We start from the raw sequence: 144,179 nt of genomic DNA, 5'->3' as shown, positions 1-144,179 counted from the left end.
CCCAGTGTTCCAGAGCAACCAATATGAAATATTTACTTTGTCTTTTCATGTGAATGAGTGAATGTGAGTGTGGTGAGGGCAGTGGGGAGAAGACAGTGAGAGGAATCCAAAAAAGCATCATATGTCTGAGGTTTGCTTATTGAAATACTGATTATCCTCTGGAAATGTTCCAATTAGTCTTTAAAAATCTTCAGCCTTTAATATGTTCTCCTTGGGGCATTCTCAGTGTCCCAGGCCTGGGTCATTCCTTCCTTTCTCTTCCTCAAAATAGCACTCACGGGTCCTTTGAGAAATTAGTGATTTAATGCAAAAAAATATAAAAAAATGAGTCTGAAACATCATATTGACAAAAAAGCAAGGAAAACACAAAGGACTCCTAGGGTCTTTCAAAAGCATCTTTGAAGGGGTTCTCCCTAACCAAAATCGGACAAGTTGACCATTAACACTTATCATCTTAAATGAATACACATTGAATATGTTTAAATCCATGATTTCATAATTATAAAGCTTTAATTAAGCAGACTTTATATTCTAACAAAGATTAAGGAATGGATTTATCCTCCTGCCAGAAACAGCACTGGGCTGGAGGAAGCACAAGCTGGAATCAAGATTGCCAGGAGAAATATCAATAAACTCAGATATGCAGATGACACCACCCTTATGGAAGAAAGTGAAGAAGAACCAAAGAGCCTCTGGATGAAAGTGAAAGAGGAGAGTCAAAAAGTTGGCTTAAAGCTCAACATTCAGAAAACTAAGGTCATGGCATCTGGTCCCATCACTTCATGGCAAATATATGGGGAAACAGTGGCTGACTTTATTTTCTGGATTCCAAAATCACTGCAGATGGTGATTGTAGCCATGAAATTAAAAGATGCTTACTCCTTGGAAGGAAAGTTATGACCAACATAGATGGCATATTGAAAAGCAGAGACAGTACTTTGTAAACCAAGGTCTGTCTAGTCAAGGTTATGGTTTTTCCAGTGGTCATGTATTGATGTGAGAGTTGGACTGTAAAGAAAGCTGAGAGCAGAAGAATTGATGCTTTTGAACTGTGATGTTGGAGAAGCCTCTTGAGAGTCCCTTGGACTGCAAGGAGATCCAGCCAGTCCATCCTAAAGGAGATCAGTCCTGGATGTTCATTTGAAGGACTGATGCTGAAGCTGAAACTCCAATACTTTGGCCACCTGATGTGAAGAGCTGACTCATTTGAGAAGACCCTGATGCTGGGAAAGATTGGGGGTAGGAGGAGAAGGGGATGACAGGGGACGAGATGGTTGGATGGCATTACTGATTCAGTGGACATAGGTTTGGGTGGACTCTGGGAGTTGGTGATGGACAGGAAGTCCTGGCGTGCTGCAATCCATGGGGTCACAAAGCATCGAACATGACTGAGCAACTGAACTGAACTGAAATAACAAAAATATAAAGAAAAGACTGGATATGAGGGAAGGGTAGTGATCACTGAAAGACAGAAAACAGTGATCCTTACAAATGTCCAAGCTTACTACCTTCAATGAGTTTCCAAGTTATGTGCAGTAAAGTAGAACTCAGGCAGATCCCAGTGGCCTTCCTGAAATTGGGACACTAGGATGGATAATTTCCACCAAAATGTCTAAATTCTAGAGTACAAAATACAGGAGAGGAGAGAGCTTCACAAAGAACTACATACATATGTAGGGACCCCCTCTCTTGAGTATCTAGATCTATACTGATCATGCATGCCCCTAAAATTACCAAAGTCCAGGGAAGTACCACCTGATTAGAGGAAACACTGTTCAACTTTCAAACATGATGGAAAACCATTGCTGTTTCTACTAGTTCAGTTGATTTCAGTTGTTCAGTTGTGTCCGACTCTTTGTGACCCTGTGAACTGCAGCATGCCAGACTTCCCTGTCCATAACCAACTCCTGGAGCTTACTCAAACTCATGTCCACTGAGTTGGTGATGCCATCTAACCATCTCATCTTCTGTTGTCCCCTTCTCCTCTTGCCTTCAATCTCCCAGCATCAGAGTATTTTCCAGTGAGTCAGTTCTTTGCATCAGGTGGCCAAAGTATTGGAGCTTCAGCTTCAGCATCAGTCCTTTAAATGAATGTTTAGGACTGATTTCCTTTAGGATTGACTGGTTTAATCTACTTGTAGTCCAAGGAACTCTCAAGAGGCTTCTCCAACACCACAGTTCAAAAGCATCAATTCCTACTAGCTAGATTGCAAAAGCCTCAAGATTTAAAGGCATGGGGTAGACTATTAGATGGGACTTGCCATAGTAGTGAGGAGTAATTAGCCTAGACTAAGCACTACTCTGGGCTTCCCAGGTGGCACTAGTGATAAAGAACCTGTCTGTCAATGTAGGAGACATAAGAGACTCGAATTCAATCCCTAGGTTGGGACAATCCCCTGGAGAAAGTTTTGGTAACCACTTCAGTATTCTTTCCTGGTGAATCCCATGGATAGAGGAGCATGGTGGCTATAGTCCATAGGGTTGCAAAGAGTTGGACATGACTGAAATGACACAGCATGCATGCAATCACTACTCTGGCCTGACCTAACAAATTGAAAAAGCAAAACATGAGAGGATCAAACTATTCCCAATAAATTAACTGTGTTCCAGACAAAGTTGAAGAATACTTGTAAGAATACTAAGTAAATAAATAAATAAAATTAAAATCTAGCACGTAACAGGGTAAACTTCAAAATGTTTGGCATTCAATCAAAGATTACCAACCATGCAAGAAGCAAAAATATATGACCCATAATGAGGATAAAAATTAATCACTTGAAACTGACCAAAAGCTGACCCACATCTTAGAAGAAAAGGGTATGAAAATAAGGTGTTATAACTGTATTCTATACTATATACTGAAGTTAGTAAAAACAAAGTAGATGTAAAAAGACCAAAAACAAATATCTAAAGTGAAAGACTACAATGTCAGATAAAAATTACACTAGATGGGTTTCACAATAGAACAGATACTGTAAAAGAAAATATGAGAGAATTTGAAGGCATAGCAAAGCAAACTATCTGAAATAAAACAGAGAGAAAAAAAGAAAAGACGTATCAGTGAGCTATGGGACAACTTCACACATTGGAGTCACCAAAGAAAGGGGTGGAAGACAGAAATAACTGTGAAGGATAATTTGGATTAGATGAAAACTGCAAATCAGTAGATGCAGAATCTCATTGAAATACAAATACAATAAATAGGAAGAATGACACATCATAAACACATTATTCATATAACTGATGAAAAAAAATATCCTTTTAAAAAAGCCAAAGGGAAAAAGAGACACATATACACAGAGGAACAAAAATGAGGGCCAAAGTAGATTTTTCATTGCACATAATACAAGTGAGAAGACACTGGAGCAACATCTTTAAAGTACTGAAAGGAAGAAAAAGGTCAACCTACTATTCTGCATCCAGTGAAAATAGTTTTCAAAAGTTAAGGTCAAATAAAGACATTTGCAGACACAGAAAAACTGAAAGAATGTATTACTGGCAGATATACACTACAAGAAATGATAAAGGAAATCCTTCAAATAGAAGGCAAGTAATACCAGAGGGAAACTACATCTACATAGAGGAATGGGAAAAAAAATGGAAATGATAATTATGTAGGTACAAATATGAGGTTTTAAAATAATTGCCTTTTAAAAACTAATTGATCATCTTTCAATAATGCAAAAAAAAAAAAAACTAATTCATTATTATAAAAAATAGGGAGAAAAGAGAAATCAAGCATTTACCCGAGCTTTGTTTGATAAATTTTATATCAAGTAACCATATAATTGATAGGAAAATTTCAAATCAAAAGAATTTCTTAAAACATTTTTGAAATCCCAATTAATAAATGAAGTTATTATAAACTCAGAATATTACCAATTTGATTTTCTTAATAATATAATGGAAAGCTGAGAGAAATCTTATAATTCAGTGATCAACAAGCAATACCTGACTTTAATGATGAATCCTAACATGACTAAAGGTGAAATAAGATATTATACACTTTCCAATGTGATACAATGGGAAGTTTAAAATATCCCCCATTAAGTTGTGTTAACAAACTAACAAAGCTAAATAATCCTGAATGTGATTCAGCTTCTAGATTAAACTCTTGATTTAGGCATTAGAGGGGATAAAGAGACAAGTTTGTTTTGTTTTTCAAATACTGCTGCTGCTGCTGCTAAGTCGCTTCAGTCGTGTCCGACTCTGTGCGACCCCATGGACAGCAGCCCACCAGGCTCCTCCATCCACAGGATTCTCCAGGCAAGAATACTGGAGTAGTTTGCCATTTCTTTCTCCATTTCAAATACTAGAGAGCTGAAGTCAGTAAAATGCAGGATGTAAGGAGTTCTATGAGACTAAAAAAATAAATAAATAAATAAATAAACTGATTTCTTCAAAAAGTACACAACAAGGGGGAAAAATGGTGGAAAGGGAATTTTGCAGAATAAAAGACATTTAAGTGTGTATGTGTGCTAAGTTGTGTCTGACGCTTTACAACCCTATGGACTGCAGAATACCAGGCTACCCTGTCCATCATTATCTTATAAAGTCTGCTCAAACTCATGTCCATTGAGTCAGTGATGCCATCCAACCATCTTGTCCTCTGTCACCCTCTTCTCCTCCTGCCCTCAATCTTTCCCAGCATCAGGATCATTTTGAGTGACTTAGCTCTTTGCATCAGGTGGCCAAAGCATTGGAACTTCAGTTTCAGCATCAGTCCTTCCAGTGAATATTCAGGATTGATTTCCTTTGAGATTGACTGGGTTTAAATCCTTGCTATCCAAGAGACTCTCAAGAGTCTTCTCAGTACTAGAATTTGAAAGCATCAGTTCTTTGGCTCTCAGCTTGTTTTATGGTCCAACTCTCACATCTGTACATGACTATTGGAAAAAACATAGCTCTGACTATAAGGACGTTTGTCAGCAAAGTGATGTCTCTGACTTTTAATATGCTGTCTAAGTTTGTCATGGATTTTCTTCTAAGAAGCAAACGTCTTTTAATCTCATGACTGTAGTCACCATCTGCAGTGATTTTGGAGCCAAAGAAAATTAAATCTGTCACTGTTTCTACTTTTTCCCCATGTATTGGCCATGAAATAATGGGACTGGATACCATGATCCTAGATTTTCAAATTTGAGTTTTAAGCCAGGTTTTTCACTCTCCTCTTTCACCCTCATCAAGACGCCCTTTAGTTTCTCTTCACTTTCTGCCTTTAGGGTGATGTCATCTGAACATCTGACATTATTGATATTTCTCCTGGTAAACTTGATTTCAGCTTGTGATTCATCAAGCCTAGCATTTCACATGATATACTCTGTATAATAAGGTAAATAAGCAGGGTGACAATATACAGCCTTGACAAACTTCTTTCCCAATTTTGAACCAGTCAGTCATTCCATGTCCTGTTCTAACTGTTGCTTCTTGTCATGCATATAGGTTTCTAAGGTAAGGTGATCTGATACTCTAGTCTCTTTAAGAATTTTCCAGTTTGTTGTCATCCACACAGCCAAAGGCTTTAGTGTAGTTAATGAAGCAGAAGTAGATTTTTTTTTATTCCCTTGCATTTTCTATGATGCAATGGGCCTTGGCAATTTGATCTCTGGTCCCACAGCCTTTTCTAAATCTAGCTTGTACATCTGGAATTTCTCAATTCACATACTATTGAAGCATAGCTTGAAGGATTGTGAGCATTAATTTGCTAGCATGTGCAATGAGCACAATTGTACAGAAGTTTGAACATTCATTGGCATTGCCTTTCTTTGGGATTGAAATGAGAACTAACATTTTCCAGTCCTGTGGCCATTGCTGAGTTTTTCAAATTTGCTGAAATATTGAGTGCAGCCCTTTAACAGCATTATCTTTTAGGATTTGAAATAATTCAGCTGGAATTTCATCATCTTCACTAGCTGTTTTCATAGAAATGCTTCCTATGACCCACTTGACTTCACACTCCAGGGTATCTGGCTCTAGGTAAGTGACCACAACATTGTGGTTATCTGTGTATTTAAGACTTTTTTAATAGTTATTCTGTGTATTCTTGCCACTTTTTCTTAATCTCTTCTGTTTCTGTTAGGCCCTTGCCATGTCTGCCCTTTATTGTGCCCATATTTGCATAAAATATTCCCTTGGTATCTCTAATTGAATTTGTGTTCACATTCTCCTGTTAGAACACCAAAACCACAACTAGCTGGTCAACACCCATCAACAGGACGATATTGGAACCCACCATAAAAAGACACCCCATGTTCAAGGACAAAGGAAAAGCTGCAAGGAAACAGTAGGAGGGGCACAATAATGGTAAAATCAAATCCCATACCCACTGCATATGTGACCCACAAACTGGAGGACAATAATACCAAATAAGTTCTTACGCTGTTGAGTAGGTTCTAAGCCCCGCATCAGACTTCCCAACCTAGGAATACAGCAAAGGGACTGGGAATCCCCAGGTAATTTGACTTTGAAGGACAGTGGAATTTGATTACAGAACCTCCATAGGACTGAGGGAAACAGATTCTTGGAGGGCATAAACAAAACCTTATACACATCAAGACCCAGGGAAAGGAGAATTTACCTCACAAAAGACTGAGCCCGACCTGCCTGAGTGTTTGAGGGTGTCTGGCAGAGGGGTGGGTTAGCAGTGGCCTGCTATATGGACAGGGACTCTGGCAGCAGCAGTCCTGGGAGGCATGTGTTGAGATCAGTCCCTTTGAAAGTCACCAGTAGCCCTACCATAGAGCCTGTGGAAGCCAGGACTGGTTACCTCAGGCCCATCAACTAACAGGGAAGGAGTGCAGCCCTACGCATCTGCAGAAAATTGGATTAAAGATTTACTGAGCTTGACCCTCCCCATCAGAGCAGACTCAGTTTTCCCAACAGCTAGTCCCTCCCATCAGAAGCTTACACAAGTCTCTTATCTTCATCCATCATAGGGCAGACAGAAGAAACAAGAACTAAATCTCAGAGCCTCCGGAACAAAAACCAGAATTATATAAAACTAACCAACATTACCACATGGATCACACAGCCTTGTGTACTCAAAGAAAGTATGAGCCATGCCATGCAGGGCCAATCAAGATGGACGGGTTATGGGAGAGAGTTCTGACAAAACATGGATCAATTGCCTATATGATAACAAGTAATTTACTGCTTTTGGTTCAGCTGTGATAATGGTATCAACTAGTTTTTATTTACAAAAAGAGTCCCTTTATGAAACAACGCATATTGGAAAAATTTGTGGAAAAATTGATATGATGGTTGAGATTTGCTTCAAAATAATCCAAGGAGGGGAAGAGTGGAATTCAGGTGACATATGATTGGCTAAACTTAACAATAAATGATTGGATCTGGGTAAGGTGTACATGGGCTTCCCTAGTAGCTCAGTTGGTAAAGAATCTGCCTGTAATATGGGAGACCTGGGTTCAATCACTGGGTTGGGAAGATCCCCTGGAGAAGGGAAAGGCTATTCACTCCAGTATTCTGGCCTAGAGAATTCCATGTTCTGTATAGTCCATGGGGTCACAAAGAGTCGGACATGACTGAGTGATTTTTCACTTTCAAGGTGTACACATACTTCATTATATTACACTCTACTTTTGCAAATGGTTGAAATGGTCCAAAATTTTAAAAATACCATGTCTAGTTTCAGCTCCACATTATAGGTATTGTGCAGCACTACCTATAAGGAAATGAGAAGCAGAATTACTAGTGCTCCAATAGAAAGTTTACTTCACTTATAAACAGTAGAGAGGATAATAAGAAATTCAAGCACAATGACTTTAGAAGCTAGGTTAGCTTATTTTGCACAATTATGTGATGTATATTCTATAAGGAATTAAACTTTAACACAGCAAGGCTTTGAAGATAAATGTGAGTTTACTTATATAGAAATCACTACCTTAGCTAATTCAATTCTGAAAGTCTAGAAAGAATACTTTTAACGTTTAGGAATTTCAATAGTGAGATAATGTTATTTAATCTATTAAAATCTATGATAAAAACAAAAGGTAAGCTTCTGATCTTTTGCCATTCTATAATAAATTGGAAATCAATGAAAACTGAATTATTTTGAGTTAAATGTGTGCCTTCTTGCTATACTGCTTTATTCCTCTTTTGTCTTAACTAATACTTTTTTTTCTCTGATATTTCATTACAGATCTGGAATGTAGTGCAGAATAATGTAGGCCATGAGCACAGAAGGTAGCACAAGAAATAATACATTAGAAAATAAATCTATGGAGTAAAATATTCGTTAAATTTTAGACCACTTATCAAAGTTAATCCTCTCCAAATGTGTTTCCATCTGATTTCCCTGATGAAGGTTTGTGTTTGGTCAAACTACAAAATAGAAAAGTAGGAAATAGCTGTTAGTATATAAGCTGTCTTAAATTAGGCTTAACTAGCAGTCTGGATGTACCTGTCTAGACAAGAGCACTGGGCAGATTTTTGCTTGGGGAGGGGAGCAAGGAAGAGTAGTAAAGCAGATGAGGACAGTATACATTGAAGGTTGCCTTCACCCTAGCCACAATGTCAAACAAACACATGAAAAAAATAAAAAATTTCAGTTTGATCTCACAATGAAAAGCATTCAAATATATTTCAAAGTCTTTGCCACTTTCACTTTGCAGGAAGATATTAGGTTTACTCAGCTCTTACAATATGATTCTATAGACAAAACAAAAGGTAAGCAAAACCTTTTGCTTTAAAACAAAATGATAAGTCTATCATTTCATGCAATTTGTTTAGCTGTCATGCCATGTACCTGAGTGACAGTTTTTATCACGAAAAATGCCTTGTGCCTGTGATTCTTTTGAAAGCAGTGGAGCTTAGCAGGTTTTTACAAAGAAGTAAATGGTCTCTATTTTGAAAATAGAGATCCAGAACTTGGAGCAAGAGGAAGAACACTGAAATACCAGTCAAGACACTTTAGAATTGTGTCATAATTCTGGCACTTACTAGTTGTGTGATAATGGTCAAGTCACTTCACCTTTTGACCTTAATTAATGCATTCTTAAAGTAAAGCAGTTGAATTAGATTATCTGCATGGAAATTTCCAGCTTTAATTTGTTCCTTCGAAACATTTATTAATCACCTACTATTAGAGTACAACATATTTGCAAATGATGTGACTGACAAGGGCTTAATTTCCAATATATGAACACTTCACAGAACCAAACAAGGACAAAAAGAAACCCCCCCCCCAAAAAAAATGGGCAGAAGACCCAAATAAACATTTCTCCAAAGAAGACATACGTGTGTCCAGTAGGCACTTGTAAAGATGCTCAGCATCACTAATTATTAGAGAAATGCAAATCAAAATTACAACAAGGTATCATGGCAAACTTGTTTGAGTGGCCATCATTAACAAGTCTATAGATAAAAAATGCGGAAGAGGGCTTTGAGAAAAGAGAATCCCCTTACACTGTTGGTGAGAATGTAAATTGGTACAGCTACTATGGAGAATGGTATGGGGGCTCTTCATAAAATTAACAATCAAGCTACCATATGATCCAGCAATTTCACTCCTGGGCATATATCTGGAGAAAATTATAATTTGAAAAGGTGCATTTAGGATGGTGGAGGAATAGGATGGGGAGACCACTTTATCCCCCACAAATTCATCAAAAGAACATTTGAACTCTGAGCAAATTCCAAAAAACAACTTCTGAATACTGGCAGAGGACATCAGGCACCCAAAAAGGCAGCCCATTGTCTTAGAAAGGAAGTAGGAAAAAATATAAATGATAAAATGAGAGACAAAAGAGGTAGGGATGGAGCTCCGTCCTGGGAAGGGAGTATTAAAAAAGAGAGAAGTTTCCAAATACCAAGAAACACTCTCACTGGCGAATCTGTGGCAAGTCTTGGAACCTCAGAGGGCAACATAACCTGGAGGAAAAATAAATAAATAATTAAACCCCACAGATTACATGCCTAAATGCAACTCCCAGTAGAGAAGAAGTGCAGACGCTTGCATCCGCCACTAGCAAGCGGGGACTGGACAGGGAGGCGGAGGCTGCATGGCTTTGGGTAAGGACCGGGCCTGAATGCCCCAAGGGCAATCTGAGGGAAGTAACTAGAGATAGCAACCCAGATTATGGGATAGCTATCCCACTAAAAGCCCTAACCTAAGACACCACCAGGCCCGCTCACAAAACAAAGGACTGAGCAGAGCTAGCTGGCTGCAGACTGGTACATCCCCCTCCGGAGACAGGCAGGTGAGGGAGCCAGCGCTGGAAGGGGGCAATCACGGCCCCAGAGAGGCATCATCTACCAAACTGCAAGCAGGCTTCATTGCTAACCAAGAATCCTTGGGATTCTGGATAGTCAACATCCACAGGGAGGGTTGCAGCCAGAGATTAGCTCCCCAGAAGAGACACATGGCACACCTGAGAAGGCATGCAAGTTGTATACCCAGAAAACCAAGTGGCAGGGACAGGGGAGGCGATAAGTCACAACCCCAACTAGGGGTGACTGCGCTCACCAAGCACCTGTTCACCTGAGCTGCTCAGACTGGCGAAGGGCACAAAACGCAAGCCCAGACAAGTGTGCGCCTTTGCAGAGTACCTGAGAACCTGAACCTGAGCAGCTTAGACCTGGGAAGTGCATGAAATGCAGGGCCTGCCTCAGAGAGTTCCCGGCAGACCAACCTAGAGCCTGAGCAGTGTAGACTGGGAAAGCACACACGCCATGAGCAGGGGCAAATCCAGTGTGGCCGAGACACTGGGAGCACTCCCTACAGATGCCAGTGATATTTGTTTGCAGTGTTCCTCCCTCCCCACAGCACGACTGAACAAGTGAGCCTAAAAATAGTGACCACTACTGCCCCCTTGTTTCAGGGAGGAAATTATACACTGAAGAGGCCAGCAAACAGAAGAAGATAAAATAAGCAGAGGGAACCGCTTTGGAAGTGACAGGTGCAATAGACTAAACACTGCAGATAGCATCGACTACATCGGAATGGGCCTATATATCTTCAGAAGTGTAAGCTGGAACAAATAATTATCTGAAAATGAACTGACTCCACATTGTCCACAACAACACCGGAGAAAGTCCTAGATATATTTTACTATTATGATTTTTTAATTTTTTTAAGTCCTCTATTACTCCTTTAATTTTCACTTTTATAACCTACTATTACTTTGGGAAAAAGACCTATTTTTAAAGCAAACTTCATATATATATATATATATATATATATATATATATAAAATAATTTTTGTTACTTTGGTTTTTTTCTTTAATATTGTATTTTTGAGACTCTAACCTCTACTCTAGATTTTTAATTTTTCTTTTTGGTATTTGTTATCAATTTTATACCTTTGAGAACGCAATCTTCAGTACTCATTCTTACCTGGGAGTGAGATTACTGGCTGGATTGCTCTCACCCCCTTTGGACTCTCCTTTTCTCCACAAAGTTGCCTCTATCTGCTCCCTCCCCCTTCTCTTCTCTACCCATATCTGTGAATCTCTTTGTGTGTTCTGGGCTATGGAGAACAATTAGGGAACTGATTACTGGCTGTATCTGTCTCTCTTCTTCTGATTCCTCCTTTTATCCTCCTGGTCACCTCTGTCTCCTTCCTCCCTCTTCTCTTCTCTGTGTAACTCCATGAACATCTCTGAGGGATCCAGGCTGTGGAGAGCACATAGGGAAGTGATTACTGGTTAGCTTGCTCTTTCCCCTTTTGATTTCCCCTCTTCTCCTCCTGGTCACTTCTATCTCCCTCCTCCTGCTTCTCTTCTCCATGTAACTCTGTGTACCTCTGTGGGTGTCCCTCACTTTGGAGAAACTTTTCATCATTGATCTAGATGTTTTATCATCAGTGCTGTATAGATGAAGAAGTCTTCAGGCTACTGTAATAATACGACTAAAAACCAGAGGCAGGAGGCTTAAGTCCAAATCCTGAGAATACCAGAGAACTCCTGACTCCAAGGAACATTAATCGATAAGAGCTCATCAAACGCCTTCATGCCTAAACTGAAACCAAGCACCACTCAAGGGCCAGAAAGCTCCAGAGCAAGACATACCACGCAAATTCTCTAGCAACACAGAAACATAGCCCTGAGTTTCAATATACAGGCTGCCCAAAGTCACACCAAACACACTGACATCTCCAAACTCATTATTGGACACTTCAGTGCACTCCAGAGAGAAGAAACCCAGCTCCATCCACCAGAACACCGATACAAGCTTCTCTAAGCAGGAAATCTTGACAAGCCACTCGTCCAACCCGACCCAGAGTGAGAAAACTCCACAATAAAGAGAACTCCACAAACTGCCAGAATACGGAAAGGCCACCCCAAGCACATCAATATAAACAAGATGAAGAGGCAAATAATTACCCACAGGTAAAGGAACAGGATAAATGCCCACCAAACCAAACAAAAGAGGAAGAGATAGGGAATCTACCTGATAAAGAATTCCGAATAATGATAGTGAAAATGATCCAAAATCTTGTAAACAAAATGGAGTTACAGATAAATAGCCTGGATACAAGGATCGAGAAGATGCATGAAAGGTTTAACAAGGATCTATAAGAAATAAAAAAGAGTCAGTATATAATGAATAATGAAATAAATGAGATCAAAAACACTCTGGAGGGAACCAACAGTAGAATAACAGAGGCAGAAGATAGAATTTGTGAGGTAGAATATAGAATGATAGAAATAAATGAAACAGAGAGAAAAAAAACTTAAAAGAAATGAGAACAACCTCAGAGACCTCTGGGACAATGTTAAATGCTCCAACATTCGAATCATAGGAGTCCCAGAAGAACAAGACAAAAAGAAAGGCCATAAGAAAACACTTGAGGAGATAATAGTTGAAAACTTCCCTAAAATGGGGAAGGAAATAGTCACTCAAGTCCAAGAAACCCAGAGAGTCCCAAACAGGATAAACCCAAGGCAAAAAACCACAAGACACATATTAATCAAATTAACAAATCTCAAACACAAAGAACAAATATTAAAAGCAGCAAGGGAAAAAAACAACAGATAACACACAAGGGGATTCCCATAAGGATAACAGCTGATCTTTCAATAGAAACTCTTCAGGCCATGAGGTAATGGCAGGACATACTTAAAGTAATGAAAGAAAATAACATACAGCCCAGATTACTGAACCCAGCAAGGATCTCATTCAAATATGAAGGAGAAATCCAAAGCTTTACAGACAAGCAAAAGCTGAGAGAATTCAGCACCAAACCAGCTCTCCAACAAATGCTAAAGGATCTTCTCTAGACAGAAACAGAGTAAGGATGAATAAAGCCAAATCCAAAACAATAAAGTAAATGGCAATGGGATCATACTTATCAATACTTACCTTAAATGTAAATAGGTTGAAATCCCCAACCAAAATACAAAGACTGGCTGAATGGATACAAAAACAAGACCCCTATACATGTTGTCTACAAGAGACAAACCTCGAAACAAGGGACACAAGACTGAAAGTGAAGGGCTGGAAAAAGATATCCCACGCAAATAGAGACCAAAAGAAAGCAGGAGAAGCAATACTCATATCAGATAAAATAGATTTTAAAACAAAGTCTGTGAAAAGAGACAAAGAATGACACTACATAATGATCAAAGGATCAATCCAAAAAGAAGACATAATGATTATAAATATATATGCACCTAACATAGGAGCACCACAATATGGAAGACAAATGCTAACAAGTATGAAAGGGAAATTAACAATAAAACGATAATTGTGGGAGACTTTAATACCACACTCACACCTATGGATAGATCAAATAAAGAGAAACTTAACAAGGAAACATAAACTTTAAATGATAAAATAGAAAAGTTTGACCTAATTGATATCCATAGGACATTTTACCCCAAAACAATGAATTTCACCTTTATCTCAAGTGCACACAGAACCTTCTCCAGGACAGATCACATCCTGGGCCATAAATCTAGCCTTGGTAAATTAAAAATAATAATAATGATAATAATAATAATAATTCCAAGCATCCTTTCTGACCACGGTGCAGTAAAATTAGATCTCAATTTCAGGAGAAAAACTACTAAAAATTCCAACATATGGAGGCTGAACAACAAGCTGGTGCATAACCAACAAATCACAGAAGAAATCAAAAAGAAATCAAAATATGCACACAAACGAATGCAAATGAATACACAACAACCCCAAACCTGTGGGACACTGTAAAAGCAGTCCTAAGAAGAAAGTTCATAGCAATACAGGCATACCTCAAGAAACAAGAAAAAAGTCAAATAAATAACCTAACTCTACACCTAAAGCAACTAGAAAAGGAAGAAATGAAGAACCCCAGGGTTAGTAGAAGGAAATAAATCTTAAAAATTAGGGCAGAAAAAATGCACAAGAAACAAAACAGACCATAGCAAAATTTAACAAAGCCAAAAGCTGATTCTTTGAAAGCATAAATAAAATTGACAAATCATTAGCCAGATATCAAGAAACAAAGGGAGAAAAATCTAATCAATAAAATTAGAAATGAAAAATGGAGAGATCACCACAGACAACACAGAAATACAAAGGATCATAAGAGACTACTATCAGCAATTATATGCAAATAAAATGGACAACATGGAAGAAATGGACAAATTCTTAGAAAAGTACAACTTTGCAAAAGTGAACCAGAAAGAAACAAAAAATCTTAACAGACCCATCACAAGCACGGAAATTGAAACTCTAATCAGAAATCTTCCAGGAAACAAATGTTCAGGTCCAGACGGATTCACAGCTGAATTCTTCCAAAAATTTAGAGAAGAGCTAACACGTATCCTACTCAAACTCTTCCAGAAAATTGCAGAGGAAGGTAAACTTCCAAACTCATTCTATGAGGCCACCATCACCCTAATACCAAAGCCTGACAAAGATGCCACAAAAAAATAAAACTACAGGCCAATATCACTGATGAACATAGATGCAAAAATCCTTAACAAAATTCTAGCAAACAGAATCCAACAACATATAAAAAAGATCATACATCATGAGGAAGAGGGCTTTATCCCAGGGATGCAAGGATTTTTCAATATCTGCAAATCAATGTAACACACCACATTAACAAATAGAAAAATAAAAACCATATGATTATCTCAATAGATTAAGAGAAAGCCTTTGACAAAATTATACATCCATTTATGATAAAAACTCTCCAGAAAGCAGGAATAGAAGGAACATACCCCAACATAATAAAACCCATATATGACAAACCCATAGCAAACACTATCCTCAATGGTGAAAGAATGAAGCATTTCCCCTAAAGTCAAGAACAAGACAGGGGTGCCCACTCTCACCACTACTATTCAACAGAGTTTTGGAAGTTTTGGCCACAGCAATCAGAGCAGAAAAAGAAATAGAAGGAATCAAGATTGGAAAAGAAGAAGGAAAACTCTCATTGTTTGCAGATGACATCATCCACTACATAGAAAACCCTAAAGACTCCACCATAAAATTACTAGAGCTAATCAATGAATATAGTAAAGATGCAGGATGTAAAATCAACATGCAGAAATCCCTTGCATTCCTATATACTAACAATGAGAAAACAGAAAGAGAAATTAAGGAAACAATTCCATTCACCATTGCAATGAAAATAATAAAATTCTTAGGAATCAGATCAGATCAGTCGCTCAGTCCTGTCTGACTCTTTGCAACCCCATGAATTGCAGCACGCCAGGCCTCCCTGTCTATCACCAACTCCCGGAGTTCACTCAGACTCACGTCCATCGAGTCAGTGATGCCATCCAGCCATCTCATCCTCTGTTGTCCCCTTCTCCTCCTGCCCCCAATCCCTCCCAGCATCAGAGTCTTTTCCAATGAGTCAATTCTTCGCATGAGGTGGCCAAAGTACTGGAATTTCAGCTTTAGCATTATTCCTTCCAAAGAAATCCCAGTGCTGATCTCCTTCAGAATGGACTGGTTGGATCTCCTTGCAGTCCAAGGAACTCTCAACAGTCTTCTCCAACACCACAGTTCAAATGCATCAATTCTTAGGCACTCAACCTTTTTCACAGCCCAATTCCCACATCCATACATGACCACAGGAAAAACCATAGCCTTGACTGGACAGACCTTTGTTGGCAAAGAAATGTCTCTGCTTTTCAATATGCTATCTAGGTTGGTCATAACTTTCCTTCCAAGGAGTAAGCGTCTTTTAATTTCATGGCTGCAGTCACCATCTGCAGTGATTTTGGAGCCCAGAAAAATAGAGTCTGACACTGTTTCCCCATCTATTTCACATGAAGTGATGGGACCAGATGCCATGATCTTCGTTTTCTGAATGTTGAGCTTTAAGTCAACTTTTTCACTCTCCACTTTCAATTTCATCAAGAGGCTTTTTAGTTCCTCTTCACTTTCTGCCATAAGGGTGGTGGCATCTGCATATCTGAGGTTATTGATATTTCTCCCGGCAATCTTGATCCCAGCTTGTGTTTCTTCCAGTCCAGCGTTTCTCATGATGAACTCTGCATATAAGTTAAATAAACAGGGTGACAATATACAGCCTTGACGTACTCCTTTTCCTATTTGGAACCAGTCCGTTGTTGCATGTCCAGTTCTAACTGTTGCTTCCTGATCTGCATATAAATTTCTCAAGAGGCATATCAGGTGGTCTGCTATTCCCATCTCTTTCAGAATTTTCCACAGTTTATTGTGATCCACACAGTCAAAGGCTTTGGCATAGTCAATAAAGCAGAAATAGATGTTTTTCTGGAACTCTCTTGCTTTTTCCATGATCCAGCAGATGTTGGCAATTTGATCTCTGGTTACTCTGCCTTTTCTAAAACCACCTTGAACATCAGGAAGTTCACGGTTCACATATTGCTGAAGCCTGCATTGGAGAATTTTAAGCATTAGTTTACTAGCGTGTAAGATGAGTGCAATTGTGTGGTAGTTTGAGCATTCTTTGACATTGCCTTTCTTTGGGATTGGAATGAAAGCTGACCTTTCCCAGTCCTGTGGCCACTGCTGAGTTTTCCAAATTTGCTGGCAAATTGAGTGCAGCACTTTCACAGCATCATCTTTCAGGATTTGGAATAGCTCAACTGGAATTCTATCACCTCCACTAGCTTTGTTCGTAGTGATGCTTTCTAAGGCCCACTTGACTTCACATTCCAAGATGTCTGGCTCTAGGTCAGTGATAACACCATCGTGATTATCTGGGTCATGAAGATCTTTTTTGTACAGTTCTTCTGTGTATTCCTGCCATCTCTTCTTAATATCTTCTGCTTCTCTTAGGTCCATACCATTTCTGTCCTTTATTGAGCACATCTTTGCATGAAATGTTCCCTTGGTATCTCTGATTTTCTTGAAGAAATCTCTAGTCTTTCCCATTCTGTTGTCCTCTATTTCTTTGCATTGATTGCTGAAGAAGGCTTTCTTATATCTTCTTGCTATTCTTTGGAGCTCTGATTCAGATGCTTATATCTTTCCTTTTCTCCTTTGCTTTTCGCTTCTCTTCTTTTCACAGCTATTTGTAAGGCCTCCCCAGACAGCCATTTTGCTTTTTTTGCATTTCTTTTCCATGGGGATGGTCTTGATCCCTGTCTCCTGTACAATGTCACGAACCTCATTCCATAGCTCATCAGGAGCTCTATCTATCAAATCTAGGCCCTTAAATCTATTTCTCACTTCCACTATATAATCATAAGGGATTTGATTGAGGTCATACCTGAATGGTCTAGTGGTTTTCCCTACTTTCTTCAATTTCAGTCTGAATTTGGCAATAAGGAGTTCATGGTCTGAGCCACAGTCAGCTCCTGGTCTTGTTTTTGCTGACTGTATAGTGCTTCTCCATCTTTGGCTGCAAAGAATATAATCAATCTGATTTCAGTGTTGACCATCTTGTGATGTCCATGTATAGAGTCTTTTGTGTTGTTGGAAGAGGGTGTTTGTTATGACCAGTGCATTTTCTTGGCAAAACTCTATTAGTCTTTGCCCTGCTTCATTCTGTATTCCAAGGCCAAATTTTCCTGTTACTTCAGGTGTTTCTTCACTTCCTACTTTTGCATTCCATTCTCCTATAATGAAAAAGACATATTTTTTGGGTGTTAGTTCTAAAAGGTTAAAGTTAAACATAGTGATCTTTAAACTGATTGTTTAGAAATGACATATTTTAAGGATAGACATCAACCATAAATGTACAGCTCAATGATTGCAAGGATATAAACTTCTGTAAGTCCTTCCTTTTCAGGGACACTTTGCCCTTTCTCAGTGTCTATGATGAAAGCTTTTTACTTTCCTTCTCTGTAATAAATCCTATTCGTTGGCTACTGTGAGTGTTTGTGTGTTTGTAAAGTTCAGTCTTTGGCTCCACAAACAAGAACTCGGATTCCCATTTCACCAGGAGAACTACTTTGCCATGTGCCTTGCAGTCTTGGGTTTATGGTAATAGTGAAAATTTCCAGGCTGTCTCTGGCCAATCAGCTTTGACTTATGGTTTTTTCTTGTGGAACACATATCCCTCAGCCAAGATGGATTCCAGTGAGGATTCTGGGAAGTTGGTTGGACATATGGACTGGTGTCCCCTCTCTCCTTTTGACCTTGCCTGAGTTCTTCCAGTTGATGGTAGTTTGATATTTCCTCACTCCTTACCAGGTGGCTACTATCTTGTCTGGCCTGGGCAGGCACTTTCAGCTAGTGATTCCTCTAATAGCTTCAGGTTCACAACAAATAAAACAAACACTTGATATTATCCTTCTCACCTCCACAATCAACTAGCCTTTAGAAATGTGGTACAATATACTGAAAATGTGTACTATCCTGGAGTTTAAATTACCTTAATTTTACATTAGTCTGCCATTTACTGGCATTATGACTGGATAAATCTGTTAACATCTCTGCAAAATGGAGATTATATCATGTCTAGGTAGCCTCTCTCACAAGAGAAATCATGAAATAATATATATGAAATTATTATCATGCCATATAGATGGAAACCATTAACAATTTGAATATATCTCTGTTCAACAGTGAATTTATTTTCTATTTGCCTTACTAATCTATGTGTCTTTGCCTCATGCCGCTGTCTACCATTTACCTGTGTTAAAGACTATACTACCTGCTGGAAGGGATTTTAATTTCTACTACATAAACTCACTATATATCCCAGTCTAGCTTTCTACAAGAACTGCAGGTAATCAACTAATTGTTCTATAATATAACATTTGTTTGTTTAAAAATATTAAAAAGTTAAAACACTGCAACTAATAAATATAGCAATATATTTCTGATAATATATGCAAATATTGATGCATTTATCAATATTTTATAGGATGAATTAAAGTATATTTCAGGGAATTTTCTCTGTTGTTACTGCTGCTACTGCTGCTAAGTTACTTCAGTCGTGTCCGACTCTGTGCAACTCCAGAGACGGCAGCCCACCAGGCTCCCCTGTGCCTGGGATTCTCCAGGAAAGAACACTGGATTGGGTTGCCATTTCCTTCTCCAATGCATGAAAGTGAAAAGTGAAAAGAGAAAGTGAAGTTGCTCAGTCGTGTCCAACTCTTCAGGACCCCATGGACTGTAGCCTACCAGGCTCCTCCATCCATGGGATTTTCTAGGCAAGAGTACTGGAGTGGGGTGCCATTGCTTTCTCCAGGCGATCCTCCTGACCCAGGGATTGAACCTGGGTCTCCCACATTGTAGGCAAACGTTTTACCATCTGAGCCACCAGGGAAGTCCTGACTTCCTTCCCACCAGAAAGTCATTGACTGTTTACCTTTCTCCTAAAAATAAAACTAGTTTAATATTTAGATGTTCAAATGCTTAGGCACATGAAATTTTGACTAAATCCTAAATATATAAATATAATATGTAAGGTAAGGGAGTTAGAGAAGGCGAGGTTTAGAAAAATAATGAAACAGGCACTTTTAATGAGGCGAGAAGGGGCAGCAGTCAGATTAGTGAGCTGCTGCACTAACCTAAGAAATGAGTAAGTATGTATAGGCATGTATGTGAAAAGTTACTGTCTTAAGGGGGCCCGTTCTTCTCCAAGGTTGTTCAGAGTAGTTATCTCTTAAACGGCTGGGGCAAGGAATTTTGGAGATCGGCCAGAGGCTGAACCAGCTGGGAACTGGGTGTAATCAACCTTAATGTCCATTCTTTTCTTTGGGTGAGAGAGTTCTTTGTTTGCATAGAATGGTGAGGAGGACCTGGAGGGGAGTTTTTAATTCCAGGCTATTTTGAGCCATGTAACTTTCTTTCATTCCAGACCCTAAGGAATATATAGAAAAAGAGAAAGAGAGGAGGGTGCCGTTAATGTTCAGGGCTTCTTCATGCTGATAAATGAGGGTGAGAGATTTGTGGTCTGGGAGGAAGGAGGTATAAGGCCCACAGTGTTGATTTTTTTTTATTTTAGCCATCAGGGTCTCAAGCAAAAGAACAGTCTTGAGTTAGTCTCGGGAAATGGCTGAGATTCTGTCTTGGAGGAATATCTGGAAAAGATTAAACAAACAAGGGCGAAAGGTGAGTAGCAGAATGATAAAAAATGAATGGCCCAAGAAGGGGTAAAAGTTATAAAAGGTTTTCTGTGGAGATGTAATCTTCAACGTGTTTGAGCATGGATCTTTGAGGACTCAAGACCCAGATATCTGTTAGAAGTTGTTCCAGGAATAATTGTACCCATGAAACCAACAGGCTCATTCATTGCCAGCTGGGGCCAGTGAAAACTGTGAGAATTTTAGAGGTGTAGGGCCTATGTGAGAAACTTGATAAGTATTAGTCTGGCAAGCATTTTTATCATTTGGGCTGTATAACCTTTTTTAACCGGGTGATGTGTACCCAAGGGGTGATTTCTTTTAATCTTGTAGAGGTAGGGGTCAGCAGAATTACCATGTAGGGTCTTGGCCATTTTGGGGTTAGATCTGAGTGGGACTGAACTGTCATATAGACTTTGTCTCCTATTTGAAGGGATAGGTATGGAAAAATGGGGTGTGGTCGAGGGAGTAAGTTATCTACATGATGTTAAAGGGCATCTTGTATCTGGGCAAGTAAAGGAAAAAGAAGGTGGGAAGGCAGTTAGGGGCTGTCCTGGGAGGGGGGAAGACCCAAAAGTATTATGGGCCTCTCATACATGGCCTCAAATGGACTGATATTTAAGGTATTTTTGTTGTTATTGTTGTTGTTGTTGTTTGTTAAGCCCCGGACCTTTAAGAGGGCTAAAGGGAGGAGTTTAGTTCAGTCTTGATGAAATTCAATCATTAATTTGGTCAGAGTTTCTTTTAGGACTCTTTGCCTTTTTCAACCTTACCAGAAGACCAGGTATGATAATGAATGTGAAACCTCCAAGGAACTTGAAGCCCTCATGCAATATTCTGGGTGATTTCAGATGTCAATTTGGGCCCACTGTCAGACTGGAGAGAGAAAGGCATTCCAAACCTTGGGAAGATTTTGGTAAGAATAAGCTGAGCCACAGTAGAGGCTCATTTGTTAGTAGCCAGGAAAACTTCAATCTGTCTAGAAAATGTATCTACAAAGACTAGGGGAAATTTAACCCTTTTTACGGGTGGCATGTGGGTGAAATCGACCTGCCAGCCTTTTGTGGGAAGATGTCTGTGAATTTGGTGGGTGGGGAAAGGAGGGGGTGAATGTTAGAATTAGGATTTGTCCTTTGAGAAATGGTATAAGTTTGGGTCAGATTATTTAAATAAGTCACATCACCTTAGTTTAATAAAGTTCTGAAGGATGGCCTTAAGTACTATTGTAGAGCGGTGGAAAAGGGAATGTAAATATGAAAGTAATGTGTGGAAGTTAGGCTCACCAGTTTGGGCTATAGTAAAGACAGGACTCCTCTCGGCTGCTCCGGCACTGTTGCAGCCTGGCACTCTCGGCCGCTGCCCCTGACCTCGGATGTGGGGTAGCTCCTCTTGGCCACCACCCTTTGGGTATGGGGTCTAAGGTCAGGGGCGGTGGTCGGGAGGAGCTACCCCAAGCCCGAGATCAGAGGCGGTGGCCGGGAGGAGCTACCCCACGCCCGAGGCCAGGGGTGGCGGGCAGGAGGAGCTACCCAACACCCGAGGTCAAGGGCGGTGGCTGAGAGGAGCAACCCCACGTCTAAGGAGTGGTTGCTGTGTGGGCACAAGAGGGCCTAGAGGAGCTATTCCACGTTCAAAGTCAGGAGGGGTGGCGGTAAGGAGATACCCCTCATCCAAGGTAAGGAACAGCAGCTGCACTTTGCTGGAACAGTTGTGAACAGATACCCCATGTCCAAGGTAAGAGAAACCCAAGTAAGATTGTAGCTGTTGCAAGAGGGCATCAGAGGGCAGACACACTGAAACCATAATCACAGAAAACTAGTCAGTCTGATCACACTGGGACCACGGCCTTGTCTAACTCAATGAAACTAAGCCATGTCCAGTGGGGCTACCCAAGATGGGCGGGTCATGGTGGAAAGGTCTGACAGAATGTGGTCCACTGGAGAAGGGAATGGCAAACCACTTCAGTATTCTTGCCTTGAGAACCCCATGAACAGTATGAAAAGGCAAAATGACAGGATACTGAAAGAGGAACTCCCCAGGTCAGTAGGTGCCCAATATGCTACTGGAGATCAGTGGAGAAATAATTCCAGAAAGAATGAAGGGATGGAGCCAAAGCAAAAACAATACCCAGTTGTGGATGTGACTGGAGATAGAAACAAGGTCCGATGCTGTAAAGAGCAATATTGCATAGGAACCTAGAATGTCAGGTCCATGAATCAAGGCAAATTGGAAGTTCTCAAACAGGAGATGCCAAGAGTGAACATTGACATTCTAGGAATCAGTGAACTAAAATGGACTGGAATAGGTGAATTTAACTAAGATGACCATTATATCTACTACTGTGGGCAGGAATTCCTCAGAAGAAATGGAGGAGCTATCATAGTCAACAAAAGGGTCCAAAATGCAGTACTTGGATGCAATCTCAAAAACGACAAAATGATCTCTGTTCATTTCCAAGGCAAACCATTCAATATCACAGTAATCCAAGTCTATGCCCCAACCAGTAATGCTGAAGAAGCTGAAGTGGAACGGTTCTAATGAAGACCTACAAGACCTTTGAGAACTAACACCCAAAAAAGATGTCCTTTTCATTATAGGGGACTGGAATGAAAAAGTAGGAAGTCAAGAAACACTTGGAGTAACAGGCACATTTGGCCTTGGAATACAGAATGAAGCAGGGCAAAGGCTAATAGAATTTTGCCAAGAGAACGCACTGGTCATAGCAAACACCCTCTCCAACAACACAAGAGAAGACTCTACACATGGAAATCACCAGTCAACACTGAAATCAGATTGATGGAGAAGCTCTATACAGTCAGCAAAAACAAGACCAGGAGCTGACTGTGGCTCAGATCATGAGCTCTTTATTGCCAAATTTAAACTTAAATTGAAGAAAGTAGGGAAAACCACTAGACCATTCAGGTATGACCTAAATCAAATCCCTTATCATTATACAGTGGAAGTGAGAAATAGATTTAAGGGACTAGATCTGATAGATAGAGTGCCTGATGAACTATGGAATGAGATTGGTGACATTGTACAGGAGAAAGGAATTAAGACTATCCCCATGGAAAAGAAATGCAAAAAAGCAAAATGGCTGTCTGGGGAGGCCTTACAAATAGCTGTGAAAAGAAGAGAAGCAAAAAACAAAGGAGAAAAGGAAAGATATAAGCATCTGAATGCTGAGTTCCAAGGAAGAGCAAGAAGAGATAAGAAAGCCTTCCTCAGTGATCAATGCAAAGATATAGAGGAAAACAACAGAATGGGAAAGACTAGAGATCTCTTCAAGAAAATTAGAGATACCAAGGGAACATTTCATGCAAAGATGGTCTCAATAAAGGACAGAAGTGCTATGGACCTAAGAGAAGCAGAAGATATTAAGAAGAGGTGGCAAGAATACACAGAAGAACTGTACAAAAAAGATCTTCATGACCTAGATAATCACGACAGTGTGATCACTCACCTAGCGCCAGACATCTTGGAATGTGAAGTCAAGTGGGCCTTAGAAAGCATCACTATGAACAAAGCTAGTGGAGGTGATGGAATTCCAGTTGAGCTATTTCAAATCCTGAGAGATGATGCTGTGAAAGTGCTGCACTCAATATGCCAGCAAATTTGGAAAACTCAGCAGTGGCCACAGGACTGGAAAAGGTCAGTTTTCATTCCAATCACAAAAGAAAGGCAATACCAAAGAATGCTCAAACTACCGCACAATTGCACTCATCTCACACGCGAATAAAGTAATGGTTAAAATTATCCAAGCCAGGCTTCAGCAATATGCGAACTGTGAACTTCCTGATGTTCAAGCTGGTTTTAGAAAAGGCAGAGGAACCAGAGGTCAAATTGCCAACATCTGCTGGATCATGGAAAAAGCAAGAGAGTTCCAGAAAAACATCTATTCCTGCTTTATTGACTATGCCAAAGCCTTTGACTGTGTGGATCACAATAAACTGTGGAAAATTCTGAAAGATATGGGAATACCAGACCACCTGACCTTCCTCTTGAGAAACCTATATGCAGGTTAGGATGCAACAGTTAGAACTGGACATGGAACAGACTGGTTCCAAATAGGAAAAGGAGTACAATGAGGCTGTATACTGTCATCCTGCTTATTTAACTTATATGCAGAGTACATCATGAGAAATGCTGGACTGGAAGAAGCACAAGCTTGAATCAAGATTGCCGGGAGAAATATCAACAACCTCAGACATGCAGATGACATCACCCTTATGGCAGAAAGTGAAGAGGAACTAAAAAGCCTCTTGATGAATGTGAAAGAGGAGAGTGAAAAGTTTGGCTTAAAGCTCAACATTCAGAAAATGAAGATCATGACATCTGGTCCCATCACTTCATGGGAAATAGATGGGGAAACAGTGGAAACAGTGTCAGACTGCATTTTTCTGGACTCCAAAATCACTGCAGATGGTGATTGTAGCCATGAAATTAAAAAACGCTTAATCCTTGGGAGAAAAGTTATGTCCAACCTAGATAGCATATTGAAAAGCAGAGACATTATTTTGCCAACAAAGGTCCATCTAGTCAAGGCTATGGTTTCTCCAGTGGTCATGTATGGATGTGAGAGTTGGATTGTGAAGAACGCTGAGCGCAGAAGAATTGATGCTTTTACTGTGGTGTTGGAGAAGACTGTTGAGAATCCCTTGGCCTGAAAGGAGTTCCAACCAGTCCATTCTAAAGGAGATCAGCCCTGGGTGTTCTTTGGAAAAGAACTGAAAAGCTGAAACTGCACTACTTTGGCTACCTCATGTGAAGAGTTGACTCACTGGAAAAACTCTAATGCTGGGAGGGATTAGGCACTGGAAGAAAAGGGGATGACAGAGGGTGAGATGGCTGGATGGCATCACCGACTCGATGGACATGAGTTTGAGTGAACTCCGGGAGATGGTGATGGACAGGTAGGCCTGGCGTGCTGTGATTCATGGGGTCGCAAAGAGTAGGACACAATTGAGCAACTGAACTGAACTGAATTGAAAGACAAGACTAACAGAGGCAGCTTGTCGTTTTGTTTCTTGATTTGTTATATTGTTATAAAAGGAGATAGGACTATGTCACTGATGTCTCCAACAATGTATTATAGCTGCTTGTTTTATGAGCTGAGCCTCATGGAGGAGTTCAGAAATAAAATAAGCATTGAGAGTAGGTGTGTCCTTTTGAGTGAGCAATCTCTTATTTTTCCAGATTATAGTGTTAGAATGAAATATTTTATAGTTATATTTGGAGTCAGTGTAAATGTTTATCTTTTGGTCTTTTGCTAGGGTCAAAGCTTGTGTAAGAGTTATCAGTTCAGCCTGTTGTGAGGATGTGTGAGTTGGGAGTGTGGCTGACTTGATGAGTCGTGGGAGGATAACTTTATTGGGCTGTCTCTGAACTATAGCATATCCAGCCCCAATGGGGCTTGTTTTGGGGCATTGTCATCTATGAACCAGAATGGGACTTTGGGGTCAGTAATGGGCTGATCAGTTATATGTTTAAAGGGATTAAGTGTCATATCTAAGGTCTGAACACAGTCATGAAATAGGTGTTCTGTTTCTGGATCTGGTGTAGGGAGTAAGCTAGCAGAATTAAGAGGTTTACAAGGCATAAAAGAAAGGGCTGAGTCGAGGAAGTGTGTGTGGAGGATTTGTAGTTAAACAGGGGTCAGAGAAAAGAAAGCCCGATGAGAGAGTAAATCTTTGAAGGTATAAGGTAAGCATACATTTAGAGGAGCATTTGGGGTTAGTTTTTGTGCTTTAGGTATTAAAGAGGGTAGTTGCAGCTATGTAGGAGAGGGTCTGTTGTAGAGGACGTTGGTAATAAGCTGGCGGGTTTAAGGGGAGAGCAGAGGGAGAATGAGAGCCGAGGGTCGAGGAGAAATGCATGTAGGACCTGTACCCTGGAAGGGGGAAGGGAGAGGAAAGCCCGATGTGATAGTAAGTCTTGGAAGGTGTATGGGACATGTCTAGAGAGTTTATTTGCTTCAGGTGTGAGGGCTGCGACAGCAGCCATGGCCTGTATGTAGGGAGGCCACTCCTTGGTGACCATGTCAAGCTGTTTTGTCAGATAGATCCAGGTTTCTCTGGCCTGCCCGCTGACATAGAAGTCCCAGGGCCTGTCCTTGGTTGGAATGGGCAAAGAAAAAGAATGGTCTGGTGTGATCTGGCAGGTGGAGAGTTGGCATTCAGAGGAGGCTCTGGGTGAGCTGGTGAATAGGATTGGCCAGCGAGGAAGAGTTAAAGAGAGGCTCATCCAGACATCTTTTAGTTGCCTCATAGAGCAGTTTTGTAATGAGGGAGAAGTTAGGGATCCAGATATGGAAAAAGTTTAGGAGGCCAAAGATAGACAAGAGTTCTCTTTTTGTTTTTGAAAGTGTACAGTTAATTAAGGCCTGGATTTTATCTAGGGGAATAGTTCTTTGTTGGTGGGATATGGAGACCCCCAGGTAGGTGATGTTTGTCTGTACTATTTGGGCCTTGGATCAGGATACCTGATAATCCCAGGGCCGCAAGGAGTTTGCAATATGTTGGAGGCAGAGTTTGGGGGTTGGGCTACAAAAGAGAAGGTCATCTACATATTGAAGGGGATTACTTGGGGCTAGGTCAAGTGTTTGTAGGTCCTTTTGTAAAGCCTGTCCAAAGAAGTGAGGGCTGTCTCTGAACACCTGGGGGAGAACTGTCCATGTTGGTTGTTGGGAAACATTAGATTTGGGGTCTTGTCAGGTGAAGGCGAAAAGGGGTTGGGAGAGGGGGTGGAGGGGGGATGGTGAAAAAGGCATCTTTGAGATCTAATACCGTGAAGTGGGTTACAGTCGAGGGTATGGAGGACAGAAGGGTGTAAGGGTTAGGGACTACTGGGAATGTTGGCGTAATAGCCTCATTGATTTTTCACAGATCTTGGACCAATCTCTAAGAGTTTGATCTCTTTCTTACTGCAGAATAGGGGTGTTGTGTGGTGAATGGGTATGAATTAAGATAGAGGCTTGAAGAAGATGGTCTATGATAGGCTTAAGTCCCTTGTGGGCCTCCAGGATGAGAGAGTACTATTGTTGGGTGATTATAGTCGAGGGGTCTTTCAGGGGAATGTGAGCTGGGGGATGATGTTTGACTATGGATGGGTGATCAGTGTCCCTGACTTGGGGGTCTAAGGTGGGTAGATCCAAGGGAAGGTAGGGGTGAGGTGTAGGTGTCATCTGCATGCAGAATACAGAGACTGTATCGAGGGGAAGTATGGTAATAAAGACCCCCAATTTGGATAACAAATCTCTCTCTAGGAGTGTCACTAGGCACTTAGGCATTATGAGGAATGAATGTATGAGGGTCGATTTTTTTTTTTTTTTTAATTGACAGAGTAATGGAGGGCTGATTTTTGGCCTTAAGGGAACTCCAGAGACCCCCTTGATTGTGAGTTCTGAGTCTTGAGTTGGGCCAGAGTAGGAAGTTAAGAGAGAGAAAGCGGCTCCAGTGTCTACTATAAAATAGGTCTTTTTTCTGACCATTACCCCATCTACCTTAAGTTCCAAGCTCATGTTCGGGACACGGACTGGGGGGCTGGAACCTGGGTCCCATCATTGGAACAACTCTCCTAGTGTTGGGCTGGGGTTTTGGGGAGAAGTGGGGATCTCTCCAGGGGCACCAGGGCTTTCCTGTGGACATTCCACTCTCCAGGTCTGGGAGGTGTGGACCTCCCCAGGGGTGTCAGGGCGTCTCTGGAGATAGTCCACCTTTTAGTGTCTCCACTGACCACAGGGTGGACATGCTTTTGTCGGGGGCCACAAGTTCGGACATGTCTTTGTCCAGTATTCTGACTGGTTGCATCAGAAACAGGGTCCGTGGAGGGGCGGGGGGGGGGGGGGGGTCTTAAGTTTCAGTCTGGGATGACTTGGGCTGGGCTGATCTTAATTGCTGCAGCCCAAAAGGCATATTTAGCTTTTCTCTCACAGCCTTTTTCTCTCTTAGCCTCTTTTTGGTGAATATCAGGGGCTGACTGGCTTATGAACTGGACATGTAGGTACAGAAGTCTGGCGGGGTGGAAATATCTACATTAGTATATTTTTGGACTGCCTCAGTAAGCCATGAAAGAAATAGGGCAGGATTTTTATCTTTTTTTTTTTTTTTAGTCATTTTCTAATCTTATCATAGTTAACATGAATGTGAGAGCTTTTTAGCATTTCATTTAGTAAACAGGTGATCATATGATGTAGGTACCGGATGTTGGCATTGCCTGCTTGATATGTCCACCGTGACTCAGTTAAAGGGACTGTATCATCTGTCACCAGATATGGAGCTGATCAGCATGAGTCCAGGCTGCCTGTCATATCAATTTTTATTTTTTTTTTTCCATCAGGGGTTAAAGTGGCATTTAGGATGTAATAAAGATCATTCTAGGTTAAATGATATGTTTGTGTAGGGCAGAGGAATTTTTTCTATATCTACTAGGATTTTTTGAAAAGGATCTAAATTTTTCTTCAATTTAGCTCATATCAGAAATTGAGAAAGGCACATGAACCCATGTAGGGCCCTCCGGTCTCGCTATCTCTCTGAGAGGAAATGTGTTTGCTTTGGGTCCTAGCCAATGCAGGTAGGTGGAAATCTCTTTTGGGGTTTTGGAGTCATCACTTTCTGTTTTGGAGGAGGAAGGGCTAGAGGATAGGGTGTCGTCTCTGGAAGCTTTTTTGGGGGGGGATGGTAGAGAGAAGGCTCATCTGTCTGGTCAAAATTGGGGGCTAAGGTTTTAGGGGGCCTTTTAGGGGCTTTAGATTTGGATTCTTTTGTAATGGAGGGGGAGAGAGAGCAGAGCAGGATTTGATAGGTAGAACAGTCTTTGTAGGGAGAAAGACAGCTTTAAAGGTCTCAGAAGGCTTGAATATAGGGGACCTTTGACCATTTGCCATTCTGGTTGAGGAAGTTAGTGAAATCTAATAAAATATTGAAATCGAAAGTCCCGAACTCAGACCAGCGGTTTTGGTTTTCTAATTGGTATTGAGGCCAGATCTGCATAGAGTTGTTTTAAGCAGTTAGCTTTGAGTTCAGTGAGTAAGAGTAGTTTGAGATTTTTGAGAACACAGTCCAGAGGGGAATCTTTTGGGACAGATTGGCCAGACCCCATAAGTGAAAGGCAAGCAGAGGCTCCTACTGGGAGCTCGAGTCATCACCCATAGTCGCAATACAAGTAATGAGAAGAGACCACTGTGTTGAGGTGGAGCGTCTCCCACCATCGCCTACAGAGTGGCCCTAGGCCTGGCGTCTCTGGGATCCAGAGAAGACTGGGTTCTAGGGCACCTCTAGAACACTGTCCGGATCTTACCCTAACCTAGGGGCTGGCTCAAGTGGAATATTGCATGTAGAGTGGTCGAATGGCAAAAGGCCTCTGTCCTGGAGTTAGTTGGTCTTGTGGAAAAGAAAGCGTAGAGAAAAAAGAAAGAGAGAGAGAGAGAGAGAGAGGACAATATTTTTCAGGTTATGTGGAAAACCAATAAAGCCCTTACACAGGACTTGTACCTCTCACGAAGGCACAGGGCATCCTCTCGAGGGCGGGAAAGTGAGCTTGGCAGGTTTTCACACCCTGAAGAGCTGGCCGTGGAGAACGAGAAGGAACCTCAACCTCCCAGGTTTTGGCACCAAAAATATAAGGTAAGGGAGTTAGAGAAGGCGAGGTTCAGAAAAAGAATGAGACCAGCACTTTACAGGAACAGGTCACCTTCAATGAGGAGAGAAGGGGCAGAAGTCAGATTAGTGAGCTGCTGCACTAACCTAAGAAATGAGTAAGTATATACAGGCATGTATGTGGAAAGTTACTGTCTTAAGGGGGCCTGTTCTTCTCCAAGGTTGTTTGGAATAGTTCTCTCTTAAACGGCTGGGGCAAGGAATTTTGGAGATCGACCAGAGGCTGGGCCAGCTGGGAGCTGGGCGTAATCAACCTTAATGTCCATTTTTTCCTTCGGGAGAGAGAGTCCTTTGTTTTGCACAGAATGGTGGGGAGGACCTGGAGGGGAGTTATAACTCCAGGCTATTTTGAGCCCTGTAACTTTCCTTCATAATAAACATTAAAATATGACTGTAAATATATAGAAAATACAGCATGTCAAATACCCATTTAATTAATCTCCACTATTAACCACTAACTATAGAAATACTTCTCAGTTATGAAAGTATGAATTAACTGGATGTTATTAAACTGCAGTCTCTGTTTCAGTCTGGGGTGGGGCCTGGGAATCTGCTTTTCTAACAAGTTCCCAAGTGATGCAGATGCTGCTCATGCCAACTGCTCTTTGATAATGGACTAAAGAGTCTATTGAGTGCTGTGAAAGCAAATATAGGCCATCATAAAAGCATATGAAGAAAATGTGACACAATTATCCGTATACTCACTGCACTGGATTTTGCATCATAGATAACACACAGATGTAGGCTTGATTCCAAGTGGATTGGATGTTTTGGTTTCATGCCTTTCTTCTAGGAGACTAATAAATTGCACTAAAACAGGATGGATGAAACAAGCCCTCCCAAGAGGACACTGAGGTATAGAAAATGGGAGTTTGAGAACCCAAAAGACCTGGTTTACAATTCTGGTTCTGTTTACTAACTAGTGGCTTTGGGCAAGCCACGTGTGTTTTCTGAACTCTGATTTTTATCTCCAAAGTGGAAATGATAATACCAGCTAACTGAGTGCTTCTGGGTTCCAGGCACAGATCTAAGTATTTTAAATGTATTACCTCATTTCATCTAAATAACTGTATGTGGTAGGTACTATTACAATGTCCATTTTATAGATTAAGAAATTTAAGGACAGAGAAGTGAAGTAAAATTTAGCTCAAAATCACAATGCCTAGTATGTGGTATAATTGCCAATTCAATATAAGTCTAGCAGTTTAATTCCATGGCCCACTCCTAACGACTATGCCATGTTGCCCCTACAGGGCTGCTGGCAGCATCAGAATGAATTAATCACTGAGCCACACAAGCTCAGTTCCTTTCCCCAAACTCATCATTCATAAAAATCACTAGTGGAATTTCCTCCACATGGATGAAAGCAAAGGCGGGAAGAGAATAAATGTTCTTCTCCAAAAATAAGATCTACCTTTAATCTCTAGCTAAAATTACGTAAGTAACATTGATTATACAACTATCTTGTTTGAAAATCTCCAAAGGACCTACCATACTACTTTCTGCTACGAATTGCTGCTGCTGCTAAGTCGTTTCAGTCATGTCCGACTCTGTGCGACCCCATAGACGGCAGCCCACCAGGCTCCCCCATCCCTGGGATTCTCCAGGCAAGAACACTGGAGTGGGTTGCCATTTCCTTCTCCAATGCATGAAAGTGAAAAGTGAAAGTGAAGTCGCTCAGTCATGTCTGACTCTTAGCGACCCCATGGACTGCAGCCCACCAGCCTCCTCCATACACGGGATTTTCCAAGCAAGAGTACTGGAGTGGGCTGCCATTGCCTTCTCCGCTGCTACCAATTAGTCAGGCATTAATCATAAACAATCAAGAGATATAACTGATCCTGGCAGGGTACAAAATGCTAGCAGGAAAATAAATTTGTCTACTATTATATATAAAAAAATATATTATATATAAATATATATATATTATATATAAAATTTTAAAATTTTGAAAGGAGCATCTGTTAGTAAAATCTTTTATACTTAGGGACTATTAAAAGTGACATTTAATATTTTTAACATTATTCAGTTCAGTTCACTCAGTTGTGTCCGACTCTTTGCAACCCCATGGACTGCAGCATGCCAGGCTTCCCTGTCCATCACCAACTCCTGAAGCTTGCTCAAACTCATGTCCATCAAGTCAGTGATTCTATCCAACCATCTCATCCTCTGTCATCCCCTTGTCCTCCTGCCTTCTCTTCCAGCATCAGGGTCTTTTCCAATGAGTCAGTTCTTCACATCAGGTGGCCAAAGCACTGGGGCTTCAGCTTCAGCATCAGTCCTTCCAATGAATATTAAGGACTGATTTCCTTTAGGATTGACTGATCTGATCTCCTTGCTCTCCAAAGGACTCTCAGAGTCTTCTTCAACACCACAGTTCAAAACCATCAATTCTTCAGTGCTCAGCTTTCTTTATGGTCCAACACTCACATCCATACATGACTACTGGATAAACCATAGCTCTGTCTATATGGACCTTTGTTGGTAAAGTAATGTCTCTTCATTTTAATATGCTGTCTAGGTTGGTCATAGCTTTTATTCCAAGGAGCAGGCACCTTTTAATTTCATGGCTGCAGTCACCATTTGCAGTGATTTTGGAGCCCAATAAAACATTACTATAAAATGTTTTTTAAGTTTTTATAAATAGCTATGAATTTTTGAAAAACATTCATATTAATAGCATCATATAAATGTTTATCCCAGTATAAAACAGTAAAAAAAATATATGAGTTGGTAAATAAGAGTCTCTAAACAATATAACAGACTGGTTCCAAATAGGAAAAGGAGTACGTCAAGGCTGTATATTGTCACCCTGCTCATTTAACTTATATGCAGAGTACATCATGAGAAACGCTGGACTGGAAGAAACACAAGCTGGAATCAAGATTGCCGGGAGAAATATCAATAACCTCAGATATGCAGATGACACTACCCTTACGGCAGAAAGTGAAGAGGAACTAAAAAGCCTCTTGATGAAAGTGAAAGTGGAGAGTGAAAAAGTTGGCTTAAAGCTCACATTCATAAAACGAAGATCATGGCATCTGGTCCCATCACTTCATGGGAAATAGATGGGGAAACAGTGTCAGACTTTATTTTTTGGGGCTCCAAAATCACTACAGATGGTGACTGCAGCCATGAAATTAAAAGACACTTACTCCTTGGAAGGAAAGTTATGACCAACCTAGATAGCATATTGAAAAGCAGAGACATTACTTTGCCAACAAAGGTTCGTCTAGTCAAGACTATGGTTTTTCCTGTGGTCATGTATGGATGTGAGAGTTGGACTGTGAAGAAGGCTGAGCAGTGAAGAACTGATGCTTTTGAACTGTGGTGTTGGAGAAGACTCTTGAGAGTCCCTTGGACTGCAAGGAGATCCAACCAGTCCCTTCTGAAGGAGATCAGCCCTGGGATTTCTTTGGAAGGAATGATGCTAAAGCTGAAACTCCAGTACTTTGGCCACCTCATGCGAAGAGTTGACTCATTGGAAAAGACTGTGATGCTGGGAGGGATTGGGGGCAGGAGGAGAAGGGGACGACAGAGGATGAAATGGCAGGATGGCATCACTGACTCGATGGACGTGAGTCTGAGTGAACTCCGGGAGTTGGTGATGGACAGGGAGGCCTGGCGTGCTGCGATTCATGGGGTCGCAAAGAGTCGGACATGACTGAGCAACTGACCTGAACTGAACTGATTGCTTTGCCAGGCAAAGGGGACCACAGTGATCTAATGCCCTCAAAACTGTGTGTCTTGACCCGGAGGGGTTAGTGAGGAGCTTTATACTAATGGTTCAGAGGGGAGGGCATGATCAGCTTATGGATATACTTTTGATTGCTTGGTGGTATGGTAATTAATAGTCAGCATTATCAACCTGGTTCCAACTGGTCTGGGGTCTGTGTTTTTGGGCAGCACACAGTTTCAGTATCTGCAAAATAGCTCAAAGATATTATTATGTGTATCCCTTCAAAGGGAACCAGGACCCTGCCCCAAGGTTGCACTATTGTTTATTTACTGCTCTTCTCTTGCCCATCCCCATCCTCCCATGATTAGCAACTGTTTGAACCCACCCTTTGAGATTGAGGGAAGGTCATATAGGCTGAATGAAGCCTATTTCTTGAAAATAAGAAACGGGGGACACAGAAAGGCTTTTGTGCCCAGGAGCCAACAGCAAAAGAGCTATTATTATCAGACATTAGGCTTTAAGGTTTCTGGGACCTGAAAGAGTTAATTGCTTTCTAAACCCCTTAACACTGATCGCTCCTCTTCCCTCACTTTCAATTGCTTTCTGTAGGGAACTTGAACAAGAAAAGGCTGCTGATCCTCATTCTGCATACAAGGCAGGTTTTGCCTGAAAGAAGACTGCAGCATTCTCTCATTAGGAATTCAAGGCCACATCTCTCTGCAGCCTCACAGTGAGAACTCATCTTTTTGAGCAATCAATTTGTGAGACATCTTGAAAAGCACAAGTCCAAATATAGTTTCTCATTTTGTAGGTATTGGGGTGGGGATTGTTGCAGTTTTTGTTTGTCTATCTGTCTGTCTTTGGGAGAAAGGTAAAGAAGGAACCAAAGTGCCTTTATGTTTAGAGAAAAGTAAAACATCTATATTAATTCAGTGTGCGGGGGTGGTATTGTCTTTATGGGAAACACACACACAACACACCATCTCTCCTTTCCCTAAGCCCACTCTCTGTCCACAGCATGAGTGAATCATCCAGCATCATCGTTACTGCCTGCACAATAAATAGCAATAAACTAGGTCTCCTCTGTCACTGCCAGCAACACTGGACCCAAGTGCTCTCTCTTGGCCTGCCACTTGCTGAGAGGGCAGCACAGTTGAATGACCCTGACATTTGTTTTTTACCATTACTGCATGTTCCATTTCAACATCTTGTCACAGAGCTTCTTGAAAAACAGTGCACTTCAACTTGTGCTGTGCTCACACTTCAGCTTGTACTGATGAAGTAAATTAACCATGCATAGCCCTCCTTTCTCTATTTTTGTTTTTCTTATATGTGTGTCTTGTGTGTGTGTGTGGGTGACTTAAGAATTAAAAGAGCCCTCTTTTCCCTGACGTTTTTAATCAAAAACTACTTCCCTGGCTCTAACTTATTTTTTATATATGATCATTCCCGTTTATCCCTTTCTCCATCTGTCAGCTCATATAAAACAGTTGAAGCAGTTAATTTAAAAAGATTTCTGAACTTGGATGTCATCAAGTGGGGATTAACCCTGAGGGAGCTCTGGGCCTAACAGAAGGCCTAACCAGAAGCCTGACACCACCCGTGTCCACAGGCAAGGAGGTATGACCAGAGAATGCTCCTAGCAACCTCAGTTTTCACAGCACTTGTAGCCATTATGTCTCGACCTCCTCCACCTCTCACTGGGTGAGCCCATCAGATCATGTGACTCCTGTATGTATAACATATAAATAAGGGCAAGGAGGAGTTGGTTCGACATTTCGTGGATGTGGGGTGTGAGAGAGGATCCTGGAGTGCCAGGTGGAAGGGAACAAACTGGGAAAAGTTAGCTTAGGTTGTATGGATTTGTACCTCTGCATTTCTAACCTAAGATCTCTAAATGTACCATGATTCCTATTCATTGGACTGTAAAGTTTATGTAGGTAATCCTGGAAATAAAGGTAACGAGTCTGAATTGGAGCGAGCTTTTGACAATTATGGTCCACTCTGAAGGGTCTGGGTTGCTTGGAACCCTCCCAGCTTTGCTTTTGTTGAATTTGAAGATCCCCACGATGTAGCTGATGCTGTCTGAGAACTAGATGGGGGAAAACTGTGTGGCTGCCCAGTGAAGTGTAACTGTCGAATGGTGGAAAGAGGAGTCAAAATCATGCCCTACCTCCTTCTTAGGGTCACCACCTTTGAGATTATTATCAGAGGAGGAGTCCTCCACCTTGGATGCAGATCTCCTAGATGGAGAAGCTTCTCCCACTGCTGGAGCAGATCTTTTTCTAGAGATGGGATAAGAGAGAGATACAGTCATCAAGACAGTATGGTACTGGCACAAAGACAGAAATATAGATCAATGGAACAAAATAGAAAGCCCAGAGAAAAATCCACACACCTGTGGATACCTTATCCTTGACAAAGGAGGCAAGAATATACAACAGAGAAAAGACAATCTCTTTAACAAATGGAGCTGGGAAAACTGGTCAGCCACTTGTAAAAGAATGAAACTAGGACACTTTCTAACACCATACACGAAAATAAACTTAAAATAGATTAAAGATCTAAATGTAAGACCAGAAACCATAAAAATCCTAGAGGAGGACATAGGCAAAACACTTTCTGATATAAATCACAGCAGGGTCCTCTATGATCCTCCTGCCAGAGTAATGGAAATAAAAGCAAAAATAAACAAATGGGACGTAATTAAACTTAAAAGTCTTTGCACAACAAAGGAAACTATAAGCAATGTGAAAAGACAGCCTTCAGAATAGGAGAAAATAATAGCAAGTGAAGCAACTGACAAAGAATTAATTTCAAAAATATGCAAGCAGCACAAGCAGCTCAATTCCAGAAAAATAAATGACCCAATCAAAAAACGGGCCAAAGAACTAAACAGACCTTTCTCCAAAGAAGACATACAGATGGCTAACAAACACACGAAAAGATGCTCAACACCATGCGTTATCAGAGAAATGCAAATCAAAACCACAATGAAGTACCATCTCACCCCAGTCAGAATAGCTGCTATCAAAAAGTCTACAAGCAATAAATGCTGGAAAGGGTGCAGAGAAAAGGGAACCCTCTTACACTGTTGGTGGGAATGCAAACTAGTACAGCCACTATGGAGAACAGTATAGAGATTCCTTAAAAAACTGCAAATAGAACTGCCATATGACCCAGCAATCCCAGTGCTTGGCACACACACCAAGGCAATGGGAATTGAAAGAGACACGTGTGCGCCAATACTCATTGCAGCACTGTTTACAATAGCTAGGACATGGAAGCAACCTAGATGTCCATCTGCAGACAAATGGATAAGAAAGCTGTGGTACACAAAAAAGAAAACTACACACCAATATCACTGATGAACATAGATGCAAAAATCCTTAATAAAATGCTAACAATCAGAATCCAACAACACATTAAAAAGATCATATACCATGACCAAGTGGGCTTTATTGCAGGGATGCAAGGATTCTTCAATATCCACAAATCAATTAATGTGATACACTACATTAACAAATTGAAAAATAAAAGCCATATGATTATTTCAATAGATGCAGAGAAAGTCTTTGACAAAATGCAACATCCATTTATGATAAAAACTCTCCAGAAAGCAGGAATAGAAGGAACATACCTCAACATAATAAAAACTATATATGAAAAACCCAGAGCAAACATTATCCTCAATGGTGAAAAAATGAAAGCATTTCCCCTAAAGTCAAGAACAAAACAAGGGTGCCCACTTTCACCACTACTATTCAACATAGTTTTGGAAGTTTTGGCCACAGCAATCAGAGCAGAAAAAGAAATAAAAGGAATCCAAATTGGAAAAGAAGAAGTAAAACTCTCACTCTTTGCAGATTACATGATCCTCTACATAGAAAACCCTAAAGACTCCATCAGAAGAGTACTACAGCTAATCAATGAATATAGTACAGTTGCAGGATATAAAATTAACACACAAAAAAACCCTTGCATTCCTATACAATAATAATGAAAAGATAGAAAGATAAATTAAGGAAACAATTTCATTCACCATTGCAAAGAAAAGAACAAAATACTTAGGAATATATTTACCTAAAGAAACTAAAGACCTATATACAGAAAACTATAAAACACTGGTGAAAGAAATTAAAGAGGACATCAATAGATGGAGAAATATACCATGTTCATGGATCGGAAGAATCAATATAGTGAAAATGAGTATACTACCCAAAGCAATCTACAGATTTAATGTGATCCCTATCAAGATACCAATGGTATTTTTCACAGAGCTAGAACAAATAATTTCAGAATTTGTATGGAAATACAAAAAACCTCGAATAGCCAAAGCAATCTAGAGAAAGGAGAATGGAACTGGAGGAATCAACCTGCCTGACTTCAGGCTCTACTACAAAGACACAGTCATCAAGACACTATGGTACTGGCACAAAGACAGAAATATGGATCAATGGAACAAAATAGAAAGCCCAGAGATAAACCCACGCACCTATGGATACCTTATCTTTGACAAAGGAGGCAAAATATACAATGGAGAAAAGACAGTCTCTATAACAAGTGGTGCTGGGGAAACTGGTCAACCGTTTGTAAAAGAATGAAACTAGAACACTTTCTAACACCATACACAAAAATAAACTCAAAATGGATTGAAGATCTAAACATCAGACCAGAAACTGTAAAACTCCTAGAGGAGAACATAGGCAAAACACTCTGGCATAAATCACAGCAGGATCCTCTATGACCCACCTCCCAGAATATTGGAAATAAAAGCAAAAATAAACAAATGGGACCTTGTTAAAATTAAAAGCTTCTACACAACAAAGGAACTATAAGCAAGGTGAAAAGACAGCCTTCAGAATGGGAGAAAATAATAGCAAATGAAGCAACTGACAAACAACTAATATCAAAAATATGCAAGCAACTCCTGCAGCTCAATTCCAGAAAAATAAACGACACAATCAAAAAATGGGCCAAAGAACTAAACAGACCTTTCTCCAAAGAAGACATACAGATGGCTACCAAACACATGGAAAGATGCTCAACATCACTCATTATCAGAGAAATGCAAATCAAAAGCACAATGAGGTACCATTTTACGCCAGTCAGAATGGCTGCTATCCAAAAGTCTACAAGCAATAAATGCTGGAGAGGGTGTGGAGAAAAGGGACCCCTCTTACCCTTTTACACTGTTGGTGGGAATGTAAACTAGTACAGCCACTACGGAGAACAGTGTGGAGATTCCTATCTGGAAATAGAACTGCCTTATGACCCAGAAATCCCACTGCTGGGCATACACACCGAGGAAACCAGAATTGAAAGAGACACGTGTACCTCAATGTTCATCACAGCACTGTTTATAATAGCCAGGGCATGGAAGCAACCTAGATGTCCATCAGCAGACGAATGGTTAAGAAAGCTGTGGTACATATACACAATGTAATATTACTCGGCCATTAAAAAGAATACATTTGAGTCAGTTCTAATGAGGTGGATGAAACTGGAGCATATTATACAGAGTGAAGAAACCCAGAAAGAAAAACACCAACACAGTATACTAACGCATATATATGGAATTTAGACAGCTGGTAATGATAACCCTGTATGCGAGACAGCAAAAGAGACATAGATGTATATAACAGTGTTTTGGCCTCTGTGGGAGAGCAAGAGGGTGGGATGATTTGGGAGAATGGCATTGAAACATGTATAATATCATATAAAAAACGAATCACCAATTCAGGTTCGATGCAGGATCCGGATGCTTGGGGCTGGTGCACTGGGATGACCCAGAGGGATGCTATGGGGAGGGATGTGGGAGGGGGGTTCAGGATGGGGAACACGTGTACACCCGTGGTGGATTCATGTTGATGTATGGCAAAACCAATACAATCAGATCAGATCAGTCGCTCAGTCGTGTCCGACTCTTTGCGAACCCATGAATCGCAGCACCCCAGGCCTCCCTGTCCATCACCAACTCCCGGAGTTCACTCAGACTCACGTCCATCAAGTCAGTGATGCCATCCAGCCATCTCATCCTCTGTCGTCCCTCTCCTCCTTCCCCCAATCCCTCCCAGCATCAGAGTTTTTTCCAATGAGTCAACTCTTCGCATGAGGTGGCCAAAGTACTGGAGTTTCAGCTTTAGGATACTTCATTCCAAAGAAATCCCAGGGCTGATCTCCTTCAGAATGGACTGGTTGGATCTCCTTGCAGTCCAAGGGACTCTCAAGAGTCTTCTCCAACACCACAGTTCAAAAGCATCAGTTCTTCACTGCTCAGCCTTCTTCACAGTCCAACTCTCACATCCATACATGACCACAGGAAAAACCATAGCCTTGACTAGACGAACCTTTGTTGGCAAAGTAATGTCTCTGCTTTTCAATATGCTATCTAGGTTGGTCATAACTTTCCTTCCAAGGAGTAAGCGTCTTTTAATTCCATGGCTTCAGTCACCATCTGTAGTGATTTTGGAGCCCCAAAAAATAAAGTCTGACACTGTTTGTTGCAAAGTAATTAGCCTCCTAGTAAAATAAATAAATTTAAATGTGAATTTCAGATAAGGAACAAATGATTTTTTTGTTAAATTTAAATTTATTTATTTTAATTAGAGGCTAATTACTTTATTTAAAATAAAAGTAAATAAATAAAATGAAAAGAGAAAAAAGAATGCTGTGGTACATATACACAATGGAATTTTCTCAGCTATTAAAAATAATGTATTTGAATCAGTTCTAATGTGGTCAATGAAACTGGATCCTATTATCCAGAGTGAAGTAAGTCAGAAAGAAAAACACCAATACAGTATATTAATGCATATATATGGAATTTAGAAAGATGGCAACAAATACTCTATATGTGAGACAGCAAAAGAGACATAGATATAAAGAGCAGACTTTTGGACTCTGTGCGAGAAGGCAAGGATGGGATGATTTGAGAGAATAGCATTGCAACATGTAATATTACCAATGTGAAATAGATCACTAGTCTAAGGTCAATGAATGAAATAGGGCACTCAAAGCTGGTGCACTGGGACAACCCCGAGGGATGCAATGGGGAGGCATGTGAGAGGGCATTCAGGATGGGGACACATGTGCACCCATGGCTGATTCATGTCAATGTTTGGCTAAAACCACTACAATATTGTAAAGTAATTAGCCTCTGATTAAAATTAATTAATTAATTAGAAAATAGAGAGATCACTGTCCCGGAAGAGAATTCACAAGCCATCCCAATCTTTCTCTAGGTCTTGTAGCCAATCTAGGGCAAATGAAAAGAGATAGAAGACCAGTTTTCAAGAGGAATGGTGTATAGGAAATAACTTAATTTGACAGGAAATCCAACTTTTGTTTAAGACGTCACAGGTTTGGTGCATTAAAAAAAAAAATTTAGCTGTTCACATGTGTTTGTCTGTTGGAACAGTGACACATCAAGGTATAATTCTCTATGGTTTGAAATGGATCATATGAGGCATATAATATCAAGAACTGTTACTTTACAACATATCCTTAAGCAAAATTGAATTTTCTTAAAATTTTAGCCTGGCATAAAGTGATAATAAACCTCTATCTCCCGCTCAGCTAAAGTGTGATGCTTAATATTATGGAAACAAAAACTAGCAAAAATCGTGAGACTTTTTGATAGCTGGGATATGGTATGCAGCTTCAGTGAAGCAAGCAGTCTTTAAAAGCTGCTGTGAACACAAAGCCAGCAGGTAAAAATTAAAACTGCACCCTTAAGCTAGGTTAGAGGTTGAAAAATTCTACTAGTCTTTTCACTGGATCAAAGGTTGTTCCGTTGGTGTAGAATCTAAGAAGTTTTTAGAAAGTTAGTTTGCTTTAGGTCTTAAGTTCCTTCTGTGATTGCTGTATATGAATACACGGCTCTTTGTGACATTCTTTATTTAAGCATTTGAGACTACTCAAGTTACCAAACGTCCTGCGAATTTAAACGTATATTATAGAGCTGAACTCTGAGTTACTGTGCAATATTTTTTCATGCTGTCATTTGTAATATGCTTTGTGAGAATTCTTGGGATTAAATTTTTGGTTACAAAAGTAAATAAAAATATTTCCTGTTCCCTTTCACAGTGCCAGACACTGTACTTGGCACTGATAATTCAAAGGAGGCAGAGATCTACTCCTTGCCTTAAAGGAGCTTATACTTCAGGAAAACGGGTTGCCATCTCTTAGCTAGCGTAATACCATGGAATCAGTGAAATTGGTTATCTTGAAGTCATTTAGAGATAGGGACATCGAGAGGAACACATCATAATGCTTACTTTTAACTCAGGAGATAAACACCAACTCTATCCAATAATATACAATTTTCAAAAATTGAATCGGCCTTGTTATAATAAGATAAGCCAGAAACAGCCAAAGTGTTGTTTGTTTGACTAGAATCTCAAACAATTCTTATTCCATGCCAGTAGTGTTTATTTTCATTTATCTCAAATAATAGAGTGAAAGAATGAAGTTATAGAACACATTGGGATGTCATTAGAAAAATTTGACCCAACTCAGTGTTTAATTGTTAGGAAGCTCATTTTCCAACTGTAATGGGAATGTGTTGCTATTCATAGGTAGATAGACAGAGATAGAGATAGAGATAGAGATAGAGATACAGATGTCATAGATGGTTCAGAATATTTCCAGTTGGATGAGTGTGATGGAGGTTGGATAGAGGTACATGGATAATCTACTTGTGCCCAATTCCCCTTGTAATCAAAAACAGATATGTTTGCTTAAAGATAGCTAGTTGGTATGACTATGAGTCACAGAAAAGATCACTTGGTCATCAGGAAAATAAATTGAACAGCTCTCTAGAACTGGATCTGTATAAAAAAATAAATTATGTGATAATGAAATTTGATAGAGCCCTTCTTGTGTGTGCTCAGTCTTTTCAGTCATGTCCAACTCTTTGCAACCCTATGGATTGTTGCCCTCCAGGCTCCTCTATCCATAAGATGCTCCAAGCAAGAATACGGAGTGGGTTGCCATGCCCTCCTCCAGGTGATCTTCCTGATCTAGGGATCAAACCTGCATCTCCTGTTTACTGCATTACAGGTGGATTCTTTATGCACTGAGACACCTGGGTAGCCATAGCCCATCTTACCATTTTAAAAATATTTGCCAGACTTTTTATTTGTCTTAGATATCAAGTGCCTTCCTGCTACACTTACTGCTCTTCTATTCCAGAAAAAGAAAGTGTCAAACATACTAATAATTACCAATAAAGTTCTCTTTATCAAATATTCTTAGTAGTCTCCTCAAAAATAATTGCACTTCAAAAGAAGACTTTTGAGGGGGAATAATGTTTAACCTGATGCCTTTCATATCACACCATACAGCTGGTCATAAGTCTTTAGGTTAGTCCTTATAAGCTCATTAACTCTGAGTTTTAACCAGCAGATATTTAGGAAGTGCTGCAAAGTCTGTACTAGTCCCTAGTTATCTAAGCCCAAATAGAATACAAATGAGTTCGTGGATGTAAATTCTCCTTGCCTCATTAGCGCCTCATAGAAGCACACCATATAGTTTATGGTCATGAAGAATGCAGACCTGGCCATTTCAGAATAATCTGAGACAGTCCTTGAGGAGAACTAAAGGTCCTTAACTTTTTAATGGCTAAAGTATTATTATTTTTTTCTTGCTTGACTGTTTTCCTTTCTTTCTGCATTTTCTCATTTCTCTGATTAAATTTATTCTTTGAAGTTTTTCTACATACAAAAGGCAGGCAGAGGGCATGGATGGAGGTCTATTCTGGGAAGGCCTCATAGGGTCCTGCTTGGTTACATATATACATATATATATATATATATATATATATATATATATGCATACATATGTATAAACACACAAACACATAAGCCAAAAGTTCAAAATAATATTTATTACTTGAGATGTACTCTTACATCTTCAATTCTCCTTTATTCTATTTAAAAATAAAAACAAATTGCCATGATCCACTACATTGATTAATAAGCAGTTAAGCCCATATTTGTTAAAAAAAAAAAACACACACACACACACACTATTACTGATATAATGTAATTCCACCTCATACCAATTTCCTTGATCTCTTTCTTAATGGGTCTTTCTTGAAATCTACAGCAAAACTACTGCTTACCAAACATCCTAACTGGAAACTGGAGGTGAGTCCTTAATGATTTGACTACCTGACTTATTACTAGGGGATAAGAAGAACAAAAGGCAGCGTTGTTTATTATGAGGTTAATTGTCACAGGTTTACTTCACCCCACATTCTATAGCATTATTAGAGACTACAATCTGATTTTTTACTATCTTAGTAAGAAAATACACAATCCAAAGCTATCGTCTACTTTTTAATCCTTGAGGTATAATTTATTTAAAATATAATTTGCTCCTTAAAAATGCACATTTCAGTGAGTTTTGACAAATGTATGCAGTCATATAATCAAAATCATAATCAAGCTATAAACTATGTCCATTATCCCAGAAAGTTTCCTTATGCTTCTTTGTAGTAAATTTCCAGGTTCTGGAAGCTACTCATCTATTTTTTTGTTTGTTTGTTTCTATAATTTTGCTTTTTCTAGAATCTCATATATAGAGTCATACATTATGCAGTCATTTGTCTAGCTTGTGTCATAGCATAATTCTTTTAAGATTCATTAATATCATTGCATGTTATTGCTGACAAGTAGTACATTGTATGTATATAACTCAATTCTATTAATCCATTATCCATTACCTATTGATGGACAGCTGAGCTGTTTCTAATTTATGGCTATTATGAATAATACTGCTATGAACATTCATATAAGGTCTTGGAATAGACATATATTTCTTTTTCTCTTGTGTAATTACCTAGGAGTGCAATGGCTAGATCATATGATAGGTGTATGGCTAACAATTTAAGAAACTGCCAAAGTGTTTATCACAGCGGATGTACCATTTTTCACTCCCAGTAGCAGGGAAGAAGGGCTCTAATGGCTACACATTCCTGCCAAAACTTGCCATTTCCAGTCTTTTTAATTTAGTCATTCTAGCTGTGCATAGTTCTATCTCATTGGAATTTTTGTCTTATTTTCATAGTAGTAGCTGAGAAAGAAAATTAATTAACTATTTATACTACAATTGTCATGTTTAAATTATCAGAAATACTTATTCCAGTTCAAGAGATAGCCAGACGACAGAACACACTGCTAAAATGTCCTTCCAAATTGTTCTCTCCTTATGATACAAGGTCCTGAAGCCCTAAAGATACATTGATTTTCAATGCATTTTTTTGAACGCTTCAATATTATATCTTAAATGTATTGTAGGAGTACAACTAAAGCCTTCAACCTGCTATTTTAGGAGGCTTGTTGTTTCTTTTAATATCTGACAAGTTTAAGCATATGAAGAAGGAATAGATCACAAACTTTAGTCTCAAGGAATTAAAACAAAGCTACAATAACAAAACAGAAAAGCAAAATTAGAACCTAATAATTCTGTTTTATGATTAAAATATTGCCTAAACTGAGAAGGTTTAGGATTGGCAGGATTGTGAAAAATGAGATTGGAAGGGAAGGGAAGCGAAAGGTCAAAATGGTGCTTGATCTTAAATGGCATGCCAAGGAGCCACAATATTAAATGACTTTTGTCTGCATGTGTGTGTATGCATACTACCTCGTGTTGCTCTCCATATATTTCTCCATTACTTCCTTTACCCATCTAATAGATACTAATTTAGTAAAATCTTCTATTGAAAATAAAGAAGATGTGGTATATACATATTACAGAATATTACTCAACATGAAAAAGAATGAGATAATTGGAGAAGGCAATGGCACCCCACTCCAGTACTCTTGCCTGGAAAATCCCATGGACGGAGGAGCCTGGAAGGCTGCAGTCCATGGGGTTGCTGAGGGTTGGACACGACTGAGTGACTTCAGTTTCACTTTTCACTTTCATGCATTGGAGAAGGAAATGGCAACCCACTCCAGTGTTCTTGCCTGGAGAATCCCAGGGACAGGGGAGCCTGGTGGGCTGTCTTCTATGGGGTCGCACATACTACCTCATGTGTTGCTCTCCATATATTTCTCCATTACTTCCTTTACCCATCTAATAGATACTAATTTAGTAAAATCTTCTATTGAAAATAAATAAGATGTGGTATATACATATTACAGAATATTACTCAACATAAAAAAGAATAAAATAATACCATTTGCAGCAAGATGGAAGGACCTGGAAATTATCATAAGTAAGCCAAACAGAGAACGGCAAATATCATACAATATCACTTAAATGATAAATAAAAAAAATCATACAAATGAGCTTATTACAAAACAAAAATAGACCCACAGATATAGTATACAAACTTGTGGTTACCAAAGAGGATAGATTGGGGAGGAGGGATAAATTAGGAGTTCGGGGTTATGTATACACTACTATATATTAAATAAACAACAAAGGCCTACTGTACAGCACAGAGAACTATAGTAAATATTTTGGAATAACCTATAATGGAAGACAATCTGAAAAAGAAGATAGGTATATGTGTATGTATGTATGGAACAACAGAGTGGTTCCAATTAGAAAAAGGAGTACGTCAAGGCTGTATATTATCACCCTGCTTATTTTACTTATATGCAGAGTACATCATGAGAAACACTGGGCTGGAAGAAGTACAAGCTGGAATCAAGATTGCCAGGAGAAATATCAATAACCTCAGATATGCAGATGACACCACCCTTATGGCAGAAAGTGAAGAGGAACTCAAAAGCCTCTTGATGAAAGTGAAAGTGGAGAGTGAAAAAGTTGGCTTAAAGCTCAACATTCAGAAAACTAAGATCATGGCATCCGGTCCCATCACTTCATGGGAAATAGATGGGGAAACAGTGCCAACAGTGTCAGACTTTATTTGGGGCGCTCCAAAATCACTGCAGATGGTGACTGCAGCCATGAAATTAAAAGATGCTTACTCTTTGGAAGAAAAGTTATGACCAACCTAGATAGCATATTGAAAAGCAGAGACATTTCTTTGCCAACAAAGGTCCGTCTAGTCAAAGCTATGTTTTTTCCAGTGGTAATGTATGGATGTGAGAGTTGGACTGTGAAGAAGGCTGAGCGCCCAAGAATTGATGCTTTTGAACTGTGGTGTTGGAGAAGACTCTTGAGAGTCCCTTGGACTGCAAAGAGATCCAACCAGTCCATTCTGAAGGAGATCAGCCCTGGGATTTCTTTGGAAGGAATGATGCTAAAGCTGAAACTCCAGTACTTTGGCCACCTCATGCGAAGAGTTGACTCACTGGAAAAAAACTCTGATGCTGGGAGGGATTGGGGGAAGGAGGAGAGGGACGACAGAGGATGAGATGGCTGGATGGCATCACTGACTCGATGGACATGAGTCTGAGTGAACTCCGGAAGTTGGTGAGGGACAGGGAGGCCTGGGGTGCTGTGATTCATGGGGTTGCAAAGAGTCAGACACGACTGAGCGACTGAACTGAACTGAAGTGCTATCTAGCTCAAGCATTTTAACAAAACTCTTCAACATCTTTCAAAGATATGGGTAATACTGAAATATTCATCAAGTCGTGTTTTCAGCATTTTGGGGTAAGATGTCAGCTGTCTTCATATCAAACAGTGTTTCTGCCTCTATATCCTATCACAGTCCCTCTATTATCTGTAGCCATGTTTTAAGTATCCATGACATATTTCAGTAATATCCTTAACTCAGTCTCAGAAAAAGAGGAGCTTGATCCAATGATTCTGTAAACCTGGCATCAGTCACCATTAGAGGCTGCAAAATACTTTCCTTAACTAAAGTTTTTCTTTATTCTATATTCATGTGTTCCCTATGTGCTATTTTAAGATGCATCTGCCATCCATTCTCTGTTTCTAAATTGATTTTATCTCTGTGTATGTCTTCCCAACTTAGAGTTAGCAGCTTGACATGAATAAATCGAAGGAAGCATCAATGCAAATGTTTTTTTCTTCCTCCTATATCTCCTTATGCCTGCATATGTGGCACACACCATTCCACTGTCTAATTATGTGAACTCTCCTTGACAACTGCTCCTCTCATTTCATCAGAATCTTCCTTCATAGTGTCCTCCTTGTCCAAATGATTTCAAACTGCACAGAAACTCGACACTGAATTTAGATACATGTGCTTTTACAAAGGCAAAACAAATAAGACAGGCAAGCAAATAAAACTCTGAAATTTAGGTAATTAAGGAGAAATTTTAGAATATTTTTTCTTTGAAAATTTTTAAATAGTATTGCTTCCATTCTTTCAGAGAACTGATATAATAAATGGCCAGAAAGAAAAATATGACTGTAAACCTATGTCAATTTCAGGTGGTAATTGATTTTAACAAATACCTTTCATAACTTGCTGCTCTTAAAGCATATTTTTCTTCATGCTCACATGGCTGCAAAAGGAGCAGAACTGATTTACCTCTTTCAAATGATTACAGTTTGAAGCAGGATTTGCTGTTGATGCAGAGTTAAGAAACTCTGCTTGTTATGGGGTCTCAACACTCCAGGTGGTTGCATTCTAATGTATCAATCAGAAAAATATGAAATTAGTTAGTAAGCTAAGCAGAAAACTGATAAATAACTAAAATAGGGAGGTTTGTATTTATATGGCATAGTGAGCAAAATAATTTTCTTTGCAACTGGGTATGTAAAACAAATGAAGTAAAAGCTTGAGTCCAACAGAGCAAAAGATTTACTCTGTGTGTGTGTGTGTGTGTGTGTGTGTGTGTGTAAACAGTGTTAAAAGCAAGAAAAGAAGAAAAGCTAAAGAAAAACCTGGAGATTGATGCTAAGAGGAAATGGTTTGAGGAGAATTATTCCATGAGGGAAGATTCAGGGAACAGAATTTGATAATCCACTAAGTCTCCTATTGTTCATCAAGATGAAAGCAATATTTGAGTAAAGGGATATGGGGGGAAAAATCATTCAGAATGTCCCACTTTTACCTTCTCCAGGTGTAGATCTGAGGTATCCCTACATACAAAAGGTTAGATGCAGAAGCAAAGCACAATACAGTAGGAGGATAAGTAAACACATGGAATATCTTCCCCAATAGGAAAGGTATGCTTTTAGAGTATGCCTTCTAGTTCTTGATCCTCATTTCAGAAATCAAGAAATAAACTCTTAAAAAACTAAAAATGGAGCTACCATATGATCCAGCAATCCTACTCCTGGGCATACAGCCAGAGAAAAAAATGTAATTCACAAAGGCACATGCACCCCAAATGTTCATTGTGGAGCTGCTTACAATAGCTAAGTCATGGAAGCAACATAAATATTCACTGATAGATAAATGGATAAAGAAGATGTGGTACATACATAAGCAATGGAATTATAATAGTCATAAAAAATGAAATAATTCCATTTGCAGCAACTGGATAGACCTGGAGATTATCATACTAAGGGGAAATAAGTCAGACAAAGAAAGACAATATCATATGATATCATATATATGACATCTAAAAAAAATGATACAAATGAACTTACAGTAAGTCCCCTACATACAAATGAGTTTCATTCCAAGAGCACATTCATAAATCCACTTGTTTGAAAGTCCAAGAAAGGGAGTCTAGGTACCCAACTAATACAATTGGCTATACTGTAGTGTACTGTACTGTAATAGGCTTAAAATACTTTCACACACATAACACATAAAAATGGTCACAAAAATAAAGTTTGAATCTTACAGTACAGTGCCATGAAAATTATAGTAGTACATTACAACAGCTGGCATACAGGGGCTGGCCTCAAGTGAACAGGCTAGAAGAGTTACTGATTGGAGGGGGGAGAGGAGGTAGAACATGATAGAGTTGAAGAGCAATAGGAGACAAATGGCAAGCTGCAATTTCACCCATGCCTGATGTTGATGGAGACTGACGCTGATGGAACCCATGTTTGCATCTTTGAAAGTCTGCAACTTGAAGGTTCGTAAGTAGGAAACTTACTATATTTACAGAACAGAAATGTACTCACAGACTGTGAAAACAAACTTATCATTACCAAAGAGGAAATGTGTGGGGGAGGAATAAATTAGGAGTTTAGGATTAAAGTATGCACACTACTATGTATAAAATAAACAAGGACCTAATGTATAGTACAGGAAACTATATTTATCTTGTAATGACCTAGAACAGGGAGGAATCTGAAAAAGAATATGTACATATATAACTGAATCACTTTGCTGTATATCTGAGACAGCAAACCAACTATTAAAGTGTAAGTTGCTCAGTCATGTCTGCCTCTTTGCAACCCCACGGAATGTAGCCTGCCAGCCTCTTCTGTCCTTGGAATTCTCTAGGCAAGGAAGCTTGGGGCTGGTGCACTGGGATGACCCAGAGGGTTGGCATGGGGAGGGAGGTGGGAAGGGGGTTCAGGATTGGGAACACGTGTACACCCGTGGCAGATTCATGTTGATGTACGGCAAAACCAATACAATATTGTAAAGTAAAAAAAAAATAATAATAATAATAATAATAATAATAATAAAGAAAAAAAAAGAATACTGGAGTGGGTTGCCATTTCCTTCTCCAAGGGGCGGGGGGAAATCAACTATATTTCAACTTAAAAAAAAAAAACTTAACGTAAATCATTGGGCCCCCATCTCAGAACAACTGAATCAAAAATGTTGTGATTGAAGGCCAACCATTGCTTTAACATGCCTTCTAGAAGATTCTGATCCATGCTAAAATTTGAAAGAAAAAAAAAAAAAACCTGCATTAGAAAAATGAAGGAAATAATTTAAGGACTGATTGCCTTAATGGGCAGTTATCTGCTTAATGACTTTTATTTTTCCCTTTAATTCACATTTAATTAAAACACCATTGACCTCTGCCTGTTAAAAAATGGCTACATATTAGGAAAAGTGGATACATCTATTGGATTGGCCCAAATGTTCACCCAGGCTTTTCCAATATTTTATGGAAAAATACTAACAAATGTTTTGGCCAACTCAATAGGCTTTTCAATAGCTGGCTTGGGATCCGTAGAAGTCTGGTCATGGCCTATGTGGAATATCAAATGACAAGAAGAAGCTTTTGAATAAAATAGGAGGTGATATGTTTTATGATGATGGGATAAATTTAGTAATTAATTATTTTCACTTATATAAGTTGCCTTTAATGTTTGTTTACCACAAAGTCATATAGATGACTGACACTATGTTGGGGGAGGGAGTGAAACAAAAGAAAATCACTACTTTCATAAAGTTCACTTTCTTGTGAACCTTGGTGAAAATGTATGTTTTTCCTTCTTTTTATCTCCTTCACTATCAGTGATACTTGAATTAGGACTTGACCTCATATCTATGGCATTGAACACACTGTGAATTCAATAAAATATTTTAATGTTATGTTTGCCAAGTGTCTTTGCCTTCAAGTTACCTGCAAAGCTCCAAACGGTCATGATTGAGGTGGAGGATAACTGCTGCTAGTTCGTATCGGCTTCAAAGTGCCAAATATTGTTACTGACTCCACTAACAATCAGTTCAGTTCAGTTCAGTCGCTCAGTCGTGTCTGACTCTTTGCGACCCCATGAATTGCAGCACCCCAGGCCTTCCGGTCTATCACCAACTCCCGGAGTTCACCCAGACTCACGTCCATCGAGTCAGTGATGCCATCCAGCCATCTCATCCTCTGTCATCCCCTTCTCCTCCTGCCCCCAATCCCTCCCAGGCTCACAATCTTTTCCAATGAGTCAACTCTTCACATGAGGTGGCCAAAGTACTGGAGTTTCAGCTTTAGCATCATTCCTTCCAAAGAAATCCCAGGGCTGATCTCCTTCAGAATGGACTGGTTGGATCTCCTAGCAGTCCAAGGGACTCTCAAGAGTCTTCTCCAACACCACAATTCAAAAGCATCAATTCTTCGGTGCTCAGCCTTCTTCACAGTCCAACTCTCATATCCATACATGACCACAGGAAAAACAATAGCCTTGACTAGACAGACCTTTGTTGGCAAGTAATGTCTCTGCTTTTCAATATGCTATCTAGGTTGGTCATAATTTTCCTTCCAAGGAGTAAGCATCTTTTAATTTCATGGCTGCAGTCACCATCTGCAGTGATTTTGGAGCCCCCCAAATAAAGTCTGACACTGTTGGCACTGTTTCCCCATCTATTTCCCATGAAGTGATGGGACCAGATGCCATGATCTTCGTTTTCTGAATGTTGCTCTTTAAGCCAACTTTTTCACTCTCCACTTTCACTTTCATCAAGAGGCTTTTGAGTTCCTCTTCACTTTCTGCCATAAGGGTGGTGTCATCTGCATATCTGAGGTTATTGATATTTCTCCTGGCAATCTTGATTCCAGCTTGTGCTTCTTCCAGTCCAGCATTTCTCATGATGTACTCTGCATATAAGTTAAATAAGCAGGGTGGCAATATACAGTCTTGACCTACAACTTTTCCTATTTGGAACCAGTCTGTTGTTCCATGTCCAGTTCTAACTGTTGCTTCCTGACCTGCATACAAATTTCTCAAGAGGCAGATCAGGTGGTCTAGTATTCCCATCTCTTTCAGACTTTTCCACAGTTTATTGTGATCCACACAGTCAAAGGCTTTGGCATAGTCAATAAAGCAGGAATAGATGTTTTTCTGGAACTCTCTTGCTTTTTCCATGATCCAGCGGATGTTGCCAATTTGATCTCTGGTTCTTCTGTCTTTTCTAAACCAGCTTGAACATCAGGAAGTTCAGGGTTCACATACTGCTGAAGCCTGCCTTAGAGAATTTTCAGCATTACTTCACTAGCGTGTGAGATGAGTGCAATTGTGCGGTAGTTTGAGCATTCTTTGGCATACCCTTCCTTTGGGATTGGAATGAAAACTGACCTTTTCCAGTCCTGTGGCCACTGCTGAGTTTTCCAAATTTGCTGGCATATTGAGTGCAGCACTTTCAGAGCATCATCTTTCAGGATTTGAAATAGCTCAACTGGAATTCCATCACTTCCACTAGCTTTGTTCGTAGTGATGCTTTCTAAGGTCCAGTTGACTTCACATTACAGGATGTCTAGCTCTAGGTCAGTGATCACACCATCATGATTATCTGGGTCATGAAGGTCTTTTTTGTACAGTTCTTCTGTGTATTCTTGCCATCTCTTCTTAATATCTTCTGCTTCTCTTAGGTCCATACCATTTCTGTCCTTTATTGAGCCCATCTTTGCATGAAATGTTCCCTTGGTATCTCTAATTTTCTTGAAGAGATCTCTAGTCTTTCCCATTCTGTTGTTGTCCTCTATTTCTTTGCATTGATCACTGAGGAAGGCTTTCTTATCTCTTGTTGCTTTTCTTTGGAACTCTGCATCCTGATACTTATACCTTTCCTTTTATCCTTTGCTTTTTGCTTCTCTTCTTTTCACAGCTATTTGTAAGGCCCCCCCGCAGACAGCCATTTTGCTTTTCTACATTTTATTTTCAGTGGGGATAGTCTTGATCCCTGTCTCCTGTACAATGTCATGAACCTCAGTCCATAGTTCATCAGGCACTCTATATATCAGGTCTAGGCCCTTAAATCTATTTCTCACTTCTACTGTATAATCATAAGGGATTTGATTGAGGTCATACCTGAATGGTCTAGTGGTTTTCCCTACTTTCTTCAATTTCAGTCTGAATTTGGCAATAAGGAGTTCATGATCTGGGCCACAATCAGCTCCTGGTCTTGTTTTTGCTGACTGTATAGAGCTTCTCCATCTTTGGCTGCAAAGAATATAATCAATCTGATTTCAGTGTTGACCATATGGTGATGTCCATGTATAGCAACTAGCAAAGTATTTACTTTGCGCTAGGTACTAGTCTAAGTTTTTGCATTTAAAAATTCATCTGTGTCTCTTATATGTGAAACGAACCACCAGTCCAGGTTTGATGCATGATACAGGATGCTCGGGGCTGGTGCACTGGGATGACCCAGAGGGATGGTATGGGGAGGGAGGTGGAAGGTTCAGGATGGGGAACACGTGTACACCCGTGGTGGATTCATGTTGATGTATGGCAAAACCAATACAATATTGTAAAGTAATTGGCCTGCAATTAAAATAAATAGATGTATATTAAAAAAAAAAAAAAACACCTCATCTGATTGTCACAATAACCTAATGAGCCAGGTGCGATTATTAATGTTCCCATCCTACAAATTGGGATACAGAGGCACTTGTAACTTTGCCAAAGTATTCACAGACTGCATTGAACAAGGATTCAGTTCTAGACCATCTCTCTTAAGAAACTGGGCTCTTAATCAATGCACTGGTGCTACTTTTTTATGTCAAGGAGATCATTTCCTAAGAACTCTATACCAGAGAAATCTTCCTGAAGTGCTCGTGACAAACAGTAGAAGTTTCTTCTGATGATGTTGAGAATAGAATGGGTAATTCCTTCTGTGAACTGTCAACCAGGTAACTAGCACTGTCTCCTTAACAGCACTGACTTTGCAACTAAAGCCATTACCTCAGCCTTGGAAGAATTCCTCACATGTTCACTCCATTTCTCTATTTTCTTTCCATCTAATAATATATACATGTAAAATCCCTTTTGTATGTGTACATGCTTCTTTTTTAGCTCTCATTCTCTCCCCAAAATTCACCATCAAACTTACCGAAATAACCTTTTGGAAGTGCTGAAATAAGGCTGTTTCTATAGCAGCAGCTTTCAAATAGCTGACTTTTTTTTTTTTTTTTCTTTTGCAACTGGCACAGCCTTTTAAGGTCAATCAGAAAATTAAAGCAGCTATTCATGAATATGCTGATATTTCAAGAGCCGCCTTGTTCTTTTTCTGATGAAATTATATTAATGAATTCTAGCTAGAGGAGGACAGAGTCAAAAACTTGAAGAGAAACAGTTCTTTTAACAAGGAATATAGCTTAGACTTCTCGAATATCAGAATTTAATTAGATTTTATTCTTCATTACAAAGACTACCAGCTTCTTAAGATCAGGAACAATAACCTATCTTTTTTTTTTTTTTTTTTTTTTTTTTTGTCTAGTATCTCACAGTGCTAAGTGCATAGAATTTACTCAGTAAACACTTGCTTTTTAATTAATTAATTAAAAATCAAAGATTAGGAAGTCTGCTGCCAGTCAAGATTCAGTGAGTCAACTATAGTCTCTCTTTTCCACTGACTTCAACTAAGACCTCTGGGAAAACTGTAAAAAGCAACTACCAGAGGTAAATATAAAAGTATTTTTCTTCCTGTTAATGTACTTAAAAAATTGAAGTAGTTAGAATGGCCACCAAAGATGCCCATGCACTAATCCCTGGAACCTGTAAATATGGTATGTTACAGGGGAAAAGGCACAGTGCAGATACAATTAAGGTCATGACTGATGTTGAAATTAGAAGAAAGGGAAGTTAGAGAAATTTAAAGTAAGTGAGGTCTCAATGTACCACTGCTAGAGGGAGACACATGGATAGCATGAGAAAGTATGCAAGCAGCTTCTAGAAGAAAAGATCGACCCCAGCTGACAGTCAGAAAGGAAATGGGAACTTGAGAGGTCCAGATTCAAGGAAATGTACTCGGCCAACACCTGAATTTAAAGCAGATTCTCTCCCAGACTCTTCAGTAAGGAATGCAGCTCTGCTGACACCTTGACTTAGGCTTTGTGAGAACTTGCACAGAGGACCCAGCTGAATGATGTTGTGCCTTTATTTCTAACCTAAAAAACTGTGGAATAATAAATGAGTGCTGTTTTAAGATTTGTGGTAATTTGTTAAGGCAGTAGTGGGAAAAGAATGCATGTCTAGGTATCAGAAGTGAGGTAGTTATATTAAAAAATACAGGAAAAACAGGCAAACAGGTTTGAAATCTGAGAAATTGAGAGTGGTGGTTTGAAGAATTTGAGACTGGTGGTTTGAAGAATTTTGAAGAATGTGATAGGAAAAAAGTCTATATTGCTCAAACACCCTCTCAGTAGAAATATGGATGCTGCTTGTAAAGACTCAGAAGGAAGGGAGGAAATTTCAAAGAAATCCTAAACAATTTGGAGAAAGTCCACATCACCATGAAATATGGACTTGGAGAATACTACTGGTGAAGGCTAAGGAAAAAAAAAAAAGAAAGAAAGAAACATGTTCTTAGAAACTGGAGGACAATGGACCCATGTCATGCATTGGCTGACAGTTCAGTGGAATTGTCCTGCAGTGATATGGAAAGCAGAATTTGTAAATGAAAGTCTGGAAAATTAGATGTGATTTCCAAGGAAAGTGTTGAAGATGGTTTTCTCTTGATGTTTATGGTAGAATGCAAGAAAAGAGACAAATTAAAGGAAGTACTGTGAAAGAAAAAGGAATCAAGACTTAATGATTCAGGAAATTCTTAGCATATTCAGATGCTAAAATGTCAGGATATTCAGTCAGACAAAATATTCTTTGAAAACATTGAGGGCATGATTCAGATTCCCTGGAAGAAATTAGGGAGCGTCTAGGAATTTTAAGAGTATTATCTTTTAGACATCTCAGCAGAGGCCAAAAATGGAGAAGGGATCTTCTCATTAAGATGTGTAGGCCTAACTTCTGTCTAATGAGCTGAATTTTTGTGACATCCACAGGAGACCCATAAAGTTTTTAAAATTTTATATCAGCAGAAACACTGCCAACTTAGATTGAAAAGGACAGAGAGAGTACAGAATGGAAGAAGGCTGCTGAACCTTCAAAATGCTACTAGTGGTAACCAGGCTGATAAAACTACTCAGCTGCAAACACGTGTTACTTTTCATGAAAAAGACAAGATGACTCAGAGGGCAGAGCCAAGAGACAAGAGAGAAAAACTTAGAGGGCAAATCTGAGAGCTACAGAAAATTACTTCCAGGTATTGAACAATAAGGGAGCTTGAACAGCTGGATTTCAAAACTCATTTGGACTGGTGATTCTTTTTTACAATCCAATATCCCCTTTTGGAAATGGAATATCTATAATCTGCTATCATATACCAATGCCACAAGTGTATGTTGGGAGCAGAAACTTGTTTTTTCAGTTTCACAGGTCCCATGATGTAACAAAACTATGCCCTAGGAGTTGAACTTAATGGGTTATAGTCACAGCCTCATCCACACCTGGTTTAGATGATGAGACTTGGAATTACTGAGTTGCTGAGATTTGTATGTGATCTTTGGATTTGGAATTGATGCTATAATAGTATGAGAACTTTGAGGACCTTTGGGTGAATATAGTTTTCATTTGGAAGGAACATGGATCTCAGTGGGCCAGAGGTACTATGGTAGACAGAATATCTCCCAAATGGTCCACAAGTCTAATACCAAGAATTTATTAATATGTTACATTATGTGACAAAAAGGAATTTACAGAAGTAATTAATGTCACTACATTAAAATATAGAGATTATCTTTGATTATCTAAGTGCCTGTGTGCTAAGTCACTTCAGTCTTTGCGACCCTATGGACTGTATGTGGGCTGACAGGCTCCTCTATCTGTAGGATTCTTCAGGCAAGAATACTGGGGTGGGTTGCCATGTCCTCCTCCAGGGGATCTTCCCAAGCCAGGATTTAACTTGAGTCCCCTGTGACTCCTGCGTTGCAGGCAGATTCTTTACCGCTGAGCCACCCGAGAAGCTTGATCATGTAAGTAGACCCAATGTCACTACATGAGCCCTTAAATGCAACAATTTTCCATTTTCATTTGAAGTCAGAGATGTGACATAAGGGAATGGCAGATTTAAAGAATGAGAGGGGCTCAACTCCCTGCTGCAGAAGGGGAAAATATGGGAAGCTTGAGAAATAGCACAGGTGTCATTTATAAGCAAAGTCCTGCCCCAGCTGTCAGTCAGCAAGGAAACAAAGATCTTGGTACCACAATAGCAATTGGATATCCTTTGCAAATTAATAAATAAGTAAACAAACTCTGATCTAACCTGGTAATAAAGTACAATAATTATCACGAAGAACGTAAGTGGACAAGATCCATCCATTAAATCATGTAGCACCTCAGAGTGAGTTAAAAATAAAACTCAGTAATATGTTAAGTAGTTAGAAAATACTAGAAACAAAGAGAAATTGAGGGAGACAAAATTGTAGCATGATATGTTCAACTTATCAATCTACAACAGATAATACAAATAAAAATTAAATAACATGGAAGAAATTAAATCAAATAAATAAGAGAATTAGCAAGCATACTTTGAAGCCTGTAACCCACTGAGATTATACCTTTTTTTCAAAATGTTTCTCTTTGTACATAAAAATTGTTACCAATAAAATGTAAATAAAGTCAATTGTGCAGAAATAACACAGGCTAACTTTTGATAACAAAACTTAAAATTAGTAATATCAAAAGAGATCAAATGCATAGAAACAAAATGATGCACTCCTAAATGATTCGGTCACATGCTATATTAAATATATCTTATTATCTTAATATTTAGAAAATATGTATGTATCCCTTACTAGTGGTCTTCCATGGTAGCTTAATTGCTAAAGAATCTGCCTGCAATGTAGGAGATCCAGTTCAATTCCTGGGTTGGAAAGATCCCCTGGAGAAGGGATAGGCTACCCCCTCCAGCATTCTTGGGCTTCTTAGACGATAAAGAATCCGCCTGCAAAGTGGGAGACCTGGGTTCTTTCCCAGGGTTGGGAAGATTCCATGAAAGAGGGCATAACAACCCACTCCATTATTCTTGGCTGGAGAACCCTATGGACAGAGGGGCCTTGTGGGCTACAGTCCATGGGGTCACAAAGAGTTGGACAAGACTGACAGAATATGCACAGCACATCCCTCACTATACATGACATTGTTTCAAGATCTTTATTAATATGCTAACCTTTTTGTACCTCTCCATGACTCTATGTGATATTTGTGTGTATAATTATTCCTATTATAACAATTCTCACTGTATAGGGAATAATACAGGCAAAAATATTCAAAAGTAAATTATCTTTAGAGGCTTCTTTTATAGTGAGGAAAAGGAAATTACTGACTTTCCAGAAACACTCATAAGGTTGAGAACTCCAAAAATTGTGTAGGGATAAAAAAAGTTCACCTGAGGCATCTCAGGTTAGAAGTGCCTGTGAATATGATAATAAAGTTATCCAACAGAGGTTTTGATATATAGTTTAAGGCTTAGGAGAAGATATTATGGCTAAAATTTTAAAGCTAGGGAACATCAGCCTCTGGTTAACTGTTGAAATACTTTACCTTGCTATGTAAAATCAATCTCTTTACCTATATGTCTATTAAAACTAGACTTTGAGCTCCTTCAGGGTAAAGACGGTCATATTCATAAATAGATGTTATACTCAAGTAGAAGGTAAAGAATCAGTTCAGTTCAGTTGCTCAGTCATGTCCGACTCTTTGCAACGCCATGAACTGCAGCATGCCAGGCCTCCCTGTCCATCACCAACTCCCGGAGTTTACTCAAACTCATGTCCATTAAGTCTGTGATGCCATCCAACCATCTCACGATCTCACCAGTCCAGGTTTGATGCATGATACAGGATGCTTGGGGCTGGTGCACTGGGATGACCCAGTGGGATGGGATGGGGAGGGAAGTGGGTGAGGGGGTTCAGGATGGGGAACACATGTACACCCGTGGTGGATTCATGTCAGTGTATGGCAAAACCAATACAATATTGTAAATTAATTAGCCTCCAATTAAAATAAATAAATTTATATATAAAAAAGAAGTGTAAGTTAGCACTATTCACAATAGTCAGTACATGAAAACAATCTAAATGTCCATCAATAGATGAATGGATAAAGATGTGGTAAGCATATACTAAGGAATATTATTCAGCCATAAAAAATAAAATATTGCCATTTGCAGCAATATGGATGGACCTAGAGATTCTCATACTAAGTGAAGTAAGTCATAAAGAGAAAGGCACATATCATATGATATTATTTACATGTGTAACCTAAAATATGACACAAATGAACCCATCTCTGAAACAGAAATAGAATCATGGACATAAAGAACAGACTGGTGGTTGCCAAGGAAGAGAGGGTTGGGGGATAGATGGAGTGGGAGATTGGGGTTAGCAGATGTAAACTTTTATGTAAAGAATGGATAAATAACAAGGTGCTACTGTATAGGACAGAGAACTATATTCAATATCTTATGATAAACCATAATGGAAAAGAATAAAAAAAATAAAAAAAATAAGGATGTGCAAGTCTGATTAATTATGCCCCATATATCTATGTATGGAAAGTGGTGTTTCCCTTTGTTCTAGTAAAAAATTGGTAAGATTTTCTTTCATTTTATGAACCTTTAAACTATTATGCTAAGTGATAAAAGCCACCCACAAAAGACCACATATTGTATAATTTCATTTATATGACTTCTATAGAAACAGAAAGTATGTGGAGTCTCGAGGGTAATGGGGAGGATAGGACTTCTTTTTTGAAGTGATTAAAATGTCCTAATGGATTGTGGTTATCTTTGTATATATCTGTGAGTATACTAAACAAAACACTGAATTACACATTTTTAAATATGGATTTTATGACACATGAATTATCACAATAAGCCATTTACAAACTGAATCGGGGAACAGATACATAGCAATGGTACACTGGATTTATTCAGACTCTCATTTGTCCAAGGGCTTTACCAGCTAATTCGATTTAATGAAAGTTATGAGGCACCTATCATATGCAAAATACTGTGTACCATCATTGCAAGAGATAAAAGATGAAACAGCCTCTACTTTTCAGGAGACTACAATGAAGAAAGGAAAATGATGATATAATAATAAAATAATGGTGATGATGATGATGTTAGGAAGAGGAGGAAAGAAGAAGTAACATTCATTGAGTATTTGCTATGTCCCAAAAACTGTATTAAATGCTTTAAATGTTATTTTATCTAATTCTCATAGCAGTCACAGAGATAGATATTGTTGTTTTTCTGATTTTGTTTCTGAGGAAACACACATAACAGGTGAACTAACTTACTTAGGGTCACATACCAAGAAATGGCAGTACTAGTACTTATCCAAGAGCCAATGCTCTTAACAACCTGAGCCTGCAGATATGCAAAATATGTAATACAACATTTTATAGAACTAACACCAAAAAAAGATTTCCCTTTTATCACAGGGAATTGGAATGAAAAAGTAAGAAGTCAAGAGATACCTGGAAAACAGGCAAGTTTGGTTCTGGAGTACAAAATGAAGCAGAGCAAAGGCTAACAGGGTTTTGTCAAGAGAACACGCTGGTCATAGCAAGCACCTGCTTCCAACAACACAGGAGATGACATCACTCAATATCGAAATCAGCTTGATTATGCTCTTTGTAGTCAAAGATGAAGAAACTCTATATAATCAGTAAAAATAAGACCAGGAGCTTATTGTGGCTCAGATCATGAGCTCCTTATTGCAAAATTCAGGCTTAAATTGAAGAACATAGAGAAAACCATGAGGTCATTCAGGTATGACTTAAATCAAATCCTGCATGATTATAGAGTGGAGATGATGACTAGATTCAGGGGATCAGACCTGGTAGACAGAGTGCCTAAAGAACTATGGACAGAGGTTTGTAACATTGTACAGGAGGCAGTGAACAACAACAAAAACAACAACAAAAAGTCCCAAAGAAAAACAAATGCAAGAAGGCAAAGTGGTTGTCTGAGGAGGCTCTACAACTAGCGAAAGAAAGAAAAAAAGTGAAAGGCAAGGGAGACAGGGAAAGATATATCCAATTGAATGTAGAGTTCCAGAGAACAGCAAGGAGAGACAAGAAGGCCAACTTAAATGAACAATGCAAAGAAACAGAGGAAAACAAAAGATTTGGGAAAGACTAGAGATCTCTTCAAGAAAATTGAAGATATCAAGAGAACATTTCATGCAAGGACCTAAAAGAAGAAGAGATTAAGAGTTGGCAAGAACACACAGAATTACTATACAAAAAAGGTCTTAATGATCTGGATAACCACAATGGTATGATCACTCACCAAGAGCCAGAGATTTGGAGTGTGAAGTCAAGTGGGCCTTAGGAAGCATTACTACAAACAAAGCTAGTGGAGGTGATGGAATTCCAACTGATCTATTTCAAATCATAAAAGATGATGTTAAACTGCTGTACTCTATATGTTTGCAAATTTGGAAAACTCAGCAGGGGTCATAGGACTGGAAAAGATCAGTTTTCATTCCAATCCCAAAGAAGGGTAATGCCAAAAAATGTTCCAACTACCATACAGTTGCACTAATTTAACATTCTAGTAAGGTTATGCTCAAAATCTTTCAACCTAGGCTTCAGCAGTATGTGAAGCCAGAAATTCCAGATGTAGAAGCTGGGTTTTAAAGAGACAGAGGAACCAGACATTAAATTACCAACATTTGTTGCATAATGAAGAAATAAAGGGAAATCCAGAAAAATACTTCCTTCTGCTTCATTGACTATACTAAACCTTTGACTGTGTGGATCACAACAAACTAGAAAATTCTTAAAGAGAGGGCAATACCAGACCACTTTACCTGTCTCCTGAGAAACCTGTATGCAAGTAAAGAAGCAACAGTTAGAACCAGACATGGAACAACTGACTGGTTCAAAATTGGGAAGGGAGTAAGACAAGGCTGTATATTGTCACCCTGCTTATTTAACTTATTTGCAGAGTACATCATGTGAAATGCTGGGCTGGATGAAGCACAAGCTGGAATCAAGATTTCTGAGAGAAGTATTAATAACTTCAGATATGCAGAGGATACCACCCTTATGGCAGAAAACAAAGAGGAACTGAAGAGACTCTTGATGAGAGTGAAAGAGGAGAGTGAAAAAGCTGGCTGGAAACCAACATTCAAAAAACTAAGATCATGATATCTGGCCCCACCACTTCAAAGCAAATAGAAGGGGAAAAATTGGAAGCAATGACAGATTTTATTTTCTTGGGCTCCAAAATCACTGCAGACAGTGACTGCAGCCATGAAATTAAAAGACTTGCTGTTGGGAAGGAAAGCTATGACAAACCTAGATAGTATATTAAAAAGCAGAGACATCACTTCGCTGACAAAGGTCTGTATAATCAAAGTAAAAGTTAAAGTCACTTAATCGTGTCCAACTCTTTGTGACCCCATGGACTATAAGTGTGAAATACAGGATACTTCACACTTATCAGCAATAACTGTTTAGGAAGTAAAACTACTTCATTATTCCTCTGATTATGGCAAAAACAATCTTCTAGTAAAGGTTTTTGGAAGGCAGTTTTAAAGCACTCATAGGAATCAATGAAGAATAGGGATTCTATTTTTTATGTATAAGTATAGATGGTTAAAAAAAGTGATAAGGAAATATAAAGTGTGAAATAAGTGTGAAATTCAGTCCATGGAATTCTCCAGGCTAGAATACTGGAGTGGGTAGCCTTTCTCTTCTCCAGAGGATCTTCCCAACCCAGGTATAGGACCCAGGTCTCCCACATTGCAGGCGGATTCTTTACCAGCTGAGCCACAGGGAAGCCCAAGGACTGGGTAGCCTATCTATTCTCCAGCTGATCTTCCCAACCCAGGAATCAAACCAGGGTCTTCTGCATTTCAGGTGAATTTTTTGCCAACTAAGTTACCAGGAAAGATTATACATAATCAAAGGTATGTTTTTTCCAGTAGTCATATACAGATGTGAGAGCTGGACCATAAAGAAGGCTGAGTGCTGAAGAATTGATACTTTTGAATTGTGGTGCTGGAGAAGATTCTTGAGAGTCCCTTGGACTGCAAGGAGATCAAATCAACCAACTCTAAAGGAAATCAACCCTGAATATTTATTGGAAAGACTGAGGCTGAAGCTGAAGCTCCAATACTCTGGCCACGTCATGCAAAAAGCTGACTCATTGGAAAAGGCTCCGATATTGGGAATGATTGAAGGTAAAAGGAGAAGGGGGCAGCAGAGGATGAGATGGCTAGATAGCATCATTGACTCAATGTACATAAATTTTAATCAATTCCAGGAGATCGTGGAGGACAGAGGAGCCTGGGATGCTGTAGTCCATAAACTTGCAAAAAGTCAGTCAAGACTTAGTAACTGAACAACAACAAGAAAAAGATAGATTGATGTATGTGTCATAAGAATCAAAAGTGATAGAGTCATGAAGAAAGAACACGTCTTATTTGCAGCTCAAGTAGGATTAAGAAAACTAGTTCAGCTCTGAAATACATAGGTATCCTTGAATGTTTGACTACAATTTTCATGAGTCATGAAATAGCTTCAAACCTACATCACAAATTAAATACTTCTTTTTTTTTTTGGTAAAATAAATATGGTCAAACAGAAAATGACCACAGAACTACAATGTCAAAGGTGAATCTTTCTCAAAATAAATTTGTAATAGCCAAAGAAAGTATCACAAGATACAAAACCAGAACCCCCAATTCTATTCATTCTCCTTATCTCCAATATAATCTTTATCTTCAGTCTGAGATCTTTTATTTTTTTCTTTTTCTGCTTGCAATTACATTCTTAATCTAGATTGTATTAATTTCCCCCCATCTCTTGTCTACTTTCTTATTGACTTTCCCACTGCTTCCCATCCCACAAATTTACTTAAATATTTTGTCTAAAGCTATTCTTATGAATCACATAGCATACATTTACTAGTAACAATTGTAGTGCTTTTCACATAAGGGATAACTTATTCAGCTTTTAGTCTGTAGGCAACATATTAAATGTTCACCTTCACTTAAATCTACTTAGTCTATTGTTTTCTACATATTTCCTTATCACTTTTTTTAACGATCGTCTATACTTATACGTAAAAAATAGCATCCCTATTCTTCATTGATTCCTATGAGTGCTTTAAAACTGCCTTCCGAAAACCTTTACTAGAAGATTGTTTTGGCCATGATAAGAGGAATAATGAAGTAGTTTTACTTCCTAGACAGTTATTATTGCTGATAAGTGTGAAATACCCTAGGCCACCCTCTTCTTCAGTCATTACATAAAAACCAATGCAAATAAAATAACATTTCCTTCTGTTATAGGATAACTGATTACTTTTGAATCATTCTGCTGACTACATGAAGATGTGATAGAAATAAGTGAGTTATTTTATGTAAATAATGAAACAGACATTCTAGAGTTGTATGTTACTATTCAGAATACGATAGTTGATTGCTGCAGTAATGAAAAGGAAGACCCAAAATCTCAGTGGCTTAACGCATAACAGTTTATTTCTCACACTCAAAACATTCACCCCAAGTCCATCAGCTCTTCAGGGCAGGTCCCTTACAAACAGAGATACAGGTTGCATCCATCTTGTAGGTACACTATTTGGAGCACACTGCTTTCAGGTCCACATGGCAGGTAAAGAGAGCTGGAGGGTCACACAAGACTTTTTACTGCACCAGTACTGAAACGACACATCACTTTTGTTTACAATCTCTCTGTAATCCTTCTGCTGGAAGTAATAAATGGCATTGCCTAACTATAAGGGCCTGGGAAGTGAATGCGAGCCCATAGATATTTGATAGTTGTTAATGTCTTTGCCACATTCTACAAATAATACATGCTTTTTAATATTTTAATAAAAAATAATTTTGGAAAACTCTATATGGATAAAAATTTCCCTTAAATATAATATTTTATTGGCATATAGATATAGCTATATTTTAGGAAAGAGCTACAGTTATGAAGCTTCAGTGTGACCTAACAAGGCATTACATTTATAATGTTCCAAGAATGTTACTGAGAGAATCTGGTGTATGCACTGCAAAAATTTGGGGAGTCAACATGTTATTTATGTACCAGATGTTTTCTATCTTTATAATAATTTTACTTTTGACTCAAGGGAGCTGACATAAAATCAGCTACTTAAAAAAAATAGCTATCTATTCTCTCCTCATGCCAAAATACTTTGTACATATGACATTACAATTAGCACATCTTCTGTAATGGGTGTTTTTAGGCATCAATTTATAATTCATATTGCTCTTATATAAAATATGTAAAGCAAAAATAAATTTCAACTTATTTCAGCATAGTGGTAAACATGAATTAGCAACAAACACGAGGCAACAAACTCCAAATCTTAGTAAAATATGAAACAGACTATAATCTCCTAATTTAACTCTTATTTTAATTCAATATTAATGCTTAAGACAACAAATTTTTAAACAGCATACTAAGATTTTGGCAGTAGTTTTATGTAACAAGACATACAGCGTACTAGAGGTCTGGCACTCAACTTGCTTACAGTAAACCAGCTTCAATATGAAGGCATTAAATATTTTTTATAATCTTCTTTTTACATGCTAAATATTTTGGAAAGTATGCAATCAAACACAGTAATGAAATTAATATAGTAAGATTAATAAATTAAAAACTTGAAACTTGTACCCTAAGCATAAATCATATTAAAAAAAGGATTATTGTTTATATAGAATGTCCCTGGATAATCAAAACTTAATAGTATGAAACATGCAAAACATTTCAGGATAAAGATTTATTAATAAAAAAAAATACCAGGATCTATTTAAAATGATTCTCCTCCAAAGGATATCAAAGTTAATTCAAATCATGTAACACTCTAACACTAAATATTATTCAGTACTGTTGAAGTGGAGATAAGTTTTATAAAACTAGGGTTTTACATATACTGTAAATTGCTGTCTTTCTTGTTCATGTGAAGCAGCATACATTACTAAGTAAAAAGAATGGCTGCTGCACTAGCAAAAATAGGATGTGTAAGTATCAAAGGCACACTATTCAGCTTGCCAAAGTGATAGCAAACTCTTTTCCCCCCACAGCCCTTTCCCCATGTAAACAAAAGTTTATTAAGGAGAAAAAAAAAACTAAATTTTAATCTTCAAATGTAAATATTTTGAGACATTAATGTTAAGTCCATGCTTCAAAAAGGTCAACTATTGTTGCCTGGATATTTCTGAATATATTTTAAAGATGTATCCAAATTAGATACTTTTGACATTAGATACATTGTTTGGTCAGAATTATTTATCATCTAAAACATTTAATTTAATTCTAAACATTTTAACCACTAGTATGACAACACGATTTTAGCTCTCAGAGAAATTAGCCAGTGGAGGGAAAAACATGTAAACAAAACAAAACCCTACATTTAAGCTGCAGGCAACAATTAAGGCCCTTTCTGGCACAGTGGTATTTGACTGGCAACAAAGTCCAGGAATAATTCTACTAACACAGGGAAACTCATGCATTTTGGTAAATATGCTCTAACACTCACAGTTGAATTTTCCTATAGACCTTCCTTGATTTTTTCAACAGGTAAATCTTTCTTTTTTTTCTTTTTCTTTTTTTTTTTCTGATACTATCCTGATTTGTGACTTGAACCTGATTTCTTTTTCTTCTTCTTACTATGTTTTTTGTGCTGTTTCTTCTTCTTCTTTTTTGCTTTTTCTGTTGCTTTTTCTTGCTCTTCACGTCTTCTCTTCTTTTTTGTTTGCATCTCTTTTTCATAATCTGATTCTGATGAGGACTCCAATGATAAAGGTTTATCCTCAGGACAAGTTTTCTTTCTTTTTTTGCTGAGATTTCTAATACACTTTTCTTTCTCTGTTTCATCCTTTGACTTCTTTTTCTTTTTTACAGATTCCTTGCTCTCTGATTCAGAATCACATGGAGAGCTTTCTGATGATTTGTATGAATGGTTCTTCTTTTTTTTTCTCTTTTTTCCTTCTTTCTTTTCCTCATCTTCAGAATCTGGGGAACTGCTTGAAGAATCAGTGCTTAATGAAGAAGAAGATGAAGACCAACAAGATTTCTTCTTTTTCTTTTTCTTTCTGTCTCTCTTTTTGGATAAACTCTCATTTCCACTTAATAATTTCTCTCTGCTTTTTTCTAGTTCCTTCTTCCAGTTCTCATTCATTTTTTCTTCAAATTCAGCTAATGCCTTGGAGCCTTTCTTTTTATTTTCTAATTGTTTCTTCACTTCTTCCCAGGTGGGCCTTGGTCGATTCAGATAATCTTGTATTGTTGGGCCTGCAGATTGAGATAGGCCCCTCCATCTGGCCATTGCTATAGGATTCATATAGGCCACCCGATTGTCCCGCTTCCCCATGGTTCCTGATGGTTCCCAGAGCAGACTCTCAGTTTCTAAAGAGAATAAAGACAGACACCCTCCTTAAATTCTTCATCTGCTGGTATACCAAACAGGTTCCATTCTGTGAGAGAAGCAGATGGAATGATTACAAAACGCCCTTAATATAAGACAAAGTAAGCACATAAGTTTAATTGTTCACTGTTTATCACGTAGTATGGTAGAAAGATTTACAAAATCTTAGACTTTGAGAAAAAATAATATATACACAAAAGTTTTACATGTTTTAGACATTGTGGTATAAATATAACATAAAGTGTTTTTCATATCTCATGTAAGGTTCTGACTGTTATCTAAATTTTAAATAACTATTTCTTTTTATATTGTATGGTACTTACCTTCCTTTTTTCTTTCTTTCATTCTGCCTTATATGGTATAATGAGAGAGAAATTTCTGTAGCCAAATTCTGTACCAGGCACACCGTCCCCATTTTAGTAGAGTGCAGCACAATCCATTCCACTCTTTGACAGAAACCTAGGAGTGATGCCTGAAAAATCCTTCTCCCTCAATTCACATATTCAATTCATTAATAAAACTTGCTGCTTAAACCCCCACAACAAAAGGTTTCATGTTTGTTCACTTCTCTTCAAATATGCTGTCATCAAAATAGTGCAGGTACTGTCACCTGTCATTTGGATTATTAATCTCTATTAGATGCCAGGGACTGCTCAGTGTTGTGCAGTGGATTATCTTATTCAGTCTCTAGACTAGTCTAGAGGTTAGTCATAGATCAACATCCCATGAAGTTGATCCCGTCATTATCCTATTATACAAATGAAGAAACTGAAGCTTAGAGAGTTTGAGTAACTTGCATAAAGTGAAATAATAAATGGCAAATGGTAAAACCAGGATTTAAATCAAGGCAGCATGAAGCCAAACCTTGTACACTTAACACATTATATTGCCTCTTGACATCAACTTCTTGACAGCCCTATTTTTTGCCCTTATTCTCTTCCCTCTCAGTCCCACACTGAAATCAGAAGGATTTTAAAATAGTCTAGTGGCTTTATATTTTAATGAAAATCAATCCAAATTCCTATAAAGATCCAATACAATCTGTCCTGCTTATAGCTCTTACATTTCAACAGTTTTCTCAATTCTATCTTTTCCAGTTTTCTCTTGGTTTCTGGAACATGCTAAGCTTCAAGCTTAGCCACCTTAGCCAGTTTACCTCATCTTCAGATCTAAGTTTAAAGTCAGTTCCTCAGAAAGGCAACTATTAGGTTGAACTATATAAAATCACCAATTATAATGAACAAAAATAGTCAAATACTAGCAATTTCACATGGCTCAAGCTTATACTATGTTGCTTCTGTATCTATCCCTTACACTCATTATTCTGTATAACAGTTTCTTGCCTCTTATATTCATAGCACTTAGAAAACTGATGATTATTTTCTTTATCTATTTGAATGTGTATTTGTGTGTGTGTGTGAATGCATGTGTGTGTTCACATGCATATGCATATGTGTATTCATTTCTAAATATAAGGCCAAGAAGGGTAAAAGTCACATTTGGCCTGTCTTCTAGCCATGATGTTCCCAGTACCTTACATGGCATCTGGTCCACACTAAGTACTCAATAAATATTTGCTCAATAATAAACAAACAAATGAGTGGATTGATGGATGGGTAACTCTGTGAGAGAGGTGCATTCAGAGAAGGCTCCTGAAGTTGGTGATGCCAGTACAAGGTTTTGAAGAATAAATAGGAGTTCACTGAAGAAATGAGGAACTGAAAGACATTCTAGGCAGAAGAAACATTACATGGCTTCTGCACAACAAAGGAAACTCTAAGCAAGGTGAAAAGACAGCCTTCAGAATGGGAGAAAATAATAGCAAATGAAGCAAAGGACAAATAATTAATCTCAAAAATATACAAGCAACTCCTGCAGCTCAATTCCAGAAAAATAAATGACCCAATCAAAAAATGGGCCAAAGAACTAAAGAGACATTTCTCCAAAGAAGACATACAGATGGCTAACAAACACATGGAAAGATGCTCAACATCACTCATTATCAGAGACATGCAAATCAAAACCACAATGAGGTACCATTTCATGCCAGTCAGAATGGCTGCTACCCTAAAGTCTACAAGCAATAAATGCTGGAGAGGGTGTGGAGAAAAGGGACCCCTCTTACACTGTTGGTGGGAATGCAAAGTAGTACAGCCACTATGGAGAACACTGTGGAGATTCCTTAAAAAAACTGGAAATAGAACTGCCTTATGACCCAGCAATCCCACTGCTGGGCATACACACCGAGGAAACCAGAATTGAAAGAGACACGTGTACCTCAATGTTCATCGCAGCACTGTTTATAATAGCCAGGACATGGAAGAAACCTAGATGTCCATCAGCAGACGAATGGATAAGAAAACTGTGGGTACATATACACAATGGAGTATTACTTGGCAATTAAAAAGAATACATTTGAATCAGTTCTAATGAGGTGGATGAAACTGGAACCTATTATATACAGTGAAGTAAGCCAGAAAGAAAAACACCAATACAGTATACTAACGCATATATATGGAATTTAGAAAGCTGGTAATGATAACCCTGTATGCGAGACAGCAAAAGAGACACTGATGTATAGATCAGTCTTTTGGACTCTGTGGGAGAGGGAGAGGGTGGAATGATTTGGGAGAATGGCATTGAAACATGTATAATATCATATAAGAAACGAATCACCAGTTCAGGTTCGATGCAGGATACAGGATGTTTGGGGCTAGTGCACTGGGATGACCCATAGGGATGGTACGGGGAGGGAGGTGGGAGGGGAGTTCAGGATGGGGAACACATGTACACCCGTGGCAGATTCATGTTGATGTATGGCAAAACCAATACAATATTGTAAAGTAATTAGCCCTCAATTAAAATAAATAAATTTATATTAAAAACAAATAAAGTGTAAACTTGGAAAAAAATACAAAATAAAATTTGGATTTACCTGAAAAAAAAATACGTGAAAAAAACAAAGAGACTTGAAAGATCACCGTATTTAGTGTTAATGGAGCCTAAAGCGAAAGAGCGTAGTAGCAGGAGGTGAGGCTGCATAGGAAGTAAATAGCCTGATCGTAGAGGCCTTCTTAGGTCATTTTAACATCTTAAGATTTTGTCCTATACTTGTTAGGAAGCCAACACAAAGTCTGAAGGGAAAGATAAGATATGTTATGGATTTTTATGTAAGTCTCCATCCTGACTTGACCCTTTAAGTCGACCTAATATACTTACCCACCATAAGCTCAATGCCACAGATTTAAACAGTTACTCTTGGTAATAGTTTCTGGATTTGATTTGTTCTGTTAACTTACTCTCCCTCCTCTTCAGTTCTCTTAAGTATTTTTGTCATTTTCCCTCTTACTGGAACCCAAAGGTGTGTCAAATATCATTGTTTCACATACTTGATCATCAATTGCCTTTAAGGATTTTAGTTCACATTCAATTGGTGGTTGTTTCCACTACTGCACACTTGAAATAGCATAATCCATTCTAATTACAGTTCCTTGAAACTTAGTATTAATATCATCTAGAAAGACAGGCAAAGACCAATTCACAAATGCTGGAATGAGATGCTGAGGTTTTAATTTATTCTATGGAACTTATAATGAAGCTAATGGGGAGACAGTGACTATTTTAAGCAGGAGAGTGATATGATCACGTGTGAGTATTTAAAAGACAATTTCTTACAGCATGAAAGATGAGCTGGAGGTAGATAAACCTGAAGACAATGAGGTTAATTCAGGTATTCATACAGATAAGGAAAGAGTCTGAAATAAAAATAGTGGTATTATGAGTGAAAAGGGGGAAATATGAGCCATACTAAGGAGATCCTACTGGAATTAACGAGCAATTAGATACAAAGCATGAGGAAGAGAAAGGAATCTAGGGCAAGGTTCTGCCCTGTTGTTGTAGTTCAGTCACTCAGTGTCCGACCCTTTGCAACCGGATGGACTGCAGGACGGCAAGCTTCCCTATCCTTCAATATCTCCCGGTGTTTGCTCAAACTCACATCCATTGAGTTGGTGATGCTATTTAATCATCGTCCTCTGTCTCTCCCTTCTCCTCCTGCCCTTAATCTTTCCCAGCACCAGTCTTTTCCAATGAGTTGGCTCTTCACATCAGGTGGCCAAAGTATTGGAGCTTCAGCTTCAGCATCAGTCCTTCCCATGAATATTCAGCGTTGATTTCTTTTAGAATTGACTGGTATGATCTCTTTGTAATCCAAGGGACTCTCAGCATTTCAAAAGCATCACTTCCTCGGTGGTCAGCCTTCTTTATGGTCCAATTCTCACATCTGTAACATTACTACAGGAAGAAACATAGCTTTGACTATATGGACTTTTGTCATCAAAGTGATATCTCTGGTTTTTAACATGCTGTTTAGGTTTGTCATAGCTTTCCTTCCAAGTAGCAAAATGTCTTTAATTTCATGGTTGCAGTCACTATCCACAGTGATTTTTGAGTCCAAGAAAATAAAATCTGTCATTATTTACAATTTTTCCACATCTATTTGCCATGAAGTGATGAGACCGGATGCCATGATCTTAGTTTTCTGAATGTTGAGTTTTAAGCCAGCTTTTTCACTCTCCTCTTTCACCCTCATCAAGAGGCTCTTCAGTTCCTCTTAGCTTTCTGCCATTAGAGTGGTATCATCTGAATACTTGAGGTGGTTGATATTTCTCCTGGCAATCATGAATCCAGCTTGTGATTCATCCAGCCTGGCATTTCGCATTATGTACACTGCATAATACTTAAATAAGCAGGTAACAATACACAGTCTTGAAATAATCCTTTCCCAATTTTGAACCATCCTGCTGTTCCATGTCTGGTTCTAGTTGTTGCTTCTTGACCTGCATACAGGTTTCTCAGGAGGCAGGTAGGGTGGTCTAGTATTCCAATCTCTTTAAAAAGTTTTCAGAGTTTGTTGTGATCCACACAGTTAAAGGCTGTAGCATAGTCAATGAAGCAGACTTAGATGTTTTTTTCTGGAATCCCCTTGCTTTTTCCACGATCCAACAGATGTTGCCAATTTGATCTGCCTTTTCTGGCTTGTGAGACAAGATAAAAGGCCAATGACTAGATAATATAGGAAATTACATAGACTTTGAGTAAAGTTCTAGGTTCAATGTTAGATTTATAAAGCTTGAAACATGTGAATGAACCTACATGTAGGAAATTGGATGTATGGGTGATAAAACTCTGGAATGTGACCTGAGTTAGAGATACAGGATTGGCAGTCACTGCGTGATGGCTAAAGTCATGAGAGAAAATTAAACTACCTTGAGGGAATATTTTATATGAAAAAAAGGTTTGAGCACTGGTTCCAAATGAAAAACACACAAGGGGCTGGCAGAGAAAGTAAAACTTACAAAGAAGACATCAGAAAAGTAGGGTTACAGAAAGACAGTGGGGAGAGTAACATTTCAAGGTGAGGGCAATCATCCTTAAAGGTTCATAAATTTCACTTGAGGGATTTCTAAACATTAAAATTTGAGGAAAAAACCTAAATGCTCATCAATAACAAACGGGTTGTATGAATTATAGTACACACCATACAGAAAGTTCACCAATGTAACTACTGGTTATCTCTGCATATGAGAAGGCATTATTTCCTTTTGTATGTTTTTCTATACTATTTATACTTTTTACAATGAGCAGGTATTAAGTTTAACTTTAAAAAAATCCAGAAAAAAATGATGTTATGGACAACTATACTAAGTCAAATAGGTCAAATAAGATAAAATCTGAAAATGCCCATTATATTTGACTGTGAAGAAATTATTGGTAACTTTTGCTAACACAATTTCAATTAGTTAGGGCAGAGACCAGTTGACAGAGGGTTAAAGAGTAAATTGGAGGTGAGAAATTACAGACATAGGGTATGTGTTAGTTGGTCTGTCATTTCTGACTCTTTGCAACCCCATGGAGTGCAGCCTGCCAGGCTCCTCTGGCCATGGAATTCTCCAGGCAAGAATACTTGAGTGGGTAGCCATTCCCTTTTCCAGGGGGTCTTCCTGACTCAGAGATTGAACCTGTGTTTCCTGCATTGCAGGCAGATTGTTTACCAGCTGAGCCACCAGTGAAGCCCAAAGAGAGATGAAGAATTTTCAAAAAATGATTTTTTTCTTATATTTGTTTTTATCATAGAAGAAACTTGAACATATTTAGAGGCTGATGATGTTTAAACAGAAAGACTTTAAAGAAGACAGGGAAGAGAGGCAATAATTATTTGTGGCAAAACCATAGAAGAAACAGAGAGGAATCAAAGGCATAGTTGGAGGATCTCCCTTCTTGAAAGAGCAGAGAAAAAGAATAAAGAGTATGGGTATAGTTTTTTTTTTTTTTTTTTCTTTTGTTAGTGACAGGGAAGATGGAAGGGGGAAATTTGAAGCATTTCTCACATAAAAGCCTTCATTTTCACTCAATCATACATGCCAAGATCATCTGCTACGATTGACAGGTTGAGATAGCATAGGAGTTTTGAGAACAATAGTTACAATTTGAAATAATACCAGACAAGTGTTGTGGGAGGCCTTCAGACTTGCAGAATCTGTGTGCTCTTTTCTCAGAAGATAATAATACTGAGAAAAAAAAAATAACAGCAACACCTGCTCAAGTACTCTGTCTTAAAAGTACTGTGGCTTACTTTCTGTTTCTATTTTAGAAAAGAAACTTTATTTTCTTTATCTCTATTCATTTGTATGAAGTATACTGATTTTGTATAAATACTAGATACAAACTGTAACAGCCTTTCTGGTTATTTAAGTATTATAACAATTATCCGTTCATTCATTTTTATAGCAACTCCCATTTGATCATCTATTATGCACCAGATACTATGCTATATCCCATGGAGATTATGATCTAGTAAAAGTAAAAGTCATTATACAAATATCAAACAAGTGAGTATCAATTATAATCATGTTTAGAATGATAAAGGAAAAGCACAGGACACTATGAATAATAGGTGAACTAACTTAGAATAGAAGGTCAACTCTGAGATACTAACATACAATTACCATGTAATCTGAGACCTGATGGATAAATTAGAGCTAGCCAGATGAAGGTGTGGAGAAGGCAATGGCACCCCACTTCAGTACTCTTGCCTGGAAAATCCCATGGACAGAGGAGCCTGGTAGTCTACAGTCCATGGGGTCGCTAAGAGCCGGACACGACTGAGCGACTTCACTTTCACTTTTCACTTTTATGCATTGGAGAAGGAAATGGCAACCCACTCCAGTGTTCTTGCCTGGAGAATCCCAGGGACAGGGGAACCAGGTGGGCTGCCCTCTATGGGGTCACACAGAGTCAGACACGACTGAAGCAACTTAGCAGCAGCAGCAGCAGCAGCAGATGAAGGTGACTAAAGATAAAGGAGTAATAAAAGAGCCAAAGTTGACATATGTTCCAATCACAAGGAATATCAGATGCTAAGGCCCTAAGGTGAAAAGGAAAAGCCAAATGCAATGCATATATTCACATTACTACACTGTTGTAAACTAGACATCATATCCACTTCATGTTAAAAGTGATTGTATCAACACCATTTTTCATTGAACATGCTCATGTGAAAGTCAATATGAATTCAAATTAATTAAAAGCATATTTTAATGTTTCACAGTCTTAATTTCAATTGTCACTATCATCAAGGCTAGTTATTTTAAAGAGCTACTCTATTTTACAAATCATTTCATTCAATTTTTAATGATATATCAAACTGTAGGCAATGTACGCTCTCTCTCACAGACATAGGAACTTCAGCTGAAAAATCTTTGCAAATAGTTGGCAATAGCTCTGAGACTTTACCCCATGGCGGCGGCGAAGAGGAGCTACCCCATGTCCGAGGTCAGGGGTGGCAGCTGAGAGGAGCTACCCCACGTCCCAGGTAAGGGGCGGCGGCCGTGAGGAGCTATCCCCTGCCCGAGGCCAGGGGTGGCAGCCGGGAGGGGCTGCCTCATGCCCAAGGCCAGGTGCGGCGGTTGGGAGGAACAGCCCCACATCCAAGGAGCCATGGCTGCATGGGAACAGGAGGGCCTAGAGGAGCTATGCCACATTCAAGGTCAGGAGGGGCAGTGGTGAACTGATACCCCTCATCTAAGGTAAGGAGCAGTAGCTGCGCTTTGCTGGAACAGCCGTGAAGAGATACCCCACGTCCAAAGTAAGAGAAACCCAAGTAGGATGGGAGGTGTTGCAAGAGGGCATCAGAGGGCAGACACACTGAAACCATGCTCATAGAAAACTAGTCAATCTGATCACACTAGGACCACAGACTTGTCTAACTCAATGAAACGAAGCTATGCCCTGTGGGGCAACCCAAGACAGGCAGGTCATGGTGGAGAGGTCTGACAGAATGTGGTCCACTGGAGAAGGGAATGGCAAACCACTTCAGTATCCTTGCCTTGACAACCCCATGAACATTATGAAAAAGCAAAATGATGGGTACTGAAGAGGAACTCCCCAGGTCAGTAGGTGTCCAATATGATACTGGATATCAGTGGAGAAATAACTTCAGAAAGAATGAAGGGATGGAGCCAAAGCAAAAACAATACCCAGTTGTGGATGTGACTGGTGATAGAAGCAAGGTCCGATGCTGTAAAGAGCAATATTGCAGAGGAACCTGGAATGTTAGGTCCATGAATGAAGGCAAATTGGTAGTGGTCAAACAAGAGATGGCAAGAGTGAACGTCGACATTCTAGGAATCAGCGAACGAAAATGGTCTGGAATGGGTGAATTTAACTCAGATGACCATTATATCTACTACTGTGGGCAGGAATCCCTCAGAAGAAATGGAGTAGCCATCATGGTCAACAAAAGAGTCCAAAATGCAGTACTTGGATGCAATCTCAAAAACGACAGAATGATCTCTGTTCATTTCCAAGGCAAACCATTCAATATCACAATAATCCAAGTCTATGCCCCAACCAGTAATGCTGAAGAAGCTGAAGTGGAACGGTTCTAATGAAGACCTACAAGATCTTTGAGAACTAACACCCCAAAAAGATGTCCTTTTCATTACAGGGTACTGGAATGCAAAAGTAGGAAGTCAAGAAACACCTGGAGTAACAGGCAAATTTGGCCTTGGAATACAGAATGAAGCAGGGCAAAGGCTAATAGAGTTTTGCCAAGGGAATTCACTGGTCATAGCAAACACCCTCTTCCAATGACACAAGAGAAGACTCTACAGATGGACATCACAAGATGGTCAACACTGAAATCAGATTGATTATATTCTTTGCAGCCAAGGATGGGGAAGCTCTATACAGTCAACAAAACAAGACCAGGAGCTGACAACAAAACAAGACAATAAGGAGCATGAGCTCCTTATTGCCAAATTCAGACTTAAATTGAAGAATGTAGGGAAAACCACTAGACCATTCAGATATAACCTAAATCAAATCCCGTATGATTTTACAGTGGAAGTGAGAAATGAATGTAAGGGACTAGATCTGATAGAGTGCCTGATGAACTATGGATTGAGGTTCATAACACTGTACAGGAGACAGGGATCAAGACCATCCCCATGGAAAAGAAATGCAAAAAAGCAAAATGGCTGCCTGAAGAGGCCTTACAAATAGCTTTAAAACGAAGACAAGTGAAAAGCAAAGGGGACTAGGAAAGATACAAGCATCTGAATGCAGATTTCCAAAGAATAGCAAGAAGAGATAAGAAAGCTTTCCTCAGCAATCAATGCAAAAAAATAGAGGAAAACAACAGAATGGAAAAGACTAGAGATCACTTCAAGAAAATTAAAGATATCAAGGGAACATTTCATGCAAAGATGGGCTCGATAAAGGACAGAAATATGGACCTAAGAGAAGCAGAAGATATTAAGAAGAGGTAGCAAGAATACACAGAAGAACTGTATAAAAAAGATCTTCATGACCAAGATAATCACGATGGTATGATCACTCAAGTAGAGCCAGACATCCTGGAATGTTAAGTCAAGTGGGCCTTAGAAAGCATCAATACTAACAAAGCTCCTGAAAGATGATGCTGTGTAAGTGCTACACTCAATATGCCAGCAAATTTGGAAAACTCAGTAGAGGCCACAGGAATGGAAAAGGTCAGTTTTCATTTCAATCCCAAAGAATGGTAATGCCGAAGAATGATCAAACTACCACACAATTGCACTCATCTCACACACTAGGAAAGTAATGCTCAAATATCTCCAAGCCAGGCTTCAGCAGTACATGAACCGTGAACTTCCAGATCTTCAGCTGGTTTCAGAAAAGGCAGAGGAACCAGAGATCAAATTTCCAACATCCGCTGGATCACTGAAAAAAGCAAGAGAGTTCCAGAAAAAACATCTATTTCTGCTTTATTGACCCTGCCAAAGCCTTTGACTGTGTGGATCACAATAAACTGTGGAAATTTCTTCAAGAGATGGGAATACCAGCCCATCTGACCTGCCTTTTGAGAAACCTATATGCAGGTTAGGAAGCAACAGTTAGAACTGGACATGGAACAACAGACTGGTTCCAAATAGGAAAAGGAATACATCAAGGCTGTATATTGTCACCCTGCTTATTTAATTTATATGTAGAGTACTTCATGAGAAACGCTGGACTGGAAAAAGCACAAGCTGGTATCAAGATTGCCGGGAGAAATATTAATAACCTCAGATATGCAGATGACACCACCCTTATGGCAGAAAGTGAAGAGCAACTAAAAAGCCTCTTGATGAAAGTGAAAGAGAGTGAAAAGGTTAGCTTAAAGCTCAACATTCAGAAAACTAAGATCATGGCATCCAGTCCCATCACTTCATGGGAAATAGATGGGGAAACAGTGGAAACAGTGTCAGACTTTATTTCTTGGGGCTCCAAAATCACTGCAGATGGTGACTGCAGCCATGGTACGGGTAGGGAGGAGGGAGGGGGGTTCAGGATGGGTAACGCGTGTATACCTGTGGTGGATTCATGTTGATGTATGGCAAAACCAATACAATATTGTAAACTAATTAACCTCCAATTAAAATAAATAAATTTATATTAAAAAAAATAAAATAAAAGACACTTACTCCTTGGAAGGAGCAACCTAGATAGCATATTGAAAAGCAGAGACATTACTTTGCCAACAAAGGTCCGTCTAGTCAAGGCTATGGTTTTTCCAGTGGTCATATATGGATGAGAGTTGGACTGTGAATAAAGCTGAGTGCCGAAGAATTGATGCTTTTGAATTATGGTGTTGGAGAAGAGTCTTGAGAGTCCCTTGGACTGCAAGGAGATCCAACCAGTCCATTCTAAAGGAGATCAGCCCTGGGTGTTCTTTGGAAGGAATGATGCTAAAGCTGAAACTCCAGTACTTTGGCCACCTCATGCGAAGAGTTGACTCATTGGAAAAAGACTCTGATGCTGGGAGGGATTGAGGGCAGGAGGAGAAGAGGACGACAGAGCATGAGATGGCTGGATGCCATCACTGACTCAATGGACGTGAGTTTGAGTGAACTCTGGGATTTGGTGTTGGAGAGGGAGGCCTGGTGTGCTGTGATTCATGGGGTTGAAAAGAGTCAGACATGACTGAGCCACTGAACTGAACTGAACTGAGACTTTAAAACACTGAACTCTTCTGCAAAGCTCTGGAAATTTGGATGCAGCCTCTATCAAAAAAAAATTAATGTTCTTTATTACCACTAGTTAATGTAAGTTTAAATATCATGCTACTGAAATAAATGCCTCGTAAACCTACTTAAAGGCTTTAAGATTACAATGAGTCTACTATATTATAAAATAATGATAATCATATGCACATATGCTAGCAAAGTGATGCTCAAATTTATCCAAGCCAGGCTTCAACAGTACCTAAACTGTGAGCTTACAGATATTCAAGATGGATTTAGAAATGGCAGAGGAACCAGAGATCAAGTTGCCAACATCGCTGGATCATTGAAAAAGCAAGAGAGTTCCAGAAAAACATCTACTTATCCTTTATTGACAATGCCAAAGCCTTTGATTTTGTAGATCACAACAAACTGAGGAAAATTCTTTAAGAGATGGGGACACCAGACCACCTGACCTGCCTCCTGAGAAATCTGTATGCAGGTCAAGAAGCAACAGTGAGAACTGGACATGGAACAACAGACTGCTTCCAAATCCTGAAAGGAGATGTCAAGGCTATATATTGTCACTCTGCGTATTTAACATATATGAGGAGTACATCATGAGAAATGCTGGACTGGATGAAGCACAAGCTGGAATTAAGATTGGCGGGAGAAATATCAATAACCTCAGACATGCAGATGACACCACACTTATGAAAGAAAGCAAAGAAGAACTAAAGAGCCTCTTGAGGAAAGTGAAAGAGGAGAGTGAAAAAGTTGGCTTAAAGCTCAACATTCAGAAAACTAAGATCATGGCATCTGGTCCCATTACTTCATGGCAAATAGATGGGGAAACAGTGAAAACAGTGGCAGACTTTATTTTTGGGGCCTCCAAAATCACTGCAGATGGTTACTGCAGCCATGAAATTAAAAGACGCTTACTCCTTGGAAGAAAAGTTATGACCAACCTAGATAGCATATTGAAAAGCAGAGACATTACTTTGCCAACAAAGGTCCGTCTAGTCAAGGCTATGGTTTTTCCTGTGGTCATGTATGGATGTGAGAGTTGGACTGTGAAGAAGGCTGAGTGCCGAAGAATTGATGCTTTTGAACTGTGGTGTTGGAGAAGATTCTTGCAAGTCCCTTGGACTGCAAGGAAATCCAATCAGTCCATCCTAAAGGAAATCAGTCCTGAACATTCATTGGAAGGGCTTATCTTGAAGCTGAAACTCCAATACTTTGGCCACCTAATGCGAAGAACTGACTCTTTTGAAAAGACCCTGATGCTGGGAAAGATTGAGGACAGCAGGAGAAGGGGATGACAGAGGATGAGATGGTTGGATTGTATCACTGACTCAAAGGACATGTGTTTGAGCAAACTCCAGGTGCTGGTGATGGACAGGGAGGCCTGGTGTGCTGCAGTCCATGGGGTCGCAAAGAATCGGACACAACTGATAACTGAACTGACTGACATGAGATATGCACATATATACATACATATATACTACCAATACCTTTACTTATCATTATATTCTGCTATTTCATACCGACTGATAATATAGTGTATTGTCAGTTTTATGGAATTCACGGGGATGTTTAATGATATTTGACAATTTCCTGAAAATACTAGTTTTAGCAAGTATATATAAAATGATATCTTTCTTCTAAATAAAACTCAAGCAACAACACATTCTATTCTAGTTGGCAACATGACTGTTCTGAGGGAGAAATTATCCCTTATTTTGACTGGAATCAACATGATACAAAGCTGTGCTATGTTAAAAGCCTTCACTTCAGGTGAATTCCCTCTGGCATAGCTGTGTCATGGCACTTTTGTCATTCCAGGGAAAAGGTGTGGAATCTGAAATACTGCCTCTTTTTCTGTCTACAGAATTGTCAAATGGCAAGGGATCAGTCTCTAATATCTTAACGATCATACCAGAAAATTTAGAGCAGCAATAAAATATTGCAGATACAAGACATAAAATGGAAAAGAAAGGCTATGAGAGGATAAAGTTCTAAGTATAAATTTTAGCTAATTGTTTATTTTAAAGAAATGAGTACTTCACCATCTTATTTATCTTAATATAGTAATATATTTTGGATTTTATATTCAGAAAAACAAATCATTGTTATTATTTAGCTTTTACGATGATGAAGTAAAATGTTTTTTAAAACAAACTTTCTAAACATCAAAACGAATCTGACACAGGTATACATGTGCTCCCCATGATGTTTGGCAAAACTAATACAGTGTTTGAGGTTTAAAAATAAAATAAAATTATTCGAGTTGCCAGTCCAGGTTCGATGCACGATATTGGATGCTTGGGGCTAGTGCACTGGGACGACCCAAAGGGATGGTATGGGGAGGGAGGAGGGAGGAGGGTTCAGGATGGGGAACACATGTATACCTGTGCAGATTCATTTTGATATCTGGCAAAACTAATACAATTATGTAAAGTTTAAAAATAAAATAAAATTTAAAAATAAATAAATAAATAAATAAATTAAATTAAATTAAAAAAAAACTTTGTTTTAGAATATCTTTAGATTTATAATAAAGTTGCAAGTAAAGAATCTTTTGCATCTAGTTTTCTTATTGATAATATCTTACATTACTATGTACATTTGCCACAACTAATGAACCAATACTGACACATTCATATTAACTAAAGTCTATTCTTTATTCAAATTTCCTTAGTTTTTAAGTTAATATCCTTTTTCTGTTCCAGGAATCCATCCAGTATACCATATAACATTTAGTAATCATGTCTCCCAGGCTCTTTTAGACTGGCAGTTAGTCAGAATTTTCTTCGTTGAGAGGAGTATTGATTCGATGTTGATTTTTCAGGACACTCTTCAATTTGGGTTTGTCTGAGGTTTTTCTCATGTTTAGAATTAGACTGCAAGTTCTTGGAAGAAAGAACACAAGTCAAAAACCATTCTCACTGCATTACATTGAGGGTACATGTGAAGGTGACTTATCATTGATGTTAATGTTGATCACAAGACTGAGGTAGTGAATGTTTGCCAGCTTTTTCCACTGCAAGATCATACTCTGTTTCCATACTGTACTCTTTGAAAGGATGTCACTATGTGCAATCCACACTTAAGTAATGGAGATTTATGCTCTAACTCCTTGATGGGAAATAGCTACATAAAATTTTTGAAGTTCTTTTGTATGGGAGATTTGATCACTGTATCAGTATAAATCATGAGTATTAAGTTTATACTTTGGGCAATATTTCAATACTACTTTACTTATTTTGTTGTTGAAATTATTTCAGTGTTGGCCTTCAGGGGCTCTTTTAGTTGGCTTCTGTATCCTTTTGACACACTCTTATCATTTTGTCTCCTAAATACTTCCTTACTTTCTGATTCTACAAGACACTCTAGGATCATCTTGTATATCCTCTGCATTAGCCCCCATTGGAATATTGCTGCTTCTGGACTCTTTCAGCAGACAGAGCTAGGAAATAGGAAATTATTTTAATTTATTCAATCACATACTAAGCTTGAACTAAGTACCTGGCACTTGGATGACACATATAAATTATTTGGAGATGGAACACAAAACACTGTGTTTACTATAATGTGGCATCTAGGTGACATGACTGACTCATCATCAATAGAGTCCATATCATGGTTATTTCTCAACTAGTAGGAATGGCACTCTCCTGCATATATTTCTGAAAATGTTTGAAAATTCTGAGTATAGTTAAAGGAAAGAGCAAAGGCCCTCAGAAGAACAACTTTGCCCCTTTAACATTTTGCCCTAGTCAAGAAGCCATGAACAAAATAACAGACACTCTGTAGAAAACCATTATATATATATAATATAATATAATATATAATTATATATTATATATTAATATATAATACATTTTTAATACATTATTTATTATAATATATATTATATATTATTATATAGTATTATATAATTATTATATCATATATATTATATAATTATATGTCATTTTATATATATATATAATGTACATATACACACACACACACACACACCCCAAATTCAACTAAGCATTTGCCAAAAAGGTACTTATTTTGTCAGTGCACTTGATAAGTTTTGGATGCTCACTAATGACTTTCTTGAGTCTTCTTTGACGACCGATTTTGCCCTGTTGTGTGTGTTTAGATGTGGTAACTCATGGTTATACATACACAACCAGAACGTCCTAGGACCACTGAAAATTCAAGTTCCTCTACACAAGGGATCACCTTACGTGAACCAGTGCTAACTGAATACTAGTTCCTTTCCATCTGTGTGATATTACTTCTATTAAAAATACTCCTCAAGTAAGGTTTGCCACATCTTTTCTCCCCATTGTCCCAATTTCTATTTAATAAATAAGTTTTATGTAAACGCTTGACAAGATACTTCAAGTCACAAAGCTTGCCTGTGTTTTTCAGCACTGAACATATATAATCAATTTCACTCACATCTGACCAGTCATACAAATGGAATATAACTCATATATTAGAAGTTCAAAGTGAGATAGACTTCTACCTTCCATTTATTCCTCATAATTTTATTTACATTTTCTGTTAAAAGTGATATATTTTATATAAGAGAATCATGAGATGCTTATTGAGGCAATGCACTGTGAATCCAAACTCAGTTGTAGTTTAAAATCTGTCAACTTTTCCCTGGATCTAGTTGTGTCAGGATATACTTGTCAGCTCTTCCAACAACATATGAAAGATAAGTCCTAAGCATAGGAAGCAAACCAAGGAAGCTATTATTTCACCAGGGAACACAGTTCAAAACACATTTATTTATGCACAGCTTTAAATAGCTTTAGTTGTTTTTTCAGCTATCAATGCTTCAATTACTACCTTCTGTACTCTGCCACTGTTACATGAATTTTTTAAAGTATATTTTTAAAAATAGAATAGATAAATTGATGCAATGTGTACATATGAATATACTGGCTATAAACTAAAAGTAGCACAGCTAGGTGCATTTACATGAGTCAACTCTCATCTCACAAATGACTACATATGCAAATTTCCTAAAAATTCAAAGGCCAGATCATACAGACTTGTTATAATAACTAACTTATAGATACTTATTTGAAACAATAATGAGGAATACTGAAAAGCATCGGAAAGTGTGAAAACTTGTATTAATAATAGTTTAGTATGCTGGACTTGCCTGATTTGTAAAACCATGTGAAAGAAATAACTCGGTATTCATCTTAAGGGGGAGAAAACTTAGTTTTCAATTCCAAGAAAAACACTAAGGAAGAGTTGGCTTGATGAAGGCATATAAAGTATTTTAGGAAAATTCACTAGGCAGGCTGTTTAACTTCACTGATGCAGCAATCATCATTAGAATCCAGTATCATTATAGAGGTGAAGGACCAGTTTCCCTATTAACTTACTGAGTGCTCTCAGACAAATTACATAACCTCTCTGTGTCTCAGTTTTCAATCCTGTCACCTGTTCCCAGGTTCAAATGAAATATTTTTTGGACATAGTCTGAAAAGTATTAAAGTGTATATAAATGTAGACTTGATATTCCTATGACTACTTCCACCAATCATGTAATAATGATTACAATTATTCAGTATTCACCACAAATGGGTACTGTTTCAAGTGGTCTACATGGATTATCTCATTGAATTCTCACTACTTCATGAAGTAGATACTATTATTTTCCCATCTGACAGATGAGCAAAGTCAGTCTCAGGAAGGTTAAATAATTTTTCCAATGTCTGATAGTAGTAGAGCCAATATTGGACTCCTGGCAGCCTGATTTAAAGCCTGCATTATTAAAGAATGTTATATTAATAGCATGAAAAATGGCTGCAAATTCTAGCTGAGGACTCTAATGAAAATATGATTATTTGTAGCTGTACATCTATCCCTTAAGTTCAGAAGGTCATAGGACAATTGCTCCCTTGAAAGAGCAGGAAAGTGTCTAATGTTAACAAAATTTAAATTGGTTGATAATATCAGTTTCTACAAATTGGGACAACCTGTAGCAGATGTTCTATTAATTGCCATATTAATCTAGAATTTTCAGATACATGAAGCATAAATCTTTCTTGGGTGTTGGAGAATAGTTTAAACTAGTCAATGTGTTTTTATGCATAACCATGTGGTGGATACAACTAACTTTAATGATAATGAAGATAACTTGGGAAACTAGAAATGTATAGAAAACTCAAAAACACCATTTCACTCACTATTTTCATTTCTTTCTTTACCCAACCTGGTTAACAGAGTTGCTAAAATGGACTGATTCAAGTTTTCCCATCTCTCTTCACATCTGCAAGTATGGGGATGCTTAAGGAACAGTGTTAATTATAATCAGCAAAAAGCAAATGGAAACTATTCAAATCAGCCTGGATAATCTATAAATTACTAAGAGTTTCTTCCCTTTACAATCCAGATTGTGTGTGAAAGTCGCTCAGTCATGTCACTCTTTGAGACCCCATGAACTATACAGTCATAGAATTCTCCAGGCCAGAATATTGGAGTGGGTAGCTGTTCCCTTCTCCAGGGGATCTTCCCAACCCAGGGATCGAAGCCTGGTCTCCCGCATTGCAGGCAGATTCATTACCAGCTGAGTCACCAGAGAAGTGCACAGTCCAGATTACTTATTACCTGTCTCTGTCCCTTTGCATGGCTGTTTATGTTCCTGCCATGTATATGTAGAATGTCACTTGTAATTTCCTTTTCCCTCACTGGATTGCAGATTCCTAAAGAGTAAAGACTGTAGTACAGCCCAGATTATCATGCTCTCTATCCACTACTTTCACAGATATTCTGAGTCAAATAATTTGCTAACCTGATATTTAACATGTCATATCAGTTATTTTTACCTATTTGTCATATCATTGCCAGCAACAGTTATCATGCAGTAGTCAAGAATATAGGAAATTTCCACACTAGGAAGTCAGCTGTTTTTACCTAGACTCCCCTGAATCTTTTTCACCCTTTGACAGACACTGAAATAATCTGCCTATATTATTGTCTGAATCAAGAACTTGAAGATCTCAGTACATTTTCGTGATTTACTTCAGACTCAGTAACTCTAGATAACTGTTTTTCTCTATTGAACAAGTCAATTCTAACCCCAAATTGCTGAACAGCACTGAATGTGAGAACACAGATTACTTATGTAATCCTTTAACTCTTCTGATAAAGCAGGCCTATCAAAATTTTGTAATCTATTTAGCTGATCTATTCCAAATTGTTTTAGCATGAAATTTCTCATCTTGAAAATAAATTTGATATCCTAAAAATTAGAGAAATATCTAAAATGTGTATCTGCCTGAGAGTGCTCAGTCATGTCTGACTCTTTGCGACCCCATGGACTGCAGCCCACTAAGCTCCTCTGTCCATGAGATTTTCCAAGCAGGAATACTGGAGTGGGTTGCCATTGCCTCCTCCCGGGGATCTTCCCAACCCAGGGATCAAACCCGAGTTTCCTGCAGCTCCTGCATTGGCAGGCAGTGGTACCACTGAGCTACCTGGGCATGCTGTATGTGTATAGCATGCTGAAATGGAAGAAAACTTGCCTTTCATCAGCATGAATTACTGGATTATAGGTTCTATAAGGAAAAGATTTGTATGTACTGTGTTCATTACTGAAGCTCTTGAAAAACACATTAGTATAGAAACATGCTATTTTATCACTTAAACCAATGAAAACCAACTTGAGGCTTTTTCACCTCAACCACTCCATGGGAACTTTTGTTGTCCAGGTCATTAATAACTTTCATGCCAGTAAATCTAATGATCAATTTTCATTTTCTATCTTAACTTCATCAATCAGCATTAACTGACACATTGGATTACTCCCTCCCTCCTCCTTGAAACACTTACCTCAAATGGCTTCCAAGACTACAAACATTCAATTTTTCTCTCACTTTCCCAGCTGCCTTTTTCCAATCTCCTTTTCAGGTGCTTCCACTTTGACCAAAGATAAGAAATGAGATAATATTTGTTAAAGTCTTTGCATAATTTGGCAGCAAGTTTTAGGTTATAGAACTAAAACTTAAAGTAACAACAACAACAAAAAGTAACCAAATTTGAAGAGGTGTGCTGACCAGAAGAAAGGGTTCTTTTATTCAGGCAAAGTAATAACTCTCATTAAAAGGTTATGATTAGCACTTTCTCACCATTATAGTTATTTATTCAATTGCAAATATCCACTATAAACAACTCCAGATTATTTGCTGCTTTTATACTTTTCCTACCTATGTATTCCTATGTTCACCTAATGTATTCCTTCCTCATTGCCTATTGATATTCCTCTACCCTGAAGGAAATCTTTGTTCTGAATCCCAATTTCTTTAAACAAAATTCTGCCCAAACACCTGGACTCCTATTTTATATTTCTATAGTGCTTTCAAAATTAAAAAAAAAAAGTATAAAGCAAATTAATAAAAGAGAAATATTGGGATAAATCTTAATAAATAATTTAACAACTCCAAACAGTCTAAGGAACAAATTAACTTTTCTACCTTCTTTAGTGTCCCTAAACTTTGATGACTAATACAGACTGAAGAACATAACCATTTCTGATAGCAATAATAGCTATTATTTTAAGACGCTAAGTCAGTGTGATGCCTGTATCCATGGTAGTCTCCAGGATCTTTGCACGTTGTCTGCAAATATGTTGTGTGAGGCTTGAGGTTTTTTTTTTTTTTTTTTTTCCCATATACTTCAACCAAAACATTGCATCACAAAAAATTGAATGTAGAAATATATATGAGAATTATTAAGTCAGCATAAAAGAGATTTGAAAAATGTTAAACTAATACAACTCTGTTCATTAGATGTTTTTAATTTTGAAGATATAATTATTTTTCACACAATGTTATCTAGTTAAAATTAATGGTCTTATTATTGGCATTTTCAAATGGATTGATATTTTAAAAGTTCTGTTTAGTTTTTAATACCATACATATCAATAGCTATTATTTATCAGATATTCTTTACCACATAAACAAATGCTCCTTGGGGTTCTCAGTAATTTCTAATAGTGTAAAGGGATCATTAAACCAAATGGTTTGAGAACTATTCCTCTAGGAAACTTTTCTCAAAATATGTCCACTGATTATCTGCATCAGAATTATTAATATCTGTGATACTTGATAATAATATAGGTTTCTGGACTCCATATAAGTCCCACTAAATCATAACTTCTGGGGTCACGAACATATTTTTAACATGACCCTCAGGCAATTATTAAGTACGTTAATGTTAGAAAAATTTAATAAAGAGGTATATCGACTTTGGAGTCTGATGGATTCAAATTCTAGTTCTGCTATTTCTTGTTTGTCATCCTAACCTATACCACTTTCTACCAACCAATTTCTTACTCTTACTTTCCCCTCACTCCTATCTCTTGAATCCTCCTCCAATTGCACATCATCAATTAAATACTTCCTCATTTCCAGAGTAAGCTGGAAAATTTGTATGTAAGAGGTATTTAGGGGCAGCAATCTGGCTCTGAGTGAAAGTTGTTGTTGCATTGTTGTTCAGTCACAAAGTTGTGTCCAACTCTTTGCAACCCCATGAACTGCAGCACACCAGGTTTCCCACCATCTCCTGGAGTTTGCTCAAACTCATGTCCATTGAGGCAGTGATGCCATCCAATCATCTCATCCTCTATCATCCCCTTCTCTTCCTGCCCTCAATCTTTCCCAACATCAAGGTATTTTCCAATGAGTCAGCTCTTCTCATCAGAAAAAGTTACGGACTTAAAAGTTGCATTTTCATAGGAAGCACATTGCTTCTACTTAAGATTGTCTCACTTGGAGATGTGGAGATGATAAGAATTTGGAAGGGGGTTATATTGCCTAGGCTGTGCCTTGGCATCAACACTTACCTATTTGCTTCTGCTCCTGAACAGGGAAGACTTCAAAGGATTCTACTTTCTTTTCCTCACCTTGGGGCACACAGTACAGTGAAGATGGCAGCCATTTTGTCTTCCCTTAGCGCTGCCCCTGTCTGTTATCCTAACAAACCTGCCACCCACTTCCTCAATCCTTGCTGTGATTTGAATACACAGTTCTGACTAGAGGTCTGAAACTGATTATGATGTCATTATAACAGAAACCTAACAGAAATCATGAATTTTGTCCAGCTGTGAAAAATCTCTTTAAGACCCCCAGGCTTATTTAAATATAGCAAAATTTTCTGGAAAACAGTGCAATTCAAGATAAAGTCCACTAATGCTCAAGCTCAGAATCATATAGGCTGTTTTTTGTTTTTTGGGTTTTTTTGTTTGTTTGTTTGTTTGTTTGTTTTTAAATGCAGAGTCCTAGGCTTCATCCCAGGTTAAGTGTTATCAGAATTTCTAAGTCCCACAAACGTGTAATTTTAATAATTTCCTCAGGTTATTATGGTAAAAAGTCCAAAAACCATTCCATGAGGAAATTTCAACACTAAAAACAAGAGGAAACATAAGTGTATTCTGTATAACAACTTAGTTCCTTTGTTGATTACAAATAGATAAATGATGTTACCCACATGCTTTTCCATACAGACATATTTGCTTCAATTTATGTAAAACTTTATACTATTTTATCAGTGTGCCAGTTGTACCTGGATGAGGGAGGCTAATTCACACTAACTAAAGTCCATGATATCAATGTATAAATCAGATGCTCATCCATTAGTTTATAACTGGAAATGTTGTAAACACAGGGTTGTTCAGTTTGATAACCAGCATCCTGAATCCATTAGATAAAACATGTACAAAGTACAAAATTCAAAGTACATATGAACCTGAAAATCATTAAAAAATGACTCAGTAGATATTCTTTTTTTTTCCTTTTATTTTTTTTAATTTTATTTTATTTTTAAACTTTACAAAATTGTATTAGTTTTGCCAAATATGAAAATGAATCCGCCACAGGTATACATGTGTTCCCCATCCTGAACCCTCCTCCCTCAACATACCATCCCTCTGGGTCGTCCCAGTGCACTAGCCCGAAGCATCCACTATTGTGTATTGAATCTGGACTGGCAACTCGTTTCATACATGATATTTTACATTCTACATTACATTGTACATTCAATGCCATTCTTCCAAATCTTCCCTCCCTCTCCCTCTCCCACAGAGTCCATAAGACTGTTCTATACATTAGTGTCTCTTTTGCTGTCTCGTACACAGGGTTATGGTTACCATCTTTCTAAATTCCATATATATGTGTTAGTATACTGTATTGGTGTTTTTCTTTCTGGCTTACTTAACTCTGTATAATAGGCTCCAGTTTCATCCACCTCATTAGAACTGATTCAAGTGTATTCTTTTTAATGGCTGAGTAATACTCCATTGTGTATATGTACCACTGCTTTCTTATCCATTCATCTGCTGATGGACATCTAGGTTGCTTCCATGTCATGGCTATTATAAACAGTGCTGCGATGAACATTGGGGTACATGTGTCTCTTTCCCTTCTGGTTTCCTCAGTGTGTATGCTGAGCAGTGAGATTGCTGGATCATAAGGCAGTTCTATTTCCAGTTTTTTAAGGAATCTCCACACTGTTCTCCATAGTGGCTGTACTAGTTTGCATTCCCACCAACAGTGTAAGAGGGTTCCCTTTTCTCCACACCCTCTCCAGCATTTATTACTTGTAGACTTTTGGATCGCAGCCATTCTGACTGGTGTGAAATGGTACCTCATAGTGGTTTTGATTTGCATTTCTCTGATAATGAGTGATGTTGAGCATCTTTTCATGTGTTTGTTAGCCATCTGTATGTCTTCTTTGGCGAAATGTCTATTTAGTTCTTTGGCCCATTTTTTGATTGGGTCATTTATTTTTCTGGAGTTGAGCTGTAGGAGTTGCATGTATATTTTTGAGATTAGTTGTTTGTCAGTTGCTTCATTTGCTATTGTTTTCTCCCATTCTGAAGGCTGTCTTTTCACCTTGCTAATAGTTTCCTTTGATGTGCAGAAGCTTTTAAGTTTAATTAGGTCCCATTTGTTTATTTTTGTTTTTATTTCCAATATTCTGGGAGGTGGGTCATAGAGGATCCTGCTGTGATGTATGTCAGAGAGCTGTTTTGCCTATGTTCTCCTCTAGGAGTTTTATAGTTTTTGGTCTTACGTTTAGATCTTTAATCCATTTTGAGTTTATTTTTGTGTATGGTGTTAGAAAGTGTTCTAGTTTCATTCTTTTACAAGTGGTTGAACAGATTTCCCAGCACCACTTGTTAAAGAGATTGTCTTTAATCCATTGTATATTCTTACCTCCTTTGTCAAAGATAAGGTGTCCATATGTGCATGGATTTATCTCTGGGCTTTCTATTTTGTTCCATTGATCTATATTTCTGTCTTTGTGCCAGTACCATACTGTCTTGATAACTGTGGCTTTGTAGTAGAGCCTGAAGTCAGGCAGGTTGATTCCTCCAGTTCCATTCTTCTTTCTCAAGATCGCTTTGGCTATTCGAGGATTTTTGTATTTCCATACAAATTGTGAAATTATTTGTTCTAGCTCTGTGAAGAATGCTGTTGGTAGCTTGATAGGGATTGCACTGAATCTATAAATTGCTTTGGGTAGTATACTCATTTTCACTATACTGATTCTTTCAATCCATGAACATGGTATATTTCTCCATCTATTAGTGTCCTCTTTGATTTCTTTCACCAGTGTTTTATAGTTTTCTATATATAGGTCTTTAGTTTCTTTAGGTAGATATATTCCTAAGTATTTCATTCTTTCCGTTGCAATGGTGAATGGAATTGTTTCCTTAATTTCTCTTTCTGCTTTCTCATTATTAGTGTATAGGAATGCAAGGGATTTCTGTGTGTTGATCTTATATCCTGCAACTTTACTATAGTCATTGATTAGTTCTAGTAATTTTCTGGTGGAGTCTTCAGGGTTTTCTATGTAGAGGATCATGTCTTCTGCAAATAGTGAGAGTTTTACTTCTTCTTTTCCAATTTGGATTCCTTTTATTTCTTTTTCTGCTCTGGTTGCTGTGGCCAAAACTTACAAAACTATGTTGAATAGTAATGGTGAAAGTGGGCACACTTGTCTTGTTCCTGACTTTAGAGGAAATGCTTTCAATTTTTCACCATTGAGGATAATGTTTGCTGTGGCTTTGTCATATATAGCTTTTATTATGTTGAGGTATGTTCCTTCTATTCCTGCTTTCTGGACAGTTTTGATCATAAATGGATGTTGAATTTTGTCAAAGGCTTTCTCTGCATCTATTGAGATAATCATATGGTTTTTATTTTTCAATTTGTTAATGTGGTGTATCACATTGATTGATTTGCAGATATTGAAGAATCCTTGCATCCCTGGGATAAAGCCCACTTGCTCATGGTGTATGATCTTTTTAATGTGTTGTTGGATTCTGATTGCTAGAATTTTGTTAAGGATTTTTGCATCTATGTTCATCAGTGATATTGGCCTGTAGTTTTCTTTTTTTGTGGGATCTTTGTCAGGTTTTGGTATTAGGGTGATGGTGGCCTCATAGAATGAGTTTGGAAGTTTACCTTCCTCTGCAATTTTCTGGAAGAGTTTGAGCAGGATAGGTGTTAGCTCTTCTCTAAATTTTTGGTAGAATTCAGCTTTGAAGCCGTCTGGACCTGGGCTTTTGTTTGCTGGAAGATTTTTGATTACAGTTTCAATTTCCATGCTTGTGATGGGTCTGTTAAGATTTTCTACTCCTTCCTGGTCCAGTTTTGGAAAGTTCTACTTTTCTAAGAATTTGTCCATTTCTTCCATGTTGTCCATTTTATTGGCATATAATTGTGATAGTAGTCTCTTATGATCCTTTGTATTTCTGTGTTGTCTGTTGTGATCTCTCCATTTTCATTTCTAATTTTATTGATTTGATTTTTCTCCCTTTGTTACTTGATGAGTCTGGCTAGTGGTTGTCAATTTTATTTATCCTTTCAAAGAACCAGCTTTTGGCTTTGTTGATTTTTGCTATGGTCTCTTTTGTTTCTTTTGCATTTATTTCTGCTCTAATTTTTAAGATTTCTTTCCTTCTACTAACCCTGGGGTTCTTCATTTCTTCCTTTTCTATTTGCTTTAGGTGTAGAGTTAGGTTATTTATTTGATTTTTTTCTTGTTTCTTGAGGTATGCCTGTATTGCTATGAACTTTCCCCTTAGGACTGCTTTTACAGTGTCCCACAGGTTTTGGGTTGTTTTGTTTTCATTTTCATTCGTTTCTATGCAAATTTTGATTTTTTTTATTTCTTCTGAGATTTGTTGCTTATTCAGCAGCGTGTTGTTCAGCCTCCATATGTTGGAATTTTTAATAGTTTTTCTCCTGTAATTGAGATCTAATCTTACTGCCTTGTGGTCAGAAAAGATGCTTGGAATGATTTCTATTTTTTTGAATTTACCAAGGCTAGATTTATGGCCCAGGATGTGATCTATCCTGGAGAGGGTTCCATGTGCGCTTGAGAAAAAGGTGAAATTCATTGTTTTGGGATGAAATGTCCTATAGATATCAATTAGGTCTAACTGGTCTATTTTATCGTTTAAAGTTTGTGTTTCCTTGTTAATGATTACTGCCTCAAGATTTAATTTGATCTACCTAGACATGGAAGAACAGACTAGTTCCAAATAGGAAAAGGAGTAAGTCAAGGCGGTATATTGTCACCCTTCTTATTTAACTTATATGCAGAATATATCATGAGAAACACTGGGCTGAAAGAAGCACAAGCTATAATCAAGATTGCCCGGAGAAATATCACTAACCTCAGATATGCAGATGACACCACCCTTATGGCAGAAAGTGAAGAAGAACTAAAGAGCCTCTTGATGAAAGTGAAAGAGGAGAGTAAAAAGTTGGCTTAAAGCTCAACATTCAGAAAACTAAGGTCATGCCATCTAGTCCCATCATTTCATGGCAAATAGATGGGGAAACATTGGAAATAGTGGCTGACTTTATTTTGAGGGGCTCCAAAATCACTACAGAGGGTGACTGCAGCCATGAAATTAAAAGATGCTTACTCCTGGGAAGGAAAGTTATGACCAACCTACAAACCATAAAAAAAAAGCAGAGACATTACTTTGTCAACAAAGGTCTGTCTAGTCAAGGCTAGTTTTTCCAGTAGTCATGTATGGATGTGAGAGCTGGACTATAAAGAAAGCTGAGCACCGAAGAATTGGTGCTTTTGGACTGTGGTGTTGGAGAAGACTCTTGAGAGTCCCTTGGACTGCAAGGAGATCCACCCAGTCCATCCTAAAGGAGATCAGTCCTGGGTGTTTGTTGGAAGGACTGATGTTGAAGCTGAAACTCCAATACTTTGGCCGCCTGATGTGAAGAGCTGACTCATTTGAGAAGACCCTGATGCTGGGAAAGATTGAGGGCAGGAGGAGAAGGGATGACAGAGGATGAGATGGTTGGATGGCATCACTGACTCGATGGACATGGGTTTTGGTGGCCTCCGGGAGTTGGTGATGGACAGGGAGACCTGGCGTGCTGCAGTTCATGGGGTCACAAAGAGTCGGACACGATTGAGTGACTGAACTGAACTGAACTGAACCAATATCCACCATTAGGTGGGCAACTAAAGTATTCCAATCTGATAAGCAGGGCACTCTCTTTCCTAGACATTGCTGGAAACGTGCAGCTAGTTCTCTGATTTTCCCTAATGCGTTTTTTTTTTTTTCTTTCTGATAATTCAGTCTTCCATTAATTGATTAGATTTTACCTTTCCAATTTATGTTCACATTCTATTCATGCCTCCCCGGAACTCAACCAAAACTTTTAGGTGTCCAAATTAAATTATCTACTAGAAGCAGTCCTTTGGGTTACTTTTGCAGGTGGCTTATCTTACTGTGGCTTTTAATTTTTCTCAACTTCACCTTGAATTTTTGACACCATTATACTGAAAAAGGCAAAACTATTTAGACAATAAAAAAAAAATCAGTGGTTTCCAGGGATGGGGCTGTGGGAGAAGGAGATGAATAGGCAGAGCACAGAGGATATGTAGAGCAGTGAAAATACTATGTATGATACTATAATGGTGTATACATGTCACCACTGTTGTTCTGTTGTTTAGTCGCTGTCATATCCAACTATTTTGCAATCCCATGGACTATAGCCTGCCAGGTTTCTCTCTCCATGGGATTTCCCAGGCAAGGATACTGGAGTGGGTTGCTGTTTCCTTCTCCAGGGGATCTTCCTGACCCAGGGATTGAACCCACACCTCCTACACTGGCAAGCAGATTCTTTTACCATTGAGCCACTAGGGAAGCCCATATACATCACCATGCATTTGTCCAAACCCATAGTATCTGCAATGCCAAGAGTCTACCCTAAGGTAGACTATCCTAAGGTAGACTGTGCGTGATGACTTTGGGTGATTATAATGCATCAGTGTAGGTTCATTTTTGGTAAAAACAAATGAAGAACATACAACCTGGGTCTGTTCCTGGGCTGGGAAGATTCCCTTGGAGAAGGCAATGGCAACCCACTCCAGTATTCTTGCCTAGAAAATTCCATGGACATAGGAGCCTGGAAGCTACAGCCCTTGGGGTTGCAAAAAGTCAGACACAACTGAGTGACTGAGCACACACACACATGAGCATGTGGAAGGCAGAGTGCAAGGAAATCTCTGTTCCTTTCTCTCAATTTTATTGTAAACCTAAAACTTCTCTACAAAATAAAGTCTTAATGTTGATGTATGGCAAAACCAATACAATATTGTAAAGTAATTAACCTCCAATTAAAATAAATAAATTTATGTTAAAAAATAAAAAAAAACAATGTTCTCTAAAAAAACACATTCCAAATTAAATTGCTATAAATGATAAGTATGCCATACCATCTTTCTCAAAAGACTTTCAGTCATACTAGTATTTCCATCTTTTAGCATCTTTAATCTTTTTTTTTTTTTAATCTTATCTTCACTTTCTAAGGAAATGGGATGATTCCTGTTCTGCCAATACAATGCAGTTCTTCTATGAGTGCTCATTCTTACTCACAGATATTTTTTAATTAAATATTTTTTAAATGTGTATTTTTTACAAGCTAATAATTAACACATATTTTTTTTTTGTTAAGATTGTAATCTATAATCATTTATCTATGAAATTCTTTGTTCAGGCCTTATAGATTGTGAAAATGTTTCAAAAGAGCAACTTGAGGGAAGCTAACCTTGTTATTTCAAAGTTATGAAAACTCACTATGAAACTTTTATTTTAAAAATATGAGTTGTAAAAGGCAGAACAGTAAAATTAGTAGTAAAATGAAAGGATGTGTACTAAATTGAGAAGGATCTTGGACTTAGAAAAGGGTTGCAATGCTAAATCTTAGCTTTACTAGTTATATAACTGTAGGCTAGTCTTTTAGCCTCTGTGAATCCAGTCTTCACATTGATAAATAAAAAAAATTGTCTCTATTGTATGGCTTTGGGTGAAAATCAAATATAGTCTTATAAGTGAACATACTTCAAACAGTTAAATGTTACAGGCTGAAATAATTTAATACTTTTAGAGTTGTTAGTATTAAGAATTATCATGATATCATGAGGACATAAATGGAGGCCCCATGACAAATTTTGAAATTAAAGTATATCTGAATGACATCTCTCTCTCTCTTTCTCATGCACATACACAAACTAGCACACAAGGCAAAGTTTTAAGGAGGGTGCTATAAAAAATACAGACTGCTATGCAAATATTGTGCATCACATATACCCCACTTGCATACATATTATTCTTTACTCTTTTTTTTCTGTCCTGTTCCTCTTCCACCCTGCCCAATTCTAGTTACCTTTTTTTAAAGAAAATCTGATGTGGTCACTCCCTATAGTTTATTTAATTGAACTTGAATTCCTTAGTATTCAAGGAATGACATTCAAGGCAGAATGACCCTGATCCTGACCTGCTTCTCCAAACTCATTTCTCCTTAACTCTTCCTCTTATTTTCTCTTTTTCTTCCATGTGTCACTGAAATTCCTATGCTTCAGCAACAGAAAATACCTTACTACTTCTCAAATATATTTCCTAATTCTTTGTACAAACATTTTGTTTCCTTTGCCTAGAATACTTTTGCTTTAACCTCCAACTTTCCAGATCCTCCTAGTGGGAAACAAGTTCTTTATCCCTATGTTACTATGGCATGTTCACTAGTTACTTCAGCCAATATTTATTGAGTGTTTACTATACACCCAGAACTGTGCTAAAAAATGCTGGTGACATTACAATATAACCATGGTCCCTCATAGATTTTAGGAATGTTCATTTTAAATAAATAACCTACAAATAACTATATAATTATATAGTTATATATAACAAGTAGTTATAACAAATTAACTACACACACACACACACACACACACACACACACACCTACGTACAAGGGCTTTCCTGGTGGCTCAACTGGTAAAGAATCCACTTGCAATGCAAGAGACCTGGATTTTATCCCTGGGTTAGAAAGATCCCTAGGAGGAGGGCATGGAAACCCACTCCAGTATTCTTGCCTGGAGAACCACCATGGATAGAGGAGCCTGGCGGGCTGCAGTCCATGAGGTGACAAAGAGTTGGACATGACTGAGTGATGAAGCACAGCAAAACTATATATTTACAACTGTTAGAGTGCTATAAAGAAAATAGAAAGGGTTTTATAACAGCACATAACTAGTACTTAGTCAATGGGATCAGGAAGATCTCTCTCTCTGAAAGTGGGAATTAAAATAATTCCCTGAATAATTAAAATAATTCTTCTGAAAGAAGAATAGTCATTAATCAGATAAAGAGGATGAGGATTATTAATTCAAGGCAGAAGGAAAAACATATATGAAGGTACTGAGGCACAAATGAGCTTGGTTCCTTTAAGAAACAATAGGCCAATATGACTGGAAAGTAATGATTAACAGTGATGGTGCCATGGGATGATGCTGAGGAAATGGGCAGGAGCATGATCATAAAGCTAGTGGAGGTGATGGAATACCAGTTGAGCTATTTCAAATCCTGAAAGATGACACTATGAAAGTGCTGCACTCAATATTCTCCCAGCAAATTTGGAAAACTCAGCAGGGGCCACAGGACTGGAAAAGGTCAGTTTTCACTGCAATCCCAAAGAAAGGGAATGCCATAGAATGCTCAAACCACGGCACAATTGCACTCATCTCACACACTAGTAAACTAATGCTTAAAATTCTCCAAGCCAGACTTCAGCAATACATGAACAGTGAACTTCCAGATGTTCAAGCTGGTTTTAGAAAAGGCAGAGGAACCAGTGATCAAATTGCCAACATCTGCTGGATCATCAAAAAAGCAAGAGAGTTCCAGAAAAGCATCTATTTCTGCTTTATTGACTATGCCAAAGCCTTTGACTGTGTGGATCACAATAAACTGGAAAATTCTGAAAGAGATGGGAATACCAGAGCACCTGACCTGCCTCTTGAGAAACCTGTATGAAGGTCAGGAAGCAACAGTTAGAACCGGCCATGGAACAACAGACTGGTTCCAAATAAGAAAAGGAGTACCTCAAGGCTGTATATTGTCACCCTGCTTATTTAACTTCTATGCAGTGTGAATCATGAGAAACACTGGGCTAGAGGAAGCACAAGCTGTAATCAAGATTTCTGGGAGAAATATCAATAACCTCAGATATGCAGATGACACCAGCCTTATGGCAGAAAGTGAAGAGGAACTAAAGAGCCTCTTGATGAAAGTGAAAGAGGAGAGTGAAAAAGTTGGCTTAAAGTTCAACATTCAGAAAACTAAGATCATGGCATCCAGTCCCATCACTTCATGGCAAATAGATGGGGAAACAGTGGAAACAGCATCAGACTTTATTTTTCTGGACTCCAAAATCACTGCAGATGGTGATCTCAGCCATGAAATTAAAAGACGCTTACTCCTTGGAAGGAAACTTATGACCAACTTGGACAGCATAGTGAAAAGCAGAGACATTACTTTGCCAACAAAGGTCCATCTAGTCAAGGCTATGGTTTTTCCAGTGGTCACGTATGTGAGAGTTGGACTATAAAGAAAGCTGAGCAGCAAAAAATTGATGTTTTTGAACTGTGGTGTTGGAGAAGACTCTTGAGAGTCCCTTGGACTGCATGGAGATCCAACCAGTCCATCCTAAAGGAGATCAGTCTTGGGTGTTCATTGGAAGGACTGATGTTGAAGCTGAAACTCCAATACTTTGGCCACCTGATGTGAAGAGCTGACTCATTTGAAAAAACCCTGATGCTGGGAAAGATTTAATGCAGGAGGTGAAGGAGATGACAGAGGAGATGGTTGGATGGCATCACCAACTCGATGGACATGGGTTTGGGTGAACTCCAGGAGTTGGTGATGAACAGGGAGGCCTGGCGTGCTGTGGTTCATGGGTTCACAAAGAGTCAGATACGACTGATCGACTGAACTGAACTGATCTTGAAGAACCTTATAGGCAATATTAGAGATGAACTTTGTCATAAAACTTATGGGAAGATTTCTGAATAAAGGAGAAAAGAGACCTGCTCATATTTGTATTTTAGAAAAATATGTTTTCTATTTCTCCACTATGTTGAAAATAGAATACCTGTGGCGGATCCATCTCGATATTTGGCAAAACTAATACAATATTGTAAAGTTTAAAAATAAAAAAAAAAAGTAAGACTGTAAACATGTTGAAGGAACCAGTTCTTGAGAAACTAAGAAGCATACTCGGAGAGTTGCAGATCTCAGGATTATTACTCCAGTGGGCCCAGTGGAGTTAACACTCCAAGCTCTGAGCCCCAAATAAAGTAATTACAGAGTTTTTATAGACAGACTGTAGTGGGCAACACTAGCTGGTAATAGGCTGGCTTAAACTAAGGGGTTTCGTGTGCATGGGAACAGTGGTCAAGATGGGGAGAAGGATGCCTGACCTGGAGAGGTATGGTTAAGCAGGTTTGCAGGGGCTGGGTGATTGGAAAGAGCAGGACAAGGGTGAGTGAGATAAACTTCAGTTCCTAGTATTGCAAGTCTCCACTTTCTGAGATTACGTGACCTATGTGATCTAGACCTTGCAAGGGGCAAGCTGAGTTACAGAGGCAGAAGAGAAGGAGGTTATGTAAAATTTTACCTTTTCCTCTTCAAACAGAAGGAATGTTAATCTAGGTGGGAGATCTAGGTTAGTTGGACTAGGTTGGGGCTAAATTGCCATAGCTCTTGAATAATATACTTAACTGGGCACCACATTGTATGTCAATTGAGTAACCACTGAAAATTTTATGCAGGGAAGTGACGTGATCAGATTTCCATTTTTCAAAGATTATTGTTAGGTAGTTAGAATAGGAAACAGGAGTCCAAAATGGCAGTGGCAAAAAGACAAGGAAGGGAAAAGCCTGTGAAAATAGAACAAAGGAAGGTCAAAGGAAGGTCCAAGGATCAGAATGAGGACCTCACGTAGAACAAACAGCACTCCTGGCTAGCTCAATTTACATAGGGCAGGCTGGGCCGGGGGGTGGGGGTGGGGCGGGAGGAGGAAAAAACATAAAAAGAGGAGCCAAGGGGCCAGGGCTCTCTTTTCTCTTCGAGTCTTTGGATCTGCATGCCTTCACGCCTCGAGGATGTATTTTCCTGCTATTTTCTAAATAAAACTGAACTGTAACATGGAGCTGTAACACTGATCTGCCTAAGAGCTATAACACGGGCTGTTCAAGACCTAAGAGCTACAACACAGTCTGTCCAAGAGCTGTGACACACTGAGGGCTTTAATGTCTGTCACTTCAAATTTTGTTGAGATGAGACAGAACCGAGGAGATTACACTCACCTGACATTACTCTGCCCCACATGTGAAGAATTGATATTTGCTGTCTAGGAAGGAATGCAGGGTGATATACTAGGCAGTAGTCCAGATATGATAGCTTGGAGGGGGTGGTGGCAGTAAATGAACATGGTTTGGACTAGGATGTTGACATTAGAATAGGAGACAATTGAGCAGATATATATGAGATACTATTTTGGAGGCAGAATCAATAGGACTTGTTGACTGATTGGATAGGGGGTAAGGGAGGACAAAAACAAATCAAGGACAACTATTAAGTATCTGAAACCTGGCAGAGAGAAGTACCACTTATTGAGATTGGGTCACTAAAGAAGATTAGTTTTAAAAGGTGGGCAAGCAAATTCATTTTTGTACATGTTAATTTTGAGATGCCCATTAGACATCCAAATAGAGATTTTGAATAGGCAGTTAATTATATGAGTTTGGGGCTCCAAAGGGATTTACACTTGGCTGTCTACTTATACTTCAGACTCTGAAGACTTGTAGACGTGAAGTATACTTAAAGACTCTGACACAACATGGAAAATTTCTTTAGGGCAACACTAATGATTTATTCATCTATCAAATCCTGTGTATTATGTGTACCAAACACATAAGAAGTGCTTGATATATCTGCTTATTTGAACTAAATTACAGTCAATTTTAGTCACTTTCATCACAACTCTAACACATAGTCAATGCTACACAAAAAGTTACCAGTAAGTTAAATGTTTTGTCTTTACAAGACAGGTGGCAGTTTGATATATTTTTTAAATGAATTAGCATTGCTCAGTAGATATTCTATCACTGGGATTTTGGAGTTAGAAGTAGTTGGAACACAAATTCTCATAAAAACACACACATGTTGGAACTTCCAGGTATGGCTAAATGAGGAGGTCAGGAAATCTTTCCCTAAAGCATTATAAACCTGGACAAAATTAACAAAATAACCATTTCAGCACTCTGAAAACTGACCAAAACTATATACCCATCTGAGGAGTGTTTATTCCAAACATCTCTGACCTTGGGGTACAAAGAATGGGAATCTGTGGCATTAGGACCTGGAGCTGCTCCCATACCTTCCACCCCTCAGTTCATTCGGCACAGAGGTTCTTCCAGGACTTATACACTAAAAACCACAGAACACTGCTGAGAAAAATTAAAGAATATCTAAATAAACAGATATTTCATGCCCTTAGATAGGAAGATTCAATATTACCAAGATAGTAATTCATCCTAAATTGATGGATAGACTAAATACAACCCCTATGAACGTCCCAGCTGGCTTCCTTGCAGAAACTGACATTGACAAGCTGATTGTAAATTTCAACTGGAAATACAAGGGACCAGAATAGCTAAAACAAACCTGAAAATGTTGAACAAAATTGGAGGACTCAGACTTGCTAATTTCAAAACTTAAGATAAAAGCCACAGTTAATCAGACAATATGGTATTGACCCAAAGATAGGTACATGGATAAGTGGAACAGAATTCAAAGTTCAGAAATAAATTCTAAAATTTACAGTCAGTTGATTTCCCACAAAGGTACCAAGACAATTCAATGGGGGACAGTGTAGTCTTTTCAACAAAGGGAGTAGGACAACTGGATATCCATATTTGAATAAAAATAGAGGGGCAATTTCCTGATGTTCCAGTGGTTAGGTGGAGAAGGCAATGGCACCCCACTCCAGCACTCTTGCCTGGAAAATCCCATGGATGGAAGAGCCTGGAAGGCTGCAGTCCATGGGGTTGCTGAGGGTTGGACACGAGTAAGCGACTTCACTTTCACTTTTCACTTTCATGCATTGGAGAAGGAAATGGCAACCCACTCCAGTATTCTTGCCTGGAGAATCCCAGGGACGGGGGAGCCTGGTGGGCTGCCGTCTATGGGGTCGCACAGAGTCGGACATGACTGAAGCAACTTAGCAGCAGCAGTAGCAGCAGTGGTTAGGACTTAGTGCTTTCTCTGGCTGGGGAACTAAGATCCTGCAAGCACTACCTAATGAATTCAAAGAAAAAAAAAAATAGGGAAATAAATTAGACCCTTGCTTCATGCCAAGCCATATATAAAAATTTAACTCAAAATGGATCACAGACCCAAATTTAAGAGCTAAAATAAGTAACTTATAGAAGAAAAAGAATAAAATTTTTGTGACCTTGAGCAGGGCAGAGATACAATATTGAGGGTGTGACCCATAGAAGACAAACTTGATCAATTTGAATTTATAAACTTTTGCTCCTCAAAAGTCACCAATAAGAAAATAAAATTAAAAGCGACAGACTAGAAGAAAGTATTTGCAAATCACAGATCTAATAAAAAGCTTATAGATCCACAGCCACGGCTGGTCCAGGGGCTACTTTCTGCTGCCTGAGTGTCTTGTCTATAGTGGTAGGGGGTGGGGGGGCCTTAGGCTTGGCCTCCTACAGGGCTCATAGAGCTAGTTTCTGGATGCCCACAGGAAGGTGCTCTTTCACAAGACCAACAAACACCACTTTTTACATAGACTAGCCCTGGAAGGGATGCTCCTGTGCAGAAAGTCCCTCTGGTCAGGGTTACTGGTAGCTTTTGGAGCACCTTATTCTGTACCAGCTTTAACTACCAGGCTCTGAATGGAGACCCCAGCACCCAGAACTTTGGCCTCTGTGGGAAGGAGTCCGCTCTTCAGGCTGGGTTGGTTGGTTCTTTGAGCTTTCGTATGTTTAATTTCTGGGTTTTGTTTTTTGTTTTTTTTTTTTTTTTTTTTTTTTTTTTTTTGAGAATTTGAGGAGGTAGGGGATTAAAAGAGAAAGGCATATTAAAAAAAATAATAAGCTTGTATACAGAGTATTTGAATAACACTTAGGACTCAATAATTATTAGGAAAAAAAAATTAAAAATAGGCAAATAATTTGATTCAACATTTTGTGAAAGAAGATATGAATGGATTAAAAGGATATGAAAAGATATGCAACATCATTAATCATTAAGTTAATTTACTCGCCCAGTCGTGTCTGACTCCTTGCATCATCAATCATTAGGGAAATGTAAATCAAAATACCAATTAGAAACTGCTACATATCCACTGCTGCTACTACTGCTGCTGCTAAGTTGCTTCAGTCATATTTGACTCTGTGCAACCCCAGAGATGGCAGCCCACCAGGCTCCCCCATCCCTGGGATTCTCCAGGCAAGAACACTGGAATGGGTTGTCATTTCCTTCTCCAATGCATGAAAGTGAAAAGTTAAAGTGAAGTCGCTCAGTCGTGTCCGACTCTTCGCGACCCCATGGCCTACAGCCTACTAGGCTCCTCCATCCATGGGATTTTCCAGGCAAGAGTACTGGAGTGGGGTGCCATCACCTTCTCCAACATATCCACTAGAATGGCTAAAATAAAAAAGACAAACGGTATCAAGGTTTGAGGATGCAGAGAAAGCAGACCAACTATGCATTGTTGGTGGGAATATAACATGGTACAGACACTTTGGAAAACATTTTGACAGTTTTCTAATAAGTTAAACAAAATTTTCCCACATAATAGCCATTTTACTTTATGGCCTCTAATGAGAAGAAATAAAAATATATGTCCACACAGAGGCATGTTGTCACTATTCATAGAAGCATTACCCATAAAAAGAAAATAAATGGAAAAAATGTAAATGTCCAGCACCTAGTAAATGAATGGGACAAGGCAATGGCACCCCACTCCAGTACTGTTGCCTGGAAAATCCCATGGATGGAGGAGCCTGGTAGGCTGCAGTCCATGGGGTCGCTAAGAGTCAGACACAACTGAGTGACTTCACTTTCACTTTCCACTTTCATGCATTGCAGAAAGAAATGGCAACCCACTCCAGTGTTCTTGCCTGGAGAATCCCATGGATGGAGAAGCCTGGTAGGCTGCAGTCCATGGGGTCGCACAGAGTCGGACATGACTGAGGCGACTTGGCAGCAGCAGCAGCAGTAAATGAATGAACAAAATGTGCTATATTTACACAATGGAATACTATTAATCAATTAAAAGGAACAAGTTATTGATACATGCTACAACATGAATACACCTTAAAAATATGCTCAGTGTAAGAAGCTAGGCACAATGTACCACGTATTATATTATTCCATTTATATTAAATGTACAGAAAAGGCAAATTTACACAGAAAGAAAACGGAAGAGTATTTGCTTAAGCCTGAGGATGGGAGAAGAGATTTACTGCTAATGGGTTTCACAGAATTTTTGTATGATGGAAAAATTTAAAAACTGAATTGTGATGATTGTTGCACAATTCTATTAATCTACTAAAATCATTGAATTATACACTGAAAAGAATAAATTTTATAGTATGTATTGAAATATAGTATGAAAAAGTGAAAGTATTTTTGCCTAGAGAATTCCATGGACAGAGGAGCCTGGCAGGCTACAGTTCATGGGGTCGCAAAGAGTCAGACATGACTGAATGACTAACATTTCCACTTTTTCACAGTAAATTCAAAAAAATCTGTTTTAAAAAACACAGGGATGTTTTAAATGGAAGAATTTGGTGGACTTCCTTTATGGAACCTACATGACTTTTGTTAGGCTTACTCTATGTACTAATTTTCATAATTTCTCCATTTACACTAACACTACTTACAAAAAAATGAATCACAAGCCTGTATCTCCAGCCCCAATTGCTAATACTTTTCCCAGTTCTGGTTTCATATATCCAGTTATGTTTCTGACTACTTCCTGCTAGGAAGAAAGGCAATGCTGAACAATGTACAAACTAATGCAAAAATGCACTCATTTCGCACACTAGCAAAGTAATGCTCAAAATTCTCAAAGTAAGGCTTCAACAGTACACAAACTGAACTCCAGATGTTCAAGCTGGATCTAGAAAAGGCAGAAGAACAAGAGATAAAATTGCCAACACCCACTGGATCATAGAAAATGCAAGAGAATTCCAGAAACATCTACTTCTGCTTCAGACTACACTAAAGCTTTTGATTGTGTGAATCACAACAAACTGGAAAATTCTTAAAGAGATGGGAATACCAGACCACCATACCTGCCTCCTGAGAAACCTACATGCAGGTCAAGAAGCAACAGTTAGAACTGGACATGGAACAATGGACTGGTTCAAAATTGGGAAAGAGTATGTCAAGGTTGGTATTATCACCCTGCTTATTTAACTTATATGAAGTGTACATCATGCAAAATATTGAGCTGGATGAAGCACAAGCTGGAATCAAGAATGCAGGGAAAAACATCAAAAACCTGTTATGCAGATGACACCATCCTTATGGCAGAAAGCAGAGAGCAACTAAAGAGCCTCTTGATGAAAGTGAAATATGAGAATGAAAAGCTGGCTTAAAACTCAACATTCAAAAAACTAAGATCATGGTATCTAGTCCCACCACTTCATGGCCAGTATGGGGAAACAATGAAAACAGTGACAGACTTTATTTTCTTGGGCTCCAAAATCACTGTAGATGATGACTACGGCAATGAAATTAAAAGATGTTTGCTCCTTGGAAGAAAAGCTATGGCAAACCTAGACAGCATATGAAAAATCTAATACATCACTTTGCTGACAAAGATCCATATAGTCAAAGCTATGGTTTTTCCAGTAGTCCAGTAGTCATGTATGGATGCTTGAGTTGGACCATAAAGAGGGCTAAGTGCTGAAGAATTGATGCTTTTGAACTGTGGTGCCAGAGAAGACTCTTGAGAGTCCCTTGGACAGCAAGGAGATCCAACCAATGCATCCTAAAGGAAATCAGTCCTGAAAATTCATTGGAAGGACTGATGCTGAGGCTGAAACTCCAATACTTTGGCCTCCTGATGTGAAGAGCCAATCATTGGAAAATACTCTGATCCTGGGAAAGATTGAAGGCAGGAGGAGAAGGGGATGACAGAGGTTGGGATGGTTGGATGGTATCACTGACTCAATGGACAGGAGTCTGAGCAAGCTCCAAGAGATGGTGAAGGACAGGGAAGCCTGGTGTACTACAGCCTATGGAGTCGCAGAGTCGGACATGACTGAGCAACTGAATAACAAAAACTTCCTGCTAACTCCACTTCTCTACCTCAATAAGACTTCCTTCTCAAATTTTCCATAACTATGTTATTCCTGCTTTTTGTATCTTCTCATACCCTTAGTACCAATATATAACATCTCATTATGATATGTTTTACTTATTAATATAACTGCACTTTTGATAAGTCATGCTTTTATTTTTTTGCTAGTAAATTAAACTGTGACCTACAAAGGCAACTTTCAATGTTTTTTTCCCCCCCTACATTCTCAAAACAATCATCACAGTGCTAAGTATACAGAAGGTGATCATTAAATGGATGTTTCAATTTAAATTAATAATTCACATTCTTGCATTCATTTATCATAAGTTTATGAGCACCTACTATGGGTAAGGCACTGGGTTCACTGTCATCAAGGAAGCAAATAAATATATGATACATAATCTCTCTTATGAAGGCATGTATAATCCAGCTGTGCACGTGAAGATTTAGCGATACAAGACTACCATTCAGAAAAGATGTCAAGAAGCAATGCATGATTAAGAGAAATGAGGAAACAAAATCAGTGATTCTGGGACCAGAAAAAGAGCTAAACTGAGTCTTTAAAGAGATAAAATGTTTCTTTTTATTTAAAAGATAGAGAGGTTGAGAATATTTCAGGCAGTAAAAATGGACAAAGTGAGAAGGAAAGAAATGAGAATTCAAGGTTTATGTAGAGGATTGGGGAGAAAATTAAGTTTAAAAAGTTGATTAAGGTCAGAAATTGAAACAGCCATGAAGGTCTGATTTACTTCCAGACATAATTCTTTTAAAATAGCCATTTACTGAGCACTTAATATGTGACTGGTGGTTTACATACATAGCTGGCAATTGTTGCATGTTGGATATTGGGCATCCATTTCCTCATTCTCCTAACACTCTGATTTTCTCTTGAGAAGAATCTAATGGGACTATAACTAGAAGCCTTACCCTATTGTAGTGAAAGGGCAAACAATTAAAATTGAAAGTGACTGAAGTTTCAGTTTATCTCATCCTAAACATCATGATTAGACTACTTTGGTTATGAGGTCCTGTGTTTTTGCCTTCCTAGGTATCCAGAGATACTTCAGTTCCTGCCTGCTTCCAGACCTGACTCACCAGTCTTCAACAGATTCTGTGAGACCTTGTTATTTTCCAATGATTTAAATTTCAAGTCAGCCAGAGTTGTTTTATATTGCTTGTAACTGAAAATTCCTAAGTGATATATTATTATTAGGAATTAGTTGGGCTTTCCTCATGACTCAGATGGTGAAGAATCTGCCTGCCAAACAGGAGACCTGGGTTCGATCCCTGGGTCAGGAAGATTCCCTGGAGAAGGGAATGGATCTCCACTCTAGTATCCTTGCCTGGAACATTCCATGGACAGGGGAGTCTGGCGAGCTACAGTCCATGGGGTTGCAAAGAGTTGAACATGACTGAGCAACTAACACTTTTAATTCACTGTTATGAATTAGTTATGTATTATTTTCCACTTTTCATTGATAAAGAGAATGTGGGTTGGTGAGATTAAGTACCATTCCAAGGCCATACTAGCAACTGGTAAATATGTGTATGATTGACTCTAATCTAATTTCTAAAAAATTATTTACCAAGACTCAAACCCAAGTTTGTCTGACTTCAAAACTGCTGTTTCTTTTTTTCCCTTTACCACTCTGCCTTTCAATGAAGATTCACTGCAGAGTTTCAAGAAGGGTAGACTATGATGAAAATGGCATTTTAGAAAGGTTAGCTTCACAATAGAATATAGGCTAGAAGGGAAGGAAGAGAGCTTGAGGTAGGGAGATAGATGACAAGGATGAGGTAAATGACTCAGATGGAAAATAATAGTGGTCTGAAACAATGAAATCACAGAATGCATGAGAGTACAGAAGGGAATAGTAAATAGAATACTTTATCAGTTGTCATAGCTATATCTCTAAAATGTGCATCCTATCAGTTTATACTATTGTATAATGACTTTGGTTCAGTGATTTTAAATTTCAGTATAGTAAGCATATGTCTTTTTACTGAATTAAACAGAATCTCATAGTAAGCATATTATAAACTTACAAGCAAATTCATATCATTTGTAGTTAAACTATATATACATCACTTGCAGAAGAAAAATGCACTTTGTCTAGTAATTTTATGATCAAGCAATATTTTATGGCTTTAAATTCTTTCAAATCATCAGAAAGCCACAGGAAGGAAAGGATGTCACAAAATCCAAACAGTTATTTGTAAGAGTTGGCCTAAGTTTTCCCCACAAAGTTAAAAATAAATGGCTCAGAAGAATGGTTAGTCTACTCATGGTCTTCACTTTCCAGGCAACCTGAGCCTCTAGAAGCAAGAATCCTTTTCTGCATTAAAAATAGCTGTACATGGGGAGAAGAGAGGAGAGGGTGAAATGTATGAGAAGAGTAACATGGAAACGTACATTATGATATGTAAAATAGATAACCAACAGGAATTTGTTCTATAGCTCATGAAACTCAAACAGGGGCTCTGTTTCAACCTAGAGGGGTGGAATGGGTAGGGAGATGGGAGGGAAGTTCAAAAGGGAGGGGATATATGTATACCTATGGCTGAATCATGTTGAAGTTTGACAGAAAACAACAAAATTCTGTAAAGCAATTATCCTTCAATAAAAAAATAAACTAAAAAAACATCTGTACAAGTCAATAGGATATGAGTTTTCAAATAAGTGGAATGGAAACAATTTGAATGAAAGAAATGTATACAGATCAGGCTATATGAGTGTGGCTCAAGCAAAAGCTACTTCCTATTTTGCAAAAGCAATAATTGGGACAGTACTCAAGCTCTTTGTATAAACCTTGTTTGACTAATAAAATACAATGCAAATTTCATTTAAACAATGTTATTCATTGTCACTGCAAATTTTTTTTCTTTTTAGTTATAAAAATAATATGTGCTCATTGTTTAAAATTCAAGAAGGGCTTCAGAATAGAAAATTAAAAGTTAAAGCTTTTCCTTCTAATTAGATCAGTTTGGTGTGTATAGTTTTGGACATTTTTCTATGAACATGAAAATATACATACAGCTACCAAGGAATCCCATACACACATGAACACTCCATATATATACACCTTTTTATATGTATTTTTATATAGATAAAATCATACGGAAGATATTGTTTTGCAACTTGCCTTTTTCATTTGACACTTTACTCTGGGCATATTTGCACCTATTGAGAACCAGCTCTTTTGTTGTTACCAAGGCAGATGTGTTCTCAATTCCTAGTTTCTGGCATTTTCCTAATCATTTAAATACTTCTATAATTGGATTTTGTGTTAAAGAAAAACATGACTTCCCAAAGAAAACCATCTTATAAGTAATACAGGAATTGGGAAATTTGTTTCTAAATATGCTACAAGTAAGGAAAATTCAGTGTAACATGTTACAGGCTTAAATAACATAGAAAGTCTCTGAAAACAAAATCTGGTTCTGAGTAGTCCTTTTTAAAAAAAAAAATTTATTGTGGTAAGAACCCTTAACATGAGATATATCCTCTTAACAAATTTTAGGTATACAATACATTATTGTTGACCATATGTACAATATTATACAACAGATCTTTAGAGCTTATTCATTTTACTTAACTGAAACTTAATGAATAGTTTTTTTTATGATATCCAGAGTACAATTTATTGAAAAAAGATGTTCTGATACTTCAGTATATATTTTTGTTTTAATGCCTATTATTTGTAAAACAATTTTCAGATAATTACTTTTTATAAATCTTGTCTTATGAAAGAAAATACTAATGAAACAGAAGGTTAAGTACACAGACATTTGAATTTAATACTCTAGATCCTCATTAAATTCCAGAATTTTTCTTCTAAAGACTGCATAGTCTCCTAGCTATAAGTAAAGTGTATGAAGTGCTCCTATTTAGAATTTGGTTGCTAAAACACTAATTCTTTAAATATTGAAAATGTACTAAATTAATGTGATTTGCTGCATGGCAGGTATGCAGCAGTAAATTTGGCACATTAGGGTATGGCACAATTTTTAAAGAAAAATGGGAGCAATAAAACTTCAGCAGCACAGGAAGCCAGTTCATTAGTTTCAGAAGTCGGTTTATTAGTACTAATTGTGTTCTTGTGCAGAGCAAATACTCTGTGTGAAGATGGAGAGTTACATATAAGAAAACATCTCAGGCCCTGTCCTAGGGAAATCTAAAATATACTTGGGAAAAGAACAGGTTTGCAAAAGAAACGATCTATGTGGCTCCATTAAAATGTTTTTCAAAACCTATACAAAACTTTAATATAGCTTTACTAAATAAGCCCTGAAACGACCAAAGAGTTAAAGAACTCCATTCTACTGGGTAAGCATTCTTGGAAAAAAATAAGTTTGGTAAGGAAGTTAGAATTCACTGATGGAGCATTCACCACATTCAAAGTATTTTACTTGTACTATGCTACTTAAAGCTCACCATATTTCTATGAGGAAGATACTGTTATTATCCTCATTTTACAGAGGATGAAACTGAGGCAAAGGGAATTGAAAAATTTGCACAAGGTCACCAGAGAGTAAAAGACACAGCTTAGGCTTACATGCACAGATCTGACTCCAGACAGTAGAGTATCACCAAAACTTTGGGATTAGAACAGGGATAAGTTAAGTATTTTCAGGAATATTCTTCAAAAAACTATGTACTGGAAGCTAAGGAACAGCATGGAGAGTGCTGCAAGCAGATAGGCCATTTAGTCTAATAATTGATGTAATTCTGTTTTTAAGTCATCTTTAGTCTTCCTTCCAGAGAAGGCTAGGTGTAGTCTCATGATGCTAGATAATGAAATTGTGTTAATTAGAACATTTGCTTATCTCTAAACAAACAATGCTTAGTCGTTTAGATAGACAAACACTGGTTATAAAACAAGAGAAACAAAACTGCTTGATTTCATAATTTTGAAATTTTGGTTACAACAATTTTAAGAGTCACTAAAACAAAATTATAAATCTGGAGAATTTATGGTTCCATTTCATTTCTTTCTCTGTATTAAGTAGCTTTTTGATAATTAAAACAATGGCTTAATTAGCTATCTTGTTCATTTACTCACGTGTTGTCAGTCATGATGCAATTTCCCTGCTTCTCTTTCATTGATGAGTTAGAGAACAGTGAAGTGTTAGCTATCTTCACCTTGGAAGTATTAGTACTAACTAGATTTGCTGAAGCATTGGTGGCTCAGATGGTACAGAATCAGCTTGCAATTCAGGAGACCTGGATACAATCCCTGGATCAAGATGATCCCCTGGAGAAGGGAATGGCTACCCACTCCAGTATTCTTGTCTGGGGAATTCTATGGACAGAGGAGTCTGGCAGGCTACAGTCCAAGGAGTTGTAAAGAGTTGGACATTATTTAGCAACTAAACAACAACAAGCATGTCATTTAACTGAAAAGCCTGCCCCAGTGGAGAATAACAAACCCAAGGATATTAGTTCTCACCTTAACAAAATGTTACTTTGTGTTATAAGGCAAATTCAACTTATTTTCTAAGTTGAATATATAAAACATATAAAACATAGCATCATAAGTTGATTAAAATCATTAACCTTGGCCCTGGAACATACTTATTTAACTGGGACAGGAACCCTATATGGTCCTGTGAGTGGCATAATAATAGATAGCACTTACTGAGCCTTTATGCATATGAATAAATAATTTACACAGATCAACTCCTTCACTCTTATGTAACCACCCCATAGGGCTGTTCCTATCATCCCGTTTTTATAAGAAAACTAAGAGCTGTCCAAGGTCATATAGACAGTAGGGAAGGATTTAAATGCAGACTCCAGAGTCTGTGCTGCTGCCTAAAACTCACAGGAAAATAGATTAGATTATCATAGTGTATCATCTTGGGTGTTAATTTTATTCAAGGACCAGGAATCTTATATAAAAACTATGTCAATAAATTATAGAACATAAGTCAAATATTGAAAAGAAATGTATAGATAAAATGTATAGATTACAAGGACATTTCCTGATATTCACATCTAATTTTAGGCTTCTTGAAGTACAAGTCAGAGAAGGCAATGGCAACCCACTCCAGTACTCTTGCCTGGAAAATTCATGGACAGAGGAGCCTGGTAGGCTGTAGTCCATGGGGTCGCTAAGAGTCGGACACGACTGAGCGACTTCACTTTCACTTTTTACTTTCATGCATTGGAGAAGGAAATGGCAACCCACTCCAGTGTTCTTGCCTGGAGAATCCCAGGGACAGGGGAGCCTGGTGGGCTGCCGTCTGTGTGGTTGCACAGAGTCGTACATGACTGAAGGACTTAGCAGCAGAAGTACAAGTTCCTCTGCTGCTAGGGATACTAAATACAAAAATTCCTAGGATAATTTTCATTTAATTGTGGACTGAATACTTTGGTATAAACTCTGATCTCCCAGTGTTTGGCTATTAATCAAATAAAGTCATTAGGCATGTTAAATTTAATGAAAACCATATTTTTCATTAAACTAGCCTGTTAACAGTATACCTTGTCAGTTCAAGCTAAATCTCGTGTGCAAGTCAGAGGAACTTGAGTACTGATGCCTTTAAAGGTGCTAATACCAAGAGGACATAACTATTATAGAGGGATGGAAGAATGGCCAGAGCTGTCATTTATCTCCGGTTCTAGGAGTCGAGGACTGAACTCCTCAGAGTTCACTCACTTTTGTTCCTTAAAGATGGTGTAGTAGAGTGGTTAAGAACTCAACTTCTGGAATCAAATAATCTGCTTTCACATCTGAGCTTTACTGATTATAAACTATTTGACCTTCAACAAGTTATTCAGTCTCCTCACTGAGGACACAGTACTAAGGGTGAGATGAGGCTATCAAACAAAGATAGTATGAGGATATTAATGAACCCCAAATGGGTTCATTAAACAGTAAAAGTAGGGCACTTATTTCAGTGTCTGATACATGAAGGTGATAAATATGATTATTTATTATCATTTAGTGACAGCTATGTATACTTACTACACGGTGTTATGCTTAGTGTAATTATCCATTATTAGAGGATGTGAACAATCTTTATTTACTCCTTAAATTGCTCTAAACCAAAGTCATTAACATTTGAGAAAATCACTTTTTTATACATAATACTACATGTAAAAGTGTGTTAACTGCAGAATTGTCTGTAGTGACAAATATATGGAAAGTCCTAGAATGTCCATCCGATAAGGAAGGCCTCAGTTTCCCCAGTCTATATAAGAAGATTTGACTAGAAGATCTCAAAAATCCCTTTTGTCTCCAATTAGGACTATATTTTCCACCAGCTGTTCATTAGATTTGACACCAATACTCTAATAAATAGAAATGAGATAGGAAACCCAAAGCACTAGGTAATTATTTAAAATTAAGTCATAATGTATGGTATGCTAAAATTAACCAACATGTAAAAAGTAAATATATGTGTGTGTGTGTGTGTGTGTATTTAAATATCAAGAGCAGAAGTCATTATTTAACACATTGAGAGTTATTTTTATTATTTTTTAAGATATATGTAATTAATGGCATGCAAATTTTATACTTTTAACCTTCACAATGGAATAAAAATAAAAGGTATGAAAAATAAATAAAAAATATGAGTCTGAGGTTTAAATAATGAAGATGTATAATTTAGGATTATCAGCAAATCTGAAAGCTCTCAAGAAAGAAAAGGGGCTGCATGTGCTGTAAAATACTAAAATGATACTTGATTTGAATTTTATTTAAAATTGTGACAGTTTATTTTCCTTTGAAATAATAGGAGATATTCTGTAGGCACACAATGCCAAGAAGGATGAGTGACTATTTGACTTTAGAACTATCAAGACCTGATATTATTATTATGAAGGAGTTGCCGACATTCATTAAATTTCCACCCTCATGCATGTTAGAGTTGGAAAATCTCTATTTGTGGAGTCCCATGCTGCTTCTAAAGAGTGGGACAGCACTGAAGTGACATAGAACATGCTGCTTCCAAAATACAAGTCACAGCATATTCAGAAAGAAATGCTATGAGTGGCTTAAGACCATATAGTAAGAAATGTTGCTTTACACACAATCTTGATCAACAATAATATTATGAAAAATAGCAAATAATAATTAATTTGAGATCTGTGTGATATTTCAGCCCCATTTTAAAGAGGAAGAATAGAAGTAATAAAAGTGAGGTAGCCTGTCAAATATCTAATACAACTAATAAGAGGAGTAACCAAGATTCAGCGAAGCAGTTCTGACTCCTGAACCTATGCTAAAATCATTTAGGTCATAAAGTCTCACTAAGAAAATCAAATGCTGAAATTGGTTATTATTGAGATTCTACTATTAAATTCTGAGAGGATTTTTTAAATTGTGTGTACGTTGTTTGATACAATCACCTCTGAAGAGCTGTGGAATACGTATTTGTTTCCACCAGCAAGAATATTTACAATTCCTTAAGACTTTTCTTTTTCTCAGAGGATGCATTTATTTGGGTATTCTGGATGAAAAAGTTACAGAAAATATCATTTGGGCTTGTTCTATATTGTCCAAATATAATACAAAATTTAGAAACAGTTTCTGTAGTCCTATATAAATGCATGAACATTGCTCACCAATTAAAACCTTTAAAAATTTTCCTCCCTTTTTCGTAGAATGAAATAAAATGCTTCCAAATTTGCAATTTAAAAGGTTTACTTTACTACAATTTTTGTGTGAGAATTCTTCCCATGAGTACTGGGGCCAAAAGGATTCTTGAGTGGCCTTGTAAAAGTGCTCCTTTGTGATGTGGATTTACATTTTTGAACAACTTATGCTATTTAGAAGTTGAAAAGTAGCTTTAGAATAAATATCCAAATTACTAACCAATTTTCCTTCTCTTCTATTGCTTTAATTGTAACTGTTCTCTTAAATTCCATGCAGGTAAGGCTATAATGCCAGAAACGTAATTTATGAATAGTTCCTTTTAAAAATCAAATGTTACAGGGGCATATTCCATTCGTGTCAGAAAAGATTATATATGTTTACTGGCACAAAGTTTGATATGTTTATTAAATCAAGTTTCTTAAAAGTAGTTATAGCTATATACCATATTCTATTATGTGTATCCCTACCTTAGGAATGAGTATGAAATGATATAATTTTGAATTGAAAAACAATAGTGTGAAATAATAACCAATTTTATTACTATTCCTTTTTAAACCACAGTTTATTAACAGCTTGGAAACACTGTCTATTTAATTTCACCAAACAGGTCTCTCTATCAAAGGAAAGAAATACAGTGGCATTACTTGTGCTCCAGAATAATGGTAGCTCCTGAATAGCTACCATTCCTATGGCTGGACTACAGACAGCTATACACTGGCAACTACAGAAAACAGAAGAATATTTGATGTTTCTTGTGCCGATTGGTTTTCTAGATTATTACTGCTGTTATTTGCCTCTTTTTCACAGATATTTGAGAGCAGAAATGAAAGGCCAAAGATGAAGATCCAGCTTCTGTAACTGTCTCCATTGCAATGAAATTCTTTTATCCTATAATTTAGGTCTATTTTCATCTCAAATATACATAGCAAATATTTGCCAATTAGGTGATTAAAATCAATATATAAGGGAACAGAACAGAGTCAACCATACACCCACACATACATGGAAAACAAATTTTTGATGAAGGTGCAAAAGTAATTCAGTAGAGATTTCCCAACAAATTATGCTGGAACAATTGGTTATCCATTTGCAAAAGTATATATAAATAAATAAAAATAATTTCAATCCACATCTTGTACCATGAACAAAAATAGATCAGATTGAAATATAGTATCTAAAAGTACAAAACTCAAACAAAAAAAGAAAAGAAGAATATCCTTGTGACCTTGGCCTAGGCAAAAAGCATAGACCATAAAAGGAACAAAAAAAGATGATAAATTGAACCATCAAAATTACAAACTTTTGCTCTCTGGAAAAAACTGAAAGACTCTGTTAAGAGTATGTAAAAAAAAAATTCATGGATGGGGAGAAAATATTTGCATAGCTTATCCCTGATAAAAGACTTGTATACAGAGTAGAAAAATAATTCCTAAAACTCAAGAGTAACACAACAACCTAATATAAAAATTGGCAAAATATGAATAGACACTTCAACAAAGAAGGTAAGTAGATGGTAAATCAGTACACAGAAAGGGGAACTGCAAAGTAAAATCACAATGAGATGCTCTTACATAATTATTTGAATGGTTACATTAAAAAGTCTGACCAGTCTTTTGGACTCTGTGGGAGAGGGAGAGGATGAGATGATTTGGGAGAATGGCACTGAAATATGTATAATATCATATATGAAACGAGTCACCAGTCCAGGTTCGATGCACGATACTGGATGCTTGGGCCTGGTGCACTGGGATGACCCAGAGGGATGGTATGGGGAGGGAGGAGGGAGGAGGGTTCAGGATGGGGAACACATGTATACCTGTGTCAGATTCATTTTGATATATGGCAAAACCAATACAATAATTGTAAAGTTAAATAAAATAAAATAAAATAAAAAAGTCTGACCATACCAAATGTTGGGACTCCTACCGGCAATGCAAAATTGTACAACCTCGTTGGAAAACAGCTAATTAAAAACAACAACAACAACAAAATTAAACATATACTATGTGATGCAGTCATTCCATGTCTGGTATTTTTCTAAATGAAATGAAACTATATGTTCATACAAAGACTTATACATAAATGAACATAACAAGTTCATTCATAATAGTCTAAAGCTCAAAACACAACTGCCCATCAACAAACTGTGATATATCCAAACAATGGGAAACTACTCAGTAACAAAATCGGAAAACGACTTTTGAGAGTGATGAAAACATTCATTATTTTGACCGTGGTGATGACTTCACAACTATAAAGATTTATCAAAAATTAGCAAACTGGAGATGGTCCTAAGATGGCAGAGATGGCAGAGGAAAAGGACGGGGAGACCACTTTTTCCCCACAAATTTATCAAAAGAACATTTGAACGCTGAGCAAATTCCAGAAAACAACTTCTGAATGCTAGCAGAGGACATCAGGCACCCAGAAAGGCAGCCCATTGTCTTCTAAAGGAGGTAGTACAAAATATAAAACATAAAAAGAGAGACAAAAGAGGTAGGGATGGAGATCTGTCCCAGGAAGGGAGTCTTAAAAGAGAAGTTTCCAAACACCAGGAAACCTTCTCACTGGCGGGTTTGTCAGGAGTTTTGGAATCTCAGAGGGCAACATAATGAGGAGGAAAAATAAAAAAAACCCACAGATTACGTCCCTAACGGCAACTCCCAGAGCTTGCATCTGCCACCAGCAAGCTGGGACTGAACAGGGAGGCACCAGCTACATTGCTTAGGGTAAGGACCCAGCCTTAATGCCCTGAGGGTAATCTGAGGGAACTAACATTAGATAGCCACCCAAACTCTAGGATAGCCAGAGACAGAGAGAGAAAAAAAAGGAGAGAGAGAGAGAGAGAGAAAGAACTATCCTGCGAAAAGCCTTAACCTAAGGCACTGCCAGGCCCGCTCACAGAACAAAGGACTGAGCGAATACCAGAGGAGAGCTAGGCGGCTGCGGACCGGCCCATCCCCCACCAGACACAGGGAGGCAGGCGAGGTGCAGCCAGAGCCGGTAAGGGTCAATCTTGGCCCTAGAGAGACATCCTCTACCAAACTGCAAGCAGGCTTCCAGTTGCTAACCAAGACTTGCTGGGATTCCGGACAGTTGACATCCACGGGGAGGGTCGCAGCCAGAGATCAGCTCCTGAGAAGAGACATATGGCACTCCTGGGATGGGCGTGCCCGCAGCCACCCAGGAAGCCGAGAAGCTGGGACCAGGGAGGTGATAAGATGCATTCCCCACCAGGGGAGACTGCACTCGCCAAGTACCTGGTCGCCTGAGCTGCTTGGACCTGGGAAGGTCACAAAACGCAGGTCCAACCGAGTCTGTGCCTTTGTTAAGTACCCGAAAACCTGAACCTGAGTGGCTTAGACCTGGGAAGTACAGGCAACCCAGGGCCTGCCTCAGACAGTTCCTCAGCAGAGCAATCTAGAGCCTGAGACATGTAGACTGGGAAAGCACGCACGCCGTGAACCGGGCAAACCCAGTGGGGGCAAGATGCTGCTAGCTCTCTCCACACATGCCAGTGATATTTCTTTGCAGTGTTCCTCCCTCCCCACAACACGACTGAACAAGTGAGCCTAAATAAGTGATCACCTGTGCCCCCTTGTGACAGGGTGGAAATTAGACACTGAAGAGACCAGCAAACAGAAGAAGCTAAAATAAACAAAGGGAACGGACTTAGAAGTGACAGGTGCAACAGATTAAAACCTTGTAGTCAGCACTGACTACACTGGAAGGGGCCTACAGATCTTGAGAAGTATAAGATGGATCAAGGAACTATCTGAAATTGAACTGACCCTACACTGTCTGCAACAGCTCAAGAGAAATTCCTAGATATAATTTTACTATTAACATTTTTTTAAGTTTTTAATTTTTTTTTATTTTTAAGTCCTCTATTACTCCTTTAATTTTCATTTTTATAACCTACTATTACCTTGAAAAAATAGACCTTATTTTTAAAGCAAACTTCATATATATTTTTAATAATTTTTGTGACTTTGTTTTTTTTAATACTGTATTTTTGAGAGTCTAACCTCTACTCTATATTTTTACTCTTTGATTTTTGGTATTTGTTATCAATTTTGTACATTTAAGAACCCAATCTTCAGTACCCATTTTTAATTGGGAGTGTGATTACTGGCTTGATTGCTCTCTCCCCCTTTTGACTCTCCTTTTTTCTCCACAAGGTCGCCTCTATATTCTCCTCCCCCATTTCTTTTCTACCCAACTCTGTGAATCTCCTTGTGTGTTCTGGGCTGTGCAGAACACTTAGGGAACTGACTACTGGCAGGATCTGACTCTCTACTTTTGATTCCTCTTTTTCTCCTCCTGGTCACCTCTGTCTCATTCCTCCATCTCTAGCCTTTTGATTCCCCATCTTCTCCTCCTGGTAACCTCTATCTCCCTCTTTCCTCTTCTCTTCTCCATGTAACACTGTGAACCTCTCCAGGTGTCCCTGATGGTGGAGAAGCTTTTCATCATTAACCTAGATGTTTTATATCGGTGCTATATAGATGGAGAAGTCTTGAGGCTACTGTAAGAATAAGACTGAAAACCAGAGGCAGGAGGCTCAAGTCCAAACCCTGAGAACACCAGAGAACTCCTGACTCCAGGGAACATTAATCAATATGAGCTCATCAAAAAGCCTCCATAACAACACTGAAACCAAGCACCACCCAAGGGCCAACAAGTTCCAGAGCAAGACATACCATGCAAATTCTCCAGCAATGCAGGAACATATCCCAGAGCTTCAATATATAGGCTGCCAAAATTCACACCAAACCCATAGACATCTCAAAACACTACTGGACACTGCATTGCACACCAGAGGGAAGAAATCCAGCTCCACCGACCAGAACACCTACACAAGCTTCCCTAACCAGGAAACCTTGACAAGCCACCCATCCAACCCCACCCACAGTGAGGAACCTCCACAATGAAGACGAACCACAAACTGGCAGAATACAGAATGGCCACCAAAAACACAGCAATCTAAACAAGAAGAAAAGGCAGAGAAATACTCAGCAGGTAAAGGAAAAGGATAAATGCCCACCAAACCAAACAAAAGAGGAGGAGATAGGGAGTCTACCTGAAAAAGAATTCCAAATAATGATAGTAAAAATGATCCAAAATCTTGAAAACAAAATGGAGTTACAGATAAATAGCCTGGAGACAAGGATTGAGAAGATGCAAGAAATACTTAACAAGGACCTAGAAGAAACAAAAAAGAGTCAATATATAATGAATAATGCAATAAATGAGATCACCAACAGTAGAATAACGTAGGCAGAAGATAGGCCAAGTGAGGTGGAAGATAGAATGGTGGAAATAAATGAAGCAGAGAGGAAAAAAGAAAAAATAATTAAAAGAAATGAGGACAACCTCAGAGACCTCTGGGACAATTTTAAATGGTCCAACATTCAAATCATAGGAGACCCAGAAAAAGAAGACAAAAAAAAAAAAAAAAAAAGCCATGAGAAAATACTTGAGGAGATAATAGTTGAAAACTTCCCTAAAATGGGGAAGGAAATAGTCACTCAAGTCCAAGAAAACCAGAGAGTCCCAAACAGGATAAACCCAAGGTGAAACACCCCAGACACATATTAATGAAATTAATAAAGATCAAACACAAAGAACAAATATTAAAAGCAGCAAGGGAAAAAACAACAAATAACACACAAGGGGATTCCCACAAGGATAACAGCTGATCTTTCAACAGAAACTCTTCAGGCCAGGAGGGAATTGCAGGACATATTTAAAGTGATGAAAGAGAAAAACCTACAACCAAGATTACTGTACCCAGCAAAGATCTCATTCAAATATGAAGGAGAAATCTAAAGCTTTACAGACAAGCAAAAGCTGAGACAATTCAGCACCACCAAACCAACAAATGCTAAAGGATCTTCTCTAGACAGGAAACACGGGAAGGGTGTATAAACTCGAACCCAAAACAACAAAGTTAATAGCAATGGGAACTCACTTATCAATAATTACCTTAAATGTAAATGGGTTGAATGCCCCAACCAAAAGACAAAGACTGGCTGAATAGATAGAAAAAAAAAGACCCCTATATATGTTGCCTACAAGAGAACCACCTCAAAAGAAGGGACACATACAGACTGAAAGTGAAGGGCTGGAAAAAGATATTCCTCACAAATAGAGACCAAAGGAAAGCAGGAACAGCAATACTCAAAGCAGATAAAATAGACATTAAAATAAAGGCAGTGAAAGAGACAAAGAAGGACGCTAGGTAAGGATCAAAGGATCAATCCAAGAAGAAGATATAACAATCATAAATATATATGCACCCAACATAGGAGCCCCACAATATGTAAGGCAAAAGCTAACAAGCATGAAAGGGGAAATTAACAATAACACAGTAATAGTGGTAGACTTTAATACCACACTCACACCTATGGATAGATCAACTGAACAGAAAATTAAAAAGGAAAAACAAACTTTAAATGATACAATAAACCAGTTAGACCTAATTGATATCTATATAACATTTCACCCCAAAACAATGAATTTCAACTTGTTCTCAAGTGCACATGGAATCTTCTCCAGGATAGATCACATCCTGGGCCATAAATCTAGCCTTGCTGCTGCTAAGTCACTTCAGTCGTGTCCGACTCTGTGCAACCCCATAGACAGAAGCCCACCAGGCTCCCCTGTCCCTGGGATTCTCCAGGCAAGAACACTGGAGTGGATTGCCATTTCCTTCTCCAATGCATGAAAGTGAAAAGGCAAAGTGAAGTCGCTCAGTCATGTCTGACTCTTAGCGACCTCATGGACTGCAGCCTACCAGGCTCCTCTGTCCATGGGATTTTCCAGGCAAGAGTACTGGAGTGGGGTGCCATTGCCTTCTCCGATATATAGGTCTTTTGTTTCTTTAGGTAGATATATTCCTAAGTATTTTATTCTTTTCATTGCAATGGTGAATGGAATTGTTTCCTTAATTTCTCTTTCTGTTTTCTCATTTTTAGTGTATAGGAATGCAAAGGATTTCTGTGTGTTAATTTTATATCCTGAAACTTTACTATATTCATTGATTAGCTCTAGTAATTTTCTGGTGAAGTCTTTAGGGTTTTATATGTAGAGGATCATGTCATCTGCAAACAGTGAGGGTTATACTTCTTTTCTTTTTTTTTTAAATTTTTTTAAATTTTATTTTATTTTTAAACTTTACACAATTGTATTAGTTTTGCCAAATATCAAAATGAATCCACCACAGGTATACATGTGTTCCCCATCCTGAACCCTCCTCCCTCCTCCCTCCCCATACCATCCCTCTGGGTCGTCCCAGTGCACTAGCCCCAAGCATCCACTATCGTGCATCGAACCTGGACTGGCAACTCGTTTCATACATGATATTTTACATGTTTCAATGCCATTCTCCCAAATCTTCCCACCCTCTCCGTCTCCCACAGAGTCCATAAGAATGTATTCCTTTTATTTCTTTTTCTGCTCTGATTGCTATGGCCACAACTTCCAAAACTATGTTGAATAGTAATGGTGAGAGTGAGAACCCTTGTCTTGTTCCTGACTTTAGGGGAAATGCTTTCAATTTTTCACCATTGAGGATAATGTTTGCTGTGGGATTGTCATATATAGCTTTTATTATGTTGAGGTATGTTCCTTCTATGCCTGCTTTCAGGAGAGTTTTTGTCATAAATGGATGTTGAATTTTGTCAACGGCTTTCTCTGCATCTATTGAGATAACCATATGGTTTTTGTTTTTCAATTTGTTAATGTGGTGTATTACATTGATTGATTTTTGGATATTGAAGAATCCTTGCATCTCTGGGATAAAGCCCCTTGGTCATGCTGTATCATATTTTTAATATGTTGTTGGATTCTGTTTGCTAGAATTTTGTTAAGGATTTTTGCATCTATGTTCACCAATGATATTGGCCTGTAGTTTTCTTTTTTTGTGGCATCTTTGTCTGGTTTTGCTATTAGGGTCCTGGTGACCTCATAGAATGAGTTTGGAAGTTTATCTTCCTCTGCAATTTTCTGGAAGAGTTTGCGTAAGATAGGAGTTAAAAAAATAAAAAAAATGAAATCATTCCAAGCATCTTTTCTGACCACAATGCAGTAAGATTAGATGTCAATTACAGGAGAGAAACTATTAAAAACTCCAACATATGGAGGCTGAACAACATGCTTCTGAATAATCAACAAATTACAGAAGAAATCAAAAAAGAAATCAAAATATGCATAGAAATGAATGAAAATGAAAACACAACAACCCAAAACCTATAGGACACTGTAAAAGTAGTGCTAAGGGAAAGGTTCATAACAATACATGCTTACCTCTAGAAACAAGAAAAAAGTCAAATAAATAACCTAACTCTACACCAAAGCAACTAGAAAAGGAAGAAATGAAGAACCCCAGGGTTAGTAGAAGGAAATAAATGTTAAAAATTAGGGCAGAAATAAATGTAAAAGAAACAAAAGAGACCAGAGTAAAAACCAAAAAAGCTAAAAGCTGGTTCTTTAAGAAGATAAATAAAATTGACAAACCATTAGCCATAGTAATCAAGAAACAAAGGGAGAAGAATCATATCAACAAAATTAGAAATGAAAATGGAGAAATCACAACAGACAACACAGAAATTCAAAGGATCATAAGATACTACTATCAGCAACTATATGCCACTAAAATGGACAATTTCAAAGAAATGGACAAATTCTTAGAAAAGTATAACTTTCCAAAACTAAACCAGGAGGAAATAGAAAATCTTAACAGACCATTTACAAGCATGGAAATCAAAACTGTAATCAGAAATATTCCAGCAAACAAAAGCCCAGGACCAAATGGCTTCACAGCTGAATTCCACCAAAAATTTAGAGAAAAGCTAACTCCTATCTTACTCAAACTCTTCCAGAAAATTGCAGAGGAAGATAAACTTCCAAACTCATTCTATGAGGTCACCAGGACCCTAATAGCAAAACCAGACAAAGATGCCACAAAAAAAGAAAACTACAGGCCAATATCATTGGTGAACATAGATGCAAAAATCCTTAACAAAATTCTAGCAAACAGAATCCAACAACATATTAAAAATATGATACAGCATGACCAAGGGGCTTTATCCCAGAGATGCAAGGATTCTTCAATATCCAAAAATCAATCAATGTAATACACCACATTAACAAATTGAAAAACAAAAACCATATGGTTATCTCAATAGATGCAGAGAAAGCCGTTGACAAAATTCAACATCCATTTATGACAAAAACTCTCCTGAAAGCAGGCATAGAAGGAACATACCTCAACATAATAAAAGCTATATATGACAATCCCACAGCAAACATTATCCTCAATGGTGAAAAATTGAAAGCATTTCCCCTAAAGTCAGGAACAAGACAAGGGTTCTCACTCTCACCATTACTATTCAACATAGTTTTGGAAGTTGTGGCCATAGCAATCAGAGCAGAAAAAGAAATAAAAGGAATACAGATTTGAAAAGAAGTATAACCCTTACTGTTTGCAGACGACATGATCCTCTACATATAAAACCCTAAAGACTTCACCAGAAAATTACTAGAGCTAATCAATGAATATAGTAAAGTTTCAGGATATAAAATTAACACACAGAAATCCTTTGCATTCCTATACACTAAAAATGAGAAAACAGAAAGAGAAATTAAGGAAACAATTCCATTCACCATTGCAATGAAAAGAATAAAATACTTAGGAATATATCTACCTAAAGAAACAAAAGACCTATATATAAAAAACTATAAAACACTGATGAAAGAAACCAAAGATGACACAAATAGATGGAGAAATATATCATGTTCAAAATGGAGAAAAGACAATGTCATAACAAGTGGTGCTGGGAAAACTGGTCAACCACTTGTGAAAGAATGAAACTAGAACATTCTCTAATACCATACACAAAAACAAAGTCAAAATCGATTAAAGATCTAAATGTAAGATCAGAGTCCATAAAACTCCTAGAGGAAAACACAGGCAAAACACTCTCTGACATAAATCAGAGCAGGATCCTCTATGACCCACCTTCCAGAGTAGTGGAAATAAAAGCAAAAATAAACACATGGGACCTAATTAAACTTAAAAACTTTTTCACAACGAGGGAAAGTATAAGCAAGGTGAAAAAACAGCCTTCAGAATGGGAAAAAATAATAGCAAATGAAGCAACTCACAAAGAATTAATCTCAAAAATATACAAGCAACACCTGCATCTCAATTCCAGAAAAATAACCGACCCAATTAAAAAATGGGCCAAAGAAATAAACAGACATTCCTCCAAAGAAGACATACAGATGGCTAGTAAACACATGAAAAGATGCTCAACATCACTCATTATCAGAGAAATAGCAATCAAAACCACAATGAGGTACCATTTTACCCCAGTCACAATGGCTGTTATCAAAAAGTTGACAAAAAATAAATGCTGGAGAGGGTGTGGAGAAAAGGGAACCCTCTTACACTGTTGGTGGGAATGCAAACTAGTACAGCCACTATGGAGAACAGTGTGGAGAATCCTTAAAAAACTGGAAATAGAACTGCCATATGACCCAGCAAACCCACTGCTGGGTATACACACCGAGCAAACCAGAATTGAAAGAGACACATGTACCCCAATGTTCATCGCAGCACTGTTTATAATAGCCAGGACATGGAAGCAACCTAGATATCCATCAGCATAAGAATGGATAAAAAAGCTGTGGTACATATACACAATGGAATATTACTCAGCCATTAAAAATAATACATTTGAATCAGTTCTAATGAGGTGCATGAAACTGGAGCCTATTATACAGAGTGAAGTAAGCCAGAAAGAAAAACACCAATACAGTATACTAACACATATATATGGAATTTAGAAAAATGGCAACAATAACCCTAGATGTGAAACAGCAAAAGAGACACAGATGTATAGAACAGTGTTTTGGACTCTGTAGGAGAAGGTGAGGGTGGGATGATTTGAGAGAATAGCACTGAAACATGTATATTATCATATATGAAACAGATCGCCAGTCCAGGTTTGATGCAGGAGACATGTGCTCAGGGCTGGTGCACTGGGACGACCCAGAGGGATGGGATGGGGAGGGATATGGGAGGGGGATACATGATGGGAAATACATGTACACCCATGGTTGATTCATGTCAATGTATGACAAAACAACTACAATATAGTAAAGTAATTAGCCTCCAATTAAAATAAATAAATTTTAAAAATTAGCAAACTGAACATTTTACATATGATTGTATCTCTTTTATAGTCCCTTGAACAACTCTGAGGATAGGGGTGCTGATCCTCTGTGCAGTCAAAAATCTTGTGTATAGCTTTAGAGTGTGCCATAGTATCCACAGCTTTGCATCCTGGGATTCAACTAACTGTGGCTTGTATAGTACTGTGATATTTATTGAAAAATATGCATGGGTCCATGCAGCTCAAAACTGTTGTTGCAGGGTCAACTGTACTTCAGTAAAATTGTTTTAAAAAGAACTAATTTTTTTACTCAGAAAAAATCTGTCTAGAAGAACTAAAAAAAAAAACAGTAAGTCCAAAAATAAATGAATTTGCAATGCTTCGCTTCTTAAACATCTACAACAAAAGATAATGCTAGAGCAGTTTTCATTGTGTATTGTGTATTGTGTTTGTGTGGCAGGGGTGGTGGGTAGGATTGTGTATATTATCATAACAGGGAAGGTATAAACAGATGTCCAAGAGTCATGTTCAACCTGAAATAGATTCTGTGTTAACCATCTCATGTAGAACTATGAACATTTAACCCAGCAAAAGAATATCATATAACAATGGAACAGAGATCATATTACTATACAAGTAACAACTATTTCTGTTTTATTGACTATGCCAAAGCCTTTGACTGTGTGGATCACAATAAACTGGAAAATTCTTCAAGAGATGGGAATACCAGACCACCTGACCTGCCTCTTGAGAAACCTATATGCAGGTCAGGAAGCAACAGTTAGAACTGGACATGGAACAACAGACTAGTTCCGAAAAGGAAAAGGAGTATGTCAAGGCTGTATATTGTCACCCTGCTTATTTAACTTATATGCAGAGTACATCATGAGAAATGCTAGGCTGGAAGAAGCACAAGCTGGAATCAAGATTGCCAGGAGAAATATCAAAAACCTCATATATGAAGATGACAACACCCTTATGGCAGAAAGTGAAGAGGAACTAAAAAAGCCTCTTGATGAAACTTAAAGAGGAGAGTGAAAAAGTTGGCTTTAAGCTCAACATTCAGAAAACAAAGATCATGGCATCTGGTCCCATCACTTCATGGGAAATAGATGGGGAAACAGTGTCAGACTTTATTTTTTGGGGCTCCAAAATCACTGCAGATGGTGACTGCTGCCACGAAATTAAAAGACACTTGCTCCTTCAAAGGAAAGTTATGACCAACCTAGATAGCATATTGAAAAGCAGAGATATATTACTTTGGCAACAAAGGTCCGTCTAGTCAAGGCTACGGTTTATCCAGTGGTCTTGTATGGATGTGAGAGTTGGACTGTGAAGAAAGCTGAGTGCCAAAGAATTGATGCTTTTGAACTGTGGTGTTGGAGAAGACTCTTGAGAGTCCTTTGGACTGCAAGGAGATCCAATCAGTCCATCCTAAAAGAGATCAGTCCTGGGTTTTCTTTGGAAGGACTGATGCTAAAGCTGAAACTCCAGTACTTTGGACACCTCATGTGAAGAGTTGACTCATTGGAAAAGACTCTGATGCTGGCAGGGATTGGGGCCAGGAGGAGAAGGGGACGACAGAGGATTAGATGGCTGGATGGCTTCACCAACTCAATGGACATGAGTTTGAGTGAACACCAGGAGTTGGTGATGGACAGGGAGGCCTGGTGTGCTTCAATTCATGGGGTCACAAAGAGTTGGACATGACTGAGTGACTGAACTGAACTGAACTGAATTTACAGATAGCCTTACGAAGAAAAATAGCATACTATATACTAGCACTAATACTTAAAATAGAAAAAAAATATGGTATTATACATAAATTAAATTCATTATATGAATACAATATTTATTTTCTTTTAAGGACCTGCCATTATAAAATTAACTAGTAGACAAAAAAAGCTACAGAAATGTGTGTCTTGAGATACCTAAAGTAGTGCATGCACATCAAAAATAGACCATTGTTAGAAAAAGGCACCTAAAATCTATGGCTTGGTGTGTGTGGGGGTACTTCCAATCATAAACCAGCATAGCTCATTAATATATTATCTTTGTATGAGGTTTTTTCACAAGTATTTTTTCTCTTTTTACTCTCCCTGTTCCATTCCAAATTTTTCTGTATCGGCATGAGTGATTAAGAAACTAATGCTTGAAAAGCATGTAAACAATGCTCTAAGTAGGTAATTTTAGAATGAAAGCTGTGGTTGAGCCATATTTGTCCAATATCATAAATTAGAAGAGAGGTATTTTCTAAAAGAGTCACAGTTGTCTTAAATCAAGGCCAAAATTATTTCACCATTAGGATTTCAACCACTGATTAGTTTTTTCTCAATTCAGCATAAAAACAAAGGAAATGAATAAGCAATTCCCAAGTGGACGATAAACATATGAAAAGACATTCAATTTTACCACTAATCAAAGAAATACAAATGCATAATAATAAGAAATTAACTTAGAGATGTTTATTAAAATGTGAATGGTGACTATCAGCATGTTTTGAGTTATTTTAAATTTATTTTTTGGAATTCAACATACTGACTTTCTTCAATCCATATTATTTCTAGAAAATATAAAGTTATTTTAAAACCTGCCTCCTTAGTTATTTACAGATAAATTATGGAGATTGGATCAGGCTTTCCTGGTGGCTCAGATAGTAAAGAATCTGCCCACAGTACAGGAGACCTAGGTTTGATCCCTGGGTGGGGAAGATCCTCTGGAGAAGGTAATGGCTACCCACTCCAGTATTCTTGCCTGGAGAATTCCATGGACAGGAGACCCTGGCACACTACAGTCCATGGGGTCACAAAGAGTCAGACATGACTGAGCACCTAACACTTTAACTAACTTTATGGAGAATGGATCAGAAAACAGAATTCAGAAATAGAACCAAATGATTTAGTTAATACAGTAAAGGTGGCACTTCAAATAAGTGTGAGATAGAAAGATTATCAAATAATAAAAAATTAACTAGCTAATAAAAATACATTAAAAAGTCTGAATCCCAAACTCATTGCTCACTTCAAAATAATAATTCTTGTTGGTACAAAACTTAACATGTATATTAAACCATTAAAGTACTATAAAATATAAGTTCCTTCATTAACAAAATATGTCCATCATTTTAAGGGAAAATAATAATTTGTAGAACAATATTTACAGCATAGCTTCATTGATTTACATCATTGTTTCCATAGTATATATTTTAATTAAAATTATAAAAATGAAAGGATATGCACACAGTAAGTTTTAGTCAGCATTATATCATCATCCTCTACCACATGTGCCTAGCAAATGGCAGGCACAAAAATATAATAGTTGCATGACTAAATAAATGAACTGATGCATTGTTGGTGTAATTGCAAATTGTGATAATTTTTTCTGGAGAGAAGTTTTGAACTGTGTATCAAAGAGTAAAATGAAGAGGCAGTTTATTTCAGGACTCTCATTTCTAGGAATTCATCATATGGCTAATTTTTAAAAGTGCATAGAGTAGGTATCCGAGATAACTATTTTGTAACAGGAAAAATATGTGTACTAGTAGAGAGGTAGTATAAGTAGCTGCAGTACAATAGGAATCTGGTTAAATTAAGGGAAATATTTCCATGGAATATGCATCTATTTAAAAATGAGATGTTCAACCATTTACTGTGAAAGTATGGTCACAATTAATTGATAAATGAGCAGATTACAAAACACAATATGATGTCACATAGATAAAACATCATATGTAAATGCATTTGTATATATTTACAAAGAAAATTCTGGAAGAAAATGCATCAAAAGTCTAACAATGGTAATCATTTGATTAAGATTGTGTTTGTATTATCATTGAAATTCTCTATGCTGTATTTTTCCTTACAATGCTTACATACTTTGACAATCAGGAATAAATAATAACAGTAAATTCATTTACAAAATAGAAATAAAAGTGTTTCCTAACTTTTAAAAAATACAACTAAATAAGCACAAATTTTGTAATAAAAAGGAAAGATAAGGATTAATCTAACTTTAATACTTTTCCTCATTTGAAATGAATAATTCATTCATATTTTATATTTTAATTTGTTACTTGTAGCCTATGAGCAAGTATAGAAAAGTGAATGTGATTATTTAGGTTATTTTCTACATTAGTATTCCAAATCACCTCTGTGGATTTTTCTGCTTCCATGGAACTAACAATATATCTTCCAATTAAAAGACTACATCTTGTGAATTTTTATTCAAATATAGATAGGTAATTCTTGTCATTCATAAAAATGGGCTAAATATGTTCCTTACCTTTCAATGAAAAGTAAACACTGGTCTTTTTGGTTATACCAAGGGAGTCGTTCTGTTGCAGAAAAGAATCCTGTAAATAAAAATAACATATACCTGTTTTTAAACTTCATTTTGCAAAAATTTATTCATCTATTACTGGACCTGTAAATCATACTTCAGTATGGCTAGAATTTTACAATGTTAGAAGGAAACTGGTGGCAGATGACATTGTAAAGTACACCCAGACAGAGGATGCAGTTTCATCAGCACAGATTCCCCCTCCCATCCTGCTATTCGTGAAATTAAAAGCTGCTGCACTTAAGTATAGAACAAATCATCTGCTTTTAAATAATACTACCTAACATTTGAATGCCCGACTACAAGGTTGTTAAAAGCATGGAGAAGGACTACGTGGCAAATCACCAGCAAGGATGGGGTCTATTATATGTCAGCTTAAAAAGAGAAATACAGTAAAAATTGTGTAACTGACTCACGGTAACATGGGTTCGCAAACATTGTAGACGGATATAAACCAGGCTTGCCAAACATCACAGACAGCACTTATTAAAGCTGCTACGTGGAATTCAATATGCCTGCTTTCTAGCCCCTCCCCACTTCGCCAATAAACGACTCCCCCTTTTTCCCCAGTGTAAAACTACATGCTCTTAAGACATTCAGATAAAAGAAAGAGAATTAAAAAAAAAAAATCCATAATCATACTATCCAATGACGCCATTTGGAGCATTTTCTTCCAATTTTTTAAAAACAGCTTTTTGTCACGAGGCCCCTGACAAACCAAACGGAAATTAAGGATAAGCGGATGAGAGGATACTCCTCTTCCTTTGTTAGGAACCATGACTAGCATTTTTACCTCATATCTAAGCTTTTTTTTTTTTTTTTTTTTTTTTTAATTATAAATCGGTAGAACTTTAAGGGGAAAAAAACGTCTTCAGTGGTGTCTGCCTCAGCAACCAAGGAGCGACTAGAAAGGGAGGCGGAGCCTAGAGGCGGTGAGGTGCTTGCGCACTTATTGGGCTGAGGCATTGTCAATCAAGGTCAATCAAGTTTGTCCAGCAAATGAGGTGCAAGCTAAAGGCACACTGGGAACTAAATGAACTGGAGGTCTAACTGCGAGGGGAGGGGGCTCAAGAGGTAAGCAGTGAAGAGATCTCGGGCTCTCGCAATGCGACATTCAGCTGCGTCACACCTCAGTCCGTCGCAGCTGCAGCTCAGAGAGGCCTTCATTGCTTCCACCACTTTCGCCCAGGCCTCCGCTGCCGCTGCCACCTCTGGTGTAATCACCTCGGCCCAGCCACGCCCCGCCCAGCGCTCCTGCTGCCTTCACCGCTGCCACCTCCTCAGCCCCGGCTTCCACCGCCACCACCCAAGCATCCGTGAGTCATTTTCTACCCATCTCTGGGCACGCGGTAGTGACCACCCTAAGAGGTTTGCAGACTTGCAGAATGGCAGAAGCGGATCCTAACAGGGTCTCGGAACCTGCCGCCCAGGGGTGGATGGAGAGATGGTAGCTATCTCGTCTAGCGATCTGGGGACGAATCTGACAGCAGCAGTTCTAGCAGCAGCAGTAGTTGCAGAAGCAGCAGTGGCCGCAGCCCCTTCTATAGAAGTATAAGTGTACCTGGGCCCTCCAGAAGTGTGCGGTGGGCTCCGTCAGGTAGAAGTTTCTTGGATCAGCTGCCTCGGGCAGTTAGAAATCGTGTGCAGGCTCTCAGAAATGTTCAAGACAAATGTGACAAGGTAGACGCCCTATTCTTAAAGGCAATTCACGATCTCGAACGAAAATATGCCGAACTCAATAGGCCTATGTACAACCGGCGATTTCAAATCATCAACGCAGAATATGAGCCCACGGAAGAAGAATGTGAATGGAATTTGGAGGATGAGGTGTTCAGCAGCGATGAAGAGATGCAGGAAGACTAGTGAGATGCCTGCTTTAGAGGGTGAGGAAGAAGAGGATGACCTGGAAGCAAAACTGAGGTCAAGGGTGAAGAATATGTAACACCAAAAGAAAATTCCGAAGCGAATACTGAAGAAAAAGCAGAATCCAAAGATGCTCTTGAGGCCAGGCCTGAAGTAAAAGATCCAAAAGAAGCCCTCCAGACAAAGGCAGAAGATAAAGGGCAGATTAAAGCAGCAGAGGCTAAGGCGAGGACTCCAGGAAAAGAGGCACCAAAAAGAGTTCCTGAGGTCACGCCTAAAGAAAGAGCTCTTAAAAGAGCTCGCAAAGGAGAGCCTAAAAGAGAAGATCCTAAAGGCATTCCCGACTATTGACTGGCTGTGTTCAAGAATGTTGACAAGCTGGGGCCCATGATTCAGAAGTATGATGAGCCCATTCTGAACTTCCTGTCTGATGTTAGCCTGACGTTTTCAAAACCCATTAGGCCTGTAAGTTACACATTTGAATTTTGCTTTCTACCCAATCCATACTTCAAGAATGAGGTGCTAACCAAGAGATATATAATAAAGTCAAAGCCAGATAGCAATGATCCCTTCTTCTCTTGGGGCTGGGAAATCCAAGATTGCAAAGGCTGTACGATAGATTGGAGAAGAGGAAAGGATGTCACAGTGACAACCACCCAAAGTCACACAGCAGCTACTGGACAAGTTGAAACCCAGCCAAGAGTGGTTCCTAATGCAGAATTCTTCAATATCTTTAGCCCTCCTGAGATTCCTACTATCGGAAAGCTTGAACCACAAGAAGATGCAATCCTTGATGAAGATTTTGAAATTGGTCAAACTTTACATGATAACGTCATCCTGAAATCAATCTATTACTATACAGGAGAAGTCAACGGTACCTATGATTTTGGTAAAGATTATGGAAACAGGAAATAACAAAAATATAAGAGGCTGCATGAAAGAATTTTCAGGAATCTCAAATTTCAAGCAGAAGTGAAACAGGTTTATATAGCCTTGAAAAAACCTGCCCTGTAATCTCAACACTAGTATTCCTCATAGTCTTGAGTTTTTGTACTTTCTTGGTAGCCTAAAATATTGTCTTAAATTGTCTTAAATCTCAGTTTATTCTATCTAGCCTGTTGTTGTGTAATATTCTTCAAAACATGTAACTTGCTGTCAGTTATCTAAAGCATGTTGTTTGGTGCTACAAAGTTTTAATTTTTGTGAATTTTTTTGTTGTGTTCCTATTACAATATAGCTGTGAAAACTGTCAGAATTGTTAACTAAGACAATATTTTCTTGAAATAAAGCAAAGTTCCTGATATATCAATGCAAGTGTTTTTTTCCCAGACCGGAAGACTAAGGCTTTAAACCTGCTTTGTACTAGCTGTTCCTTCATTTGCTACAGAAATACAATATTATACTATCTTGAACAGCACATTGTGGAATTTGACTGCTTGAAAAAAAGATTAGCATACATTTAATAATGTCCATTAAATCATGTATGATATGACTGAGCATGTTAATGTGACATAGTGATTTATAAATTTAAGTATAATGAAGTTACTGTTTACTGCTGCTGCTAAGTCGCTTTAGTCATGTCCAACTCTGTGCGACCCCATAGAGGGCAGCCCACCAGGCTCCCCCGTCCCTGGGATTCTCCAGGCAAGAACACTGGAGTGGGTTGCCATTTCCTTCTCCAATGCATGAAAGTGAAAAGTGAAAGTGAAGTTGCTCCGTCATGTGCAACTCTTAGCGACCCCATGGACTGCAGCCTACCAGGCTCCTCCATCCATGGGATTTTCCAGGCAAGAGTACTGGAGAGGGGTGCCATTGCCTTCTCCTACTGTTTACTACTGAGGTGTTAATATAACATAGTATTTTTTTAAATTTGCTCATCTTATCCTGTATAACTGTGAACTAAAGGTACTAACCACATTTTCTTTGTAATATGTTCTACTTTGCCTTTCATTGAAAATGATCACTTTATATCATTTGGTATTTATTTTTCATGTTCTACTGCAACCTAAAATAAAGAAATGTCAAATAAAGTGTATCATGCTATAAAAATCTACAATATTTGCATTATAAAAAACATGTTGCTTACTATAGAAAAAGTAGGGAATCCTTAGGAAAAGGGATATTTTAAAGTATATGATTATAATTAATGTTCTGATGCATTTGCTAAATCTTAGGTCTTTTTTGGAGGATATACATTCAAGTGATTGTAGAAAAATGGGACAGGGGAGGAGGACTAAGATAAGGGGGAGAGGAAGAGAAGGGGAAGAGGGTTGAAGTAGAGAAAGTGGGGAGGGAGAGGGAGGGTGAGGAGAGGGTGGAAGGAGAACAGAGTGGAAGAGAGAAGGATGGGAAATGAGAGGGGAAAAGGGAAGGGAGGAGGGTAGGGAGTGGAAAGAATGGGAAGAAGTGGGGATGGGGAAGGGGGGAGATTGACAGGAGTGCCTCACCCAGAAAGGACATCAATGAAAGTTTTCACTTCCCAGAGTAGGATCTGAAATGACCCAAGCCCATCTTCCACTGTGACTTGGGAGGAGGTCTCCCTCCCTTGTGTGGTTTATTTTTCCTTCTAAGTAATATTATGCATGATCCTAAGATTTTGGTTTGAATTTATTTTAAGGAGGAGACCTCTTAAACTCAGTTTACCAGAGTGCTTTGTACTAGGCACAAAGTCACAAGCACAGCAAATAATGCTTTATTTCACATCTGCCATTTCCCCAACTGCATATATTTTCTTCAAGACCTTACAGGAAAGATGTTGCAGCAGGAGGAACACAGGATTTGCAAATTTCAGGGTCTCTTGCCATAAAATTACCCAATAGTCTTCCCAGATCCCACCATATATAGTTTAGTTTCTTGCATTTATCCCTGCTTAACAGTAGCCCATCATGTCTATGTGTTTGTTGTGTGCTCAGCTGCTTCAGTTGTGTCCGACTCTTTCTGACCCCATGGAGCATAGCCTGCCAGGCTCCTCAGTCCACGGGATTTCCCAGGCAAGAATACTGGAGTGGTTTGCCATGCCCTCCAAGCAATTTTCGCAACCCAGGGATTGAACTGGTGTCTTCTGCATTGCAGGCAGATTCTTTACCCCTGAGCCACTGGGAAGCCCCTTCGTGTCTATAAATGTAAAAATGTTCTAACCCAGGAAATATATGTTTAACCAGTCATGCATGTTTGGATATTTAGGTTATGATGTATACAAAATCAGGAAGCAAATGATTGCTTTTAGCAATAGCTGTGCTATTCTAAGAGTGCCTGTATTTTAGTTCTGAGACTTTTGCATCCATCGAGAAAATGGTGTGACAGAAGATTTACTTATAAGCCACTGCCAAATAGAAGACTAGTAAATAGCATGGACCTGGCTCACTATGTGCTACCCAGGTGGTGCAGTGATAAAGAATCTGCCTGTCAATGTAAGAGACTCAAGAGATGTGGGTTTGATCCCTGGTACAGAAAGGTCCTCTGGAGGAGGAAATAGCAACCCACTCCAGTATTCTTGCCTGGAAAATTCCATGGACAGAGGAGCCTGGTAGTCCATGGGGTCTCGTAAAGAGTTGCACATGACTGAACACGCACACAGACATACACACACACAACACCTGGGTCACTGCTGCAGAGGTTCTCAAATGGGATCATATACCGTGCTTGCCAGTCATCACAGATAGTAGAGCCCTTAAAATTTCTACATGGAATGCAACATCCTTATTGCAGCTTAGCACATTTACTGAAGTATTTAGCCCTTTCCTGCTCTGTATTTTCCAGTATAAAAGGAACACATGCCATTATGGAATATTTGCAGAATAAAAGGAGAAATGCAGATAATCATTCAGAAGCACACTACAGGAAGATTGGTGTACGGAGATTGGTGTATTTTCTCCCAATTCATCTCTTTAATTTGGTTTTACCAAAAGTTCTTTTCTCAAATCAAGTTGGGTGGGCATAAGAAGCTAATTGGAAAGACAACTTACTGGTCTTTTCAGGTTAAGTCTGGTGGGGGTTGGGGTGGGAAGCTGACAAGTGTCCTAGATTTTTTTAATCAGTATAGCTAGGATCCTGGGAATGCAAAATGTGGGAGGTGGGTGCTTCAACCACCTAGGCTTAGTCAAAGGTAAAAAGAGCCAGGAAAGCCGATGAGCTTGCACGTTCGTTGGGCTGCAGGTTTGTCCATCACACTCTCAGCCAATGAATGATGCCAGGGGAAAAAAAAAAAAAAAAAAAGCCGGCTGGGTATGCAGTTCACCGGCAGGGGGCAGAGGCGTGAGAAGGGTTTTATGGGGTCTTCTTCAGTGCTTTCTACTAGCGTGCTGTTTCCTTTGGCAGTAATTAAGGATGAGGCCAGCCGTTTCCTTTCTTCCCCCAGCCCGACCTAAGAGATCTTCACCTCCTCCGCTGCTGCAGTCGTCCCCGCCTTCTCTTTTGAGAGTTTTTAGCAACCTGAATTTGGCCCTGAGCGTCCAGGTCGTCACTCTAAAAGTTTGTTGTTTCCCTTTAACATGGCAAATGTAGATAATGGAAGGGCTTTCCTAAGCAGCAGCAGGGGCTTCTCAAGAGATCAGGGAAGAAGAGTTAATTAAGAAAGAGGCCACACAGATAATCAAATGATGCAAATGCTCCCATTCTGACTGGGTCTAATAGTACAAGTGTCCTAGACCTCAAAGAGCTTCAGGGGTTAAGTGATTACGATAGAAGCTGAGTTTGAAAAGGAATTGGCCGCTTTGGAAAAAATGATAAATCCTCACTTGATTAGGTGTTTGCGAAGATTAGGACTACCTGCTGTATAATAACTCCAACACACATGCATTCAAGTTTTATGTTTTGTGTTTTTTTGTGAGTGTCTTTTAAATTTAAATATGAAAAATGTAAGTATTGTAACACACAGCATTTAGAAATACACTTCTTTACAAGAGATGTAGAACACAACACATTCTGTAAAGCCTCTGTGTAGTTTAGTCCTTATGATGCCCTTTTAGAGTGTAACTGGGAAAATTATCAGAACTCCACTGAAGCGAATCTTTACCTGAGGAAAAAAAAGTACTTTACAGAGCCAGTTTACATGTGTGATGTCTGCTCCTCAGAGATACAAAGAGTTTAAATCAACTTGGACCAGATGTATCTTATAATTGTGCTATAAATTATGAATTATTTATTATGCTATACTACTTTACATATAGTACATTATTATCACTGACTTAAAGTAACATAGCTATGAATTTTTAATAACACATTAATACCACTTCTAAATTATTTACATTTTTAAATTTTGTATGACAGAGGTATTTCCAAAGAAAAAATAAACATAATGGAGCTATTATTTCCTTCTGTGTTGCTAGTAAAAGTGTTTGCAAGTGGTTTTCTCATCTTTTACTCATAAGTTATGTAAACTAAGGGTATTAAGTATATCTTTGCAGTATGCTTCACTGAAAGTTATCACTTTATTATTATTTTATTATATCTTGATTATAAAATACATTCATTACAGAAAATATGGAAAATATACTGAAAAGTATAAAAATTATTTTAAACAATCATATCTTCAAAGATAACCACATTTCACATGAAAATATTTATATCTATCTTTATTAATGTACTGCTATCCGTTTAACTTTTCATTTGATGTATTTTGGAACCCTTTCTCAATCAGAGCATGTAAACTTTATTCTGCTTAACATAATATATCATAATGTATTTCATCAGTTTCTTATGGGCATTTAGGTTAGGCGAATCTTTTTTCCTTTTTTTTCAGGAAACTTTTAGCTTTATATACAAATTGTTAAGATAGCACACAGTTTACAAATATCCCACATTTAGTTTCATTTGCTATTTAAATCTTATGGTAGTATGGTATGTTTTTCACAATTAATAAAGAGAACATGATACATAATTATTAACTATATATTAATATTTTATTCAGATTGCCTTCATTTTTACCTAATGTCTTTTTACAAGCATATAAAATTTCATTGTATGTATTTAATGCACCAGCTATGTCTTACTTTTCCACAATAATTCTATTTTGTCTCATCTTTTCATATAAAATTGTATACCTTGGGTATGTTGTTGAATATAACATAATTCCACTTTGACCATTGGGAACTCTTTCGGTTGGCTCCAGTGTTGCTTTAATAGATCCATCTTTATTTTTTTTTTTTTATCACTTTCTTATTTTCTGGGACTATAAGATGCTCCAGGTTTTTTTTTTTTTTTTTTTTTCTGCCCTGGTCCTAAAAACCATTTCTGCAAAGATTATGGTTCCTTTTATTGGAGACAATATTGGAAGCTGGGTATGCTTCTTCCATAGGTTTTCTTGTTTCTAACCCATTTCAACTGAGAGCACAAGGTAATATATGTATATGTATTAACCTAGGCCTATGATGCTGTGAAAGTGCTGCATTCAATATGCCAGCAAATTTGGAAAACTCAGCAGTGGTCACAGGACTAGAAAAGGTCAGTTTTCATTCCAGTCCCAAAGAAAGGCAATGCCAAAGAATGTTTAAACTACCGCACAATTGCACTCATCTCACACGCTAGTAAAGTAATGCTCAAAATTCTCCGAGCCAGGCTTCAGCAATATGTGAACCATGAACTTCCTGATGTTCAAGCTGGTTTAGAAAAGGCAGAGGAACCAGAGATCAAATTGGCAACATCCGCTGAATCATGGAAAAAGCAAGAGAGTTCCAGAAAAACATCTATTTCTGCTTTATTGACTATGCCAAAGCCTTTGACTGTGTGGATCACAATAAACTGTGGAAAATTCTGAAAGAGATGGGAATACCAGACCACCTGATCTGCCTCTTGAGAAATTTGTATGCAGGTCAGGAAGCAACAGTTAGAACTGGACATGGAAAAACAGACTGGATCCAAATAGGAAAAGGAGTACGTCAAGGCTGTATATTGTCACCCTGCTTATTTAACTTATATGCAGAGTACATCATGAGAAATGCTGGACTGGAAGAAACACAAGCTGGAATCAAGATTGCCAGGAGAAATATCAATAAGCTCAGATATGCAGATGACACCACCCTTATGGCAGAAAGAGAAGAGGAACTAAAAAGCCTCTTGATGAAAGTGAAAGTGGAGAGTGAAAAAGTTGGCTTAAAGCTCAACATTCAGAAAATGAAGGTCATGGCATCCGGTCCCATCACTTCATGGAAAATAGATGGGGAAACAGTGTCAGACTTTATTTTTTTGTGCTCCAAATCACTGCAGATGGTGACTGCAGCCATGAAATTAAAAGACGCTTACTCCTTGGAAGGAAAGTTATGACCAACCTAGATAGCATATTCAAAAGCAGAGAGATTACTTTGCCAACAAAGGTCGTCCAGTCAAGGCTATGGTTTTTCCGGTGGTCATGTATGGATGTAAGAGGTGGACTCTGAAGAAGGCTGAGTGCTGAAGAATTGATGCTTTTGAACTGTGGTGTTGGAGAAGACTCTTGAGTGTCCCTTGGACTGCAAGGAGATCCAACCAGTCCATTCTGAAGGAGATCAGCCCTGGGATTTCTTTGGAGGGAATGATGCTAAAGCTGAAACTCCAGTACTTTGGCCACCTTATGAGAAGAGTTGACTCATTGGAAAAGACTCTGATGCTGGGAAGGATTGGGGGCAAATGGAGAAGGGGATGACAGAGGATGAGATGGCTGGATGGCATCACTGACTCGATGGACTTGAGTCTCAGTGATCTCAGGGAGTTGGTGATGGACAGGGAGACCTGGTGTGCTGTGATTCATGGGGTCACAAAGAGTCGGACATGACTGAGCGACTGATCTGATCTGATACTCATATTTCTATATTTAACTACTTATTTCTATATTTAGGTATTCATGAATTTATACTGATGTCTCCAACTCTAATCTGTTAACACATGGATTAACATGTGTTAATCTAGCCTTCCCCTCTTGTTTCTAACATACCACTCCAACAGTAAGAAGCATGGATTCGACTGTCTGCTATCCTTTTACATAATTGTTCATCCCACTATATATTTGAAGTGAGTGGTTTCAAAATTGTTAACCAGTTCTCCATGAAAAATACTTTACCCAAAAGAGGACTGTGCTATGCATGGTTCCTTTTTGCTTTATTATTTTTATTTTTTGTCTGAATTTCCAAGGTCACCTACATTAGAACATTTTTCCACCACCACCTTCATTGAAATTATTTCATATATTTCTAATACAGTTAGATTCTTGTTACAGTTATCATTTCATCTTGGGATCCAACAACTTCTTAAATGTTTTACTTTATTTACCTATATAAAGATTTGTATACATTATTCTTTGTGTCATTAAGTTCTATTGGTTTTAACAAATGTATAGGTGTTATATATGCCATATAGTATTATACTGAATAATTTCTCTAACCTAAGAAAATCCAGATTCTTTGCCTATTTAACTACACCCTCCAGCCCATGGCAACCACTGTGCTTTTAACTATCTTTATAGTTTTGCCTTTTCCAGAGTGTCATATTAATGGAATTATAGTGTATGTAACCCTTTCAGATGAGCTTCTTTGATTTATCAGTATGCATCTATCATTCATTTATGTCTTTTCATGGATCATTTCTATTTGTTGATGAAGAATATTCCATTTTATGGACGTACCATAGGTTTTGGCTCCAGATCTAATATTTTTGACCACCATATTCCATATCTCTTCCCCAAAACTATAAAAACTCGGGCTATCATTATTTGGGGAATTTTTTTTTTGGGGGGGGGGATTCTTAAATCTACTCTTAGTCATTTTTCCTCCCTCTCTATCCCTGTGCTTTTGTAGATAATTGTAGTGCACTGAGTCTGACTTGAAGAATCTTGGTTTGTTTGGTTTGTTTTGTTTTGTTTTTTGCTCTGATAACAAACAGTGACATGCCAGGAGCAGACAAAGTGGAATCCAAAACTCTGTTACAAGGGTATAGTTTTAAGAGCAACTTTTTCAAATTGATTGGTAATTTTAAGAACTGTCTTTGAATTAAGGGAAAATGTTGCAGTTGCAAAGACTTGGACACAACTGAATGAGTAAGCACAAGCCCAAGCAAGGATTTAGGTAGCTATATGACTTTTTATCTTTCTACACAACTAATCAGTTGTTTTGACACCATTTATTGAATATTGAATATCCAGTGTAATTAATTACTGCCTTTATTATGTAATCCATTCCTTTATTTGTTTGTACCTATTTCTGGACTGTTTTGTTTAGTAGTGTTATTCTTGTGCCAGTATAAATCTTTTAAAACAAATTTCTCATATACATTTTATTATTTGGTAAGAAAGGTCCTTATAAAACTTGTTTTTAAGATTTTGGAGGGATATGTTCATCTATTTATTTTCTGAGATGACCTGTAGTATCAGTTTTTTCAGGCTCCCTCCCTAAGGCCTATTGATATTTTGATTATTATTTTATGATTTCATTTACATAAAATCAGGAGTATCATATTATTGTCTTCTTATCCAAGGACAAGCTGTGCTTAATGTCCTTCAGTAGAATTGTAGAGTTTACCTGTTAAAAGAGGCTTTTAAAGACTATTCAGAGCCTGTTCTTCAGTTTCTTCTTCCTTCATCTGCTTTTTGCTTATGCTGTTCTGCTTCTTATTTTTAAATCATCTGTGCTTAGGCATTGTCCCTTTTATTTCCAGCTTTGAATGGGAGCAACTGTTTGCTGATGTGTGAAGTGGTAGGAGGAATGAGCCTGTGCATCACAGAAACTTCAGTTCAGGTTTGTCTCATTCTCTTTCTGAATTGCCATATTTATTTTCTGCTGGAGGCCATTTCTATCTTCAGTTTATAGTATTCTCTACTTTCTCAGCCCTCAATAGTGCCAGCTTTTCATTGAATAGGTCACCATGACTCAGTGAAATGCCTGCTTTAGAGGTATTCTGTGGCAATCTTCTCGTTAATTTCTGCTCAATGGACTGGCCGGCATCTTTAGTTACCTGTTGCTTATCTGTCTCCTCGTATTGAAGCAGTCTCTAGCTGCCTTCTGAAAATGAAGATGATGTGTTAGTATAATTTCTCCTTAACTCCAGCTCCCTTTTTGTTCTATATTATGAAGCTATTTTCCTAATGGGTCATTTCTTGCTGCTTTCAATGTCTGTCACAGGCCTAAATCAGATATTCACAGCTTGAACACTTAAGGGAAAAGCAAGCATTAGCTCAGAGTGCTACAATATTTTTGTTTAAATTTCATTGTAAGTGGAAGATATTCTTTACAGTGTGTGGCTAAGGATTGTGATGATTTCTTTGATTCAAAGATCATTTCTGCCTTAATTTTTATTTGGATAATTCTGGTGCACAGGAAGGATTGAAAACAACAGAGCAATGTAGAAGGGAATCTCCAAGAGGGGATGGGGTATGTCATGTTCCCTAAATGTATTGACCTCAGAAAGCTTTTCTGCAGCACAGCTATTAACAATTCTCCTAACTTATAGTGTTCTGAAATACCAGTCTGGTGAATTTGGCCTTGGACAAATAAGGAAATTAGCCCAGCTTTATCTACTAGTAAAAGCATCCTTCGAAGAAGGCAGTGGCACCCCACTCCAGCACTCTTGCCTGGAAAATCCCATGGAGGGAGAGCCTGGTAGGCTGCAGTCCATGGGGTCACTAAGAGTCGGACACGACTGAGCGACTTCACTTTCAGTTTTCACTTTGATGCATTGGAAAAGGAAATGGCAACCCACTCCAGTGTTCTTGCCTGGAGAATCCCAGGGACAGGGGAGCCTGATGGGCTGCTGTCTATGGGGTCACACACAGTCGGACACAACCGAAGTGACTTAGCTGCAGCAGTAGCAGCAAAAGCATCCTTAATCAGCATTTAAAAATTTTATTTTGAGATAATTAATGACTCACAGAAAGTTGCAAAAATAGTACAGAAAATTCCTGTATACCCTTCACCCAGCTGCAACTAATGGTAATATCTTACATGACTAAATACCCAAGCCAGGAAATTAACATTGGATAGTCTACAGATGTCATTCAGATTTTGATAGATTTTACATGCATTCCTCTCTCTGTGTGTGTATGAGTGTGAGTGTGTGTTTGTGTGTAGTTCCATGTCATTTTATCACATGTATAGATTCATGGAACTACTACTAAAAATCAAAATTCAAAACTGTTCCTCTTATCCCTAAATTCTGACAAC

At 38.1% G+C, this 144,179-nt stretch overlaps 2 protein-coding genes and 1 pseudogene across 10 annotated transcripts; 2 read left to right on the top strand and 1 right to left on the bottom strand.

Moving 5' to 3' along the window:
• Positions 1–35,695: 35,695 nt before the first annotated feature.
• On the top strand, positions 35,696–41,079 carry LOC129640286 (serine/arginine-rich splicing factor 3-like; annotated as a pseudogene).
• Positions 41,080–66,681: 25,602 nt separating this feature from the next.
• FAM133A (family with sequence similarity 133 member A) lies at positions 66,682–132,102 on the bottom strand. 9 transcript variants are annotated; one of them, XM_055564427.1, is made up of 5 exons: positions 131,987–132,050; positions 131,836–131,902; positions 131,137–131,206; positions 87,184–87,270; positions 66,686–67,853 (listed from the first exon to the last, which is right to left on the bottom strand). In XM_055564427.1, exon 5 carries the CDS (start codon positions 67,748–67,750, stop codon positions 67,001–67,003), a length of 750 nt encoding a protein of 249 aa, XP_055420402.1. In that variant the 5' UTR covers positions 67,751–67,853; positions 87,184–87,270; positions 131,137–131,206; positions 131,836–131,902; positions 131,987–132,050; the 3' UTR covers positions 66,686–67,000. The 9 variants fall into 9 exon arrangements, with proteins under 9 accessions (XP_055420404.1, XP_055420408.1, XP_055420406.1 ...); XM_055564429.1 differs by lacking the exon at positions 131,987–132,050 and having other exon boundaries at positions 66,682–67,785; positions 131,836–131,980; XM_055564425.1 differs by lacking the exon at positions 131,836–131,902 and having other exon boundaries at positions 131,987–132,102.
• A 139-nt stretch (positions 132,103–132,241) lies between these two features.
• On the top strand, positions 132,242–134,070 carry NAP1L3 (nucleosome assembly protein 1 like 3). The gene is given in 5 exon segments (XM_055565289.1): positions 132,242–132,630; positions 132,633–132,659; positions 132,662–133,052; positions 133,054–133,093; positions 133,096–134,070. Coding segments are annotated over 5 exon segments (1,485 nt in total). The 5' UTR covers positions 132,242–132,578.
• Positions 134,071–144,179: the final 10,109 nt, after the last annotated feature.

The sequence above is a fragment of the Bubalus kerabau genome, chromosome X (genome assembly GCF_029407905.1).
Source record: "Bubalus kerabau isolate K-KA32 ecotype Philippines breed swamp buffalo chromosome X, PCC_UOA_SB_1v2, whole genome shotgun sequence".
NCBI classification, from domain to species: Eukaryota; Metazoa; Chordata; class Mammalia; order Artiodactyla; family Bovidae; genus Bubalus; species Bubalus kerabau.
Note: the sequence above shows the minus strand (reverse complement) of the source record. Positions and strands in the feature narration are given on the sequence as shown.

Coding starts and splice junctions, on each gene's coding strand:
- FAM133A (XM_055564425.1), bottom strand. CDS start 67,750: ATGGGGAAGCGGGACAATCGGGTGGCCTATATGAATCCTATAGCAATG.